This window comes from Carya illinoinensis, chromosome 5 (genome assembly GCF_018687715.1).
Source record: "Carya illinoinensis cultivar Pawnee chromosome 5, C.illinoinensisPawnee_v1, whole genome shotgun sequence".
In the NCBI taxonomy this organism is placed as follows: Eukaryota; Viridiplantae; Streptophyta; class Magnoliopsida; order Fagales; family Juglandaceae; genus Carya; species Carya illinoinensis.
In genome coordinates this window covers 18,093,887-18,238,065 of record NC_056756.1, presented here as the reverse complement: position 1 = coordinate 18,238,065, position 144,179 = coordinate 18,093,887, and the positions used below count along the sequence as shown (strand labels likewise).

The 144,179-nt window shown below is 36.9% G+C and overlaps 6 protein-coding genes, 1 non-coding gene and 2 pseudogenes across 8 annotated transcripts; 3 read left to right on the top strand and 6 right to left on the bottom strand.

Moving 5' to 3' along the window:
- The first annotated feature begins 27,074 nt into the window (after positions 1 to 27,074).
- On the top strand, positions 27,075 to 31,121 carry LOC122309377 (disease resistance protein RPV1-like). Of its 2 annotated transcripts, none has more exons than XR_006242422.1 (2): positions 27,075 to 27,692; positions 29,674 to 29,876. XR_006242422.1 is itself a non-coding variant. In XM_043122854.1 (2 exons), exons 1-2 carry the CDS (start codon positions 27,631 to 27,633, stop codon positions 31,079 to 31,081), a joined length of 543 nt encoding a protein of 180 aa, XP_042978788.1. In that variant the 5' UTR covers positions 27,075 to 27,630; the 3' UTR covers positions 31,082 to 31,121. The 2 variants fall into 2 exon arrangements, 1 of the variants encoding a protein (XP_042978788.1); XM_043122854.1 differs by lacking the exon at positions 29,674 to 29,876 and adding an exon at positions 30,601 to 31,121.
- LOC122309376 lies at positions 31,094 to 32,309 on the top strand (annotated as a pseudogene).
- Positions 32,310 to 44,269: 11,960 nt separating this feature from the next.
- Positions 44,270 to 51,431, top strand: LOC122308751 (disease resistance protein RPV1-like). Its single transcript, XM_043121959.1, has 5 exons — positions 44,270 to 45,018; positions 46,642 to 47,749; positions 48,274 to 48,687; positions 48,836 to 50,452; positions 50,587 to 51,431. The coding sequence occupies exons 1-5, from the start codon at positions 44,525 to 44,527 to the stop codon at positions 51,211 to 51,213; spliced, it is 4,260 nt and encodes a 1,419-aa protein (XP_042977893.1). The 5' UTR covers positions 44,270 to 44,524; the 3' UTR covers positions 51,214 to 51,431.
- A 31,181-nt stretch (positions 51,432 to 82,612) lies between these two features.
- Positions 82,613 to 84,305, bottom strand: LOC122310157 (protein FAR-RED ELONGATED HYPOCOTYL 3-like). The gene is made up of 4 exons (XM_043124035.1): positions 83,576 to 84,305; positions 82,921 to 82,993; positions 82,823 to 82,877; positions 82,613 to 82,669 (listed from the first exon to the last, which is right to left on the bottom strand). The coding sequence occupies exons 1-4, from the start codon at positions 84,303 to 84,305 to the stop codon at positions 82,613 to 82,615; spliced, it is 915 nt and encodes a 304-aa protein (XP_042979969.1).
- Positions 84,306 to 84,401: 96 nt separating this feature from the next.
- LOC122310156 (protein FAR1-RELATED SEQUENCE 5-like) lies at positions 84,402 to 85,793 on the bottom strand. The gene is made up of 3 exons (XM_043124034.1): positions 85,658 to 85,793; positions 84,797 to 85,576; positions 84,402 to 84,544 (listed from the first exon to the last, which is right to left on the bottom strand). The coding sequence occupies exons 1-3, from the start codon at positions 85,791 to 85,793 to the stop codon at positions 84,402 to 84,404; spliced, it is 1,059 nt and encodes a 352-aa protein (XP_042979968.1).
- Positions 85,794 to 87,158: 1,365 nt separating this feature from the next.
- On the bottom strand, positions 87,159 to 87,258 carry LOC122312143. The gene has a single exon (XR_006243054.1). It is a non-coding gene; the product is annotated as a small nucleolar RNA snoR113 (small nucleolar RNA).
- A 16,495-nt stretch (positions 87,259 to 103,753) lies between these two features.
- On the bottom strand, positions 103,754 to 106,245 carry LOC122310154 (disease resistance protein Roq1-like). The gene is made up of 4 exons (XM_043124033.1): positions 106,175 to 106,245; positions 104,994 to 106,008; positions 104,192 to 104,467; positions 103,754 to 104,083 (listed from the first exon to the last, which is right to left on the bottom strand). The coding sequence occupies exons 1-4, from the start codon at positions 106,243 to 106,245 to the stop codon at positions 103,754 to 103,756; spliced, it is 1,692 nt and encodes a 563-aa protein (XP_042979967.1).
- A 7,332-nt stretch (positions 106,246 to 113,577) lies between these two features.
- On the bottom strand, positions 113,578 to 125,743 carry LOC122310153 (annotated as a pseudogene).
- Positions 125,744 to 126,570: 827 nt separating this feature from the next.
- Positions 126,571 to 131,945, bottom strand: LOC122310152 (disease resistance protein RUN1-like). The gene is made up of 7 exons (XM_043124032.1): positions 131,878 to 131,945; positions 130,376 to 130,503; positions 130,058 to 130,274; positions 129,577 to 129,770; positions 127,795 to 128,045; positions 127,246 to 127,527; positions 126,571 to 127,140 (listed from the first exon to the last, which is right to left on the bottom strand). Exons 1-7 carry the CDS (start codon positions 131,943 to 131,945, stop codon positions 126,571 to 126,573), a joined length of 1,710 nt encoding a protein of 569 aa, XP_042979966.1.
- Between the last annotated feature and the right edge of the window lie 12,234 nt (positions 131,946 to 144,179).

Genomic DNA, 144,179 nt, shown 5'->3' with positions numbered 1-144,179 from the left:
TGTATATAGCCATGGGAGTCTTATGGTTGCATGAAAGACGAGGGATTCACTAACAATTGGTGACGCTAGCAGAGTGATTTGTGCACCAAACTGCGCGGTTCAGCCCAAGCAGAAGAGACCACATCGGGCGCATGGGAAACAAGTGCCAATGTGCAACTCGAGACATAGGGGCCCCCACCGGTCAAATCAATTGTTGGGGAGACTAAGGAGTATTGAGAATTGAGGCAACGCGCGCACTTATGATGAGGATAGGAGGCCTCGAGAAGCTCAACAGATGTAGGATGGCACAAACATAAGGTGGTGTGTAGAGAACACAAACCAACCCACTATGTGGACGCAGTGAGACTCCAGATCGAGCCTAGTCGTAAAAAAGTTAATGAGGCGCTGGAAGCTCAAAGTCCTCTGGTCGTACTGGGATGTTTTGAATTCCCATCACATCTCTATGATTTGAATTCATGAGGTACTATGATGGGGGTAATTCCCAGGGCCAGCCTGAGCCTCACAGGCTCAGGTCGTGAAGCCAAGGAAGGACCAAGCCCTGAGAGCGAGCAAGAAGATGCATCGGGCCAGACCAGGAAGCCTAATGGCTGGATCAATGGGAGGGCCCGTAGCGATCAAGTAGTGCCTGACACACAATGGCCAATAGGGCCCTTGCTAGGAAGGATGGAGGCATGGCATACCCCAGAGCCCCGACAGCTGACCACCTGATCAAAGACTCACCACTTTAAATGGAACATGGAGTAAGGCATGCCACAACTAGGGACCACGCCGCATTCAATGTCCACTTGGGGCTAGACAAGCAACTACGTGCTTCCTAGGGTGCCAGTGGTCGGCACAACCCTGCCTTGACACACCACTACCTAGTAGAGAGATTGACAGTGGGCCTAACCCATGTATGGGCTAACAACCGATGATCACTCTCTGGGACTAAGCCTGACATAGGTATAAATAACCGCACCCACACTGAGGGAAATGACTCTCTTCTCTTCACTTTTATTTTCTTTGTAGCTTACACAAAGAACATTGTCTGACTTCGGCATTGGAGGGACCCCGGACCACCTCGGAGCCCACTGTTTTTCTTGGTTGCAAGTTTTGGCATTGGGCCTCCATGGAACTGCTCGGGTTGCAAAACACAACATCAACAATTCTAATCTAATTTTTATCTTTGGCAAACTACATGCTACTTGATTTGTTCACTATAAATGGTTCATGTACTCTATTGAAAATGGATTGAAGCTTATGTTATGTATTGTTTATTTCTTTCTTGGTCTGTTGAAGGGTAGTTCTTGCCTTTCTTATTAGCCAACCTTAGTGATATATTTGTTTCTCTACCCAAAATTAATTTTCATTTTTGATTTCAGCAGTGACCATCCAAAAAAGAAATTTGGTTGGAGACTTGCAGTTTAAAAGGTCATTTTACTTAAACTTGATCCCAAATATACTAAGGATGTTACAGATTATAGGTTTCATAAGGGATACTCTGCCTAGATGCAACTTCCAAATATCAATCATACCCCTATCAAAAGTGATTAGACCTCACAAAGTCTTATATCTGGGAAAAAACCAAAAAGGATTATGTTTAGCAGTGAGAAAATTCCTTTGTCAATAGTCATGATCTCTAAAATTAATAGCAATAGACTAGCTTAATATATTACATGCTTCATCCTCTTAACAAACATGAGTTTAAACCAACGTTCACACAAGGTGCTTTAGACAGTCTGAACAAGACATCCTGTCACAAGAATAATACTCATTCTAGGAGGTTATATTTGGGTATATTAGTACATAGACAATGACCAAGCTTGCTACAAGAAATATGAAGCACAACAACTCATTTCGACTCATAAACAAATGGAGTTAATAGATGGAGTTGTTCATGTAGTAAGAGCAGTCTTATAGATAGCAACCATAGCTCCATGCTTGATGTGTCCCTTGTTTAATGTTCGTTTCACATATCAAGGTATATTGGGTATATATCCTTTGAAAACAAATGGAGAAGCAAGCATTGTTATTGCCTCTATGCTTTTATTATGAATATTACTAATTAACAGACTTTTTAGATAGAAACGCTTCAATACCAGGGTTCATTCTTGAATTAACTACTTCAAGCTTCATTGACAAGAACTGCAAAATCCATAAATTTTTGTAAGGCTCAATTTCTAATTTGGTAAGTGATAGAAAAGACAAAAGAATGGCAAAACAATCTAAATCAGTTACACGATTTATACCTCAACCTGACGTTGAAGTGATTGGATGCAATTTATTATCTCATCAAGGACCAGCGCTTTGCCAATAACCTGAATTTAAAAGCCTAGTCACTAAACAGTATTTCTAAAAAAATAATATTCAACTTTCATCTCATTTCAACTCACTATCCAAATAGCACCTAAACGAAATGAGATTAAGTTCACCATGTATCATACCTTGTTATAACCAAGGAGCAAATCCTGGAGAATTTTTATCCTTTCACTTATTTTTTCTCTTCTAGCCTATCCACCAAATGGCTCCAATCAGCAAAACTCAATCAATAGCTTTCAGTACAAGCCATTCTGACTCAATTTCCATTACTATACCATGATTGCGCTAGAATACATATTATAAAGAATAGATTGTGCCATACTTGCCAAAAAAAAAAAAAAAAGTACAGATTGTGTCATACGTTACCTGATCTAAAACTAGTTCGTTCAATATTTTCATCATTAAAGTGTCTTCAACAAAGTAAAATAACAAGGTTTCAAGAAGACTGAAGTGGGAAATTACTCTTTCTACTAGACTGTGGCTATTGGTGGCTTGGCCCCTTCTTGCTCAAATGTGGATGTAGTCTTGCTTGGGCTTCTCGAGTTGCGGTTGAGTATTATGTTCCACATGCTTGGCTAGTGTTGTAAATGAACTGGTCTATTCGATAGCCTGCTCAGTACTCACTCAGTTAAACTCGAATCAAACTCGGCTTGTCAGAAAAAAAATAAATAAAAAATAAAAATAAAAAGCTCTTTTGTGAAAGTAGATACCCGCTCAATTTGTAAATGATACATGCCCGATAAAACTCGACTTGACTTGGCTAAGGCTCCTTAAGGCCTGCTTATTTATGCTCGAGTCGACTTGTTAGCTCGACTCGATTAAAAATCATTCATATATTGATAAATATATATATATATATATATGCACCTATATATATGTATTAGCTAATAAAATAAGCACACCACTTTTATAATTAAATATATAATATGTAATCTAATTACTTGTGTTTATATACTGAATATACTTCATAGGTATATTTTATCATTTGTATAATAATTAATCGATAAAATTTAATAATTTCATATAGTATAATGTGGAAACCATATATGAAATAGATGCATGCTATCATATTAAGTGTATGTATTAATAATATATGTAGGCATATAATATATTGTTATTTTGGATAACTATCAACTAGTTAGATATTAATTATTTATAAATTTTTTAAAATCTTATAATTCAATAAAGGTTCTATTTGTTAGTTGTATAGATTCAATATTAGATCTTTTATTTTTTTAATTTATTAATTATTAAATTTTATTCAAAAAATAAAAAAAAAATCAATAATTCGAGCTTGAAATCAAGTTCGAGGTGAGAGTTTAGCTTATCGAGTCGAGCTCGAACAAAGAGTAAAAACAAATATCAAGCTCGAGTATTTTGAGTCAAGCCAAGCTCATCAAGCCAAAGACAAGCTCAGCTCGGCTCGATTACAGCCCTATGCTTGCCTGAATTGGGTTCTGCTTTAATTTTTGAATTAATAATATAATGAGCTACATTTTATGTACACTAACTAATTTAAATGCATCTTGCATATGTAAATTGGAGGTTTGGATCAGCTCTCATCATAGGTTGAATACATAGCATAATTGATTGAGCATCAACTATCTTTTTATTGCTAGACGTAATCTTGGAGAAATTAATAAACCAAATGCATGTACATGTCACTACAAGAGAATGCATTTTTTGGGACAATAGATTTCATCTCAAAAAATTCCAATTTTGTCCCAAAAAAATTTCATCTCTATTTCATCCCAAAAAGTTCGCCTCAAAAGGTTTATGGAGACAAAATTCGATTTTCATTCCAACAAAAAACTTTTTGAGATGAAATTTGGCATAACCGATCGAACGCATTCGAATGAGAATTTTTTTGGGTATGAAACATTTTCATCCCAAAAAGTTAGTCAAATGGCACAAGTACTGTTCGGACGGTGGGGCAGCTATTCAAACATTATCAAAATTTCATTCAAATGATGAAGGTTTATTTGATTAGGTTCAAATGGAGTGAGTGTTCAAATAGTTTATTTATGTTCGAACAAACAAATCTGATAGAAAATCATTGACAATGCTTGAATTGAAAAACGAACGACTGGTTTGATATTATTGTTTGAGCATTGTATGGTACATTAGAAAGATGACAAATGTGTTCGAACAAATTATTATTTGTTTGAATATTCAAACATGAAGTCTGTTCGAACAGATAATTAATCAATTTGAATACGATTGATGATTCTTAGTTCATCGAATGGTTTTTGATTAGTCGTTCAAATGATAGAGAGAATGTGTTCGAAGGTTAATAAATTGTAAATTACCATTTGAACTGGGTATTTTAAATTCAAACGGTACTCATGATATAGTAGGCTATAAATTTAAAATAAGAAACTAATATTAAATATTGTAATTAAAACATCACAATTGTTCAAATGTTGCATCAAGTCAAAATAAGTCAAAAGACATAATAACTCAAGAAAATAAGTTCTAGGTTGGTGGTGGCATAGAGCTTTAGAACATTATTAATTGCCACTGTTAGAGCATTTTTTGGGATTGAATTTCCAGATTCTTCTGCATGTTTTGTTCTAACCTTACCTCTATATCCACTGCCTAATCTAACTGAGTCTTGAACTCTCTTTTCTTGGACCTGAAATATTCGATCTCGAGCCTTGCTCTTCTAATTTCCGGGAGTTGTTATTCGATCTGACTTGAGAAGATGATGATGCTGAGGAAGGCTTCATGCAACATCTTAAGCCCCCAAATATCCAGAATGTGGCCCAAGAACCTGAGAAAAGATTTGAACATTGTTGACAAATGATTCATCAAATGGAGTCACATCATTTTCCAGAAGTGATACCATCTTGTCCTATAAAAAAAAGAATCATTGGAGATGGTATAAATAACAAAAATATTATTAGAAAATTCAAATAATTAGGTCAAATTATAGTCAGTAGGACTATCTTGTTCCTACAAAAGGAAAATCGATATTATAGCTTCAATCACAAATTTTGATATGTTAATATTTAATGAGTAGTATAACGTTTCCAATTTTTTTGATAGTCAATGAAAAGATCTAGAACCTGCATGATGGTGTATCATTATATGGTCCTTCACATCTTGAAAAACTTTAGCCTAAAAGGATGTAGTCATCGGTGCATATGTGCAGTAACGGTACCATCATAGGAAGCAAGCTAAGCTACCAAATCTCTAGAGCCACTGATGTGATCATCAGGAATATCAATGTGATCATCAAGAATATCAATTTTAATTTTTCCACTTTCCTTACTTTCTCTAGAAGTTTCATGAATCCATGTGTTCGAACGGGATCGTAGAAAGTTCAAACAACTAAAGCCTTTATTCGAACGGTAAATTTCTATTCAAACAACTAAATTAAAACAAATATCTCGTTTGAATTAAAGACTTAGTAGTTCGAATAGAGTAGTTCCTATTCAAACATAGTAGTTTCTATTGGAACATCACAATATATAATATAATTATGACTTTCCATTTTATTTATTATCGTTGTGTATTTGTTTTATAAACAGTGAATTAATGGCATCCATTGGAAGAAAATGTGGGAGAGAGGGATAACCTAACAGTGAAGCTAGTGAGACGAGAAGACCAATATTGGTAGAGAGGGAGATCATTATAGAAGACTTCTACGATTTTGTCTAGGATGGATGAAGCCTCTTTTTTGTTATCAGCGATAGAGGATGGGGCCCAATTTGTCAATAGAGGGGGGTTGCATATCTTGACATGGTCAATGAGTTTTATTGAGCCATAGGTCAAAGGCTAATAAGAACTCCTAGTTCGTTATTTGGAGAGTGAGTATTACTATCTCAGCAGACATTATCGCTGACTTTCTTGGGATACCTTATGTACTTGGTGCATATCCTGCACAACAACCGGCTGCAGCGACAGATGGAGAAGATGCCATTAAGGATGAGGCTCTAGGAGACAACGGTCCCACGTATGATGAGATTCGTCAAGTAATGCATGACAATTTGACTCCTCCATATGATGGCAACAAGGTGATCAAATAGGTTGATTGTATCTCTTTTTTTTTTTTTAATGCTGAATTTGATTGTCTCCCATAATATTCATCCAAGGAAACACAGGATTGATTTCAACATCGAATGGGCTTGATTTATTTTTCAAATAGGATGAGGAGATCCAATTGATCTACCTCTATACTTCCTCATCCACATCTGATCTAAGTCACGGTATTTGAGTGGAGGTAGTCTACCGTATGCATTGATAATCTCTAACCTCCTAGTCTAATCGGGGGTTGATGTACTAATGACAGAGCAAAGGCAACCACAGATTGGGCCCTTTAACAGGATCACCTTTAGCAAGAGCAAGAGCCACTTGCGGAAGGCTTGAATTAATGTTCCAGTGGCACAAGATAGTGTCACAAAGTATGACCCAGCTTTTATTGATGCAAGTGTTGATAGATAGGCTGCAGGGGCTACTACTACAGAGATGTGATTCTTGCTCGAGGAGCATTGCACACTTTTGATCCAGGAAATGGAGAGGATCATTGCACCCATCATGGTTTGACTGCAAGAGATTGAGGGACATGTTACTGTGATCTAGGAGGACCTGGAGAGTCTTACACAACAATTTTGAGTTTTGGATCTAACTTTTTGCTTTGTATCGAACATTGTTGCTTTAATTATTATATCTGTTGATGATGTGTTTCGTACACCTAAGGGCTAGGCTCTTAGCGGTTCGGGTCTTCATTCTTGTGGGCTTGCAATCACAGAAAATAGGTTGATAGAGTGTGGCCCTAAGGTGGCCCAGGAAGCCTCCGATGCCTAAGTAAGCTTTTGGAAATAGTGGTGGAAGTCTTATTTGTTAGTGTTTCTATCATAAGATCAATGTTTGCTTGTTGCTTGTACATAATTGTCTAATTTCCCATGAGAGTGTATGTACGCCCATTGTCAACTCCATAGAGAGAATACTCACATGAAATACTTTTACACTTGTGAGTTATGGAGTTGAACTTTTCGTTTAAGATGTTCTTGATGTTGCATGTGTTAGGGTTTCTGGTTAGATGGATATAATTTGGAACACATATACGCTCTGTGGATTGCTATAGGTGGATTGCTTGTGATAGGGTTATTGAATTCCTAAGATTGCTTTAATATGTGAATATGGAAAGTGTGGCTTGGTAGCCTTTGTATGGGATTTTTTTTGGTCTCTTTTGTATTTTAGCATGAAAACTATTAGGGACTAGCAATGAGTAAGTTGAGGGGTGTGATGTATGAGCGAAAGTGCACTCTAAATACCATATTATTGGATTAAAATGCTAAAATGTGAATAGAAATAATAGAAATTAATGTGTATTTTTTAATTGAGTTTCTATATACTTTAGGATACTCCTAAATAGATTTTTATGTTTAATTTTAGAGTTTATAAAAGAGCAAGTCAAAGCCTAGTTAAATTCAAATGAGGAATTTCATGGGGTTTGATAGCAATTTGGATTAAGAAAAAAAAAAATTCACAAAAGAAAACTGCAAGAAGTCCACGTCTGAAATCGGTAGGAGACAAGCTAGACATATTTTAGTATTTTAATCATAACTTTCCACTCATATATCATGTTGAAGTAATTTTTGATGCATTAGAAAGCTATGTTAAAGGGTTATAAATTTGTCTCTAATAAAAATTTGAACTCCTAAAGCACCTATACTGCTACTAATATAAGTCCTAAAATTTAAACAATTTTTTTATGCGGAAATTATGAAGACATTAAGGTTTTTTTCCTACCCTATATAAGTATATCATTAGCATGAAATAGAAAGGTAGGAGAGGCACAAGAGGCATAATTGAATAGAGGAGAAAATTACTTCTATGGCCGTTGTTTGCTTTACTATTCTCTTGAGATTTTTGTTGTCCATTATATTTATGAATAACTAAATTATCAACTAAGGTTAGGGATGAACTTGCACATTAGATGATATTTTTAATTTATGTATTTGATTTTTAATTACTAAAACTCTTTTGTTTTATCATTCTCAATTCATTGTTGATATTTTCTTCTCCGAATAATCATAGAATTTATTCTGTTTATGGATTCAGTCATGCTTTTTCTATTGAATGGATTAGTTCTATGATTATATTTAGATCAATTATTTACATATATTGACTTAGTTCTTTGCGGCAATATCGCTCCCTAAATATATTGTCGTCTTTGGATTTTCTCAATAGTGATAATAATTTACGTATTTTAAAAGTTGTAAATGATTTTTCAAAGGGTTATATTTGGTTTAATTTTGGTTAATAATTCTATACCTTCCGATTGAGAATTTTGGAAATTGAGTTCTCAATTGAGTTATTCAATAAATTAAGAATAATTAAAATACCAAATTTGTGCAAGGAATTCCCAATGCTATACTGTACGTCAAATTTGAGTACTTTTTTCGTTAGTCACTTTGCTTTACTTTAATTTGTATTTAAAATTAATTTTTGTTCTCCATTAATCATTTAATATTTTTCTTTAGATTCTTTGTTCTTTCTACTATTCTTTTAATCTGTCTCTCTGTGGAATCGACACTCTAAAACTATGCTACAACTACCGCGTTATTCTTTGAGCGTAATCACTTCCCTACGATATCAATGGATGGGAGCAGGTCCAGTCAGATATACTACCCAAACAGACTACCTCCACATGAGGGTCAACACGCGATACTAGCCCTAGGCAAGCCCGACCTCCCCTGAGGAGGAGAGCAAGACCAACCCTGATGCTACCCAAACAGATTACACCATCTCACCATGGCGAAGAGTAATCCGGCTCTAAGACCATTGACTAATTACCTCTCATGAGGGAATGAATGGGGAAAGAGTGGTTTGAGGCACCTCCGCCCCTCCATTGGTGGAGTGCGGGCCTGTCCTCACTAGGCTAACAACTTACCTTCCTTGTGGACATTGACCAACGGGAGCAGGTCCAGTTAGACATATTGCCAGAACAAATTACCTCCCCTCAGGGTGCCAAAGGGTGAGATGAGTCAGAGGCAATCTTGACCCTCCTGTTTCGCCACGAAAAAGAGTGGACACAGTACCAGCCTGGCCCTCACCTACCTTCCTTGTTGTATCAACGGATGAGAGCACATCCAGTCAAATATACTGCTTGAACAGACTACCTCTAGGTGAGGGACCTCAACAGGCGCAATGGTAGACCCAAGTTGGTCTTAAGGGGGGCCATGGCCCCCCCTCCCCCCCCCCCCCCCCAACCCAAAACTTTTTGAAAACACAATATATTCCCCTAGATTTTATATATAATTTTATAAATATAGAAAATGGTCCTCCCAAAAAATTTATAATCTATATATAGTCTCTAAAAGTTTTTAAAATTTCAATATAACTAAAAATGCATCTCTCTAATTTTTTTTTTTTATGGTCCCAAAATTCTATTTAATTTCTATATATTATTTATTTTCAAGGATGTGGCCTCTTCAAAATTAAATATAAAACTAAGTTTAGGAGAAATAATAAGCTTATTAATATATATGGATCCCAAAATATTTTGTTATACAATATTGGACTTCTTAATATAGAATCCAAAGTGACAATACAAGAAAAATTATTTAAGGTCGATGAACTATATGAAAAATAATTACAAGATTTTATCATCTAGACTTCATTGAATAAGAAAATAATTTATTTAAATTTTCAATTATAGTATTATATGTTTGATGTGATATGAAAATATCTAGATTTTACATAAAATCTAATGAAGTAGCTTACATACTAGAATAAAAGATGTCATTTTAAAAGATCTATTGATAGTTTATATGAAGAAAATAAATTCTAAATATTTCATTACAAAAATAACAATGGATGAATATTATTCTATAAAACATTATCGTCAGAATCTAAAACATATATTAAGTTGTATTTTTATAATTTTATTTCTACATGTATGTAGCAAATTACCAAGATATACTTTTATATGTAGTTATGTTTTTATGATTTTTTAATCTCTTTTTAATTTACATAAGAGAAATCATGTTAGTAGTCCTAGGATGGGCAAGCCTCGCCCACTCCCTTTAAAAAAATTAGGTAAATCTATAACTTACATGAAAAAATCATTTCTTAATAGTGAACCTCACTCTTTTCAAAGAGAGTGCATAGTGCTTGCAATCCTATAACTATATCTATTATTACTCTTAACATAAATGTGTCACAGTGGGCATGACACTAGCCTAGCCCTCACCTATCTTCCCTTGTGGTATCAACGGATGGGAGCAGATCCAGTCAGTCATACTGCTTGAATAGACTACCTCCATGTGAGGGTCAACAAGCAAGACTAGCCTTGGGCTAGCCCAACCTCCCCCGTGGAGGAGAGCAGAATCAGCCCTGAGGCTGTTTGAAGAGATTACACATCCCCAGTCCCGCTGTGCTTGCACAAACTCTCGCTTCCTCCATGCCTCCTATAAAACCAGCTCAGTGCCCTAGGGAGGGAGAGTTCCGCAATTTTGGTACGTCAACCACGCCCCTTTCTTCTGTAGCCCGCTGTGATCCCCGACCCAGGGGCCCCAGTTGCGCTTGTAGAGCCACAGGATGTGACCCGATGAGGGAATCTGGTTTAGATGCACTTATGGGGAGCTCTTCTAAATAGAGCACCTCACCAATCCTGTGTGGTCGAATCGCTTCCAAAGATGAATGTGGAGATGTCTTTTTTATCAGCGTCCATCGCTTGATCCTTGGTCGAGTGTCTTGAATCTGAAGAGGCTGTAGGGGATCCTGTGGCGGAGTTGGAGTCTACAAAGAGGGCATGTCGGTTCGGAGGTCCCCTCGTGGGGAAGTCCTTGTGGGTGGCATTCCATTCGTTGCCATCATCGTTAGCCCATTAGTTAACGCGACCGCTAGTTTTACTGAGGGTGACCAGTCGGTGGTTGAGTTTGTTGTTCCCACCTCGCCAAGTCTCAGGGAGACTGCAACAGTCACCAAGAAACCCAAGGAGGGGAGCCCACAAAGGTCTAGTGGTGAGAAGGGGTTTCCATCCTTCATGGTTGTTCCCCTGCTTGTGACCATGGCAGTTCCCACTTCTTCAAGTTATAAGTTGGATAGGGGCACTCGATTGAAGCTAGGGGAGTCGGGATGAATCACAGATCACCTCCCTCAGGTGACTTGGAAAGGGCCATCCTTGCCTCTCCCTGTCTTGAGGGTAGAAACTGGCGAGCGAAGGCCCTAGAGCGAGCATCCAAGTCACTACGAAACCTTTTCCCTGAGGTTTTCTCTTGCTCCATGTTCTTCTTTTGTCCTCACCTTCTTGCTTTTTGTTGCGAGGGCTACAGGTGATTGATTGGCTGGCCAAGCATATTGTGAGCGGCCAAGAGGAAGTTGAGAGGGAAAACCTGGAGTTTTAGTCCAGAGTGATGACAACTCTCCACTATGAGAGCGGGGATAGAGAGGAGAGAAGCTATCTAGAGGCAAAGCTAGTGATGGCTAGGGAGTGGGTCATAAAAGCCAAGGAGTCGTTGAGCAAGCTCTAGGAATCGCAAGATTTGCTTCAAGCAGAAAAAGAAAGGTAGAGGCAAAAGATTTTGACACTCAGCAGCTCAAGATGCTGGAGGAGGAATGCTTAGCCTTTTGGCTCATTGTAGAGGACTAGGAAGTCTTGCTATCTGTGGCCAGTCAGAGAAGAAGACGTGCTGACCGAGTCGGGGGCGGCCCAAATGAGGATAACCACTCAAAATGTCATTATCTGAGATCTGTGGAGTGACCTATCTCAGGTGTAAAAGGTTTCTACCTTCTTAAGTGAACAGCTGGGGGAGGGCCCCCTACATTCTTGATGACACTTGGTCCCACGGGTATCTTGAAGGACTTGAGAGGATGTGCGACTATATCTTCTTGAACCCTCAAGAAAGTTCTGAGGTGTTGGAGGTGCACTTGAGGGCTGTTCATCTTTTGTCACTACATCCCGACTTGTTCCTATGATCGGGATGGAGTAGGGCTTCTTGCTTAGGCTTGGCAGGTGAAGGGGACTTCTCGCGGCCCAAACCTGTTCTGGTTCAAACGCATCCTCTTCAGCCAGGGGAGGAGAAAGAGGGGGGCCCTTGTCTCGGTGAAGGGCTTCTTTCAATTCAAGCTCCTCACCACCCTGCCTCCTTTGACTCGAGCAATGACCACAGAGGTGCAGCCCCTATTGGCTACTTCTACATGGTGTCCCAACCCGTGTGAACGGCTTGGATTGAGGCTGGTTTCATTGATGATTGTCCAGCTGTCTTGGGTCGGTCTCGCCCTCCCATCTTCATCTCCTACTTACTTCTGGAATGGTGTCTCTCTGGCAACCTTTCTAATGCCATCTTTTTTGTTGATGGTAACATTGTGTACCCAGCTGAGTTTAACCCCGCCTACAGATCCTTTTGACTTCTTTCTCTGTATGGTTTCTTGAATATCTTGTAACCTTCCTCTTTGTAAGGATTTTGACAGTTGATGAATAAAATGTTCTTTGTTTATGCCTTTACTATTGTCGTTCCTTTCCGTTTCGTATGTTTTGAGCGAGCCACACGTAGGTGGTAGTATGTCGGCCATTCGTAAGGGCTTGACACTATCTCTTTTTGGCTACTGAATAACTTCCCATGTCGTGAGGGCAATTCTGTGTGTTTGGTGGCACCTTATTAAGCCAAATGGCTTGCTCACCCATTAGCTCTGGCATTGGGTGAACATCACTTAGGCCACGGAGGTCAAACTGTATTTATGACTGGGCTCGCCTCTTTGACCCTCATGGTTTATGAGAGGGGGCAAAGTGGTATGTGTGACGGGGCTCAATCAGAAATCCTTTGCTGAGGTCGAGCAGTGCATAGGCTGAACTGTCTCATTGACCTTTGCACTTTGCAAGAGGGGGCTGAGTGGCATGTGCAGCCGAGCTCGCCCAGAAATCCTCTACGGAGGTCGAGCAATATGTATGGCTGGGCTCGCCTCGTTAACCCATGCGCTTTATGAATGGGGACCGAGCAGTATGTTTGACCAAGCTCACCCAGAAATCCTTTGTGAAAGTCGAGCAGCACATAGGCTTTATTTGCCTCTTTGACCCTCGCGCTTTGTGAGAGGGGGCCAAGCAATATGTGTGATCGGGGCTTGCCTAGAAATCCTCTGTGGAGGTTGAGCTGTATGTATGACCAAGCTCGCCTCGTTGACCCTTGCGCTTGGTGAATGGGTCACTTTTTTATGTGCACTACAGAGGTCAAACCATGATATAGACTATTATTGACATTTACTAACCTATCCTTTCGGGCTGATGTGGCAAAGCTCTAAGCTGTTGTTCATTTGGAGGAGGTGGTCTCATTCGAGGTTGTGTCGGGTAGTCTTGGGACTATCCCACACTCCGCTAAGGGAGGGGTAGAGATGCCTCAAACCACTCTCTCCTCATCCATCCCCCCAAGGGAGGTAATTAGTTGACGGCCTTAAGTAGGATGGGGTAATCTGTTTGGGCTCAGAATTTATCATGCTCTCCTCTGCGGGGGAGGTCAGGCTATCCTAGGGCTAGTGCCACCTATTGACCCTCTCTCTCCCATGGAATGGGGTAATGTTTGGGAAACCTCAAGACTGAACCCACTCTCCCCCATGGGAGAGTCGAGATAGGCTCAAACTCATCTCACCCTTTGGTACCCTAAAGGGAGGTAATTTGTTCGGGTAGTATGTCTGACTAGACCATTTCCCGTCGGTTGAAGCTAACGAGGAAAGTAAGTTGTCTAGCTATTGAGGACAGACCTGTACTCCGCCAATGGAGGGGTAGATGTGCTTCAAACCACTCTCTCCCCATTCATTCCCTCAGAGGAGGTAATTAGTCGATGGCCTTAGAGCCAAATTATTCTTCACAGTGACTAGATGGGGTTATCTGTTCAGGCAGCCTTAGGGTTGGTCCTGCTATCCTCTGTGGGGGAGGTCAGGCGGGCTAGTCTCGCCTGTTGACCCTCATGTGGAGGTTGTCTATTCGCACAGGATGTCTGACTGGACCCATTCCCATTCATTGATACCGTAGGAAAAGTAGGTGAGGGCTGAGCTGGTGTCGTGCCCACTCTTCTTCTTGGAAAAAAGAGGTAATGTTTGGGCAGCCTTAGGGTTGGACCCACTCTCCCCCACGGGAAAGTTGAGATGGCTTATTGCTCATCTTAGGGAGGTAATATGTTCAGGTAGTATGTCTGACTGGACCCGCTCCTGTCAATCAATGCCCAAAAGGAAGGTAAGTTGTCAGACTGTTGAGAATAGACCTGCACTCCGCTGTGGGAGGGATAAAGCAGCCTTCGGCATTACACCCATCCCTTTATTATCCCGTGGTGAGGTAATTGGTTCGTAAAGATTTGATGTTGAATGAGGTATTTGTCAATAGAGATTTGTTCACTGAATTCTTGAAAAAGACTAGCATTTTTCATTAAAATAGAGTTTATACAGCAGGGAATGAAACTTACAAAATTATAGAAGGGTCTGGGTTGCTTTTTGTTTTCCTTATATGCGCCCCTCTCCCCTTCACCAGCTAGAAGAGTTAGTGTTTCTGACAAGCGCTTGTCGCGGCTTCATAAGAGGTGCATATTCAGATTGTGCATCGTCCCACCCTTCTTTGGTTTCAACTCATGCATGTAACATTCGCGCACCGAGGCTTCCTCTCTGTGGATCTCCCCTATCCCTTGGGCCATTAGAAATTTTACCTTTAAGCTCTAGGTGGAGGTAATTGCCTTCAACTTGTTGAGAGTCAGCTAGGTAATGATAGCGTTGTAAGAGGAATGGGCTCTTACCACCAAGAAGTCAACCATAATAGGGGCAGAGCAAGGAGCACTGCTCTCTAAGACAGACAAGATGATCATTCCAGCTAGTTGGACCGTCTCTCTAGAGAAGCCTTTGAGTGGCATTAGGGCTAGTAGGAGCCGGGCTACATCTATCCCCATAAGGGTAAATGCTTTCCAGAACAAAATGTTTGATGAACTACCGTTGTCAATGAGAATCCTTCTTGTGGTGAAGTTGGTGATCTACATAGTCACCACCAACATATCGCCCTGTGAATAGAGGACTCCTTCCTCATTAGCTTCTCCAAAGGAGATCACCAGGGGAGGGGGGGGGTTCACCCCTTCTGTACTTTTTGGGGTGATAGGTGGTCGAGTCAGCTTGTGCTTTTCTTCCAGACGAGGTCGCCCCTCCTCTAGCAAGCCCCCCATTATAGTACAGATTTCCCCCATTAGGGGCATCTCTAGGTGTGGGTGATGTGGGGGAGCGTGCGAAGGTTCTCGCTCGATCTTTCTTCTCCTTAGGCTTTCCACTCTCCCCTATCAGTATCTTCTACTAAGGCTCCTCTCTCGGGAGCTCCTCCTCCATGGTCGTTCTTCCCGTCAGGATAAGGGGTGCCTTGGTGTTGTTCGGTCCACCTAGTGTGAACGGTAATCACCCATGTTATGGGTGGTCTACTAATGGTAGGTGCAGTAGTTACATTCTTCCTGGGTTGGTCACCTCTCCTCCTTCTAGATGGTGAATGTCGATCGGTCATATTTCTACGTCGTATTCCTTGAGATAGGCTCCTCATTCCTCACCTCGCCCAACTTCCATTCAACTTTTTCAAGAACATGGCCTTTAGCTGGAGCTTTCCCCTTTCGGTCCACAGGATTGATAAAGTTGTTGGACTGGTCCATGAACTTTCGGAGGGTCATGGGGTTCTTATTTACCAGCTCTGCCATGAACGCTGACCGGAGCTACACTCCTCCCAAGAGTGCCGCCAGGGTAATCTTCTCTTCCTGGTCATCCATTGTCATGTGTTCTTTATTAAACCTAGCCAGGTAGGCTTTCAAACTCTTACTTCCCTATGTTTAATAATGAGAAGGAATGTCGCAGGGTGCCTCCTACTTCTGCTGGCCATGAAGTGGGTGAGGAACATGCGGGCCAACTCATCGAAGTTTTCTATAAAGCCTGGCATCTGGGAACCGTACCATACCCTTACTAGTCCTCTTAAAGTTAACGGGAAGGCCCTGTAAGCCACCTCCCTGGGAAACTCATGCAGGGTCATGTGGGCCTTAAAAGTTTCAAAATGCTCCACTAGGTCTCGGGTTCCATCATATACTTCCATGGGGGGAACCCAGAACTTTGGTGATGGCGGGACCACCTTTACCTTTGCACTGTATAGCAAGCTCCTGCTTCCTCATCATCTCTTCATATTTCCCTTTGAGGTTGCGAAGCTCATCCTGCATGTTCTTCCTTTCTTCCTGTTCATTGTCATCTCCTAACTCCCGTCTAGATTCCTAGTACGAATCTTGATTGTTGTCCTTGAGGGCCTAGTTTTCTGTACGGAGAACATTCATCTTGTTTGTCCGTTTTTCCACAAGTTGTTCCATGGCAGCTATTCTAATCTCCATGCTCATCAACACTACTTCTTCTTGGTCCTATACCAACTAAGAACGGGTCCTTGCAAGCATACGAAGATTACGTTAAAGTTTCTTAGGTCCCACAAATGGCGACACTGTTGAAGACATATTTCGTATGCCTAAGGGCCAGGCTCTCAATAGTCAAGGCCTTCATTCTCGTGGGCCTACAATCACAGAGAAGAGGTTGGCAGAGGGCAGCCCTAGGGTGGCCCGAGAAGCCTCCGATGCCTAAGTTAGCAATACCCTCAAATAATATTGGAAAGCAAGAATATAGCAAGTGAGTTCTTAGTCAGGAATCCGACCCCCCTTTAGTTGATAGCTAGGGATCCTTTTATACCCTGCCTCAAGGGTCAGGCAGCCATGCCTTGTGGCCTGGCTAAATGGATGTTCCCTTGGAGTTCCTTTCGCCATGCCTTCTTTAATGCGGCATAGCCCTCTAGGTGAAGCAATTAATGTGGCGTGATATCTTAGTGAGTGCATTTAATGCAGCGTGATCCCCTGGTGTTGCTTTAGAGTCCAACCTCTCCTCCATCTGGCGAGCTTCCCTGCTCCTTTTGCTAGTGTAACCTTATGCGCTCCCTCCATAGCATCCCATCCTAGGGTCCACATGCCCGACTTACATGGGTTGCGGGCCCGGTCGGGCTGCTGAGGGGCTTTGCAGGCATGGGACTAGCTTTTCGGGCCCCCTAGGGCGTGGGGGACCCTCTTGATGCCTGATTTGGACTGATCCTATGAGGCCCTAGGAAAAATCCCCCCAACAATATCGTTTTATTTGTTATATATAGTAGCTAGCTTGTTTTTTTTATAAAAAATCATTTTCCTTATTTTACTTACCAATTGACAATATAAAAAATGACGTTCCCTAGAACGTAATTTTTTTTATTACAAATTTTTATTTACCACAACAAAAGTCATTAATTAATTTTAAAATTAATTATATAAAATTCCTCGGATGAAATATATGATATATTTCAACTTACCATAAATAATTATTAATCTGTATAGGTAAATTTTTCATCTTTTGAAAACGATCAATAATAGACTCAAATAATATTTATTTTTAAAATATTTGAATATCTTTCAATAAATTTTTATAATTAAACTTATTTCAATTGTCTACGCCACCGTTCGGGTGTCTCTTAGGAGAATTTGAACAATTTATAACTCCGTTCGAATGTAAAAGGATCGTTCGAACAGTATAACAACCATCCTTGTTGGTTACATGCCTATGAGCGAAGTCGCAGCTGTGTTTTTCGGTTGCAGTTGCACTGTCATATTCTTTGTAGATCGTGGAAGAAGGAGACATAGCTGTCACTTTCAATGATGTTCCAATGGATGCTTTGGTTCCTCTGCTGGTTACTAGGCCTGTGCAAATAACCCGTCAAACCGAGTGACCCGTGAGATCCAATCCGATCCAAACGGGAAAATGCCGGGTTACTAAACAATCAATTTACCAACCAAATAAATGACGGGTTTGGATTTCTAATCTTACACTGACCGACATTGCAATTGCTCTTACCCAGGTACCCTTTAGTTCGCTCAAACCCTAGACTCCAGGCTCCAAGACTCCAAGCCTTCAAACCCTAGGGATTGAAGTAGAACGTGTGTTTGTCGTTTTAGTATTGGCTGTACTGTGGGAGGGCAAGGATTGGGTTAGGTCTAAGGTCTCTCTGTTCTCTTTTCTGTTTTCCTTTTCCTTTTAATTTGTTCAATGCATGCGTGGATCTGATTCTTTAACATCCTTGGTTTGTGATGTTTTTATGGGGTTGTTGGCGTCCTTGCTCCAATTGGAAAATGGAGATTCGTATGAAATCATTCTTCTGTCTTTAACTTAATGATTGATCCAACAAGAAAATTGAGAAATGGGGATCTTTACAGTAGCAATGCCATTAATTGATAGGTACAATTTTATTTTTGTCTTTTTATGAATCGATGGATCATGGTTTCTTGGCAAAAAGCTTAATGAATTGATCTAACAACAAAGTTTGGCGATTAGTGACAGCAACACAAACATAAGAAAGTCCAAATATACTCGGTTATATGCCTATTCAATCACTCTCTATTTCAGTTTAAGTTTGGTAGATAAGAAACAGTTTTTGTTCGACCACTCTCTGGCCTCAAGTATTAGATGCAAAGAAATTAACTGAAGGGAGGGAGAGAGACAAAGTCAGATGTAAAGAAATTGAGAGGAAAGTTGATGGGATTTTCTGGTAAGTGATATGGCAGGCACCTCAACCAAAATCACCCCATACTCTTCTCAAAATCCCAGTCCTTTATCTTCTACCTTTCCAAGCCCAATCACATCTTCGTCTCTCCCACCCCTTCGGATCTCAAATAGCGCCCCTGTAACCCCTCCTCTCTCATCGCCAACTTCAAGAATCCTAAGCCAATCCCAAACTGGGAGTCCATTGCCAAAGCATCCATGACTTTTTTTAATTACCCGTTTAAAGCTATTTTTGCCTTGTAAGTGCAACTCACCGTCACTTTCCTACACCAGCTACTATACCAGAATGCAATTAGTCCGATAAGGATGCGTTCGTGAGAGAGTCTTAGGTGGAAGACCAAGATTTGAGACCGAGTTTGGTTTTAGATTTTGTGCAAAAGTTGTTGTTGTCTAATGGAGAGTGGGAGCCAATCTCCACGGGGGTGCTTGGTGGGAAGAAGGAAGATGGTGCCTGTATTCTTTCTTTATCTAGTTTTTATGTTGGGTTATACGGTTCGACCCAGTTTCATTTTGATCGGACTGGATTGAATCGAGTTGCCTGCTTAGATGAACACGATTTGGGTCGAATCGGTTCAAAACTCGACTATTCCAGGCCGGGTTGTAGGCCTACAGGTTGCAGGCCTACTGGTTACATGTAGGCCTACAACCCGTGAAGCAAAGCCGGTTTCTCTGCATGTCGGATCCGACCTGGTTATCCAAAACGTGCGCAACCCGACCCGTACCGTCCGTACATGCCGGGTTGTACAGACGGATCGTTTTTTTTTTTTTTGGTTCTGTTTTAACGAAATTCTGCAATTCTACACCCGCTTTGGTTTGTTTTCCATACAAATAAATATCATTTCATTACTAAGGAGTGAGCAAAACACTAGTACAAAACTATCAAGAGAAAAACTGCAAAATAAAAATATTTTTCTATACAATTTCTGTTAAAACCATTAAAACCAATTCCATAATTTGTGGAGAAGGCAGCAACAAAATTTCCTTGAATCACATATAATTCAAAAACCTCCACTCATCCTTGGGTTTCCAAAGCTACTACTTACATTCCATTTTAATCCACCATTTTGCAAGTGAATCTACAAATCCAATATCAATCAAGCTACTACTTAAGTAAGTGTTGCATCCACCACCGTGATGCCATGAAATTGAGCTAATTTCATCCTGATGGGATTTTACCATCCACGTCGTCAATCAACGTTCAAGTGTTTTCATCTTTTCATTCTAGAAAAAGATTTATGCTAGCTGATTGATTAGGCTGAGTGGATGTTTGATTTCAATTAGTTTTTCCAACAACTACAGTACTGAGCCTTCTTCATGACAGTGTGTTTAAGTAGGAGTGGATTGCTGCAATATCTGGTTTTGGCCCGAATGTTTTTGGTTGAATTCACAATTACCAGTTAGTAAGCGACCAACAAACTAACTCAACCATGGCCAAGAACCACCTGGACGTCCCATCTCATATCATCCAAAATCAGAGGTCCTAGTTCTACGTTTGAGATCTGGACTGAGAAGCTAGTGAAGCGACTTGCTATATAGTGCATTTCAAACCAGGCTGGCGTGATGTGTGCAAACCATATACAATGGAAAGAACTGATTAGATTCATATTGATCCGTCCAAGGAAATATTGATGCTTCTTCACCCAGAGAGCATAGGCTGGGTTCGAAATTAACATGATATATGGTACTATGTCTTGACATCATTGTTTTTCTTTTTTCTTTTTCCATACTGTATGTCGTTTGGACATATATATATATATATATATATACACACACACTTCCATTATTAAAGCTTCTCTAAGCTGTTGCAGTGTGACAACTGTGAAGAAAACAAAAACTGTGGCAGACCAACTAAACTCCATGATAACATAGATCCATATAACAGTTTCTAAATCTCTAATCTCGATGCATTTGAAGAACTATATATTAATAATTTGTTGATGAATTTATTAACAGTTATCAATTAAAAATTTAATACTTGTTGAATGAAACTTCTAGAAGTCGTTAAACCGAGCTATCTTTTAACTAAAACAGAGGAGTAGTTGTATGTTTATCTGTCTTGACATTAAATGCCTACTATAAACAAACATAAAACAGAAACAGCCCCCAATACAGCTAAGCCAGAGTCTCTTCCATTCCAGAAATCAAGATAGGCAGCACATGACTTAAACTACAGTAAACTCTTATTTTAGTGCATCTTTTTCTTGCTTAGATGGTTTTAAATTTGCTAGTTGTAGGCCAAAGTTTGAATAGCCAGCGTTACACAAACAGAACATCATTATCTTACATCCTTAATTGAGTTTAACAAAAACCCGAGGGATAAGCCTATCTGATGTTGCCGATGCTCTGTGTGCCGATGAACAGAGATGCTTGGGACCGACTATTAAGGGTGTAACCCCATAGTTATCTCCACATGGGGTTCACATTATCTCCACATGCCTTGATTTTGGATATTCAGCCAATGAGGTGCAAAACTACAGATCTAACCGAGATATCGTTTCAACCAAAACCCAGCACAAAATCAAAACCCACTTCAACCAAACCCTCATCTTGAAGAGAAATACAAGCATCGTGATCCTCTAAGCAAAACTCAGCACAAAATCACAAAGATTTGGGGGAAATACGGTAAATAGAGGGACTACCTGGCTTGAACGGTGAAGACGAACGGTGAAGACAACGGCGAAGACAAACGGCGACGACGAACGGCGATTCCCAACAATGATGGCAAACGGCGACGACGAACGGAGTGGTGCACTGGCTAGGGCTTGTGAAACGAAGGGAAGAGGGAGAGGGAGTCGGGACTCTGCCTTGGTTCAAGGATCAAACTGCACGGACGGTATCGGTTTCGACCGATAATCAACTTGGTTCAACCCGCAAATGACGTGGATCCGAATAACCCGACTTTTGTCAGTTGGGCTCAGGCTGGTTATTGAGGACGGATCGGCCCACTGCTTTTTATGCACAGGCCTAGTTACATGCCTATAAGCCAAGTCGCTTTGGATAGGTGAATAAACAGAAGTCGTCTTCTTTGCTATGTATAAAGAAAATTGGTCTCTCATCTTTACTAGCAGTCGGTGTCCTATTAAATTGACGCATGGAAAGTAATTTCTTATTCCCCTTCATTGTTAAATTAGTATGTGGGCTGCTTGACAGCTTACTGGTGCCCTTTCATTTGTCCTGTACTAGCCAAGGAATGAGTATAGCCTGCTATGGTTTGGCTGCTATTTTCCTTGTATGTTCCTATTTTGTTGTTGGCTTCAAAGTTTAAACCAACATTATAGTGGCCATTGACACTGCAATTTTCTTTTCTAATAGAAGCCCTGAGCTTGACCTTCTCCAATCCTAGAAGGAAGCTCTACATCTTCCATAGATATTAGATCTCCATGGTTTAGTATTTGGTCTTCCATTTATTGGAACTAGATATTAAACGTAAAGAAATGTTTAGTCACAAAGGGATTCATAAAAGTAAACTCATAAGTTGACATGATTTATTATGATACGTCAGATTGTAAAATACTTTTATCGCAAAACAAATCTAACATATCACATAAAGTTAAGTCATTCTGTGAGTTTACTTTTACAAAAGTTTCTTTTTTAGTTTAGCATTTATCATAGTGTTAAATGTCAGGGTAATTATTTTTGAAGCATTTTAAAAATTCAAAACTCTTCTCTAACCCTAATTCATATAAGCTAACATGTGCGTCACTCAATTAACAACCACAAATCTTATGCTTGGAATCGTGCTAACCGTTTAGGCAAGGCTTTCTTATTCATAGTGTCATAATTATAACATATTATTATAATTGATAATAGATTACAATTGAAAATGTGTATGCATAATATTTTTTACAACTTTATTCTAAATGGAGGGTAGTTATATAAATATAAAAATTGAAATAAAAATAACTTTAGCATTTTTTATTAAGTAATTATAACATCTTATTATGAAAAAAATATATTTATCACCATCTCAGCCGTCTTTGATGTGATATACCGAACTCATGACCTTTAAGTGGAATGTAACAAATAGTTTTGAATCATTAAATGGAATGGTAACATGATCATGGTAAAAGATATAGATGAGTAACATATGTTACTCTCTTATTATAATAATTGTTAATAGAGTAAGACTCAAAATCGAATTAAAAATGATACGCATATAATATTATTTCCTAGTCAATTTTAAAAGAAAAGTAGTTATGTAAAAACTAAAATTGAAAAACTTCATTTTGTAAAGTGACATATTGTAATGGATGGATTATATAAAATGCTTAAATTAGTCTATAGCTGGTAGTCAAGTGTTATTAATTTGTAGAATATTTTCTTTTTAATCTTTAATGTGATAATTATTCAGGTTGAAATTTAGAAGAAAACCGCTAGAGACACAAAGGGATCCTACAAATTGATGTGACACTATGCCATGTCAGCTTTTTTTAAAATTTTAATTTTTTTTAATTATTCTATTTTGATCTTCTCCCTGTCTAGAATCCTTCCTCACCCCCAACCTGCGTCCACCAAAGCTAGCATTAGTTTGTGTGTGGCTAACGTTGTCGACACCATTCCCATCCCTCACTAGCAGGTACACATCTCTCTCTCCTTCTCCTTCACGGTCTATCTCTCCGTGTAGAAGGCTGCCTTCCCAATCCCTAACCCGCATCCCCATGCATTCCCCATCCCCAGCAAACAACCGACATCGTTCATCGAAGCCAACTTCAGTTTGTGGTTGACATCGTCACCATCTTTCCCATCCCGCACTAGTAGGTACACATCCCCCCCTCCCTCTCTCTCTCTCTCTCTCTCTCTCTCAATCTATCTTCCTTGAACTCGAATTGATGCACTCAATCCAACCAAGAATTCCAAGAAATTCAATCTTCTATAAAGCCAAAGTCCAGTAGTTTCTCATCCTGAAACCTTCTAAACATGGCATGAGTAATGCTACATACAGTCGTAAAGTGTGCAAATACTGCGCAATCACTTTGAAAAAGAGCGGGGTCCACGATTAAAAAGTTAATTTTTTTTTTCATGTATGTCTCTTATTAATTCACTTTTTTCAAAGAGACTGCGTGGCACTTGCACAACCACAACTGCAAATATCATTTCTCAACATGGCATACACTTCTTGAAAAAGCTTTAGTAGTTTCAATTTTAAGGTCAACAGTGGTTATATTCACGGGCAAGACTACTAGTGTTGGAGGTAGTAGAGAGCTCAACATGACACATCTGCCATGGTAACAAAAAAATTCGTTTGAAGTAGGGGTCTTTAAGCAAATATACAACCAACACACATCTACTCTGGTTAAGCAATGGGTAGTCCCTAGAAGGACTTATAGAGCTCTATACCAAAAAGCCAAGAATGGTTTCCCATCTTGCTTACTTACACCTTATAAACCAATTTCTTTAGTTTATAAGTTATAGCATTGTGAGAATTAATTTACGTTTTGTTTTTTGGTTTTTTTTTTTTTTTTGTAGTTCTAATCAAGATAAAATCGAGTGCATTGTTGCTTTCCAAGAAAGAAGTCGACAATGAAGTTTTTGATATTCCACAATATTTGATGTTAATTATCGAACTTTTAATAGCATTATTTCTTTATATTATTGCATGATTCGTTATGGATTTTAATCATATTATGGACTCTTTTATGTTTTGATTAATGTAGACCAACAAGAGTAAGTTGGATCTTAATATACTTTAGGGCAGGTTTGACAAGTGAGAAGAGACACAAAATTCTCATCGCATCTCATCTTATATCATTATTACATCATTTTCAAATTTTCATACAAAATATAATAAACAATTTAACTTTTTCAAATCCCAAAACAATCATAATATTAAAAAATAATATTTTAAATTTTCATCTAAAATAAAAAATTTTCATTTCACCATCAAAACCTACCCTAACTATCAAAATGTTGAAGAACCGAAGGTTGATATGATTTTTGGGACTTAAGAATATTTTTCTCAACTGGGCACATGTGCAGCGTACACACATTGCCTTTACTAGTATATATATACACACATATACAAATTAATATTCATAAATATTTGGCTCTGATACCAAATATGTGTATATATGTATATATATATACTATACAACGTCTTTTTGGTAACGAATATTATTTTTTTAAAATAATAAACGTTGAAACGGGGCACCAATTTGGGGTTAAGTTAATCATAATTCACCTAACTACCCCTTGGGGTGTAACCAGTTTAGTTCGATCTGGTTTTGTACATTTTTCATAACCGGACCAATATTTACCAGTTTTGAAAATTTAAGAATCGATACCAAACTGATTCATTACTAAAATCAGAACTTCCAATTTTTCTAATTTTGGTCTGGTCTGGTTTTTCAGATTTTTCAGATTATCTATGTTAGTAATAATATAATGTTTACATATACTAAATTATTAGTTTCATACTAGTATTGAATTTAACTATAGTTTAAATAAATTCTATATTTTCTATGAGTATATATGATCAAATGTATAAATATATTTACAAAATAAATATATATTATAATTTATTGTGCCAAAAATATATTTATCCTTGATATATATATATATATATATATTAAAAATAAGTTTATAATAATAACTTAATATTAATATATATGTTTAATATTAAAATTTTATATTATATTAATTTTGTAACTTTGTTGGTTTGTTCATTGTTTTGGATTCAGTGGTACTTTTTTGATATTTTGTAACTTTGTTCATTTTCACTATGTGTTTGAGTTTTTCTTTCTCATTTATTTTTTTATTTTTTTGGGTTGGGAAAGTTGTAGGTGAGTGCTGGATGGGAGGGGAGAGGGGGCCGCCGAACCGACTGACGTCAGTTTTACATAAATCACACTGCCGGCCGATCGGTTCCCTGTCGGTTGGAGTCGATGGCGGTCAGCAGTGACAGTTTCTATACAGCCCTAAGACAGACCATGGGTTTGCCCTCAAACCCCAGCACAAGGACGGAGGGCCCCGCCCCTAAGATGAGGTGGCAGATTCAATGGGGGTTGGGGTGTGAGAACAGCACTCTTTATACTAAACACGTAATATATATATTACATATCTTGACTGGTTGTTACAATTATTTTTTATCTTAAACTTTATTATATATAATTATATATGTATAAAAATAATACTATTATGCTATCACTTACCGCTCAAATGATCTTATTGACGTGTACCATCATATGATGTTATTTGATTTATAAAAAAATTAAAATTAAAAAACACAAACATAAAAGTAATGAAAAGAACCTAAAGTTTCCTCTTCTTATGTTTTCTAGCGTACTTTTGTTTTAAATATGTTTTTCTTTTATTTTTTAATAAATCACATTGCACAAAGAGTTATCTAAACATTAAGTTTCATATGACTGACGAAATAGGAGTTCTCTTATGTAAAATGGTGTATAAAAAATAATATTTATAATCGTGAAATATATAAATAATGTGTAACTTTTTTAAAATAAATGAATATATATGAGATTTATACTAAAAAAAATTTATTTTTTTAATAGTAAACTCTATATTTTTTTCTCAAAACGATTATTTAATGTTTGGGCATTCTAAAAATATATATAGCTTTACTCATGATATATTATATATATCAAATATTTTATTCTATTAATCATTTAGAAGGCAGTTAATTAAAATGTGCCCTAATTAAAATAAGATGTACTACGTAATTGAAGATGACTGAAAGCAACAAAAATTAAGGCTTTTGTTTCGGCACGAAAATGAGATGAGATGATTTGTAAATAATAATAAAATAATTTATAAATAGTTATAAAATAGTTTGAATTAAAATATTTTATGTAATTTAAAAAAATAAAAAATTGAATAAAAATATTATAAAATTAGAATATGATATTTTAATATAATCTTTATAATAAAATTTTAAAAAGTTGAATTATTTTTTATATTTTATTTAAAAATTTAAAAAAATTATAATAATTAAATATTAAAATAAGAAATTGCTACTTTTTTCACTAATAGCTCCCGCTGGGACCACTACTAGGACTTTTTATTTTTTTATTATTTTCTTACCTTATAATTAGCCTAATTAGGTGAATATATTTTAATAATGTTGTAAATTCTTTTTTTTTTTTTAAATCCATAGAAAAAGTTTTTTAAAAAAACACATTAAATTAATTAGCGGGAGCTCCGCCGCTCATTAAAATAAGATATAATGGGGTAAGATGCGAAGTGCCATCCAGCGCTGAGACAGAGTCAAAGACAGCTTGAATAATGCAAAAGAAACGTGGGGAGTAGGTACAGTCTGCTGAGAACACATCCTCTTGAATCGGTTGGATTCTGATCGATCTCCATCTCAGAAAGTCTGACTAATAGTGCAAAAGAAATGGACGTCAACGCCTTTTTCGTACGATCAGCTTCAGACTTCAGGCACCGGTGGGACGTGTTACTGAGCTTCAGAGGCGAGGACACCCGCCACTCCGCCACTCCTTCACTGACGACCTCTACAAGTCTCTCGAGAAACAAGGCGTTCGAGTCTTCTTCGACGATGAGGGTTTGCGTGCAGGGGACGAGATCCAGCCAGGTCTGATCGAGGCCATCGAGGACTCGGCCGCTTCCATCGCTATCATATCCCCGAACTACGCGTCTTCGCATTGGTGCCTGGAGGAACTTTCTAAGATATGCGAGTACCGGACGCTCTTTCTTCCCGTCTTGTACCGAGTCCACCCGTCCGACGTTCGGCGACAGAGGGGACCTTTCGAAGAACACTTTAGAAACCATGAAAATACGTACAAGGACAAGGTTATGTGCTGGAGGAAAGCTATGGAAAAGGCTGGTGCAATTGTTGGATGGCCTTTCGATAAGAGGTGGTATATATATAACTATACTCTTTGCCTTGTTTCCTTCAAATAGTGGTACAATGACTCTTTCAAAATCCCTAGTCTGATTATCAAGATTCACTTAACAGAAGAATAATGCACGTGTCGAAACCCATCTAAATTCTAATCATCCTTTTTCAAGTTCTTAATTGTGTTTCATGTTGTTGTGAGTCTATGCGAGGATCCTGTGACTCTTAGTTTTAGGTTAAGATTATACTTCACTTGTGGATCGAAGAGGAAGATAAGGGTCCTTTAATCCGTAAAAGGCTTTTTCTTCAAGAGGGCTTTTCCCTTCGGTCTTCAATTTAAGGTATCTGTGTCCACTCGGACTGTTTATTTTATGTGTACCTAAAATTTGGGGGAGATTCTGTCAACTTCCAGTAGTGGGGGATTTCTTTTCTTATAAAAAATTGTGGTAGAAATTTCTATATGTTTACCCTCACTACCCTTTCAATGTTTCATTAGATGTGAATTAAGCTTTCAATATCCTTTTATCCTCGACTGTTGATTTCCACAAGGGGGGAAACTTTTTAAATCTGCTTGAAATTTCCATGCATCTAGTTTATGACATTAGATGAAACTTGAGTGTAGATCTCTATTTGATTTGATTTAACGGAGTATAAAGTATTAAATAAATTTTTTTCCTAAATGATTGATCTTGCTCACATATTTTTGACCAAGGGACATCTGGATTATTTCATAATTATGTAAATAGTGGTGAAATGAATAATAATGAAATATTTGAGTTAAGACATTTTGTCGGGTTTTGAAAAAGGAATGAGAAAGTTGTATAAAAATTTTATAAAATTAAAAAATTATTTGAATATTATTTTATTTACTTTTTAACGAGAAAATGTCATAGTTTTATCGAAAACTTTTTTTTCCAAGGGATTTCAAACTTTTGTGGGGCTTTTTTAAGCTACGTACAAACCCCTAATCCCCTGGCGGGGATTGGCCTCTGTTTATAACGCCGAGGACAAGAACATTTTTACGATTTGCATTCTAGCTCACTGAATATTGGACATGCATGATGCACCAATATTCCGGTGTCTCTCACCCTTAATTACAATCGATATGACCAATGAGTCTCTTGAAAATTTGTTATTATCTATATATTTCTTGAATCATTTTTTTTGTATTCTATTGAGCACTTGATCATTTCATCTACTTTTTCATTATATTTGATTGATCAATCCCAACCCTTCCTATGTTGACAAGATTTTTTTTTTTATTATATCGTCCTTATTATCACAATAAATCTACTCAAATTTTTATATTAAAATTTGAAAAAACAAAGATTCGAAGATGAAAAGTTTCTAACCATTTATGAATTATTAAATATTCAATGGAGGAAAAAAGTTTGAAGTGGTTATTGATTTCCATTAGTTGTCTTTTTGGCTTTCCCATTACTTCAACTCTTCTATTATTAGCCCCACCTTGCCACCCCATCGTCTACCACCCTGGCCCTAGCTGGGAGGTGACGACAACCATGCTCACACATGCTGGGGGAGGTGTGCTGGGGTTAAACCGAGCCCAAAAACACATAAATATATATAAATTTCGTTATCAAAATATTGTCATTTTGGTAATGATTTTTTTTTTTTTAAATGAACGTAGAAACGGCGTCGTTTTGTTTTGGGGGTTAACTTAACCCTAAATTCCCTCCCCCAACAGGAAACTCTCTTGTTTTTCCCTCCCTCTCTCTCCTCCATCGCCTCCGTTGTCCTCTCTCCTTCTCGTAGTCATTGTCCTCTACTACTCATCCTCCTCCTCAACTCCTCTCTCAGTCTGTGAGTTTTTTTTACTAGTTTAGGATTTTTTTTATTGTTTCTGATTTGAATTATTGATGTGTATTGTATTATAGATTTGATTTGTATTTTTTTTATTGTTGTGGATTTTTTGTATGATTTTGTTTATTTCTTGTGTTATTTGAATCATTCAATTTTTTGTTTATTTTTTTCCATTCTAGCTGTGGGGCCATGGGCAGTGGACGGGTGGTGGATGGACCACAATCCCGCCACTAGGATACTGTAGTGGATTCCGGGGGCAAACACCCCCCATGCGGAGGCGGGGTGTGGCAAGGGGACAACCCCACCCCATAGGGTGCGTGTAGCATCCCTATTTATTTTTACTTTTACTTTTTAAATAAAGAATACAAAGACTATTCAATTATTGTAAGGATTGACTCTCCGTTATTTAATCATTTGGCTTCCTCAAGTATTTTGCTTTAAAATCTTGTATTCTCACTGATTAATTTTGATGTTAGTTGAGAAATAATAATATTCATTCCTCAAGATCATAATAATATTTTTCTATTTTAGATTCTCTTTGATAAAAATTTTGGACAAATAATGCATGAGAGTCACGTAATTATACTATCATGCATTATTTGTGCACATCTTGTGAGTGAACGACTAGTTGTTGTAGAAGCCGATGCTTTTACATCATCATTTGGTCAATCAGAAGTTGATGCATTTGCTCACAGGCCTCATTTAAGGCGACATTAATGCTCTAGAGAAACAATTTTTCAATTCATATATTAGAGAAAATTTATTTAGAAACCTTCTTTTCAACACACCTAGTATATCCCTGATGTGGAAAATTTCCACATTAATAATGCTAAAAAATAGTTTGTGTTTTAGTTTTTTTAAAATTATAATTGATCCCACTTTAAGTGGTTTGCACACACTGGTTTTTGTACAGCAAAACTCCATACATTATTCTCACCTATTTTGTGTTTCTCTGTTTATGATTCCGATCCTACATGATATATAGATATGGAATGACTCGTATGACTGCAAGCCTTAAAAGAGCTCAAAGAATGTGAATTATAGTAATAGGAATGATTATTGAAGTCTTATAATTGACATCCTTGTTGCTTATTTTCTATTCTTAGTGAAAGTGATATTGAGGCGGAAGCGTGGTTGATTGAATCTTTAGTCAAAAGGGTGCTGACTGAACTTGCCAAAACTCCGGTGGGTCTAGATACATATATAGTTGGGCTTGATACTCGTCTTGAAACATTAACGAGTTTGTTGGATGTTAGATCCAATGGAATTCGAGTTCTCAGATTATATGGGATGGGTGGGGTTGGTAAGACAACCCTTGCCAAGGCTCTTTGTAATAAAATTATTGGTCATTTTGATTGCCTTAGTTTCATTTCAAAAGTAAGAGAGAATTCTGCAAAAGATGCAGATTTAGTATCCCTTCAGAACAAAATTATCCATGACCTTTCCTCGGGTAAGTCTCCTGTATATTCTGCAGGTGCAATCAAAGAGGTACTTCAAGAGAAGCGAGTTCTTATTGTTTTGTATGATGTTGACAATATAAGTAAGCTTGAAGCACTCATTGGAAGAAGAGAATGGTTTTCTGAATGAACTAGTTTGAATAAATGTACATAGCTCCATATACTTCCAGATTCAATAGGAAATTTGAATTCTTTGCACCATTTGCTAATGGAAGAAATTGTAGTCACAGAGTTGCCTGAAAGCTTTGGGATGCTTTCTAGCTTAATGATATTAAAAATGGCTAAGAAACCTCATTTCCCATCAGCTGGAAACAAGGTACCTAAAGAGGATTTGGGTGCAGCTGAACAAGAGAAACATAAGCCTTTCATACTTCCAATTTCTTTCTCCAATTTATGCTCGCTTGAAGAACTGGATGCTCGAGCTTGAAATCTATGTGGTAAAATTCCCGATGATTTTGAAAGGCTGTTGTGGTTGGAGATTTTGAATCTAAGTCATAATAATTTTTTCAGCCTTCCGTCCAACTTGGCGGGTCTTTCGTTTTTGAAAAAGCTTTTATTACCCTATTGCGAGTAGTTGAAATATCTTCCTCCACTTCCCTCAAGCTTGGTAGAGGTGAATGTTGCAAACTGTACTACATTGGAATTGGTGTCTGATATCTCAAAGTTGGAAAGCTTGCACGAGCTGAACCTCACAAACTGTGAGAAGGTGGAGGATATTCCGGGCCTTGAATGCTTGAAGTTGTTGACAAGGTTGTTTTTGAGTGGTTGCAAAGCATGCTCGTCTGTGGTAAAAAGAAGGCTTTCCAAGATCTCTTAGTATGCCTGGAAACAAGATTCCAGCTTGGTTTGCTCAAGAGGTTAGATTCTCATAACGCAAAAATCATGATATCAAAGGTTTGATAATAGGCATTGTCATCTCCCTCAACCCCCAAATACCTGATGACATAAGAGATCAACTTCCTGCACTACCATGTGTACAAGCAAATATTGTTAAACTGAATAAACTCTTGTTCAATACAATGCCAGAGTTGAAGGGAGTTCCAAAGACGAATGAAGATCACATTTACTTGTTTCGATATCCAAGTTGTCATCCGTTAGTTTCAAAGTTGAGAGATGGTTATGACATAAACGTGAAAGAGCAAGACCCACCGTTTATCAAGGGAGTTGAGGTGAAAAAGTGTGGGTTTTATTTAATCTTCGAAGGTGATGATGATTATGAGGGAGACGAAGAATCGTTGGACAAGAGCCATTTATCCATTTATGAAAAACTAGCAAAGTTTTTAAGCTTTCCTAAGGATGAAGATTACACCTCTGAATCGAGTATTGAAGTCGAGAGCCAGATCATCTGCAATGGATAGGGGAAGAAGTGTGGGGAGGCTTTTTGAAACTTGTTTGGGGTTGCTTTTGTTGTTAGAAAAGAAGGGACCTGCAATGCAAAAACACTCGAGAGGCTAGCAACAAACTTTGTATGCTCTTGTATCTTAATTTATTTTTGTTGCCACTGTCAGTGTCTTTTACTCTCTTTATTTTCATATGTCCTACAATGCAACATACTAAATACAAACACATACACATACACATGATATATGTATATATATACACACACATACAAATATATATGTATATGTAAATTGGAGCACAGTTTCCAAAAACGGTTCGATTCAAGCTGATTCAGTCAATTCAATTTGAATGGATTAGAAACCAAACTAATTTTAGTGAATGTTTAAATCATTCACTGAATTGCTTTAATTGATCGATTTAGCCTGATTTGAATCGAATGTTGCCGATTTTAGACCAATTTTAACTGATTCTAACTAATTCAAAGTTGTATTTATTTTTATGTTGTTAAACAACTAAGGCTTTTTTAATTTCTTGTACAAAATATGATAGAACTAAACATATATTAACTTTTTTATCATTGTATTTACTAAATATCGCAAAAAAAAAAAAAATTGAAAGATAAAACGTATAGTTTTTTTTTTTTTCCTTTAGTAGAACAAAAAATTAAGAGACGAATGAGTATTTTACATTACATTTATGATCGTGCATAAAATTCTATATTTGTCATGTGTTTATAACTTAATGGCCTTTATCTTATTCGTATATGGGAAAAAAATGTCAACAATTGACGGTTAATATATAAATTACATGTTTATTGAAACTATTTAGGTTCATATAATTTTTTATTGAAACTAGTTAATAAATTTATATTTTATACTCTTTTATATATACGATTAAGGTGTAATTAATTTGAATAGTAAGATGGAATGATATGAAACCGTTTATGTATCCAAATTAAGCTTAAATGTTTGAATTGCATTATATACAATTTTTAATATTGAAAATTGTCATGAATGGGATGTGTTAACGCATATTTTCGTCAACAAGCCGTAAGAGGATAAGGATCGCCCCCCCTGGCGCGTCGTGGCTGACGTGGGCCCAGGTCGGTGATGTGCTGGCCCAGCGGTGTTAGGCTTGGACTAGGCTGTGTAAGACCTAGGCGAGTCCGGTGTGGCTATACGAAGTCCATACATATGGCTATTGTGGTAAACAGTGTATGAATATAGATTTACCGTCTCTTAAGGTCTCTCATCCTCACTGTATGGTAGATTTACCAATCATTCTACCGGTTTAGACACTACCACTGGTTGTCGGATTTGGAGATTGGAGAAGTCATCCCGTAAAACATTTCAGAAGTCTGGCTAAGCATCTCTCCAAAAGTTCCCTCCCGTAGATCCTAGAAGCCCTCTGAAGTCCTTTAAGTCGTTCGTCCCCTCTCCTTTTATCTCTTCCTCTCTCTCCATTATTATGTCACATCAACTCACCTCACGTCTTTTTCTTCATCTCCTGCCTTGCTGACATAATTTTCTCCTCTCCCTTTCCCTTCCATGTACTTCCTCATTTTTTTCTATTTCGTCCTCTAGTGAAACCTATGACGCCCCCAAATCCCCACGCACGGACACGGGGAAATCGAGACGTCTGGATGATGACATCACGGGTCACCACCCTAACGACGTGTGCCAAGTGTGTGCAAAACCAACAAAGTGCACGAGAAAAACGCAGCGAAAAGCAAGTCAATAACTAAGTACCAGAATTTTTCTTGTTTAATACAAAGCTATTACAAAACGTACATAAATAAAATATTACAAAATACGCATATAACATAATATCAAATACAAAGCATAACATCAGCAACCCGGCGGAGCCGCATCCTCGGGCTCAGCCTCCTCCTCCTCATCCTCGAACTCTGCACCAAAAGCTACGGAACCAAAAATGGTACCGCAGGTAAGTAAAACCCAAACACCACCAGATAAAAACACATAGAACTCAAACAACATGGATGCAAGAAAAGCCAATGCACATGTCCCGCAAAACCACATTTTTACCACGCACGCCAAAAAACCCATTTGGCCTATAAAAACATATTCTCAAAACCAAGCCTCGCCATTATCTCAGATAATGGCCCCAACCACCATTTTCCCAGAAAATGGATCAAAAGCCTCAAAACCAAAACTCGCCATTTTCCCAGAAAATGGTCCACATCCGAAAACCATAAAAACAATCCGGTTCTGCATGCACCATGATCTCCCCTAGGGATCATTCGCACACCCTGGCTCTGTGCCACACCGCAGGTAACGACTACGCATGTGACACCTAAACAAGCGATGCCCAGACTCGCGCCCCGCGCGTATCTGGTCAGGCCATCCTCTAGCCCTCGCCAGCGAAGGGCCACGGAGTCGGTGAGTAGAGTAATGCCTAGACTCGCGCCCCGCGCGTACCTGGCCGGGCCATCCTCTAGCCCTGCTCCCGTCATCGTCCAGCGACAACTCAAGGGATGTCACTCAGTATTATCCACTCCCGAGTGACCAGAGGAGCTCCACCGAGATAATAACCCATCCCGGCTTGGGCTCGTGAGACACACGCACCCGAAAATCCATTCACACCAGCAAAACAGGATTTCTTAAATAAAATAAAATACACGTGCATGCACCATGCAAATGCAATTATCAATGCACAAAACAAACAACCAACCATAAAACAATAAATCAAGCAACTCCGTCTTCCATCCATCCGACCCCCGAATTCCTCGGACTCAGTCCGGAATCAACCAACCAGCAGCAATAAATAAATTGAATGGGCAATATATATTTAAATCTGAAAATAGGGTTTGGAAAATACTTACAGCGCTATATGGCAATTTTAGAAAACACCCGGAGTTGCAAACGGCGGAGAAAAAGCAACGTTACAGTGAAAATTCACTGTGGCCGTGGGTTGTGAAATACCCACTTTTGAACGGGGACAAACCAGGGCTTGGGATCGATAGGGAATGGTCTAGGGATGATTGTGAAGCTATTGGAAGTGGTGGTTGGCTGTGGGTGGCGGCGAAAACGCCGGAGAGAGGCCGGATTTTCCAAAAATGAAAGCTAGCTCGTGGAAGCTGTTCCGGTGGTCGTTGGAGGCCGAAAATAGGTGGGTTAGGACGGCAAGGGACCGGTGATGAAGTGGTGAAGAAATGGTGGCCGGAGGTGGAGCGACGGCGGCGGATCGGAGCAAAAACCGTGCAGCCTTTGACGGGCTTTTCCGGCCAAACGGCCGGCTGGATGGGGGTGGGTTTTGGTGGGAGGTGCGCCGAAGGGAGGGGAGTCGAACGGTGGCGGCGGTGAGCCGCACGGTGGCCGGATGGCGGCGGGTCGAGGCTGAAAGAGGCTCCGGCGAGAGAGAGAGAGAGAGAGAGAGAGAGAGAGAGAGAGAGAGAGAGAGAGAGAGAGAGAGAGATGGGGGGGTCGACGCGGGGAGGAGAGGAAAAAAAGAAAAGAAAGAAAAAAAAGAGAAAAAGAAAGGAAAAAGAAAGAAGAAAAAAAAAAGAGAAAAAGGAAAAAGAAAAGAGGTGTAGGGAAAGAAGATGAGGTCTAATCCTCATTCCGGGAAAACAACACTTAACCGCCGCAAAGATATTAAAAACTGCAAACAACTAAAAGAAATAAAACACAACATCAATTAAATTAAAAACTAATTTTAAAACGCAATAATTTAAAATAAATAACTAATATATTAATTAAAACAAAAACAACAATCTTAGCGAAAATACAAGCGAAAGCGGGTCATCACATTCTCCCCCCTTAAAACAAATTTCGTCCTTGAAATTTACAAAATCAACCACCAACTTAAGAGCCACATAAAAACACACAAACCAACTGTGACCAAGATTAAGATACATACATTCATCCTTCAAACAAGTATGGGTACTGCTCCCTCATGTCCGCTACTCGCTCCCAAGAGAAGTCTTGAACTAACGGATCTCCCCAAGCCACTTTAACCAAAGGTGTCGTCTTAGACCTCAACTGTTGCTCCTTCCAATCCATGATCTGCGACGGAACAACCTCATAAGTGAGATCTGGTTGCAACTGAATACCTGCTGGGTCGACGAAGCGTGGCTCTTGCTGTCCAAAACTCTTCTTTAGGGATGATACGTGGAAGACATCATGAACATCCCCAAAATAAGCTGGCAAAGCAACTCTATAGGCGACGGACCCTACCTTCTCCAGAATCTGAAAAGGGCCGACATACCTCGGATCCAACTTCCTCTTCTTACCAAAACGCTTAACACCTCTCATGGGAGAGACTTTGAGATAAACCCAATCACCAACTTCAAAAGACAACTCTCTCCTCCTGGTATCATCGTAGTTTTTCTGGCGACTCTGAGCTGCCGCCATTTTATCTCTGATGATCCGGACTTGGATTTGCATTTCTTGAATTATTTCGGGTCCGATTATCCTACTCTCCCCGACTTCATCTCAACACAAGGGCGACCTGCACTTTCTCCCATAAAGAGCTTCATAGGGAGCCATCTGAATGGTCGCATGGAAGCTGTTATTGTATGCAAACTCGATGAGCGGCAAATGGTTTTCCCAACTCCCTTGAAAATCCATGACACATGCTCGCAACATGTCTTCAAGGGTCTGAATTGTGCGCTCTGACTAGCCGTCTGTCTGCAGGTGATATGCAGTACTGAACTTCAACTTAGTACCCAAAGCTGCCTGCAAACTCTTCCAGAACTGCGACGTGAACCTCGGATCTCGATCCGACACTATATTCTTTGGTATGCCGTGCAGCCGCACTATCTCCTTGACATATAAGCGGGTCAACTTACCCAAAGAGTCGGTGTTATTAACAGGCAGAAAATGAGCACTCTTCGTTAACCGGCCAACAATCACCCAAACAGAATTTTTCCCACTAGGCATTCTCGGCAAACCCACTACAAAGTCCATCGTGATGTCATCCCATTTCCACTCAGGAATAGGGAGGGGTTGGAGTATACCTGCAGGTCTTTGATGCTCGGCCTTCACTTGACGGCAGGTGTGACATTTCTCAACATACAAGGCAATATCCTTCTTCATTCCATCCCATCAGTAATTTTTCTTCAAGTCCCGGTACATCTTTGTACTGCTGGGATGAACTGAATAAGGGACCGCATGAGCTTCTGCCATGATTCGTTCTTTGAATTCCGAATCCTTGGGCACCACTCTGCGATCTCAAAACCGAAGTATCCCATCGTTATCCATGTTATAATGCAACGGCCCTCGAGATTTTCTAACTCTTTTTCTGATGTTCAGCAGCTTTGGAGAGTCTTCAATTCTTCAAAATCAGTTACCCGAATATCAAGAACTGAAGATAAAACCTCTTCTTGCTGCGAACTCTCTATAAGGAGCCTTCTCATCCCACAAAGCAACGAATCCAATTCTGATGGCTCGACTTCATCTTCTAAGTGCGACTTCCGGCTCAAAGCATCAGCAACTATATTAGACTTCCCCGGATGGTACTTGATCTCACACTGATAGTCACTGATTAGCTCCAGCCATTGCCTCTGCCTCATATTCAGATTTTTCTGGGAAAACAAATGCTTCAAACTCTTGTGATCAGTAAATACCTCGCAAGCTTCCCCATACAAGAAGTGCCGCCAGATCTTGAGAGCAAAAACAATCGCAGCCAATTCTAGATCGTGCGTCGGATAATTCTTCTCATGGTCCTTTAGCTGACGAGATGCATAAGCAACAACCCGTCCTTCCTGCATAAGGACACAACCCAAACCAAACTTAGACGCATCACTGAAGACTACGAATGGCTTATGCGATTCTGGGAACGCTAACACTGGTGCCGTCGTCAACCGGTTCTTTAATTCTTGGAAGCTTCTCTCACATTTCTCTGACCAAAAAAATTCTGTATTCTTCCGAGTCAAAGCTGTGAGAGGTCCGGATAGGCGAGCAAAACCCTCTACAAATCTTCGGTAGTACCCGGCCAGCCCCAAAAAACTCCGGATCTCGCGCACTGTAGTCGGGCGCTGCCATGACAAGATGGCTTCTACCTTACTAGGATCAACAGCCACACCGTCTCGGGAAATTACATGCCCAAGAAATTTAACTTCTTCCAACCAGAATTCACACTTGCTGAGCTTGGTGTACAGTTGGTGTTCTCTCAATTTCCCAAATACCAGACGAAGATGATACACATGCTCTTCAACATCTCGGGAATAAATCAGAATATCATCAATAAATACTACCACAAAGGAATCCAGATAAGGTCGAAACACTCGATTCATTAGATCCATGAAAGCAACAGGGGCATTAGCTAACCCAAACGGCATCACCTTAAATTCGTAGTGTCCATACCTCGACCTGAAAGCAGTTTTAGGCACATCCTTGTCTCTGATCCTCAGCTGGTAGTATCCCGACCTCAAATCAATTTTAGAGAACACGGCTGCTCCTTGAAGCTGATCAAATAAATCATCAATCCGCGGGAGAGGATATTTATTTTTGATGGTCACCTTATTCAATTCCCGATAATCTATGCACATACGGAGGGTTCCATCTTTCTTTTTAACAAATAAAACTGGTGCACCCCACGGTGACGTATTAGGCTGAATAAATCCCTTCTCTACCAGTTCTTGCAACTGAGTCTTCAACTCTTTTAATTCAGCCGGTGCCATGCGATAAGGAGCTTTATGCACAGGAGCCGCTCCAGGTTCCAAGTCTATAACAAACTCCATTTTCCGAACAGGGGGTAGTCCGGGCAAGTCATCCACAGACACATCGGGGAATTCTTTCACAACTGGAATGTCTGTCAAAGACTTCTCCTCGGACAGCGTGGACACCATCTGAACCAAGAATGCATCCGCTCTCCATGCAATCTCTCTTTTTGCTTGAATTGCCGATATAATTACCGGCTTTTCCTTTAACTTACTCCCTGCAAATTCTAGACAATCACCATCTGGAAGCTGAAAGCTAATTATCCGACTTTTGCAATTAATACTAGCAGAATATCGGTATAGCCAATCCATTCCGAGGATGATATCAAAACCCAACAGCTTGAATACCACCAAATCAACATCCAAGAACCTTCCCTCAAAATTTAACGGGCATCCCAAAGCAACCTTGGAACACCACACCATTTCACCATCGGGTAGAGCCACTACCATAGCCTTCGGCAACGATTCCGTGACCAAATTACACACCCGTGCAAACGTGGAAGATACAAATGACTGCGACGCACCAGAATCAAACAAAGTACAAGCATAAAACTCATACAAACAGACTCTTCCTGAACCAAACACATCAACCCATGAAATCCAAAAAAGCAAGGAATAAACCAAATACACCAAAAATTAAATCCAACTTAAAATTAAATTAATTCATACCTGTAATTACTCCAGCATCATGGGTCGCTGGCGCCTCATCATCCACCTCTCCGGGTGTGACAGCATAAACCCAGGCTTGCACTGTTTGTCTCGGGTTTGTTCTTCCACTGCGTCTACCTCCACGGTTTCCTTGAACTGTTCTTGGACATTCTCGGGCAAAGTGACCCTGCTGGCCACAATTATAACATCGAGCCCCACCAGAAGGGCACTCACCCACATGGGCTCTATTACAAACTCCGCAAACAGGCACACGTCCTCCCATGCGAACACTTGAGGATGCTTGCGGTCGAGTCCCGGTCCGCTGAACAAATTTCTGAGGCGAACCCGAGCTGCTTCCTTCACCAGAAAAACTCCGCCTCTTATGTCCTGGAGGGGAGCCCATACTTAGATTGTTTTCTCGTTCCACCAGGGTGGCCACATCCACTAATTCCTGAAAAGTGGATATCTGATGGCTGATCACCATATGGCGTATATTAGGGCGCAGTCCCTCCTGAAAACGATCAGCTCGCATCTCCTCTGTGGCGATAAGGTGAGGAGCAAATCGCTCAAGTTCTATGAATCTCCTGGCGTACTGTTCCACTGTCGTGCCCCATTGGACCAAATCTGAGAACTCTCTCGCCTTTTGCTTCCTTACCGATGCGGGAAAGAAGCGGTCATTAAACTCCTTCTTGAAGCGCTGCCAGGTCACCGGAGCGAAAGATCCCAATTCTGATTCCAGCATCACCCTCTTGGTATCCCACCAATCAGACGCCGTGCCTTGCAAGAGATAGCTGGCGTAGAGTACCTGTTGCGCCTCGGTGCATCCACACACCTCAAATGTTCTCTCCAAGTCCTTGATCCACTTTCCAGCTCGAAGCGGATCCTCTTCTCCAGTGAAGTGTGGAGTCCTATGCGCCAGAAAGCGCTTATTGGTGCACCCGGCTTGCACCATGCTGCTAGATCCTCCCGGGTAAGGCCAATGCCCTCCCTGATATGGCCAAGGACCTCCTGGTTGCGGCCAAAATCCTTCCTGTTGTGGACAAGGCCCTCCTTGTGGCGGTCAGGGACCCCCTTGTTGTGGCCAAGGTCCCCCTGGTTGTGGCCAAGGCCCTGTCTGTTGTGGCCTATAATTTTGCTGCATAAACTCCGTCATCTGCCGTATGGCTTGAGCTATGGAGTCATCCCTTGATGTATTGTCCTGTGGCTCCTGAGTAGATTTCTTTGGCCTTCCCATTTTCCTGCCACCACAACCTTTGACCCCCTTTCAGAAAACAAAAATAAATAAAACCAACAACCAACAAAAACAGAACCAAAGATCAACACCACATCACACCAAAACAAAAGAAACAACTTGCAAAAACATAACTAAATAAATAAAAACAAATAAACAAACTCAAACAAATAAAACAAATAAAATAACGGTACTTAACATAATTTTCAAAACACAACTTTAAAAGCATTCTGGTATTACTTATGGGACATGTGGTCTTACCCAGAGCTAAACCGCTCTGATACCACCTGTGACGCCCCCAAATCTCCACGCACGGACACGGGAAAATCGAGATGTCCGGATGATGACATCACGGGTCACCACCCTAACGACGTGTGCCAAGTGTGTGCAAAAGCAACAAAGTGCACGAGAAAAACGCAGCGAAAAACAAGTCAATAACTAAGTAACAGAATTTTTCTTGTTTAATACAAAGCTATTACAAAACGTACATAAATAAAATATTACAAAACACGCATATAACATAATATCAAATACAAGGCATAACATCAGCAACCTGGCGGAGCCGCATCCTCGGGCTCAGCCTTCTCCTCCTCATCCTCGAACTCTGCACCAAAAGCTGCGATACCATTTTTGGTTCCGTAGCTTTTGGTGCAGAGTTCGAGGATGAGGAAGAGGAGGCTGAGCCCGAGAATGCGGCTCCGCCGGGTTGCTGATGTTATGCTTTGTATTTGATATTATGTTATATGCGTGTTTTGTAATATTTTATTTATGTACGTTTTGTAATAGCTTTGTATTAAACAAAAAAAATTTTGGTACTTAGTTATTGACTTGCTTTTCGCTGCGTTTTTCTCGTACACTTTGTTGCTTTTGTACACACTTGGCACACGTCGTTAGGGTGATGACCCGTGATGTTATCATCCGGACGTCTCGATTTCCCCGTGTTCGTGCGTGGAGATTTGGGGGCGTCACAAAACTCCTCTTGGTGGGCTTGGGCTTTGAGAGCCCTCATCGGCCTAGGACAAAAATCACCTCTAACAAGATGATTCATTGGATTGATCCTTATCCCATTTTGAACCCGATTCTTATTTTTTGAGCTTGGTAGAGAGACTGGCGCAAGAGGTGGGGGGAAGGTTGTAACATGGGTGGATATTTTATAACAAGTCCTATTATATATAAATATATATATATATATATATATATATATTTAGAAAAAAGTGACTGAGGATCGATGAATCATACTGAGTCATTTTCACTTTGTGGACTATAAATATAAAAGATAAGTGATATATACATAAAATAATTTTACAATTTGATATATTACATCATATCAAATTATGTTAATTTATAAATTTATTTTTATAAAAATCTCTTTATCATTAAAATATTTCTCATATAAAAACAATCTTACGAATAAAGGTGTCATGTGGAAACCTCATAATTCGGTGTCCCAAATCCTTCAAGAGGTGCAAGCTATCAAGCAACGAGGCTACCGTACGTAAAGAATTCAATCGTGGAGAGCCTCTACGGGCGGGATTAGGCGTAAAATTGGAATTGGAATTGGAATTTACACCATGCAGTAAGACACAACCACGTCAACGATTTAATTTTGCTATCGTGGGCATAACTACAGCAGAGTAAATAGAAAAGTTCTGCAGATATCTGAAACGGGTCCGCTCAAGCTCTCTCCTCCATTTCTCTCAAGCTGTCTCTCTTCTCAAGTCCATCAGCCTCTCTTTCCTCAAGCCCAGCTCCGAAATGCTTTATGGCATCTTTTGAGCAAGTTCACAGAAAGAAAACATGGCATTCTCACCGGCTATTAGTCTCTCTCTCCTTTCCACCTGCAATCCTTTAAAAAATTCCCGGAGTCCTATGGCATTCTCACAGAAAGAAAATGTGGCTGGGAAATGTTTCCTTTATCCATTCTAGAAGTGGAGGAGCCAATGTAGAAGAAGCTGTAGAAGAGCACTACGACCTGCTTGATTCGAACAAAACTTTTCCATTTAGCCTTTTAAAAATTAAAACTTCGATTCTTTAATTGAAGAGTTAAATATCTAAAATTTTCTCTTTTTTTTTTTTTTTTTTTAACATTAACATTCATCTGCTGCTGTTAATCAAAGCCAAGTAATAGAAAATAGAGCAGAGGACACAAAAACTGAGGTTTCAATATCTGATCTCTGTCTCTTTGACACGGGTATTTTTTTCGAACCGAAATTCCTAATTTCTTTATCAACCACTTCCCTCTTAAACCTGGAATGCCTTTTAATTTTATAAGTAAAAGGTGTGTTCGATTCAGTTTGGTTTAGTATATTTTGTTTTTTGGGTGATGAGGTAAGGAAAAGAGGGACAGGGAGAGGACATGAACGTGTTTGTTGAGGAGATAGAGAGATGTAAAGAGAAACGGATTCAGGAGAGTGGGTTTGTTGAGACTGAGGGGAGAGAGAGAGACGACTGAGGGGGAACAATCGGTGTTATTGGATCTACAGTAAAGTCATATGCCCATTTACAGACGGGCTTTGCTACATACAGTCGAGAAACGCAGTCGGCGTGCAGTCAGCTGTACGGAATGAATAAAAAAAAATTATAAAAAAATTATTTTATATTTAGGGGGACCTACATGAATTATAAAAAGTTATAAAAATAGTTTTTTTTTTCATGTAGGTCCCGTATTAATTTTTTTTTTACAGTCGACTGCACGCCGACTGCATTTTCTAACTGCACAAATCATTTCTGTTAACAGATACTCACATTACTATGAATAATAATTTGTATACGTTCCCATTATATAAGCTTCGCGTATACCTATTATTAAAAAAGCGCATATCTCACCATGAAAGAGATATAAAAAGATCACCTTTTTTATGCCTTTTCTAGCATGCAGCATTATTCTATTAATATTAGTTTGCTAATTAATATAATATATATATTATATATACCAGTAAGTGAAAACAAAACTGCCTCAAGGACAGAAATTAAAAAAAAAAAAAAATCCCCAATCTTCTTAGGAGATCTTTTTCATTTTATGAAAAATCTTCCTCACTTTTTTGTTAAAAAAATAGAAATTCCCTAGAGAATGAAGTTCAATCTAGCATCATTACCTTTCATCAGCCGCCACACATGAGACTATATACTAGCATTAGCGGTGCCACAACCATCTCATCTGGTAAGTACACCCACTCACTAAGGGTGTAGCCCAAGAGAGTCTCCGGATAAAGCCATGCATTTGGCCATTTTTTCATATTCTTAATCATTTTAAAAAAATAAAACATTATTAAAAAACGATTTCTTAATTCCTAAGTAAAAATAAAATAAAAGAAAGCGTCCGGAAAATGTCTTGGAATCACTTCTTGGTGACTCAAGCATTTTCCTTCTTAAATAGACAATTTTTGAATCTTTTGTAAGACATTTTCAATTTCATCTCTACTTTTGTATCAACTGTACTTTTATTTATACAAAGGAGGGGGGAAAAGAAAAAGAACACAGAGATACTTATGCTCGTGGACAAAGGAATCCTTGCGTGCCATGATGATCTGAAGCGAGCACCGAATCAAGTTTAGAATATTAACACTACCAATACATGGTTTGCTTGTTGTTCCAACCTCTTTTCCAAAAGTTGGAGAATACATATCAATTGGAAGGTGTTCCCTTTCTTTAAAAAATAAAAAGTACTCTTGATGAATACTGCAAAAGATATGGACGAAGACGCCGCTGCCGTCTCATCAACCTCAACTTTCAGGCTCCGGTGGGACGTGTTCCTAAGCTTTAGAGGCGAAGACACCCGCCACACCTTCACTCACAACCTCTACAAGTCTCTCGAGAAACAGGGCATTCGAGCCTTCTTCGATGACGAGGGGTTGCGTGGCGGGGACGAGATCAAGCCGGGTCTTTTCGAGGCCATCGAGGACTCAGCCGCTTCCATTGCCATCATATCCCCAAACTACGCATCGTCGCACTGGTGCCTGGAGGAACTTTCCAAGATATGCGAGTATCGGAGGCTCCTTCTTCCCGTCTTCTATGGAGTCAACCCGTCGGACGTTCGGCGACAGAAGGGACCTTTCGAAGAACACTTTAGAAACCATGAAAAGACGTATGAGGGGGACAAGATTAGGTGCTGGAGGAGAGCTATGGAAAAAGCTGGTGCAATTGTTGGCTGGCCCTTCGATAAGAGGTAGTGTATATATATATATAACTATCCTCTCGCTAGTCAAATAGCTACATGATAAGAAAGATCTCCCAAATATTTATGAGGAAAAAAAAAAAAATACAAGATTCCTTTCGTTTTCAATTGTTGATTGAGTTACAACCTTAGGGCTGAATTAATGCTGTGTTTTTAACGTTAAGAATATACTTTAGGAAGGGTTTCCTCTAATCATTGAAATTAAAGGCTTTTATTTCTTCAAGAGCTTTTTTCCCTTCTATCTTTTCTCCTCGGAAAGGGATGTTGGACCGTACGTAAGTTCATGCGTATTTATGAGATGATCAGCAGGGCTCTCTAATTCTAATAATTTTGAGCTCCATTGTATGTTTTTGGGAATTTTTTTATTAGGATTGATTTAAAACTTATTAACAATACCTTCTACTCACGAGATTCTAGTACTGTTGAATTCGACAAGTTGGGGGTTTTTTAATTTCTTATAAAAAGTTGTGACGATAGCAAGTTCTTTTTATTTTTCCTTTCTACCTTTTTTTTCATTATTTAAATACATTGGTGAAGGGTTTCGAACCTAAATATTTTATTTTAAAAATCGGGTCATATATGATCTGGTTATTAGGCTCTTAACCCTTTCTGACTTTTCCCCTAGTTATGCAATAAGCTTTTAAAGATGCCAGGCACTACTTTCACTTATAAATCCATCAATAAAACTCATCGATTGGAAATTTTTATTTATTTAATGATTAAGAAATTACATTTTAATAAATTTGTAATTGTTTTAAATATTTAAAAAATCTAAAAAAATGTTTGCAAAATTAAGAATTTTGGCTGTTATTCTCACAACTAATATTTTTGAGTTTTACTATATACAAGCACAATTGCGTACTAATCTATATACCAATACTGATTCATTCATAATTAAGATTTAAATTAACATTGTTTTCAATAAAATCCACTTTTTGACCAATCACATCACATTAGTGCATAGATTAGTACACAATTGTGTGTGCAATTATATTTTTCCAATATTTTTATACGTACCAGGTATAATTTGTATGTTGTATTCATCTCCGTACGCACCTTTCTTATTTTTATTTATATAGTTGTTTTGATTAACATGCTCATTGTTTTTGGTGTCCTTTATTACATTGGTAAAACGATTAGGCTAGATTTGGATACAAAAAATATTTTATCTTATCTCATTTAATTATTATACTTTTTTAAAATTTTTTACATAAAATATAATAAACAATTTAATTTTGTCAAATCTTAAAATAATAATATTAAAAAATAATATTTTAATAATATATTTTTTCAACTTTTAACTTTTATCTCAACTCATTATCAAAATAGTGACACATTTTCCATTAACTACATTGTAATTCACATTGTATCTCAAAATATTCACGGTTGCAAATATTTTTTCTCTATTACGAAACTTCAAAAGAAATGTTCATCGTTTTATCAGCTGTGATTGCTAAAAATGATTTCTTGCCCCAAGAATACATTTTTAGGTCTTAAACATCAAATCTGTTATTACTTTCTTGTTGTTTGAAATAAGAACTATTTGATGATTAAAGACTTTAAATTTGATGTTTAATTAACATCCTCAGTTTCTCATTTCTCAATTCTTATTAGTGAAAGCGATGCTGAGGCAAAAGAGCAATTGATTGAATCTTTAGTCAAAAGGGTGTTGATTGAACTTGCCAATACTCCAATGGGTCTGGCTACATATACAGTTGGACTTGGTTCTCGTCTTGAAAAACTTATGAGTCTGTTGGATGTTAAATCCAATGGCGTTCGAGTTCTTGGATTATATGGGATGGGTGGGGTTGGTAAAACAACCCTTGCTAAGGCTCTTTGTAATAAAATTGTTGGTCATTTTGATTGCCTTAGTTTCATTTCAAGAGTAAGAGAGAATTCTGCAAAAGATGTAGATTTGGTATCCCTTCAGAACAAACTTATCCATGACCTTTCCTCGGGTAAGTCTCCTGTGTATTCTATCAGTGCAATCAAAGAGGTAATTCAAGAGAAGCGAGTTCTTGTTGTTTTGGATGATGTTGACAATGTAAGCAAGCTCGAAGCACTCATTGGAAGAAGAGAATGGTTTTCTGAAGGAAGTAGAATCATCATCACGACAAGAGATAGAGAAGTTCTACACGAACAACATGTCACTGCGTTTTATGAGGTCACAGAGTTGGACTCCTCTGACGCACTAAAACTTTTTAGCTACCATGCAATGAGAAGAGAGAAACCCAATGACAAATTTTTCAGTCTGTCTGAGGAAATGGTGTCACTTACCGGGGGTTTGCCATTGGCTTTGGAAGTATTTGGTTCTTATTTGGTGGATAAGAGGAGTAAAGAGGAATGGAAAGATGCTCTGCAAAAGTTGAAACAGATTCGTCCACGCCATCTGCAGGATGTGTTGAAGATCAGTTTTGATGAGTTAGATGCAGAAGAGAAGCGTATATTCCTTGACATTTCATGTTTACTCATAAATATGGAAATGAAGAGAGAGGATGCAATTGATGTATTGAAAGGTTGCGGTTTTAAGGCTGAGATAGCAGTCAGAGTCCTCATAACAAGGTCACTCATAAAGATTACAGAGGACAACACTTTTTGGATGCATGATCAGGTTAGAGACATGGGAAGACAAATTGTTCTAGATACTAACCCTCTATATCCCAATATTCCAAGTAGGTTGTGGGATCGTGATGAAATCATGACCATCTTGAAGGGTGGGAAGGTAGGGCTTCTTTTTAATGATTTTTATTTTTTCAATTCCTCAATTGTGGATATAACATTTTAGCTAAAAGTTTTAAGTGGAAGATATTGATCTAACTAAACACTCACATGTGCCAGAAGAGGTGCGTGCTTCCATGTCTCTGTGATTAAAAAATGTGTTCTGTAATTTTGTTATCCGCTTGTGTTACCGCATGCACTCTCTGTTTAGTGAATTTGTGTATGATTTCTAGTTGTTGACGATTGATAATGATAAACTTTTGGAGAGACGAAAAAACAAATTCTCAAGCTAAATCTTCACACTGTATTCATTGTACCATTAATAAGGAAAAGAGTTTACAGTTTATATAGACTGCTGAAAATTTAAGTTAAAAAGCTGCTTCTTACCTCTGCAGGAAACATTAAAAATTCGTGGGATGTTTTGCAATTATCATAAAGAAGTTTGTACATAAATACTTGATGTTGTCAGTTTTCTACCTTTCAGTCGAGCCAATTCCAATGTTTAAAGAAGTTTCCTTTTGATAACAGGGAACAGGATGCATAGAAGGGATCGTGCTGGACTTTAAAATGAGGCCCTTTGTAAAGGATCCAAGCGGTGACAGAATTTCTTGGGAAAATTTTAAAAGGTCGCCCAATTTTACCTCTGTATTGACATACTTGGAAGAAAGGCATAAGAAGTGTCTTGAAACTAAAGCAGAGAGAGAGAGCGAGGTAATACTATACACGAAGTATTTTGAATCTATGTCTAGTCTAAGACTTCTACAAATCAATTATACAAGATTGGTAGGACGGTATAAGTATATTCCTGCACAACTGAAGTGGCTACAATGGAAAGGATGTCCTCTTAAAAGTCTTCCTTCCAATTTTTGTCCTCGGGAACTTGCTGTCCTTGACCTCTCAGAAAGTAAAATTGAACAAGTGTGGGGGAGGTACAGTAACCAGGTATGCTTCACTTGTCTACTACAAAAATTTGGTTTTCAACCAAGACTTGGATCTTCATGATTTAGGTTAATATGTTTAGGGTGTTTTGCGCTTGCACTTTTTGTCATAATTGTTTGTGATTGTCTCTCTTATACTTCTTGTTGGCCAGGTAGCTGAGAAATTGATGGTTATGAATCTCCATGGCTGCCATAATCTTGTTGCTACTCCAGATTTCTCTAGACATAAAAAATTGGAAAAGCTTGATCTTGAGCATTGTCACAGCCTAATTAAGATTCATGAATCAATTGGAAACGTGAGTACATTACTTCATTTGAACCTGAGCAGTTGCTCAAACCTTGTTGAATTTCCTGCTGAAGTCTCTGGCCTAAAAAATCTAGAGAACCTAATCCTCTCCGGCTGCTCAAAATTGAAAAGGTTACCAATGGACATAGGTGACATGAGATCTTTGAAAGAACTTCATGTTGATAACACTGCCATACAAGAGCTACCTGAATCAATTTTTCACCTTACAAAGCTTGAAAAGCTTAAACTAAATGGTTGCCGGTTCTTAATGAAACTTCCCAATTGCATTGGAAAGCTGTCTTCCTTGAAGGAACTCTCTCTTAATAACACTGCTGTAGAAGAAATACCTGATTCTGTTGGATCTTTGCTAAACCTTGAGATACTAAGTCTAATTTGGTGTGAATCACTCACTACAATTCCAGATTCTATTGGCAATCTGATATCTTTGGCAAAATTTCTAATACATGGTAGTGCAATCAGAGAACTGCCTGCTTCTATTGGTTCCTTACCATATTTGAAGGACCTGTCAGTTGGGAACTGTCTGTCTTTGAGCAAGTTGCCTGATTCAATTGAAGGATTAGCTTCTCTTGTCGAGCTTCTGTTAGCCCAAACACCAATTAAAAATCTGCCGGATCAAGTAGGTGCCCTGAAAATGCTAAGGAAGCTTGAGATGATGAATTGTAAAGATCTTAAATCTTTACCAGAATCAATTGGAAGCATGTTCGCTCTTACATCTCTTAACATATCTAATTCCAATATTTCTGAATTGCCGGAATCAATTGGGATGCTGGAAAATCTTGTAATATTCAGGTTGAATAAATGTGGACAGCTTCGTAAACTTCCTGAATCAATAGGAAATTTGAAGTCTTTGCACCACTTGCTGATGGAAGAAACTACAGTCACAGAGTTGCCTGAAAGCTTTGGGATGCTTTCAAGCTTAATGATATTAAAAATGGCTAAGAAACCTCATTTCCTATCAGCTGGAAATAGAGTACCTAAAGAGGATTTGGGTTCAGCTGAACAAGAGAAACATAATCCTTTCACACTTCCCACTTCTTTCTCCAATTTATGCTTGCTTGAAGAGCTGGATGCTCGAGCTTGGAATCTATGTGGTAAAATTCCCGATGATTTTGAAAGGCTGTCGTCGTTGGAGATTTTGAATCTAAGTCATAATAATTTTTTCAGCCTTCCATCCAGCTTAAGGGGTCTTCTGTTTTTGAAAAAGCTTTTATTACCCTACTGCGAGCAACTGAAATCTCTTCCTCCACTTCCCTTAAGTTTGGTGGAGGTGAATGTTGCAAACTGTACTGCATTGGAAAGGGTGTCTGATATCTCAAAGTTAGAATGCTTGCGCGAGCTAAACCTCGCAAACTGTGAGAAGGTTGAGGATATTCCAGGCCTCGAATGCTTGAAGTCATTGACAAGGTTGTTTATGAGTGGTTGCAAAGCATGCTCATTTGTGGTAAAAAGAAGGCTTTCTAAGGTTTTCTTCGTCTCCCTAATGTCTATGTTTAAGAGCATGAATAATCTTGGATTAAATAGTTGCTCTTTTTACTTTCTTCTTTTTTCTAGGAACTATCGTGGATCAATATGCTAGCTGCTTTTTATTTTTTTCAGGTTTCTTTGAGGAATTTAAGGTCTCTTAGTATGCCTGGAAACAAGATTCCAGCTTGGTTTTCTCAAGAGGTTAGATTTTCAGAACGCAAAAATCATAATATCAAAGGTGTGATAATAGGCATTGTTGTCTCCCTCAATCCTCAAATACCTGATGACTTACGAGATAAACTTCCAGCACTACCATGTGTACGAGCAAATATTGTCAAACTGAATAAACTCTTGTTCAGTACAATGCCGGAGTTGAAAGGAGTTCCAAAGACGAATGAAGATCACATTTACTTCTTTCGATATCCAGATTGTCATCCATTAGTTTCAAAGTTGAGAGATGGTTATGTCATAAACGTGAGAGAGCAAGACCCACCATTCATTAAGGGAATTGAGGTGAAAAAGTGTGGGCTCTATTTGATCTTCGAAGGTGATGATGATTTCGAGGGAGACGAGGAATCGTTGGACAAGAGCCAGTTATCCATTTCTGAAAAACTAGCAAAGTTTTTCAGCTCTCCTGAGGATGAAGATCAAACCTCTAAATCTGGTATTGAAGTCAAGAGCCAGATCATCATGCAAGAGATAGAGGAAGAAGAAGTGTGGGGAGGCTTTTTTAGGCTTGTTCGGAGCTTCTGTTTTTAGAAAAGAAGGTACCTCCAATGCGGCAACAGGGGTATTCTTATTGGAATAGCTGAAGTTAAATAAAATCCTTCAAATAACTAGTAGAGATGAAAAATTGACTGCATTGGATTAGGCAAACTGATTTGAACCAAGTTTTAGCTACAGTATTTTCAAAATTAAAGTCAAATTTGCTTGTAACTATAGATGGAGCAAATCTTTAGTTTATTATTTCTTTGGAACACTCTCTCTCCTCTCTCCTCTTAATTTGATTTGTAATTAAGACATTTATATAAAATTTTAGATTAATTTAATTAGACGTTTGTGATTATTAGTATTAAATGACCATTGAAAATAGGTCTTTTTGACTAATAATTTAAAGAGAATATGATTACTAATTGACATATAATCGGTATAGTTGTAAAGTATTATAAAATTAAATAAATTAAAATTAAAAAAATTAAATTAAAATTATTTTATTATATAATGAATAAATAGATAATGCAATGTGGGAATTTGATGTAAATGGAATAAGCAAAGGCAAATTCATCTCGTATTAGCTAAAATTTGGGTTTGGCTTTATCTATTTCAATGAGAGTGCTATGAGGATAGCAACATGCTTTGTTTGCCCTCATATCTTAATTCATTTTTGTTGCCTCTGTGACTGTCTTTTATACTCTCTTTATTTTCATATGTCCTGCAACGCAACACACTATACACACACACACCGATATATATATATACACACACATATAAACGAATATGTATATATACAATAGAGTAAAGCTCGAAAAAACGGTTTGATTCAAGCCGATTCATTAAATTGAATCTGTAAGAAACCAAATTGATTTTAGTGAACTTTTGAATCATTCAGTGAATTGCTTCAATTGACCGATTTAGGTAGATTCAGATCGATTCTAGCCAATTTTAGACCAAATTAAGCCGATTCCAATGGATTCAAAACTGTATTTACTTTTTAGTCGTCAAAGAAATGAGTTTTTTTTTTTTTTTACAAAAATATGATAGAAATAAATATATATTAATTTTCTTTATCATTGTATTTAGTAAGAATCATGGAAAATTGAAAGATAAAATGTGTAGTGTTTTATTTTCTTTAGTTGAACAAAAAATTAAGAGACGAATGAGTATTATATATTAAATTTATGGTTGTGCATAAATTCCACATTTGTCATGTGCTTATAACGTAGGTTTTTATCTTAATCGTATATGTAATAACTCGCTCCTTTTCTCTTCTATAATTACGAGACTCATTCTATGTGCCATACCTCGATGTCATGTTTTAAAAAATACCAAATAGATTTTAAAGCATGTTCAATATTTTAAAATTTACGGATATTTTAAATATTCTGTAAATATTTATATGTAATATTTTCAGTGTTATTGGACTAAACTTATTTTTAAAATAATACAATTATAATATTTTGATGAGCTCTAAAAATATTATAATTATGAAAAATTAAAATATTTTAGTCATTTAAAAATATTACGAGATTTAAATTTATGTTGAAAACTCTAAATTAATTTAAATGGTTTTATCCTCTTTGAGTGATTAACGAGACTTCATCATTTAATTAATGATGAAGGAATATTATTTTATAATTTGAAAGAAATTGTTCATTTTCATTCTGGAGTCTAGAATCCTGCACAGCATAATTATAGCACTATTAAGAAAGAAATACTTGCTATAGTATTATGCATATCAAAATTCCAAAGTGATTTATTAAACAAAATTTTTTTATTACGCATTGACTGCAAGAGTGCTAAATATATATTAGAACAAGATGTTAAAAACATTGCATCTAAACACATTTTCACCAGATGACAAGCTATTTTAAGTGTTTTTTATTATGATATTGAATATATTAAAGGATCTGATAATTCTATTCCTGATTTTCTCACTCATGAATTTTTGCAGCAACCATGAACAAAAAATGAGAGAAAGGAAAACAGATAGTTCCTGCTTCCCCAAACCCTATTTCAACCAAACCGGCATTTCCTTTGGACATTGCCAACAGATTTACTACCTTGGGTAGTATATCACAACCTGCTTCCTTTGCTTCAACTGTTTCAGTTCCATATGATCCATATGTCAAACCTATTGCTTCAGCTACAGCAAGGCTAGTCAATTATTCCTCCCTGCTTCAAAAACCCAGTACATCAAAAAAATGTACTCTTGGAATCTATTCTACATTGAATCCAATCGATCGATTGACACTGATCCCTACAAAATAGCTACCTGCTATTTTCCCCCAAATTTTCACTGGATCCCGGAGAATCCAACCAAAAATCTCCAATATTATTCTAGTATTTTAATTCACATTGATTCTTTAACTACTAAACCCATTTATGATAAAACTGATGATTCAAAACTGATTTATCATAGTGCCTATATTCTCAGATTCATCACTGAAGAAGATTGGGGTACACAGCCCTCTACTCCCAAAAAACTTCGTGATTCAAAAATTGTTTATAATTATTATGACTACATTAATGCCTGATTCAGATTCATGCTCTTCCAGACACCAGATTTGTCACATTCATGGCTTTTTAACTTTGATAAAAATTTTAGAGGAAAAATTCCACTTTGGTTCAATAATGGTGGCATCAATTTGGACTCATTCCGGATATTTTCCCAGAGGAACTCCAAAAAGCCTATAAAGGTTTCATTCAAGCTATTTCTCCAAAATTGGATGCATATGAGGCCAAATTCCCATATTGTATTCATTTCAATAAAAGATTCAAAATTCCATGGATCTTAAAATGGTCCTACGAGAAAAATGGCGATTTATTGCACAAGTTTGCCTTTGTTAAATGGTGGGATAGATTCCCTCATATGGCAAACATGATTAATACTATTTCTAAAGAGTTTGCATAGGCTGTCCCAAATCTGAAAAATTCTGAAGATTTTCCTGCTATTGACCGATCAACGCCTGAATATCCATTAATCTAGGCACCAACTAGTTCAACCACTTCAAAGAAGAAAGCAACTGTTTCTTCTTCCCAAAAGTCTGTTAAATCCTCCAAGTCCAAAAAGAAAAATATTCTCACAGGACTTACAAAGAAGAATTTGATTCATCTACTCCAACAGTTGGTAAAGGCAAATAGTTTTGACTCAGAATCAGAAGCGTCCTCCAAAGCCTCATACAGTAATACATTTGGACATGATTCAGAAGACACTCCAAGACTATCTGATGACTGATCCATCAAATATTCAGTTGACAGACAGCCACCTTGATCCATGAGATTGAATATACTGTTCAATCATGAACCATATTGTTCGCTGTATCTCTACACATGATTGTATACAGTGTTGATTACTATTTGCTTTCACTATATATCTACTTTAATGATTGTATACAGTACTTCCTTACTCTATATAAAGAATGTCTGACTTCAGTATTAGGCAGAACCAATTTTAGAGCTTATCCCACGACTCCCATGACTCTAGGTATCACTCCCAGAGCCTCTCTTCTCCCTCACCTTCCTTCTCTTCTTCTCATCTCTAATCTCTCCAGCTGTTCTTCTGTAATCTTGTTTGAACTTGTTTATATTAATAAACTTGTGTTGCCCAGATGACTAACACAAGAGGGGGGGTGAATTGAGTTGTATTAAAAAAAATAACAATTATAAATCAAATATATAATATAAAATATAAACAAAATATGAAATAACAATAAATATAAAGAGTAAGGGTAAGAGAGAAGCAAACTCAGTATGTTAACGAGGTTCGGCCCCACTGCCTACGTCCTCGTCTCAAGCTACCCCTTGAGGATTCCCAAATTCACTATTCAACCTCATTCAGGTGGAGATAGAAACCTATTACACCTTTGAACAACACCGCTACAAAGGATCCGTGTAGAACACCCTCTACACTTGCAATCACCTTACACGTGGTGATTCAACTATTCCCCGTGTAGAATACTTTCTACACACACAAGGGTTATACACACCCTTTTTCTGATACAAGAGCTGATAGTGGGTAGGTTATCAGAAAACACTCCTCAATGAGTGAAATAAGAACAATACAGTGCAAACTATATCTCTCAAAATGAACAAGGATTAAGGCTCAATGCTTAGAGAAGAGAGAATGAAAGCTTTGAATGAATGTTGTATGCTCTTGGTGTTGTAAATGTGAAGCTCTCAAATGATCTATTTATAGGCATATGAGACTTCATATTCAAATTTAAAAAGATTCACATGTCAAAGACAACATCATTCACTTTTTCAAAAAATTCAAATAAAAGGTTCTTCTTTTTCAATTGTCAAAGACAACATCATTCACTTTTTCAAAAAAATCAAACCTAATCTTTTACTTTTGACATATGACAAAATGAGCACACTTTCCTTTTCAAAAAATTCAAATCTAATCTTTTACTTTTTGTATATGACAAAATGAGCACACTTTACTTTTCAAATTTTTCAAACAAAATCATCTACCTTTTGTATAAGTCTAAAAAAACATTAATCATTTTTGAAAATATTCAAATAAAACATGCACATGTGAAAGATGACAATCAATCATTTTTAATATTTTCAAAGTTCAACCCTTTAATCAAGGCATGCACATGTAAAAGATGACAATCAATCATCTTTCAAAATTTTCAAATTTAATTTTCAAAAATATTCATGCACATGTGAAAAATGTATTTTAATGCTTTATGATAAAATATTAATTTTGAGCATTAATCCTAATTTTGAATTTTGAATAGATTTACAACATTACTCTATAATTTTAATGTGAACTTGTTCCCTTCTTGTTCATGCTTGTTTCCTTGATGTGCTTGACTCCATTGTGTAGACAACTTGAGCTTGAGACTTCTTCATTCTTTGAATTCATTTGTTATCATCAAAATCCATGTGTAAATATATAATTACACAAAACTTGAAATTTTGAGTTCAACAATCTCCCCTTTTTTGATGATGACAAATACTTGATAGAACCTGAAAGCTGTATTAATACTTAAGCTCCCCCTGAGAATGTGCGTTAGTTTTTCAAGCAAAAGTATAAATATAATTCCAAGCATATATAACAAGTTTAGCAATTTAAACAATGTTAATGTTCTAGTCTAATACTTCTCCCCCTTTTGGCATCATTAAAAAGGATCCGCAACAAGTAAATGGACTGAAAAAAATGATGCGTTTAATAGTCACTGTAGATAGTTGGAAAAAAAGGAGTCGTCCGTGACCCGACAAATGCTGCAAAGTCTCGATGCCTAACTCTATGAATTTAGTGCGGCTAGAGATTTAAACAATCGCTTATGTTGTTGACAAACGTGATTGAAGACTCTAAGTTGCTATAAAAAAATGATCATTTTCATCTATCGGATGCCAAAAAAATAATTGCTTCTTGATCTGAGTTCTGTTTTACCACAACGATAGAATGACTGAGCAATTCTCTTCCACTAATGTTCCAGACTTGAATCAGGAACCCTTGACGCATCAATCATCAATCTTCTCTCCTGAGGCCGTCAATACCATGATAGGAGCAGTGAACCGTTTTTCTAGTAAGGCTGATTCTGAGATTATTGCAGAATCAAGAATGCTCAGTAGTCAATATACTGTCTCTGTTACGATCATGTCTCGAAGGTTAATGGCGAGGGTGAGTGAGATTGATCATCTTAACATGCAAATATCTGAGTTACGATAGAAGCTTGCTAATAAGGATAGTGAGAATAAAAGGCTAAAGCAAGAAAACCAAGAGTTGAAAAAATTTACAGATTGGTATGCTCATGATCTGCAACCACGAATAGAGGAGCTGGAATGAGAAAGGGTTCAGATACAAGGTCAACATCGGCAGATAACAGCAGAGATTCATCGTTTACTAGAAAAATAGGGACAATCTACTGTTAATCTCGCTGGGTTAGTAAGAAAACTTTTGACAATATGTGTCCAGCATATCTTGTATTTCTTTTGACTAAATAAGATTTGAAGAGACAATAGTTTGTCTTATTCTTTATGCTATCTCTATAAAATCAGTCCTGAAGTTCATCTAATTCGCATCAAGTTTTCATCTCATCTCTATAACTCATCTGCATTCCTTCAGCATTCTCGTTTTAAGCCTTCTATTATTTTCTCAATGGCTCATTCTTCTAACATTTCTCTAGATCCATCCATGAGATATTCTGCATCTCAACCTCCTGTCCTTTCTGCAACTGCCATTGGTGCCATGTTGCAGCAAGAAAATAATAATCTGACTAATAAATCAGATTCTGATGCTATTTATGACTTGGTGAGTCTTGAGACTCGCTACTCTTCCTCTATTGTTGTTTTTTCTCAGCGGCTACAAGCCAAAAATCATGAAGTTGAAAAGCTCAAAGAACAAATTATTGTACTTCAACGAATTGTTCAAGAGTCTCACACAAGGGAAGGAATCATTCGGCAGAAGAATAAACAGTTGAAATCTTTATTAGATTCTTCATTCCGCTTGCCGGTTCCCATGGATAAGAATGACATGATATTGTTTGAAGAGAATGAGCGTCTCAAACATGAGGCTAAGAATCTCAAGTTTATGTAAAAGTATTTAAAAAATCTATCTCTATTTTTATTGACTCTAGTATATCTTTTAAGAGATATTCATAGCATGTATCATACCTATTTCTCTTCTGATCATACATAATCTATCTTCTAGTAAAGGTTTTGTGAAAATATCTGCTAACTGATCGTGTGTGTTTGTGAATTCTAGTACTATATCGCCTTTCTGCACATGATCTCGAAGAAAATGATATCTTATTTCAATATGCTTAGTTCTAGAATGTTGTATTGGGTTCTTTGAAAGATTTATAGCACTTGTATTATCACATTTGATTGGAATGTGATTATACTTGAGTTTAAAATCTTCAAGTTGTTGTTTCATATAGAGAACTTGAGCACAACAACTACCCACAGCAACATATTCTGCCTCAGCAGTAGATAGTGCAACAGAATTTTATTTTTTACTAAACCAAGAAACTAATGCATGACCTAAGAAATGGCATGCTCCGCTAGTGCTTTTTCGATCTATTTTACAGCCAGCATAATCTGCATCTGTGTAGCTGATTAGATCGAAAGATGTGTGCTTAGGGTACCATAACCCTAGGTTAATTGTACCACTAAGATATCTAAGAATGCGTTTAACTGCAATTAAATGTGATTCTTTTGGAGATGATTGAAAGCGTGCACATAAGCACACACTAAACATAATATCTGGTCTACTGGCTGTTAAATATAATAAGCTACCAATCATACCTCGATATATCTTCGAGTCAACTGGCTTACCGGATTCATCTTTATCAAGTTTAGTTGATGGGCTCATTTGTGTTCCAATTTCCTTAGCATTTTCCATCCCAAACTTCTTCAGTAATTCCTTAATATATTTTGATTGATTGATGAATGTCTCACTTTTTGCTTGCTTAATTTGCAATCTGAGAAAGAATGTAAGTTCTCCCATCATGCTCATCTCAAATTCTTCCTGCATAGTCTTAGCAAAAACTTGACACATATTTTCATTAGTAGCATCGAATATTATATCATCAACATAAATCTGAATCAAAAGAATATCATCATTTTCATATTTAATGAAAAGAGTTGTGTAGATTTTTCCTCTTGAAAAACCATTTTCAATCAAGAAATCACTAAGTCTTTCGTACCAAGCTCTATGAGCTTGTTTAAGTCCATATAATACTTTTGTGAGTTTGAAAACATGATTTGAGGAAATATGATTTTCAAAACCTGGAGTTTGCTCAACATATACCTCTTCATTTATAAAACCATTTAAGAAAGCACTTTTAACATCCATTTGAAAAAGTTTGAAATCTTTATAACAAGCATATGCAAGTAGTATTCGAATATCTTCTAATCTTGCGACTGGTGCATATGTCTCATCATAATCGATTCCTTCTTTTTGATTAAAACCTTGGGCTACAAGTCGAGCCTTATTTCTAGTTATGACTCCGGACTCATTTTTCTTATTTCTAAAAACTCATTTTGTTCCAATAATAGTATGATTTTTGGGTCTAGGAACAAGTGTCCAAACATCATTTCTTTCAAATTGATTCAACTCTTCTTGCATACCTAGAATCCAAGATTCATCAAGAAGTGCGTCATCAATATTTTTGGGTTCAATTTGAGATAGAAAAGTAGTATGATTGCAAATATTTCTAAGAGATGATCGAGTACTTACACCTTGTGAAGGTTCTCCCAAAATTTGTTCCACTGGATGATCTTTCACAAATTTCCACTGTTTGGTTGCATCTTGTATTAAATTTTGATGATCTTTTCTAATGGCTCCATGTTGAACTTCCTCTATTGTTTTCTCTTTGTTGAGATTGAGACTTTCCGTATTATTTATACCTCCTGTTTCTTCATCAATAGATTTCTTGGAGAGTGAAGAATTAGATTCATCAAATACAACATGCATAGATTCTTGTACAGTCAAAGTCTTTTTATTGAATACTCTATAAGCTTTACTATTAGTAGAATACCCGAGAAAGATACCTTCATCAGATTTTGCATCAAATTTGCCTAAATTATCCCTGTCATTCAAAATAAAACATTTGCATCCAAATACATGAAAGGAACCAATGTTGGGCTTTTTCTCATTCCAAAGCTCATAAGGGGTTTTATCTAATTTAGACCTTAGCATAACTCTATTTATAACATAACATGCAGTACTTACCGCTTCGGCCCAAAAATAACTAGGCAAGTTGTTCTCATTGAGCATTGTTCTTGCCATCTCTTGAAGAGATCTATTTTTCCTCTCTACTGCCCCATTTTGTTGAGGAGTTTGAGGAGCAGAAAAATTATGCACAAAACCGTTTTCATCACAAAATGTTTCAATATTTTTATTAACAAACTCTTTTCCCCTATCACTTCGGATACTTGAAATAGTATAGCCATTTTCATTTTGAATTCTCTTGCATAACTTGGTAAAGGCATTATGTGCCTCATCTTTATGAGCAAGAAAGATGACCCAAGTATATCTAGAGAAATCATCAACAATAACAAATGCATAATATTTTCCTCCTAGACTTGCAACTCTATTTGGTCCAAAAAGATCCATGTGTATCAGTTGCAATGGTCTAGTAGTGGAAATATGTTTCTTAGTTTTAAAAGAAGTTTTTGTTTGTTTACCAAATTGACATGCATCACAAATTTTGTCTTTAAGAAAATATGTTTTTGGTAAACCTCTCACAAGATCATTTTTTGAAAGTTTGGAAATAAGTTCCATGTTGGCATGACCTAATCTTCTATGCCATAACCAACTAGTTTCATTTTGAACTGAAAAGCAAATAGCATCTTGTGAGATAATTTCTTCAAAATCAATTGTATAAACATTATTGTTTCTAAAAGCAATAAAACAAATATTACAATCATGATCATTTAAAATAATGCACTTATCCATTTTGAAAGTAACTGTAAATCCTTTATCACATAATTGACTTATGCTCAAAAGATTATGTTTTAGACCTTCAACAAGTAGAACATCTTCAATTATGAGAGAAGATTCATTACCAATTTTACCTATTCCCACGATCTTCCCTTTCGAGTTGTCTCCAAATGTCACGTGTCCTTCTTCTTTAGATCTAAGATCAAAGAACTTAGTCTTGTCTCCCGTCATGTGTCTTGAACATCCACTATCTAAAAACCATTTATTTTTACTTGTGGAAGACTTCATGCATACCTATAAAAACAATTAAAATGATTTTTCTTGGTACCCAAGTTCTTTGGGTCCTTTATTTATTAGTATTAGAAGAAAAAAGATTTTTAGGTATCCATATGGCCCTAATAGTCATTGTATGATTTCTTCTAATAGGACAAGTATGATAATTATGACCATTTCTATTATAAAAATTACAAATAGCATGTGACATATATGAAAAACTTGAATGATTATAATAATATCCTTTTTTGACAAAATTATTTTTATGAAAAGAATTGTGAATATTAGTCTTTGATGTAGAATGATTATCAAAGAAATTTTTATAAGGTTTGTATTTTTGTTCTGGCATATATCCCAAACCTGCCTTATTAAAAACACATCTTTGACTACCAAGAAGTTTTTCAAAATTTCTTTTTCCATTCGTAAAGTTTTCAACAATATTTTCTAAATCGGTTTTCTTTTTATTCAATTCAAGATTTTCATCTTTCAAAATGATACTTTCTTTTCTTAAAATTTCAATTTCATTTGTTAAAGAAGAATTTTTCTTTTTCAAAGCAGTATACTTGATACCCAATTTTTCAAATTCCTCATAAATCTCTTCTAAAATATTTTGCAATTCTTCATATGAAGGATTTTCAATATTATCAAGATTTGTTACCTCAATGTCATCTTTAGCCATAAGACAAAGATTTGCTGATTCTTCATTGCTTGCTTCACTATCTGAGCTACTTGAATCATCATCCCATGTAGCTTTCATTGCTTTCTTGCCATTGTTTCGATCTTTCTTTAGTAGAGGACAATCTGGCTTGATATGACAGGGTTTATTGCATTTATAACAAATTAAAGTGTCATTTTTACCTGAATCTTTCTTGGAAAACTTTTTGAAGGATTTCCTCGGAGGAGTTCTATTTTTCTTCAAGAACCTCTGAATTCTTCTTGTTATCATCGCAACTTCTTCATCTTTATCGTCATTTTCCTCATCTTCATCACTTTCACTTTCATGAGGAACAGGTTTAAGTGCTAAGCTCTTCTTTGGCTTTCCTTCTTCTTCTCCTCTTTTCAATGTGTACTCATGAGTGATAAGTGACCCGATGAGTTCATTGACTTCGAGCTTCTTGAGGTCTCTAGCTTCAAGAATCGCTGTAACTTTTGATTCCCAACGTTTTGGTAAAGAGTTGAGAATTTTTCTTACTATCTCCACCTTAGAATAAACTTTGCCAAGAGCTGTCAAGCTGTTTATGATGTTAGTAAAACGAGTGTGCATACTAGAAATAGATTCATCATCATTCATCTTAAACATTTCATATTCATGAGTAAGAATATAAATTTTTGATTCCTTGGCTTGTGAAGTTCCTTCATAAGTTACTTCCAAGTTATCCCAAATTTCCTTTGCCGTAGCGCAATTCATTATTCTATTAAACTCATTTCCATTAAGAGAATTATATAATAAATTCATAGCAGTTAAATTTAAAGTATAAAGTCTATCGTCTTCACGATCAAACTCTTCTTCTTCATTTTTGACCTTTACTCCATCAACCACTTTTGTTGGAATATAAGGTCCATTTACAATACATTTCCAGATTTCTCTACCTTGAGCTTGAAGAAATATTCTCATTCTAACTTTCCAGAATGAATAATTATCTCCACAAAAGAGTGGAGGCCGACTACTAGATTGACCTTCACCAAATGAAGCTGCAATGTTAGCCATAAGATCTTAACTCAAAAGATAGTTAATCTTATAATAGAGCTCTTAGCTCTGATACCAATTGTTGCCCAGATGACTAACACAAGAGGGGGGTGAATTGAGTTGTATTAAAAAAAATAACAATTATAAATCAAATATATAATATAAAATATAAATAAAATATGAAATAACAATAAATATAAAAAGTAAGGGTAAGAGAGAAGCAAACTCAGTATGTTAACGAGGTTCGGCCCCACTGCCTACGTCCTCGCCTCAAGCTACCCCTTGAGGATTCCCAAATTCACTATTCAACCTCCTTCAGGTGGAGATAGAAACCTATTACACCTTTGAATAACACTGCTACAAAGGATCCGTGTAGAACACCCTCTACACTTGTAATCACCTTACACGTAGTGATTCAACTATTCCCCGTGTAGAATACTTTCTATACACACAAGGGTTATACACACCCTTTTTCTGATACAAGAGCTGATAGTGGGTAGGTTATCAGAAAACACTCCTCAATGAGTGAAATAAGAACAATACAGTGCAAACTATATCTCTCAAAATGAACAAGGATTAAGGCTCAATACTTAGAGAAGAGAGAATGAAAGCTTTGAATGAATGTTGTATGCTCTTGGTGTTGTAAATGTGAAACTCTCAAATGATCTATTTATAGGCATATGAGACTTCATATTCAAATTTAAAAAGATTCACATGTCAAAGACAACATCATTCACTTTTTCAAAAAATTCAAATAAAAGGTTCTTCTTTTTCAATTGTCAAAGACAACATCATTCACTTTTTCAAAAAAATCAAACCTAATCTTTTACTTTTGACATATGACAAAATGAGCACACTTTCCTTTTCAAAAATTTCAAACCTAATCTTTTACTTTTTGTATATGACAAAATGAGCACACTTTACTTTTCAAATTTTTCAAACAAAATCATCTACCTTTTGTATAAGTCTAAAACAGCATCAATCACTTTTGAAAATATTCAAATAAAATATGCACATGTGAAAGATGACAATCAATCATCTTTAATATTTTCAAAGTTCAACCCTTTAATCAAGGCATGCACATGTAAAAGATGACAATCAATCATCTTTCAAAATTTTCAAATTTAATTTTCAAAAATATTCATGCACATGTGAAAAATGTATTTTAATGCTTTATGATAAAATATTAATTTTGAACATTAATCCTAATTTTGAATTTTGAAGAGATTTACAACATTACTCTATAATTTTAATGTGAACTTGTTCCCTTCTTGTTCATGCTTGTTTCCTTGATATGCTTGACTCCATTGTGTAGACAACTTGAGCTTGAGACTTCTTCATTCTTTGAATTCATTTGTTATTATCAAAATCCATGTGTAAATATATAATTACACAAAACTTGAAATCTTGAGTTCAACAACTTGTTTATATTCATTATTATTTCTTGCATTCATACTGGCAGGTTCTACCGCCATTTATTTGCTACAATCATATTTATATTTCAGTACTGCATTCATGCATCAGTCGGCTTTGCCTCCTCATAACTCTGTTCATGTTTAATTTCCAGTTTCTTCCCTGCTTCTTGACTTCCGCTTCCTTTGGTATCAGAGCCATCTTCAGTGGCTCTTGGTGATTGATAGTTCATAATTACTTCTTCTCATTTCACCTGTTTTGTTGTTCTACAAACTAAAGACCGAGCTCCTACTCTATCTAGTTATCCCCAAACTTGTCAAGAGACCTACTGTCTTGTAAGACCCGTTGCTAGGTGAGCGTAGGAGAATTGGACGCTAGGGTGAGATAAGCTATGAGAGTACCTGAGACTTCTAAGGTGTGAAGCATTGTTTTGTTTAGAACAAAATAAGTAAAATGTTTAGATCTAATTCAACTGTTGTTCCAGTTCCAGGATTGAACCCTCTGATATCATTAATGAAGATTTCTCAGTTGAAGAAACTGATTCTTTTGTTAATTGGAATCAATGGACGATTCCTCGTATTCAACCTAGTTCTATTTACCAGACAAGTTGGTTTAAGTCTAGCCTTAGTTTTAATTCAGAATTCAAAGTTAAAACTGTCGAACAAACTTGTGAAGTTTCCAATGTTCAAGAAAAATATCATCTTTTCACTAAGAAATCCATACAGGAATTCTTGTCAAAAGGTTATAAGTTTCTTCATATTGGATCTGTCCAAATCGCTGTTAAACCATTAACAAGAATAGGTATTAATGCTTCTATTCTTTTGTGTTTAAGAGATGCTAGGCACAACTAGTTTGAAACTAGCATACTCGGAATGATACAGTCTTCTTTGTTCAATGGTCCAATTTACTTTGATTGCTTTCCTGATTTACCTTTTGCTTTGAATGATCCAAACATTTTAAAGGCTTTGAACTTAAATATTGCTACCTCTGGTTATGACATGATCAAAGGAAGCGAACCCCTTGCTATTATTTACCGTATTTATTATAGGGTTTTAAAATCAACTTTAAATCCCAAAACTGTTTCAAAATCTACTGGAAATAAAACTTTGCTAGTTCAAAGTTCAACTCCTGATGCGAACATTCAAGTTCCAAGAATGATTCATTGGAAAGATATTACTCTTCCCAAAGAATGGATCTTAGAACGAGAAGTTCCCCTTGCTCCTGTTTTAACTAATGAACTTGAACTAGATATCATTCAACAATGTTTAGATGGTACTGTTAAAATTAGTTTTGATCAAACTCCAGCACCAAGTTTCAAAAGAAACTCCTTCGTTGGATCTAGATCTTCTTTTATTCCTGCTTTAGAAAATCAAGAAAGAAGAGATCAAAATCTCAATATTTTTCTTAAAGGAGCTGCAAAAGCAGCTCAACCTGTTTTAAATAATCCTGATTTAAAAATGAAAGGACTTTCTACGTCCTCTCAAATTACCTCTGCTTTTATCATTTAAAGGAAAATCCGTAAAAGAAGAAACCAATAAGGATGACGAAGAAACTTCAACTTTGTCTCCTATAGCTTCAAATATGGCTGCTTCCATTGCTCCTCTACTTAGTTAGCTTTGTATTATTAACAAAGATTGTTTTGAATTAGATTTTCTTTCTTTATTCAAAGATTATAATTCAAAAGAAAAACGTGATAAGAGAAAAACTTATCATGCGACTTTCTCTGATTTTGAAAAATTACATGTTAGACGTAAATGGAAAGAAAAGATGTATGCTTATCAAAAGCATATTCTTTTCTTTGATTTCCTTGAAAATCATTATGTTTCAAAAAATAGTCTAAATGTTTTAAAAAACTGATTTGGTCAAGGAAGAAGGAAGAACTACAGTTAAGTCTAGTCATCCTCCTTCAGAGGCAATTGTTATTTCTCATTTAGGTGTTGACTTAATTGCTTCACCTTTTAAATCATCCAATACAGAGTCTAATGATTGGGAGACCACCACAGTCTTATTTGAGACAAAAAAGATTATTCAACAAAATAATTTTTCAAATACTTATCTCCAGACCATTGGACAACAATTGGATCGAATTGAAGAAAAGATAGAAAATCCAATTTCTACCTTAGCTTCAGAACCTGTTTCACAAACTACTGAAAAATCTTTGATTATTTTACCAGAGAAAAGGCCGAAATTTGATCCCAAAACAAAATAGGCCAAACTCTTGATAAAATTAATCAAATGCTCAAAAATATAAAGATTGAAAAACCTTCCACTAGTGCTTTAACTAGCAACAAGGAAGAATTTGTTGTTCAAACTACAGATGAAGATTCAACCGAAAGTGATTCTTCAACTATAAGAAACATTGACTTACTTCAAAAGAATTTTCAACGAGATGATTTTAAAATTGCTAGTCTTGAATCTAGACCCAATCCAATGAGTTTTACAAAAAATTGGTATTCCAAACCCACTCCCCTTGATTTACAGTTTGAAGAAAAGATTTTCCAATCCCAATCTTCTTATTCTGCTGATAAAACTTATGTATGGAATATTGATAGAATGTTTGAACAAGAAATCCTTAATACCATGAGTAAGATGTCTTTAGTTCCGAATGCTTATATTAATAACAATATTAGAGAACCCGATATTGTTATTATTTTAACTATTGGTTTTACTGGCATGATCCGTAATTGGTGGGATAAACACTTATTACTGAAGACCAGAGAAGGAATCCAAAACGCCGTCAAGAAATGTGACGGCCCCAAATCCCCACGCACGAACACGGGAAAATCGAGACGTCCGGATAATGACATCACGGGTCATCATCCTATTGACGTGTGCCAAGTGTGTGTATAATGTGATGACCCGCTTTTGAGTGTATTTTCGCTGAAATAATTGTTTTTATTTTAATTAATATGTTAGTTTAATTATTTTAAATTAATTGCATTTTAAAGTTTGTTTTTAATTTAATTGATGTTGTGTTTTATTTCCTTTAGTTGTTTTGTGAGTTTTAATCCCTTTTCGGCGGTTTGTTTTGTTTTCCCGGAGTGAGGTTTGGACCTCATTTCTCTTTACATCTTTTTCCTTTTTTCTCTTTTTCTTTTTTTCTTTTTCCCTTCTTTTTTTTTTCCTTTCTTTTTCTTTTTTCTTCTTTTCTTTTTTTTTCTCCTCTCCCCTGCGTCGACCCCCCCCGAGCTCTCTCTCTCTCTTCTCTCTCCTCACCCACGGCCGGACTCCTCTCACCTTCGACCCAGCGCCGTCCGGCCACCGTGGGCGACACCACCCCCACCATCCTCTTCGTCTCCCTCCGGCGCACCACCCCTCCGAACCTCAGCCCCATCCGGCCGGCCGTTTGGCCGGAAAACGCCCAACAAAGCCGCACGGTTTTCAGCTCGATCCGCCGCCGTCGCTCCACCTCCGGCCACCATTTCTTCACCACTTCATCACCGGTCCCTTGCCGTCCTAACCCACCCATTTCTGGCCTCCAACGACCACTGGAACAGCTCCTACGAGCTTGCTTTCCGTTTTGGGTAATCCGGCCTCCCACCGCCGTTTCAGCCGCCACCCACGGCCAACCACCACTTCCAATAGCTTCACAACCATCCCTAGACCATTCCCTATCAATTTCGTGTCCTAGTTTGTCCCCGTTCAAAAGTGGGTTTTTCACAAACCACGGCCACAGTGAATTTTCACTGTGACGTTGCTTTTCCGGCGCCGTTTGCAATGCCGCGTGTTTTCTAAAATTGCCATATAGCGCTGTAAGTATTTTTCAAACCCTATTTTCAGATTTAAATATATATTTCTCTTTCAATTAATTAATTTGCTGGTTGGTTGATTCCGGACTGAGTCCGAGGAGTTCGGGAGTCGGATGGATGGAGGACGGAGTTGCTTGATTTATTATTTTATGATTGGTTGTTTATTTTGTGCGTTGATAATTGCATTTGCATGGGGCATGCACGTGTATTTTATTTTATTTGAGAAATCCTGTTTTGTTGGCGTGAATAGATTTTCGGGTGCGTGTGTCTCACGAGCCCAAGCTGGGATGGGTTATTATCTCGGTGGAGCTCCTCTGGTCACTCGGGAGTGGATAATACTGAGTGACGTCCCCTGAGTTGTCGCTGGGCGACGACGGGAGCGAGGCTAGAGGATGGCCCGGCCAGGTATGCGCAGGGCGCGAGTCTGGGCATCGCTCTACTCACCGACTCCGTGGCCCTTCGCTGGTGAGGGCTAGAGGATGGCCTGGCCAGGTACGCGCGGGGCGCGAGTCTGGGCATCGCTCGTTCAGGTGTCACATGAGCGGTCCTTACTTGCGGTGTGGCACATAGCCAGGGTGTACGGATGATCCCTAGGGGAGATCATGGTGCATGCATAACTGGTGTGTTTTTATGGTTTTCGGATGCGGGCCATTTTCTGGGAAAATGGCGAGTTTTGGTTTTGAGGCTTTTGATCCATTTTCTGGGAAAATGGTGGTTTGGGCCATTATCTGGGATAATGGCGAGGCGTGGTTTTTAAGAATATGTTTTATTGGGCCAAATGGGTTTTTTTGGCGTGCGTGGTAAAAATGTGGTTTTGCGGGGCATGTGCATTGGTTTTTCTTGCATCCATGTTGTTTGAGTTCTATGTGTTTTTATCTGGTGGTGTTTGGGTTTTACTTACCTGCGGTACCATTTTTGGTTCCGTAGCTTTTGGTGCAGAGTTCGAGGAGGAGGAGGAGGAGGCTAAGCCCGAGGATGCGGCTCCGCCGGGTTGCTGATGTTATGCTTTGCGTTTGATATTTTATTATATGCGTGTTTTGTAATATTTTATTTATGTACGTTTTAAACAGCTTGTATTACGTTGAGAACAATTCTGGTACTTAGTTATGACTTTCGTTATCCGCTGCGTGTTATTCCGTGCACATTATTGTTTCTGCACACACTTGGCACCGACGATGGGATGGTGACCCGGGTTGTCACCATCCGGACGTCTCGATTTCTCCGTGTTCGGGCGTGGGGATTTGGGGGCGTCACATATAAACGACGAATGTGCACAAGAAATACGCAGCGAAAAGTAAGTCAATAACTAAGTACCAGAATTTTTTTCTTGTTTAATACAAAGCTATTCAAAACATACATAAATAAATATTACAAGACACAAACATAAATTAAAATAAATACAAAGCATAAACTTCAGCATCCCGGAAGAGCCGCATCCTCGGGCTCAGCCTCCTCCTCCTCATCCTCGATCTCTGCACCAAAATCTACGGTACCAAAAATGGTGCCGCAGGTAAGTAAACTCCAAACACCACTAGATAAAAACATATAAAACTCAAACAATATGCATGAAATAAAAACCAATGCACATGCGCCATAAAACATAATTTTTTCACGCACGCCAAAAACCCATTTGGCCCACAAAAACATATTCTTAAGACCAAGTCTCGCCATTATCCCAGATAATGGCCCAAACCACCATTTTTTCAGAAAATGGATCAAAAGCCTCGAAAACCAAACATTGCCATTTTCCCAGAAAATGGCCCACATCCGAAAACCATAAAAACAATCTGGTTATGCATGCACCATGATCTCCCTTAGGGATCATCCGCACACCCTGGCTCTGTGTCACACCGCAGGTAACGACTACGCATGTGACACCTAAACGAGTGATGCCCAGACTCGCGCCCCGCGCGTAACTGGCTAGGCCATCCTCTAGTCCCCGCCACTCTAGGGACCACGGAGTCGACACGATAGCGTTACCGTATCGTGCGATCTGATCGTCGCCCTGCGACAACTTAGGGGATGTCACTCAGTTTTATCGACTCCCGAGTGACCAGAGGAGCTCCACCGAGATAATAACCCATCCCAGCTTGGGCTTGTGAGACATACGCACCCAAAACCATTTACGCCAATAAAACGAGATTTTCTCGATTAAAACAATATGCACATAAACACAATATGCAACTCACGCCTCATGGCCCAAATAATCAAGCAATCGCACACAAGCAAAACCAAGCACTCTGTCCTCGATCCATCCGACCCCCGAACTCCTCGGACTCAGTCTGGAATCAGCCAACCAACAACAATTATTTATTGAAAGAGCAAAATATATTTAAATCTAAAGGTAGGGTTTGGAAAATACTTACGGCACTATATGGTATTTTTAGAAAACACGCGGCGTTGCAAACGGCGGAAGAAAAGCAACGTAACAGTGAAAATTCACTGTGGCCGTGGGTTGTAAAATACCCACTTTTGAACGGGGACAAACCAATGCTCGGGATTGATAGGGAAGGGTCTAAGGATGTTTATGAATCTAATGGAAGTGAAGTTTGGCCGTGGGTGGCGGCAAAAAAGGCGGAGGAAGGCCGGATTTTCCAAAATGGAAAGCTAGCTCGTGGGAGCTGTTCCGGTGGCTGTTAGAGGCCGGAAATGGGTGGGTTAGGACGGAAAGGAGCCGGTGATGAGGTGGTGAAGAGATGGTAGCCGGAGGTGGATCGAGCAAAATCTGTGAGGCTTGTTGGGCGTTTTCCGGCCAAACGGCGGCTCCGTTGGCGGTGAAAATTGGTGGGGTGGTTCACCGGAGGGAGGGGAAGATTTTGGTAGGGGTGGTGTGCTGCACGGTGGCCGGCGGCAGTAGGTCTGGGCTGAAGATGGTTCTGGCATGGGAGAGGAGAGAGAGAGACGAACGGGGGGGTTATGTGCGGGAGAGAGGGGAGGAAAAAGGAAGAAGAAAAAGAAAAAGAAAAAAAAAAGAAAAAGGAAAGAAAAGAGAAAAAGAGAAAAAGGAAAAAGGGAAAAGAAAAGATGTAGGAAAGAAATGAGGTCCAATCCTCACTTCGGAAAGCAAAACAAATCCGTCGAAAACGAGATTAAAAAAAACTGTAAAACGACTAATTAAATAAAACGCAACATCAAGTAAATAAAAACCAATTAAAACACATTAGTTTAAAATAAATAAACTAATATATCAATTAAATTAAAAACAACCCTTCAGTGAAAATACACGTAAAAGCGGGTCATCACAAGAAAGATGATAACGAATTACCTCTTTTTGATCCCTCTATTAACTCGACTCCTTTTGATGGTGTTAATACTTTGATCTATACTATTATAAAGCATTTCATTGGTACTCCTTCTAATATTACGAATCGTGTTTTTGATTATTTGAATAATTTGCGATGCCATCAAATGTCTGATTGCAGATGGTATCAAGATGTTTTTACATCCAAAGTAATCTTTCGTGATGACAGTCAGAAGCTATACTGGAAAGAAAAGTTCATTGATGGTTTACCTCATTTATTTGCTCTTAAAGTTAAGGATGAACTTACTGATATCTCGGGATGTCTCAATTACGATAATTTCACCTATGGTGATATTTTCAGCGTAATTAAGAAACTTGGTATTAGTATGTGTAATGATCAACGAATGCTTCATCAACAATTGAAAAATGGCAAGAAAGCCAAATACGAAATGGGAACATTTTGTGAACAATTTGGCCTTCGTCCTATTGCTCCATCTAGACGAAAGCCCAAACAATTTAAATAGTTTTCCAAACCTCATGGTGGTCACAGGAGAAAGCATCGTGATGATTTTTATAAAAAAACTTTATAATAAAAAATATTTTCCTAAAAAGAAGAATTTTCAAAATACTTCAAAAGGAAAATGCTTTAATTGTGGCAAGATGGGACATTTCGCTGATAAATGCACCCAGAAGTCCAATAAATTCAAAAATAAGCTTAATGCATTGGTCAATAGCAGGAAAATCTTTAGAATTTTTCAATTTGGGGCAGTCTGAGCAAACTCTTTAGAAATAGTATTAATCATGTTTGCCATATGAGGAAATCTATCCCATCATTTAATAAAGGCAAACCTGTGCAATAAATAGCCATTTTTCTCTTAGGACTGATCCAGAATCAGTTATAGCAATAACAGAGAATTTGAAATCATGAGCAATAACAATGTTAACATGTGAAAACCATTTAGGAGAAATAGAATGACGAATTAAAGCAATTTGATTTTTTGGAGATTTTTTCTTTTTCAGAATTAGAAGGTTGCTCATCATCAGAATGAGTATCATGATCAAAGCATTTGTCAATTTTAAAACATAAAATCTCTTGGTTTAAAGCAGTGTTTGAATCTTTGAGTTTATTGATCTCAGTTTTGAGTTCAATAGTCTCTTTTTTGATTAGATTTACTTCATTTTGTAAATCATGAGTGGAAACTTCTTTAGGTTTTTTCTTTTGATTATAGTACTATTGTTGGTTTAAGTCTAACCTTAGTACTAAGAGTTTATAAAATAATATTCTATCTTAATTCCTCTCAGTATTTTATTTTAAATAAAACACTTACGCATTTTCAAATCAGTTTTTAAACTTACCGTTAAATCGTTTTGAGGATTCCCAAAATGAAGGACCTGGATTAAATACCCAAGCTCCTCTCTTTTTCTCCTCACCTTTCTCTTTCCCTTCTCTCTCCTCTCCCTTCCTTGGACCCGATGTACACAACCCCTCTCTCTCTCTCTCTCTCTCTCTCTCTCTCTCTCTCTCTCTCTCTCTCTCTCTCTCTCTCTCTCTCTCTCTCTCTCTCTCTCTCTCACCATGTGGCTTCTCCTCCTAGCCAGTGCCACCATCGACCGCCCAACCTCACCTCTACCACCAGCAGCTCCCACTCTTACAAGCCAGTCCATCCCCACCGGTGGTGAGTCCCACCAGTAACCCACTCTCTCTCCTCCTCCCTTCAGCCAAATGGGTATGAAAACCCATTTATCTCCTCTTACCATCACCGTACGTGGCCAATGTGGCCATCGACCACCACCAACGGCGTCCCCACTCCATGAGCTTCCCTTCCATGGTCTCTGTTCCACCTAGCTCTCTCTCTCTCCACTGGGCTACCTCAAGCACGTGACTCCTCATGCACGGCTTCATCATGCGCAGCTCCTAGCGCTGCCGTGTGTGGCTAGCTGGGCCACCAAACACTACTACCGTGATCCCTAGCCACCAAGAAATTACCAACATCTCCTCCACAAGCCTCTCTCTCTCTCTACCCAAAATGGGTCTCTCATAGTCTAGATCTACCATCGACGACCCTAGCGCCATTGTATGCCAATTTTGGCCCCACCAAACACTTCCACCAGCCTCTGTCTTCCTTCCCCTAGCTTCCCAAGAAATTCCATGGTCCCCACCTCTCTCACGCACCTTCACTCTATCTTGGGTGCACTGTTCAAGATGAGATGCCACTGTGCTCCGTTGCCCAGATCACCATGAGGCCACCTTGAGCCTTTCCAAGACCACGCCTAGCTATTCCCAAGCTCAAACCACCACTTTATGTGGTAGACAGCCACTGTACGTGGCAAAATGTCATTCCACGCGATGTTAACCGCCACATACGACTCCTTCGACGCTTTGATCTTGACGGGCAACGAGCGACGTACAGGTTATTCGGTCGATGGTATAACCCTTTATCTCTTATTATTTATAATATATGTTAGTTAATAGGTTGTGGACTTTGCTGTTAGTATTGTGGAGGTCATTGTGAAGTGTGTCTGTATAATGAAGTGTGGGCACAAATGTGTAGTGTTGTGGACTGTGCTGTGAAGTATGGCCATGAGGTGCAAGCCGTAGTTATGCTGCAGCGTGGTGTGTGAAAGGAGTACATGTGGAGCGTACTCCATGTAGTGCTGCGATGCACCATGTGACATGCGTCGTAGTGATGCGTGGTGTAGTGTCAGTGGAAGAGAGTACACATGGCATGTGCTCTGTGTTGTGTAGCGATGCAGCGTATGAGGTGTCGCAAAGAACGGAATGGTTGCTTAGTCAAGAAGTGTAGAATGTCTTGTGTAGTGTCAGGAACTGTATAACAGTGTCCCGAAATAGCTATGACGTGGCCTGTAGTCCAAGATGACAAGTGTCATATAGTGGTTGATTTATGGCTGAAAGTATGTGTGAAGTGGTGGAAAAGTGTAAGAGTAGTGCAGCGGAAGCATGACAGGCGTCGTGCCGTAACTCGGGATTAGTCTTGAGCTACATGATGTGACAGAGGTACATTTGTGGATGTAGTCCTCTTGTTAAGTGTCGTGATGAACTTGTACAGGTCCAGGAAGTAGGAAGAGTCCTATCGACCAGGTCTGAGCAAGTTGGTATAAGAGTATGAAGTTTCTTTATATAAGTGGGAGTTCGTTGGACTATAAGTTGGTCTTAGGTGATAAAAGGGATAAGGTACATGTGCCTCTGGCGAGACACGTGTGCCAGACAGGTTCACCATATATAATGGGTAATATGTCCTCAGCATGGTTGCACGATGTTTAAGCCTCAAAGTTGGCTTAAAATCATGTGGCATGCATGGATGAGAATGAAGATTAAGTATGGGCTAGAATGCATGAAGGTAGTGATGAGTATATCATCTAAGGTTGGAACGCGTGACTCTATTTGTCGGAATGTGGAAATAGAAGAGTAAGACAAAAGTCTTAGTATCTTAACCCTAAGGTAAATTACGGAGGTTCACTTTAAGGAATAAGATTCCGAAACTTTTAGTATAGTAAATAGCACGTAAGAGCCCAGGGATGGATGAAAAGTGTTCCAAGGGAAGCATAGTTCTATTTTTAGAATAGTTACTTATGCATTAGATAGAGAATGACGTGAGGTTATGTGTATGCATGTAGGTTGCCATATGACACGCACATGAATGGACTGCATGAAATGAGTATGGCATGAAGTCTAGGTAAGTATTGTGTTCATACTCTTCTAGAGTTTTCTTAAATAAAAGAAGACGAAAATGAAAACTTTTCTTTAAAATGCTTTACGAACTAATGTGAAAGACTTTTTAAGAAAGAACGCTAAGCATAAGTTTTCAAGTATACGTAAGTAATGGCCTTCCTTGGCAGCCCATTTTCACGCACCCAAAGTAAGTGAGTGTATGCATATGGATAGATGCTATAAGTGGTGCATATTGTATGTATGTTCATGAAATGAAATGAACTGATACTTTAAAATGATGCATGAACTGACGTTTTAAACGATGCCATGAAACTGTTTTTTTAAAATGACTTTTATGAATGAGCTTTTAAAATGACTTTATGAATGAAATGAACTGAAGGACTGTAACAACTGTAAGAACTATAAGGACTGTAAGGACTAAAATGAATGAATGGAATGTAAAGGAATGAAATGACTGAATTGAAAGAAATGATTGAAATTAATGAATGCTTAATGTATGAAAATACATAATGGCCATATTAATGGAAAGGAAAAGGTACTAAAGGATTGGACTAGGCAAATTACAATACCGAGTAAGTAATACTGGTAGTATATCCAGTGCTACACCCTGACGGAATGGATTTCCAACCCGTGGCCACGGGCACAATCAGGTTCAAAAGACCACTAACCCCAGCACATGGGGCTCAACAGTGTGCAACGGCCAATGAAAACGATAAGAAAGAACATATGCATATTAAGAAAGAATGCATGTATGTATGAAAATATGTATGCATGAAAAGACTCTTTAAGAAATGAAGGCAACGAGGTGTGGAGAACTATTTTATTGAGAAGAAAATGTTTTTAAAGAAAAACCCCACATCTCAATGTTTTAAAACGAATCGAATGTCTATGCATGATAAGTATTTGATATGTATGAGTGATGAATGCATAACTGAAAACCTATGTTATTATATTTTAAATGTATTGAGTAATACTTACGAGTCATTGACTCATTTTAGTTTTTATGTGTGCCCTTCTAGGGACAAGATGAGCATGACACGGCAAGACGGGCACAGCCCAAGGGGAAGGGCACGAAAGCCTAGGCAATATATTTTGTACGAGAGACTTTAATTATGAAATGTAATATTTTCTGTTGAAACCTTTCAAATTAAGAAAACAAGTTTTATTTATAAACATTGAGTCTTTTGTATCCTGGTACAAAAGGAAAGAAAATTTCAAAAGGAACCGTAATTCCCGTCTATTTTTATTAAAATTATTTTCTAAATGACCCACCACAAGAACGTGCATTACAGTATATGGGCAAAAAATGTCAACAATAGAGACTATAATATATAAATTAAATGTTTATTAAAAAACTATTTAGATTCATATGATTTTTTTATTGAAACTAGATAAAAAAAATTTATATTTTATACTCTTATATATGTTATTAAAGGTTTGAATCGTATTATATATTATTTTTAATATTTTTTATTAATATTGAAATAATCGATTAAAAATTATCATGAATTTAGCCAATTTAATGAATCGATACTTACCCCATTTCGTACCTAATTCTTATTTTTCAAACTTGGTAGAGAGAGTGAGAGAGAAGGCGAGGGAGGAAGGAGGGGTTGTATGGATATTTTATATCAAGCCTTATAATGACAAATCATGTAGCAAACATTTCCACTCTCAACAAGCCTCAGGGCTAAGAGTGCAGCAGCCCTCCCAAATGCAATGGAGCTCAATCATTTATTCTAGTTATATATATATACTTCTATTAAATAACCATGAATAGAGGGATAAACAGTATTTTTGTCCACTAATTTATTTCCAATTGTGTCCTTGTTTTATTGAGGAAATGCCATTTTGTTTTGTTTTGCCTCTTTTGCTATTGCCTATCTTCTGAGTCTTTATATGTTCGATTCTAAGGATTAATCTCTTTTATACTTATTCTATTCTAACTTTGCACACACAATCTCCTTAATATTTGTCTCTTCATTTTCTACTCTTAGCTTTCCACACAATCCTTTCATTAGTTCGCAATTCATCCTCCTCCTCAATCTCGACATCTGCTGGGTATGGTTTCTTTCTCCTCTTTATCATTGCAGGATGTGTTTGAATATGCATATGCATGAGAGAAAATGCACACCAATGCAGATTACCTTTAAAATTGTTCACATAGACAAACCAATGCATATCATACCCATTCAGTAAATAAACCCCTTCAATCTTCTATAATTTCTAACATGTCTACATCTAAAGAAGATTAAAAAAAAAAAAAAAATCATCACACTATTACAAAAATTACAACTTGGATATGTAAAAAAATAAATAGAATGAAAAAGGAAATCATAACCATATATATGATCTCATGGCAACTGAACAAATCTGTTGAAATTTCTAAACGATTAAGAAATAAATTTTGTAAGAAAGAATTGAGAGAGAGAGAGAGAGAGAGAGAGAGAGAGAGAGAGAGAGGTGGAGGTTCTTCTTTGTGGATAACAACCTGATTTCTATATATCGAATGAGTCAACTCTTGTGTGGTTGCAAGCCGTCAATAGTGGTGGTTGTTCTTGGTAAAAAACGAATGAAACACAAATCCGAGAGAAGAGACTGCGTCTTAGTGATGGAGAGCGAGAGGAAGAGAGTTTTGTCACAAATCTTCATAGTGTTAGCATTAGAGGAAGAAGAAGGGGAGAGAGAGAGAGAGAGAGAGAGAGAGAGAGAGAGAGAGAGAGAGAGAGAGAGAGAGAGAGAGAGAGAGAGAGAGAGAATAAAAGAAAAAAATGATAATGGTCTTCTGAGAGGGAGACAAAGATGGAGAGAGTTTTATGAGTTTTTTTTTTTTTTTTTTTTTTTTTACATCAATTAAATTTACACATTTTTTTAAAACTAAAAATTAAAATGTCTTTTTGGTTGTGCAGTGATGAAAATATTATTTAGTAACATATATTTGAATAATTTTAATACACTGTTCATAAATTTGTAATAACAAAAGCATATCTTAAAAAAAAAAAAACAAATTGATGTATAACATAAACGCATTTAAATAGCACTTTTTTTTTTTTTTTATAAGAGCATTTAAATAGCACTTTTTTTTTTTTATTTTTTTTATTTTATTTTTTTATATATAGGAGCATTTAAATAGCACTTATTTTGATGAAATAGTGGACAATTTGTCAGCTAGAAGTTTATTAAAATCTATTAAAAACCTAGGATCCCAAATGGGCTTGGGTGATTGGACGGATTGAGGAAACATGCTTCTCCTCAGGAAAATGTAGATTGAACTTGGTCCTGAGCTCGATTGATGACGCACATGTGTCTTTTCTCAATAGCCATCCATGAACAGCCCAAAAACTATGGATCATGGGCCTTAAAAGTTGTTACCACGACTCATCAGCATCAATTTTTTCCCGATGCCTTGGTCCAAGGCATGCTTAGTTATTCTCTTTATCAAAAGGGCCGCCCCAAGGTTACATGGGCCTTTAAACATATGACATCCGTTTGTATTTTTATTTTTATTTTTTTTTCGGCCTGTTTTCTGTCTGTAATGGATTTTAGAAATCAGTCAGGCTGTTGTACCACCCAGCTCTTACAGTTAATTAAACATGCTGCCCAGGTCATTTTTTTAATTTTATTTTTGTGTTTTTTAATATATTTAAATATTTTTAAAAAATAAAAAAATACCATTATACTTAAAATTACTAAATAAAAAAATAAATTGTCGAGTGGTACACTTGAGTCGTACCACCTATGCGGTATAGTAGCTTCATGTTTCAGAAATGATGTATCAAATCATAGAAGAATCAATTGGATAAAAATGTTAGGACTTAAAATGGCAAAATCATTGCTATCTTTGTGCTTAGTTACAAAAACTTTGGCAGAAAACACTGTTATTGAAAAGAGAACTCAAGCTTATTAATTATCAACAAAGTACATTATGGGCAATTTAAGCCCTAAAAAAAAAAAGAAATATTATTAGGAGCAGCCCCTGTTTGGGAGTAGCCGGCGCACACCACACGTGGCAGGGGCGAAATGACTAAACTCTCCCCAAGTTCCGTTCCCTCCCTCAGTTTTGACAAACATTTGATTTTTGAGAAATGTAGCTCGAGCTTTGTAGCTGCGTTCCCTCCCTCATTCCGTCTCCCTACCAGCACTTCCCTCCCTCGTTCCGTCCCCCTACCAGAACTCTCAGCCCACTCTCCCCTTCATCTTCTTCGATCTCAGACCTCGAAAACCACCGACGCGAAGCCCTTTGTGACACGATCTGGGTACGAATGTTCTTTGCTTTTTGCTTTCCTTGTGAAATGTTTATTTTACTCTCACTAACAACACGCCCTTCACCCATGACGGAAAGAACACCCCCTTTCTCCCCCTTTCTCCCATATCTTGTCTCCGGAGTCCGAACTGCAGCTTCTTTCTCCCATCTCAAGTAGCCATCCGTTCGACGCAAAATCACTCGGAAAGAGGGAATCTAGGGATCGCCGCAGCTCCGATTTGTGAACAGTTAGGGTATTTCTTTGGTCTGTGATTTTTTGCTCATTAATTACGATTGGGTCTGTGATTGTTCAATAGTCATGAACCAACTGAGTTTACTTTGTTTTCTAGTGCTCCTAATCTGTCTTATTATCATAGTAAAATGCTTACCCACTGTGTGTATTTTCTAATCTTTAGATGAATATACTCCATCATGAATGGACTTAAAAATTGCAGACAGATCACTTTGTGTATTTTCAAATCTTTATATCCTACTCATGACAAATATATTGTTTAGTTTTCAAAATCATTATATCATGAATGTTGGGTGATGACGAATTTTTTGGTGAACTCTACTAGGAGCAGAAAGTTTTCTTCCTCATCTTCGAATCTTATATACTTAATTTGGATTAACCTTCACTATAGCATTTTTTTTATGATACAACTGATAAGAAATTCTTGGATTTGTTTTTGTTATCCTTTTATTCAATTGACCCGAGTTTTAAACCTTCCTGCAGGTCCCCCAGCGCTAACATTAATGATGTCTTGATGATTTAAAACACTGGAATGTAAGTTCCCAGTGTCTGCACATTCTGAAGAGAACCTCAATAAAACCAATAGAGTTTATTGAGGTTCTCATGGGTATTCTTTTCGGATTTCATAATATTGTATTGAAATGCTACAGAACCATGAGTTCGACTTCTCACATTGGGAGAAATTTTCTTTGCTTTTTTAGAATCAATCATGTCAGCATCTCAATCATCATCTGTACTTAATGATTATGTCATGGATTCTCCAACTTGTTGGTGTGGTTTGAAAACACCACTTAAGACATCTCATACGTCGAGAAATCTTGAAAGGAGATTTTTCGCTTGCCCAAACTATAAAACAGTAAAAGCAATTTGATGGTTTGCTTTGTTTTGTTTTACCTAATGGTTTGCTGCTTGGGTATATTTTATCATATTAATTGGGAATTAATACTGTGTGTAGGGAGAAGCAAAGTGTGAATTTTTTGTATGGGCCGATATACTTCATTTGCTAGAGCAAAATTTTCGTGCCCGTGAGAATAAGGCGACAAGTATTTCGTGGAATGATGTATTACAACGCGAGTATGCGGTTCGGAAACTGGAAGATAAAGTGAGAGAAATAGCAAAGAATCTGAAAAAGCAAAAGCGAAAACTTTTGTGTTTATACTGGATTTTGACATTTGTCATAGTGTTTATTTGGTTTGGATAAATTCTATGTAAAGTACGGTGTTATGAACTCTTTTGGGTTTTGCATGGTTCTTTTGAAGTGCACATGGTTTGTGGACCAAGACCATGTATGTAAATTGTATGGTGTTAGCTTCACCGTGTAAAGAAGAACTTTTGTGCAATTAAATTGTCTTTGTAGACTTTAGCAAAGTGTCATTTAGTGACATTGCTCAAAACACGGATGCTGGAGCATTTAAGTTTTTATGCACTGAAATTATTGTTTTTGGCATTTTCTGATCCTCATCTGATTTACCCAGGGCAAGGTGGATTTATGTTTTTACCTAGTTAATAAGAGAATACGTTGGAGCATTTTTTACTCATTTGATTGATTACTTGTGCTGCTGTATTTATCAAGTGTTTGGCAAAATTGTTATTGATATATTATAGCATCCTGATGGCACTTCAAAATCTTACCTCATCATAGTTAATATCTGGTCCATTCTATTTGTGGATATGGTAGAATCGAAATTAATAGATGTAGATAAAAAGTCAACTTTAATATGGTAAGCTATTTTACATATTGGAATGTACAAGAACAACCATCAAGTATGTCTAAATTTTCGAAATAGCAAAGTGTCAGATTTTAATACATATCCATTGGATTCTAGGCACATCACATGAATGGACAATGCAATAACCATTCAAAATCTTTGAAAAAAGATTTAGATCTTCATTTTAAGTGCAGCCTCCTCGAACTGAGATCTATAAAGTTGCATCATATAGTGCATTCCGATTGAATGGTTCATATGTACTGCAAGAAAAGAGGATGCCTGTTAAACTCAGGTTTCCTTAGATAGACATCTCCGATTGATCAACGAGACCTATAAAGGTATCAAAGCATAAATGCATAAATAGAAAATACTTTCTGGCAAATAAAACTATTTTACATTACAAAACATAATTTCATTGCAAAAAATAGTTTAGTAATCATCAAGAAGAATAATTCCACACAACCTATTTTGTCACTTCTAGATTTATTCAACCAATGGTCAGAATTCATAAAAGTATTATTCATCGAAAGAATGTCAGTTTTCAATATGCGTACAATAAGTAGATTATTGTTCTTTTCATGCACAATTACTTTTACAGGTGCCAATGATTCAATATATGCCTGTGAAGTATTCTTGTGAGTGTTATCTTATGAAGTTCAAGAACAACATAAAAACACAAAAAACCCTGAGTACAGTGCTAAAAATGGCAGCTAGGTCATGGTCACCATTGTTTATGCTCAAATGGTTACTTAAATAGGTAGATGCTTATATGGAGTCGATGCATGGTCCAGCTATATATATATACCTAATTAATTCCAAATTCTAAAAGTAAGTGATCATTTATTGGCGGTTGACTTGGTTTAATTCTGCCACAATATTGCCTTACCTAACTATTTGGAAATATTAAATTCTCTTGGCTGCAGATTCTACCACAATATAATTCCTTACCTAAGTACACAGAATTACCAATTCTCTTGACGCGGTATATATCAATATATGCATCCATGCATTGTGAAATATTAATTTGCATTGCTGGTTCATTACTGCTACTGTTGGTATCCCTATTACTATTACTATGCATCATCTCAGTACCCATGAAAGGGAGATTGTAAACTGCCAATGATTCAAAAAAAATACTACGTATTCTTGTTGCCGAAATCTTAGTGCAGAAACAACAAGATAAAAACCCAAAAATACAAGAAGTAAAACTGTGGTATAACCAACTTATGTTACAAGAGTGCAGATATTAAAGAGTAAAAAGTAAACATAGCTTGGATCAAAGTCAGGTGTTAACCCCTAACCAAACTATAGCTTCATCCAAGAGAAGTTTTGTGCTTCTCATAGATTCAACAGCTACCACATAAATAGGAAGTTCATGATTAGTTTAATAATTTAGACTTTTTTTTTTTTTTTTTTTTACTGTAGCATAAAACATGAAGCTAAATCTCATGTGAATTGGTAGAATACCAGCTGCTGTATTTATCACTAGCATCAAAACACACATAATTTAAGCATGTGTCAAATAGGTAGATGGATGGACCCAAGTAGAGACACGTCTATTTCGTTGTCAGCATTTGTATGGGACACCAAACAAAGAGAATTGCATGGTCCTTGATACTTTAGATCACAACTTCTCCCATTCGCACACATAAATAGAAAATCTGTTTGGGCTTCAACAACTCTAACATATTAAATTATAAGGGATAATGCCATTAGACGGTAAACGAAATACATATGACAACAACTACCTGGGGAAATAAAACCAATTAGAGCGCAATCTCAAATTACTGCATCCACTGCTTTCCTTACTGTTTCTATTGCTTTTGGGACACCATCCTGAATTAGTAAATACATACCACCTCATCAGCATTTAAATAAGGATAGAATTAAGAATCAGCAGAAAAGACCCACCATCACAAAGGATCAGATTAGGAAAATGAAACTTCTCCTTATAAGTAAACTACTACAGCCCAAAAATATGTTACTCACCTGTAGACGGTCTTCTATTGCAGTAACACTGAACTTTTGCAACGAATGTTCTAACCTTTAGTAACCATCAGCAATTCTCATTTTCACATTTCAAGTGCCATTCTGCTGCCATTTTCAACTGAGTCAGGGCAAAGTAAAGCCCAGCAACATCTAGGAAGCTTTCAACAGTTCCTGAAAAAAATCATCATATGTTATCAAGGTTTTCCCACATGCAAATATGGTTAATAGAAAATTCCAAAATTACTGTTATAATGCAGATTCCAAAACATTATCGTTGAGGCTTAATTGAGCTCTCACTTGTTCACAATAAGGTCGATCGAGATCTGTAAGCTCCTTCCTCATCTACACCAACATTTTTTACTCACAAAAAAGCCGGGTTTCTCACAAAATCAATGTTTACAACCTGTAAAGGGAGATTGAAATGCCATCAAGTATTAAGTAAAAGTTGTTAAATAGGCTAGGTATGTAAATGAACACAATAATATTACCAAAAATGTTACTACCACCCTTTACAAAAATGAACTTGGTTAAGGTTGAGATCACGGGCTTTCACCCAATTTACTTTCATCTACCAAGAGTTTTCTGCAAATCTAAGTTCCATGGAAAATTTCCATATATTAGAATTTCAACTACAAAGTATCAAGTAGGCTAGCTGTTTTGACATTATTGCCATCTTCTCCACGGTTGGAACCCTTATCTTATTTGGAGGTCTCCCTTTCCCTCGAACGACGTTAAGGCTTAAAATCTGTTTACCCTTATCTTTCTCCACTGTTGGGCTCGCCTGAGTTGATTGGAATGTCGAGTCACACGTTGAACCGATGCATGTTTTATCAAACTCGTCAACATAGTGCAGAAATGCATGGACTTTGTCAGTGTTTGAGGATATTTTGGCTGCTAATTTCGAACATCTTTGGATCATCAGCTCGTAATTACGCGTGTCTGACCTACCCCACACGTCATCATAACTACTTCTGATTAGTGTGTAATGCCTTTTTAAGTCCTTTCTCCATCGATCTAGGAAATATACATCTGGCAGCACATTAATATTTTTCAACTGACAAACTCTAAGTCCATGCCTACATATAATCTCCCTCATCTCAAACAATCCACAAGTGCATTTTACCTCACACTCATCTTCGTTATAGTAAATTGAGTAATGAACTCTTTTGGTCTGCTCATCAAACGATATTTCATCCAACACATGAAATGTTAAAATGCAACCTTGTGTGCTTACCAACCAACAATTACAACACATTAGGCCCATCAACTCTCGTTGGACCTCCTTAAACTTTGCATTGGTATAGACTTTTTTAAACTGTTTCTCAATGTTGAAAGGGGAGATGCAGGGGATAGTTTGGTTGGTACAATTGAAATCAACAGTTGTCTCGACATCCACTTTCTTTCTAAGAGCATTATTGAATTGGTCGACAAATTCCTTCAATGTCGTCCCAGCATGGACATACCCGTCAAAAAATGCATTCATACTTTCGGACCTTTACGTTGTACTCATTTGAGGCCAAAATACACTCTTGAGGAAGACTGGAACCCAAAAGGACCTCTCCTCATATAAGGACTAAAGCTAATTGGTGCCGAACAGATCATACTTTGCAAGTAGTTGACCCCAGCTCTCCTCAAATTCTGTGGTGGTATGTGAATCATATAATGCAGACTGAATGTCAGTTTTCAACCCATAGTTGAATTTGGCATGCGATCCTAACTTCTCTGGAAGTTTGCGCATTATATGCCATAAACAATATCTATGGTGAGTTTCAGGGAATACAGTAGCAATCGCATTCTTAATCGCTCAATCTTGGTCGCTTATGATAGCTTTGGGCGCCTTACCCTTCATGCAATCCAACCACATTTGGAACAACCAAACAAAACTATGTGTGTCCTCACTTGATAGCAATCCCGCCCCGAATAGTATGAATTGGCCATGATGGTTAACACCAATGAATGGAGCAAAAGACATACCATACCTATTTGTTAGGTACGTTGTATTGAAGGATACAACGTCTCTAAGATACTCATAGGCGGCTCGACTCCGTGCATCAGCCCAAAACACATTCCGTAGCCTTCCATCATCATCCTCGTCCATGTAAGAAACAAAGCCATCGTTCTGATCTCTCATTCCTTTGCAATACTCATTAAGTGCATCACTACCTCCTTTACCCAACCTTAAGTATCTAGCTTTGTCAATATAATTCTTACAATCTTTCTCTTGAAAAGCCAAATTCTCATAACCCCCCGTGTCAACAACAAGAGAATAAAAGTTCTTGTGCATTCGTATACCAGCTCTATCATTCAGATCGAGGATCCTCTGACTATATTCATCTAGATGCTTGTGCGACCGCAATAGTCTACTTTTCTTGGGGCTCAAAGTAATATGGTTGTGAGAGTTTTCTACAGTAGTCAAAACCCACTTCTCATGGCAGTTCAACGTTGCATTTACCTTCACCTTACAACCCGTTTTAGTTGTTGCTCGTGGCTTTAAGATATTAGTGCTTGGCTTCGGATAGTACTTTCCGCCACGGGCACAACCAATAGTCAGATACACAGGCCTCCCATCATCATCTCTTTTAGTCCTCTGTGTCCTTACGCCAAAACCTTCTTGCTTGGCATACTGCTTATAGTAGGCAATAAGCTCTTTCTCACTGTCAAACTCCATACCAGATCTTGGTGGTTCAACTTGTACCTCATCATTCGAGACAATAGTGCTACCCTCTAAATCTTCATTTATGTCGAAGAACATTTCTATGAATGGAAACATAAGGATGAATTAGCATCAGTACAATATTAGCGTCATTAAATACATAGAATCAAATAGTATAATACCATCAGCATCATGACAACTTCCAACATTTTCTTCAAATTCAGATTCTACACTATTTGGTGTCGTTGATGCGGGAGGCATTTCTTGCCTCAAGTATTCCAGATTACTTGACGACTGGTACTGATTATAAGGTGGCATCTGCTCAATAGTAGCACGGCGTTAGAAAAAATGAAATGACTTTAAACAAATTAAGTAACATGTAGATTTTTCGAATTTTGATAACAAACTCAAATATACCCAGAATGAATCTTCAACTCTAATAAAATCCTCCAAATTACTCTACGGAGGGTAGGGAATCTCGTGAGGATGCTGCCATTATGCAATTAGTTAGATGCATAAGCATGTCAAACACACTTTAATAGAAAATAATACATCGACCTGCCTACTCACATGGTTGACATTTGGAGATCCAAATAAATTCTGATGCGTGTAAAATGGATGTGAAGTCGACGTCGAAGGTTTGGGTGCCATTCTATCTTCCTCTTCCCCCATCACACTAAAATTAAGTCAGTCTTCCGAGGCTTTAATTCAGACTGCACAAAAGAAGAAAAAGTTTATTAAACTGTCACAGTTAATATAGAATCTCACACTTGAAAAACAGTTCCTGAAAATATTATTGCTACAAATAACATTTTTTGCTAGTGGCCCTTATTAATGCAACCTATCAATAAGGGCAAGGATCCAACACTGTTTATTTGGATGTTATTCGCAATTTCTAAATTTATCTATTCGACCTATGAAAAAGAATAAAAATACTAAGACAAAAAAATTTCTAAATCAGGTTATGCACTTAATTGGGAAATCCAAGATGGAGCTCTTGCCTCACAACATGCACAGAAAGATCTTCGTTAAAGAGAATAGTGTTAACTTTCAGTGGACTTGAAGACAACAAGAAAAATAGCAACTGGCTGATTCCAAAAATTCTGAAATCACATTTGAATAAACAACTGGCCTGGAATCAATCTTGGCAACTAGCATATAGGACCCAAAGTTAACACTAAAATTAAGTTATTGCATGAATGGAAGTAGTTCTTGAATAATTTCATAACCAAGTCATGGGGAGAAGCATTTTTGCACTGCAATTTACAGCAGATAATAGAAATGATGAAAGCAAAATCAAAGGAATTTGAATTTACATAAGAAAGACAGATTAACATTATGGTTTTAGGTCTTATTTTTGGCTACATCTTAGAGTTTTTTATAAATGAATATCTTATTTTTATTTTGTGTATAGGACGGATTTGGGCAGGACACAATATACAGAAGTTCGATTGTCCACTAATATGGGATTGTTACATCTTGTTAAAACTCAGACTCTTGTTAAAACATTATGGTTTTATTTTGCTATAATCAAATATAGTGTTCCGTGACTTATAAAAAAATAAAAAAGTGTTCCGTGTCTTATGAGATCTGATAACAAAAAAAGCCACATTCTAAGACGCATATCCAAAAAAGAACAACCAAGAATATGAGACGATGTTTTCATTTCCAACGTTGTATGAAATGGCTCAGAATAGAAACCTTACAGCACTTTTCATCACTCTACTACCAACCAACCAAAGTGATAGCAGCCATGAGTCTGGCCTTTGTGTCATCATCGCCAGAAAAGTCATCAATGGTACAACGTTACCTTTTTCATTTCCGTAAACTCAAAAATTCAAAGAAATGTACTTTCTAAAGGGAATGAGAAACTAAAATTAGAACCACAAATTTTGAGAAAGAGACTATATTAGCAGCACAATTTTGAGACAGAACAACAACCATGATATTCTAGGAAATGTAGAACTGCTAGAAGCGAATAAGAGGGAGAGAGTACCAGTTCCCTTGGTTTGCCTTGGAGCACTGAACTCAATGATCACGCTGATGAGGTTCACATTTTGAAATTGACGGAAGCAACGGCGTCTCTTATCTTCAAGAACTTGTAGTCATCGCAGATAAAGCAAGCAATGTATGAAAGAGGAAGTTGCATTGCAAGAAAACATAGATGCTTGAAAGAGATGCTTGAAAACAGAGCTCGAAACCAGCAGTCAAAAGCAATGCATTTTTTTTTTCCATGCCCTAATCCAAAATATCCATCTCACAAAACCCAAAACTCACATATCCAAGTACACGATGAACGTAACCACATGAAAGTTCACTTTTCACAAACTTTCTGTTACCTTCGTATGAGCAATGCCGACGGCCAGAGAGTTTCAGGGACTTCGCAGTCCAAAAATTACACCATTTGCTTGTTAAAGGATTTCCCGAGGAGCAGCGGCTTCATATGAGCAAAGTGGTGACGCTCGGTGTTTCTGGGCGGAGAGTCGGCGTCGCCTATGGCACTCGGCGGAGCAGCGGGGTGTGCCGCGGGCGATGTAGCAGGGGTTTTGCGGGAGGGAGGATTTCGAAATGCAAAACACCAACCGTATTCCATTTTCTAAAAATGCACATTTTGAATTATTAAAAAAAAAATGGAATACACGTCTGGCGTGCAAGTGTGCAGCTCTACAGTTGTTGTTCCGTAGAACAACTCAAAAAAAAAAAGGATGATGCTACATCCACCAAGAGTGGCCACTGACTTGTCTTTTAAAAACACAAATCGGTACACTGCCTTGCTTAAGTTTTTATTTACTATCTAAAGCTTTGTATTAGTAAGACTCACTTTTTAATGTTGTAAATATATGTTTAAATTTTTTTATTATATTTTGCTTAAGTTCTGTAAATTTATGACATCTTCTAAATCTGTTTAAATTTTTTATTTACTATCTCATTTAACATTTAATAATTTATTTTTTATCTCAAATGGGTACACATGCAGTGCATGTTGTGCCCTTCTTAGTGTGTATATATATACTAGGTCAGGAGTACCTACAAAGCACGCTTGTCTAGTTGGATTAAACAAATTTTTAACAACAAGGACTCTGCCCAATCGGAAGAATGGCCAAACCCAAAATAAGCATTGACAAAGTTGTACCGTGAATCTCGCAGATTGCCAGTTACGAGCATATTTTTCTGACGATTTGCCTTAGACAACAAATTGATTTATTTCCTTCTTATTTTGCTGCTGCTTTCCAATTTAATTAAAAGGGTCTTCTTTACTGTTTGGAGTCTCTGTATATTGACCTCCATTGTAAGAGTCAAGGATCATCGATGATATTATAATAAAATTGTGTTGCCTTTTACAAGTTGCATATCTCTGGAATACACAGCTCTTCCTCTATTTGTTTTGTTTTTTCTTAATTTCCTAGCTTCCGTTATGTTATCATAGAAAAGCAACTCGGTGCCAAAACACAAACACCTCATCTGAGATTGAAGTACGTAGGTTGCCTCAGGTCCTATTTGGACGTTGTCTCATGGCCGGATTGAATGATCCAATTCATTCTTTCCCAGCTTTCATTGTATATTGATCTACTACGTACGTGTATTGTTTTCTTGAATGGTATTATATTGCAAATCCAGTGAGATTGTATCCTTCCATTACTTGTACTCGGTACAGCTCTATATAATGAAATAAAATTCATGATTCTTTTCACAATATTCATACTTATTGAGTGTAAGTGTAATCGGAATTTAGAAGTAAAAGTTTTAATGTAATAATGCTTAATGTGCCAATAAACCATCTTTAAAATAAAATTTACAACAAGGAATTTGGCAGACAAGTACATGTATGTTACTCTTGACCATGATATGAATAATTGCATAAGAAGTTATTGCTTGCCCAGTTGCATTAGGATATGGATCATACACGTTTGTTGAAGAAAGATGAGGAGTTGAAGTTTCTTGCAAGGCAACTTCCTTGCATTACGGCTATATATCCCATCAATGTAGGAAATTGTTTTTTAATTTTTGGGTCAATTGCATAAGAATAATGCTAAATATAAGTTTAGGTCATGCAAGTCTCTTCAAGAAAAAGTTGGTGCATTAAGAAAAACTAATGAATGGTGGGCTCACTTTTCTTCCAAAGGAACTGCAGGGGATTGATTACTACTTATATGTAGATGACTACCCTTAAATCGAGAAGTTAAAGCCGCGTTGCAATCATCATCATCACACGCATATATTAATCTATGTTAAAGATGGGACTTGTTAATCATGTGGTGAATATAATTTGGTTAATGTGCGTACATAGTACGTTTATGTGCGGAGTGTTAATTAACCATTGCTTGGTGTTTCTAATTGACTAGGCATGCATACAATATGTTAAATAATGTCTATCTTAATGTGCATAAATAATCATATGTATATATATATATATATTTAAATAGATGAAGGTCACCTGTCCATGAGCAACCCCCTCTTAATTTTATTAATTGTCCTCACTTGTGGCGGAAGAAAACCGTAGTTACAACCTGATGCTTGGGGACTACCAATAGATAAGACCCAAAACCTAGGCATCAAAAACCAAAAGGACACCCAAGCAAAGTACAAAGGATAACAGGACTCCCTAGACCCAAAACCAAGCCTATGGAAAAAAGGAAACACCTGCAAGAAAAAAACACCAAGAAGTAAGGATAAAGTAATGCAAACAACACAAACATACCTAGAAAGAAACACTACGAAGTTCGAAGATAAAGAATGCCAAGTCTATCCATATGGAGGAGACCCCTTAAATTACTTGGCAAATCTTGATCCCCTGCCCAATCTGTGTTCGAGCCTCCAGCTCCTTGCTTGGCAAGAAAGTCCGCCACAACATTTCCTTCTCGATAAATGTGTTTCATCTTGTACTCCATGCAAGAGAGATAATCATGTAATTCATTCCAAAAATCCTCTAAATACCAAATATTACAAGTTCCTTTAGTGACCCAATTGACAAGGATTTGAGAATCAGTCTCAATCTCAATCCTAACAAACCCAAGCTGATAACAACAACAAACCCCTTCCACTAAGCTTTTCATTTTAGCAAAATTATTGGACTCCTATCCCAAAAATACAGAATAAGCTACTATAAACTTACCACCGGCATCCCGAATCAAACCCTCTGCACCTGCCATCCCAGGATTTCCCAAACTACTATCATCAGTATTAAGCTTCACCCAATCCTAAGGAGGTTTTGTCCACCGCACCACTCGGACCTTCTTCGGGGTCATAGGTAAAACTAGGATATCCAGGTGAGTTAGTATTTTCACATTCTTGTTGGAAATCTTGGAGACTCTCATAGTCAAGTGCATAATTTTCCTACCAATATTTAATAGTCTACCAAACCACCTCAGCCGTGTAATTATTTTCTTCATATCTAGCTTTACATCACCTATCCCATAGCTTCCAAGAAATAATAGAGGAGATGAGACCAAAAATAATCCTTAGCTAAGAAGACTTGCTAACGCGATGGAACCAAAAATTTATTTACTCTTGCCAAGTTTGGAAAACTCCCATATGCACACCTAAATGAGTCGCAGCCAGGTGCCAGATTTGTCTAGCAAAATTATTAGAACAAAGAACATGATTCAGGTCCTTTATTTGACTCCGAGAACAACAATTGTATTTAGAGACCATGGGGATACCAGCCATTCTGATCTTCTCATCTACGCTCAAACAATTATAAATAGCCTTCCACATCATAATGGAAATTTTCTTAGGGAGTTGATTATGCCAAATCCAAGTAGCCCATGTTAAGGAAGGAGCGCGAACCCTTATACAATCCCAAGCACTTTTTGTAGTAAAGATCCCATCATCCGCTTTCAACCAAATTAAAACATCCTGACCATCCTTTCTTTTAGCCAAGAACTAATACAAGTCAATAGCTTTTTGTTGACCCACAAGCCTTTCAAGAAGAAGGATATCCCACCCATTATCAAGATGACACTCTTTAATTTTCAACTCAAGATTTTCCAGAACTGGATAATTGCGGTAAAGAGGACCCCCCTCCTCCCAATTATCATACCAAAACTAGATATTTCCTTCTCTCACCATCAATTTAGAACTATTTAAAACCTTTGGAATGCATCTGGCAATAGACGTCCAAAATCGAGTTCCCTTAGTGGGCTCCAAGAGGGATAAATGGTTACCCCTAGCATACTTTCCTCTAAAGAAATGAGCCCATAAAGATTGGCTTATAATGAGACGTTAGACCAATTTCCAATGTAAAGCCTCTTGAATATCGCCAAAATCCCTAATACCAAGCCTCCTTCATCAGAAGGTCTACAAATATGAGTCCAAGAAATCCATTTCCTTTTCCCTTTACCATCAGAATCACCCCAAAAGAAGGAGCTTAAGAGTCTATTAAGAGCCTTGATCACTACCTCTGGAACATGTAATACAGCAAACAAGTGAGTAGCCACGCTGGACGGAACATGACAGAGAAGAATAAGGAGACCATATGTAGAAAGTAGTTTCATTTTCCAGCCTGGAATTTTCTTTTTCACTTTCCTGAGGAGCTCACCATAATCAGAAGCCGTTAATTTACCCACCACAATAGGCGCACCCAAGTACTTAAAAGGAAAAGATTCTTATGAAAAACCAAAAAGACGAAGAAGAGAATTCTTTCTGGATGTCGGGATCTTCTTTGATAAATAAATAGCACTCTTCTCCATGCTAAGAACTCGGCCTGTCTAAGTCTCATAAAGATTCAATCCTTCATCAAATTCCTCAAAGACCTCCGACCACCATTAGCAAAAATGACTATGTCATCAGCATACATAAAGTGGGAAATAAGAGGGGTATCTCTGGCTTGAGTAAAGTTGCCAATTTTCCCATTCTCAAAAAACTGCTTAAGAAGACGAGAGAGCACCTCTTGCATAATGACAAACAAGTAGGAAGAGAGAGGATATCCTTGTCTTAGACCACGACCAACTTTAAGGAAATCCATGGAAGTACCATTCATATTAATGGAGTACCAAGGAGTGGTAATACACTCCTTAATCAAATCACAGAAGTGAGGAGAGAAACCAAAAGTAGCCAAGGCACATAATAGACAATTCCAATCCACTCTATCATAGGCCTTAGACATGTCAAGTTTAACCCTAATATTGCCACCATTGGAATTTTGTGAATAGAATGGACCATCTCCTGGGTTAAACTAATGTTCTCAAAAATACTACGGCAGGGAAGAAAAGCCCCTTGCCCCTGGGAGATCATCTTAGAAAGAAGCTTAGTCATACGACCTACTATAATTTTCTCACAAATCTTGTAAACCACCAAGCAGAGACTGATGGGTCTAAACTTGTCAAAACCAGTAGGTTTATCCATTTTAGGAATAAGAACAATAGAAGAGGCAGTATAAAACCTAGGAAGCGGCTTATTATGAAAAAAATCCGAAACACCTGCCAGAAGATCAACACTGACGAGATCCCAACATATTTGAAAGAAACTAGAACCAAAACCGTCTAGACCAGGACTACTATCATTGGGAATACTGAAAAGCACAACCTTCATGTCCTCAAGAGAAGGGAAACTACACAACTCCATATTCTCAACCTCAGTAAACACTGGATGAATCAACTCAGTTAAATTAGGGAGATCACAAGTATCACTTTGACCCAAAAACAATTGAAAGTACTCAACAACTGCCTGATGAAGTTCGAGAGGAGTATTAAAAGTAGTACCATTAGCTAGGCACATAGTACTCACCTTTTTTTGAGTTTTAGCATTCAGATAAACATGAAAAAATTTAGAATTATTATCACCATCAGTTAACCAACTTTTCTTGGCGATGTGAGAAAGGCGAGTGTTTTCCCTATTCATCCAAATATCTAATTCCAATTCAGACGACAAGAGGTCATTTTCATCTTCCTCATTAAACCTAACTTGAAGACGATTATCCAGATTTTCAATACGATTCTCTAAATCAGATGTATATATAATTAGTAATTTTGCTCGCTTTATTCTAACACCCAAGTGGAACAAAAAACCGACCATTGTTTACTGGCCTTAAGCAAGCTTCGAGACAATGGTATTATACCAAACTTTCCTCTACTGATCTCATTGAATTCCGAGTCTACAAACTCCAAAGCGGATTACTCATCGGTAGTCCAAACCAATAAAGATAGCTTCATCAATGTGCTTTTATACATAGATGATATAATCATGGCAGGAAATAATCTAGAGCAAATCACAAGACTCAAAAACCATGTGGGCGATTGCTTCACACTCAAAGATCTTGACATTTTGAAATATTTCTTGAGAACATAGGTTGCTTAATCAGCAAAGGGTATCTATATATATATTCTCCAAAGGAAATATGTACTTGAAATACTTGAAGATATAGGGTTCCTTGCATCAAAGCCCAACATATTACCCCATGGAACAAAACTTGTCACTTAGTGAGCAAGATGGAGAGCTCATCATAGATCGTTCCTCATATTGACGATTAGTTGAGCGTGTAAGCAACAGCAGCAGCGGCATCATAGTTGTATGATGCTGCACCAGACTGCTCTTCCAAAAGACAGGACCAGACCAAGGTGTCCTTGAGTGCATTTCTAAGATCTTTACATGTCCAAATCAAGATTAATCCTCCACCACTAAATATTAGTAGCTACTCTAACTACTCCTATATTCCTATATACCCTGTAATTGAATCTAGAAAAGCATTCAAATATAAGAACCATGAACTCATCTATGGATTGGAAAATAGGAGATATGGGGAAAAAATGGCAAATCTTTCTCCGCTAAAACTAAAAGGAAGCACAAATTTCAATTTAAATTTTATAATTAATTTTTTCATTTTTGGATCCAAGAAACACATTCACTAACTAATCACGCCAAATGCAAGCTCATAATACTTAATAAATCAATTTCTAATCTTTACCCATTTCTATGAGCAAACTACCCAAAAATATATGTATATTAACCGATGTCCTCCTAAAAAACTTAATTAAAAGAGAGATCATAGAGGCCAATCAAATCCCACGATTGATTTTACATTAATTGTACATCAGTTGAATCAACTGTCACTAAATATTGTTAAGAAATGTGATAATCTAAATATTAATTGATGAAATAGAAAAATAAAAATAATATGTATTATTATATTACACCACATTTCTTAAATGCATAAATCAAGTGAAAATCTAAATAAAAAAATAAGTAAAAACAAAAGAGGCACAAAAATCCAAATAACTCCATCCAAAAGGGGGCACAAAGCTTGAATTATAAGGAGAGACGACAAATTCTAAAGATTTATCAAGTTGTATCTTCTTTAGAGAGTGCATGAGCTTGAAGGAAAGGGAGGCTACGCAAATATAAGAAAAGTTAGGAAATTCTTTAGAGATTGCACTTTTAATTACTACCCAAGTTTAAGCTCTAAATCCATATCTTCCTTTGGATTCTGATCGTCATTCTCTAATTCCATTATTCTGATGCCCATAGTTGAGGAATGTTGCTTCTTTTACCAATTGAATTCTAGGTTGCAATCTTCTTCATTATGATGCCTCTTACCATCCATTAAATCTACCCAACCTTCAATTTCTTCACTAGATGCATCAAAATGGGCACCAACATCTTCTGCGTGGAGCACACCGGTATCATGATCTCTTGCCTTCTCTTCTTCATTCTCTACCAAATGGACCCCAAGTTCCCAATCTTCATTTGGATTCTCATCGTTGCTTTCATTCTCTAAACTAGAAATGATTGATTTTAAAGAAGGTTGTACGCTAACACAAGGACTCCAACGTCCAACATCTTGCAATGTATTGATCTCCTTCTACTTGCATACCACACGAATTCCAAAACTTCTAATTAGGATTCTGCCTGGGTTCCCATCCAACTTAAGTTGCAAAATTCCCTCATTGCTTTGAAAGTCTCTCCTTTTAGTTCGTGGTAATACAACCATACATTATCTGAGCTACTTGGATCAATATGTCCTGTATGCATACTGGTATACTGATAAACACCATTATAGTAGATTTCAATATGCATATTACTGAAGGAAAAATTAATGTTATATCCTCCCTTTCTCCTCTCAAGTGAAAATTCAATCATTCGCACACAGTATAGTAGAGTAACAGATACACCCGTCATCTCACAATCACAAGGGTTCTTGTGGTGGTGGTCATTGACAAGATTGTTTATAGAAGAAAACCAAACTTTGAAACCCTGCAACTCTTTTTCTCTTTGAAACCAAACTTTGATATTCCCATATGTCTTGGATTAGGGCATGTATGACTAATCGGCCACACTTCTTTGTGGTACCTTTCATTGCGATAAATAATAAATCACACATACATGATCCTCTTGTTGGCAACTTCGTATTGAAGCTAGCAGCTGAAATATGCCTATTCAAAAATTAACATAGGGAAACAATAAAAAATATCTTCGTCTGCTAGATAATTAGCAATTTGAAATGAGCAACATTTTTAGATTCAAGTTCTTGGTATAAGTATTCCTTCCTACTCTGTTTGAGAACAAAATTGAAGCACATCTCAAATCCAGTCTGATATGAAATATAATTTACTTTAATCCCACACCAATATCGGCAGGCATTCCCAAGTGATCACTCATCAACTCCTTCATGCCCTGACAAAATTAACAAAGGCTGAGATTCTGATTTTCAATTCTATGGTAAAGATGGAAGAAGAGTCCGTTTATGTGAAAAACTGAAAGTTCTCACCTGCACACTCTTCTAGCGTACCTTAATGAAAATCCAAGTTGAAGTTCTAAATCCAAATCTTCCTTTGGGATCATCGTTGTCATCATTCCCTTAATTTGATGTCCTGGTGTTCGAGGTTGAAGAATGCCTACCTTTTTTTGCTATGGATACCAATTGGAATAATTTAAGTTGCAATCATCATCATATCATCACGTCTCTAGCCTCATGCTTTACCATTGCAGCATGATCAGGGGAAGAAATTTTTACAACAACTTGCAATGTTTTGCTAATTATTACTAATTAGTAAACGATGGTGCATTTTTACCAATTGTTGGTAGCGTGAACAATAACTACATGTTTGTTGGTTTAGTCGTTGCATGCGATTCATCTCCTGAGGCCCATGCATCTCCCCATCTGCAGCTTGATTGCTAAAAGGGTAGCGAAACTACAAAGAGTATCGAAGATTGCACCTTCACAACTAACTTGAAGCTTTGAACCCAAATCTAATTCCTTCGGATTCTCATCGTGGCTATCATTCTGTAAATCAGAAATTCTTGTTACTGAGGTTGAAGAATGCCTCTTCTTCTGTTGGGGGTAGCAGTTAGATTCCAAGACGTTGCCATCATGATCATCATCATGATCATTATCGTGTGGTCTCTTAGAAATCTGGACGTTGACATCTTTGGGGAGAAAATGTGGATGATCTTTCGTATTCTCCTTCTGCTTGCATACTAGACGTTGCCATCATGATCATCGTCATGATCATTATCGTGTGGTCTTTTAGAAATCTGGACGTTGACATCTTTGGGGAGAAAATGCGGATGATCTTTCATATTCTCCTTCTGCTTGCATACTAGACGGACTCCTAAACTTTTAATTAGCACTCCATCGTTTCTGCTATAAAACTTTAGTCGCAGACTTCCCTCTGCTGGAGTCATATATTTATGATCTAGATTGTGGTAGACCAACAATACATGATTTGAGCCACCCTGAATTGTAAGTGTATGCTTAATATACTTATCATATAAGCCATTATGGTAGATCCTGATATCAATATTATAATTGATGGTCTTCCTTCAGGAGGGATTGAGCTTAACAACAGCACTTGTAACAACTCCTTTAATCACATCCGAATAGAGCAAATCAGCTTTTATCTCGTGTACATAACTTTTTGGAATCTTCTTGTAATGGTAGTCCCAATCTAGAATCTTGTTTCCCGGAAATACAATGCTATACTCTGCATGGTTTTCTTATTGAACAAGCTTGCTAGCATTAGAATTTTTAGTAGACAAATGTACACTGTGTGTGTGTGTGTGTGTGTGTGTGTGTGAGTGAGTGAGAGAGAGAGAGAGAGAGAGAGAGAGAGAGAGAGAGAGAGAGAGAGAGAGAGAGAGAGAGAGAGAGAGAGAGAGAGAGAGAGAGAGAGAGAGAGAGATACCTCAAACCGTATAGGATTTACGAGCATTTTATGGCATCCACACAAGTTAATCGAATTTAGCTTACGTAAGCTGCTTGTATTGAATTCAAATTTATTTGACACTTCAGGAAAATTCTCCAATGACCTGCATCCACTGACATCTACCACTTCTATATTTGGAGGAAGTTCTAAGATTTCTTTAAGTTGCTTGCAACCGAACAGCTTAAGAGCCAATAATTGAACAAACCCTTTGATCCCCTCAGGAAGGATAATGAAATCGCTCTTAGATAGATCTAATGTTTCCAATGTCAAATAGCATGCAGTTAACAGATCGTAATCTAATTCTAATTGGAGCCGTCTGACAAGATTCAAGTATTGCAGTTTCGGAAACACTATTGAGGAACAGTACCTCTTACAGAATGCAATGTAACAAGATAAAATGCAAGCAAGAAATGCACAAGGACAGCAGCCAAAGCATGCCTGAAATACACTGCAACACTCAAGAGATGCATAAAGCTAATAAAGCAAGCTGCAATACATGGAAAGAAAAAGATGGCAGCAGCAGCAAAAAGGAGACAGGAGATGGCACAGAAAAGAAGATGGCACAGTTGAGGAAATGCATGGCTGCACACAAAGAAGTATGAGGGACACGATGCATAAAGCTTATCTTTACCATGCTGTGCATAAAAATTCTGAATTGATGCTTGTACTTGTGTAGATAATCAAAATTTAGATTTTCAGTAGCTTTTACTTTTCTACTTTTTGTAATGTATATATATGTGACCTTTGTATTAACAAAAGAATCAATGAGAATCAAACTTCCTCAAATCTCTATCAAACTCTGCTTTTCATTTGTTTCCTCTCATTTTCACTTTCTGTTTTCAACAGTTTCTAACATGGTATCAGAGCAGGAGTAATTTCCTGCAATACCTTCTCAATTTCTGATCACCTTTCATTAAGCTATGACCAACTCTTCTTCTTCATCTTCTTCTCCTACAGAAGATCCTAACAGCCCATTTTTCTTGCATCACAGTGACAATGCAAACACTGTCATTGTTTCACCACCCTTGACTGGCTCCAACTACATTTCTTGGAGTAGATCTTTTCTTCTTTCAATTTCAATAAAAAACAAGTCAGGTTTCTTGGATGGCACCATTACCACCCCTGACCTTGCAGATCCCACTTATGTGTCTTGGTTACGATGCAACAATATCCTACTTGCTTGGATTTTGAATTCTGTTTCCAAGGACATAGCCTCTAATGTGTTCTTCATGACCTCAGCTAAACAGGTGTGGGATAAACTCAAAGAGTGCTTTGCACAGCCTGATGAAGCAAGGATATATCACCTTCAACAAAAACTTAGTGGCATAATTCAAGATCATCTTTCTGTAAGTGACTACTTCACCCAACTTAATGCCATTTGGGAAGAACTGCATAGTTATAGACCCCTCCCTTGCTGCTCTTGTGGTTTATGTACATGTGATGCTTTAAAGAATATTGGTGAAGTTCAGCAAAGGGATTATGTTTTTAAATTTCTAATGGGTCTAAATGATAGCTATGATACTGTTAGAGGGCAAATTATCTTGTTGAGCCCCTTGCCTTCTCTAGATAAAACCTTCTCACTTATTTTACAAGAAGAGAGACAAAGGCAAGCAAGAAACATGGTTGTACCTACCACAGAACCATCTGCCTTACTAACTTATCAAAACTTCTCAAAGAAAAAGGACAAAACAAATTTGGTTTGTGATCATTGTGGAAAGATAGGACACATAAAGGAGAAGTGCTATAAACTAATAGGCTTTCCACCCACTTTCAAATTCACCCAATCTAAGTTTGGAAGTGGTTTTGGAAAACCTGCTGCTGTTGCTTACTCTGCAAATCAAGTTGCTCTTGGTGGTTCCATTGTGGATTATACTATTGTTTCAGGCCAAGCATCACCTACTCCAAGTACTTCTCAGTTGACCCTCTCTCAAGCACAAGCACAACATCTTGTGGCACTTGTAAATGCTCAATTCCCTCAGCTAACCTCGGGACACAATAAACCTCTCCTGCCATCACCTGTGCATCCCTCACCAATTATCTCAGAACCTGCTCATTCAATAACATCCCACTCCAACCTAGCAGGTAATCACCATTCTTTTTTCAGTTCTAAAGTTTCTCATAGACCCTCTCTCTTCAATGTCACAAGTCATGACAAACTCACTGCTCTTTCATAAGATCAACATAATATCATTCAGAACACACCATGGATCATGGACACAGGAGCCACTGATCACATGGTGTGCTCCATCTCATTTTTTACTAATTCTTCCTGCTGCATTCAAGCCTTTGTACAACTTCCAAATGGCACAAAGGCTCAAGTCACACACATTGGCACTGTTAAAATCTCAGATTCTCTCCTTCTTACTGATATCCTATGTGTTCCCTCATTTGCTTTCAATCTCATCTCAGTCAGTAAACTCACTCAAAGACCAGACACTTGTCTGTTTTTCTCAAATGATCTTTGTTTTATTCAGGTTCTCTCTTCATGGATGACGATTGGACTTGCTAAAGTCCAAGCTGGTCTCTATCACCTACTGTCTTCACCACCTGACAGCACCACCATCCCATCCTCAAGTCCATCTAGTATAACTCGAGTCAACCAAGCTGCTGTACATCAAGATTTCGACCTATGGCACTTTAGATTAGGACATTTATCTTCTCAAAGAATGAATTTAATTCATTCTAGTGTACCTAATGTAAAGTCCAAGGATAAATCTCATTGTACAGTTTGTCATTTGGCTAAACAAAAACAACCTTCATTCCCTTCAAGTGTTTCAAGTAGTTCATCTCCTTTTGATTTGATCCATTGTGATATATGGGGTCCATACTCCCAAGCTTCCCTTAAAGGATTTCATTACTTTTTAACCATTGTTGATGATTATTCTAGAGTGACTTGGATTTTCTTAATGAGATTAAAGTCAGACACAAGATCCCTCTTGCAATCTTTCTTCTATCTCATACAAACCCAATTCAACAAAAAATTAAAAAGATCAGAACTGACAATGGACTTGAGTTTTCTATGCTTTATTTTTACAAAACACATGGCATCATTCATCAAACATCATGTGTGTATACCCCTCAACAAAATGGTGTTGTTGAGAGGAAACACCAACATCTTTTGAATATGCCTGAGCCCTTCTTTTTCAAGCATCATTACCAATCCAATTTTGGGGAGATGTTGTCTTGACTACAGCATATATCATTAACAGAATCCCTACACCTCTACTCTCCAATAAATCCCCATATGAGATGCTTTTCTCATCCCCACCTTCATACTCAAACCTTAGGGTTTTTGGCTGTCTATCCTATGCTAGCACTCTCAAACCCAATAGGACCAAATTTGAACATAGAGCTAAACCTTGCATTTTCTTGGGCTACCCTGCTAATGTCAAAGGCTATAAGTTGTATGACATTGAATCCCACTCTACCTTCATCTCTCGAAATGTCATTTTTCCCTTCAAATCTGGTTCCGTCTCAGACCATGACCTATCATCCTTTCCAAATAATTTGGTCTTACCTCCTGCATTACCAGATGACATATTTTCCTTTCCCCAAACTTCTCAAAATCCCACTCAAAATCTCACTCACTTACAATTGGAAGAACCTTCCTCAGCAGCTGACCCCTCCATCATTCCCTCACCTACTGCTCCCACAGTTCCCTCACCTGTCCCCTCACCTGATCTTGACCCTTTCCCTCTTCGAAGGTCCACCAGAAATAGAAACCAACCTACTTATCTTCATCAATATCATTGTCAGCTTGCAGCCTCTCAACCCTTCCTTCCCTCCTTAACAATTCATCCCCTTCATGATTACATAACTTACAAAAATCTCTCTCCCTCTCACCAATCTTTTTCTGTTTCACTTTCATTACTTCATGAACCCCAGTCCTATAATGAAGCTGTTAAGTTTAAGCATTGGCAGGATGCCATGAAAGCTGAACTCCATGCTCTAGAAGAGAATAACACATGGACTGTCACCACCTTACCCCCCAACAAAACTGCAATTGGTTGCAAATATGTTTATAAGACCAAGCTGAAATTAGATGGATCATTTGAAAGGCACAAAGCCAGACTTGTGGCAAAAGGCTACACTCAAAAAGAAGGCTTTGACTTCCAAGAAACCTTCAGTCCAGTTGCAAAGCTCGCAACAGTTCGAGTTTTCCTTGCCATAGCAGCCATTAAAAATTGGTCCCTCACTCAAATGGATGTTCACAATGCCTTTCTACATGGAGACCTTGATGAGGACATCTATATGCAATTACCTCCAGGCTATCACATCAAGAGTGAGCAGATTGAGGGGGAGAAACTGGTATGCAAATTAAATAAGTCCCTCTATGGACTTTAGCAAGCATCTAGGTAATGGTTTTCAAAGTTTTCAAATTCACTCACTGCCATTGGATTTCATCAATCAAAATTTGACTACTCTTTGTTCACTAAGGTCAGTCCCAATGGATTTATAGCATTCTTAGTCTATGTAGATGACATCATAGTTGGAAGTAACTCTCAAGAAGAAGTTGACTCACTCAAATCTTACCTTCATAGCAAGTTCAAAATTAAGGACCTTGGACCCCTCAAATATTTTCTGGGTTTGGAAGTTGCTAGATCCTCTTTTGGAATTAACCTTTGCCAAAGGAAGTACACCCTTGAAATATTAGAAGATTCAGGTCTACTTGGCACAAAGACAGTTTCTACACTTATTGAACTGAACCATAAATTGAGCCACACCACAGAAGAAATCCTCCAAGATCCTATAGCTTATAAAAGACTCATTGGAAGGTTAATTTACTTAACCATCACCAGACCTGACATCACCTATGCTGTAAGTGTTCTAAACCAGTTCATGGACAGACCTTCACAATCTCATTTGCACTCATCCTCTAGGATTCTCAAGTACCTCAAAGGATCCATAGGTCAAGGCATTTTCTTATCATCCAGATCAGCTTTACATCTAAAGGCCTATAGTGATTCTGATTGGGCTGCATGCACCGAGACAAGAAGATCTGTCACAGGTTTCTGTATATTCATTGGAGACTCACTAATAAGCTGAAAATCTAAGAAGCAAGCAACAGTTTCTAGATCTTCAGCTGAGGCAGAATATAGGGAACTAGCATCTACAAGTTGTGAGATCATGTGGCTTCTCGGTTTGCTAAAAGAATTTAATATTGACCATGCACAATCTGCTTCCCTCTTATGTGATAACCAAGCAGCCATACACATTACAAAGAATCCAATTTTCATGAGAGAACCAAGCATATAGAACTAGATTGTCATTTTGTTAGAGAGAAAGTCTTGGCTGGTATTATCACACCAATGCATGTGTCCTCAAAATTTCAATTGGCAGACATTTTCACTAAAGCCTTACCAACTTCTACATTTCAGTTCTTATTGTCCAAGATGGGAATTGTTAATATCTATGCCCATCTTGAGGGGGAGTCCTACAAAATGCAATGTAACAAGATGAAATGCAAGCAAGAAATGCCCAAAGACAGTAGCCAAAGCATGCCTGAAATACACTGCAACACTCAAGAGATACATAAAGCTGATAAAGCAAGCTGTAATACATGGAAAGAAAAAGATGGCAGCAGCAGCAAAAAGGAGACAGGAGATGGCACAGAAAAGAAGATGGCACAGTTGAGGAAATGCATGGCTGCACACAAAGAAGTATGAGGGACATGATGCATAAAGCTTATCTTTACCATGTTGTGCATAAAAGTTTTGAATTGATGCTTGTACTTGTGTAGATAATCAAAAGTTAGATTTTCAGTAGCTTTTAATTTTCTACTTTTTGTAATGTATATATATGTGACCTTTGTATTAACAAAAGAATCAATGAGAATCAAACTTCCTCAAATCTCTGTCAAACTCTGCTTTTCATTTGTTTCCTCTCATTTTCACTTTCTGTTTTCAACAGTTTCTAACAGTACCCATCGTTTGAAATGCTTGAATTCATAGGAAGCGGTGACGAAAACAATTCTATGATGGAGGGTAAGTCATGTCTTTGACTTGACCATTGACCAAGAACGAGACTTCTTAGATGTTGCAACTCAAAAATGCTGTTAGGGATGTGCCTTAATCTGTGGCAGTCCCTTAAATTTAAATATTCAAGTCTAGTGAGATTCTCAATAGATGAAGGCAATTCCTATATAGTAGTGCCTGCTAATAGAACAATTGTCAAACATTTCATTTCACTCTCAATTTCAGCAAACTTTTTTAGCCTTTTGCAAAAACGAAGATCAAGACTTTTTAAATATCTCAATTTTAGGGATCTTGGAAAACTAGCAAGGCTCTGACAATTGTTAATTTTCAAATTGTCGAGTTTATCAAGGAACCCAACAGATTGATGTATCTCAACCAAGTTCTCACAACGCTCAATCTGCAATGCCTCTAAACTCTGGAGTCCCAACACATCAATAATTTTTGTTAGGAATCTACAACTAACAAATTTCATAGTTTTCAAATTCTGAAAGTTCTGTAAATAAAGAAAACAAACGAAAGGAAAATATGTCAACTCGAAGAAAGTTCACAATATACATGATAGATATATAGATAGATAACTTAAAGAAAGAAATAATTGTACCTTCATTCCATTTCCCAATTCTTTGATCAAGCTTTCTTCCATTATTAAACTGATGAGTTTATTTCCATGGAAGTTCCATGGGAAAGATTGACTAGGATATCCATGCCAATCAAGCAGTCTCAACTCATTAGAGAGATAATTAGGCCTTCTTGTAAAGTTTGCATTACGATTTATAAATATCCTAAGCCTTTTCATCTCCGAGAAAGCTTCAGGGCTCAACTTTATAAAATCTTGTTCAGGCAACTCTATCAATATGCCTTGAATTTTGTTTGTTCCCTAACAGGACAATGCATAATTGTGCCAACAAAATCAGAGCATAACTTTATATATTTACCATGCAATGGCTAGAATTATAATTTTGTTTAACTATATTGTGCATGTGATTTTTTTTTTTCATAAAACCTTAATGTTTAATTTTTACAATTAGAATGTCAAAAACTAAGTGATCAAACACAAAATGTCAATGTTTTCTTTCACATTTACCTATCAATCTTCCCTACTCATAAAAGAAAAAAGCAAGATACTAAAAAAATAATGTCTTGTTGTAACCAAAAGATTGATGTCTTGATTCTCTCTTCAATTAAGGATTCTACTTGTAAACAATGTGTGGTATATATACTCAAAGAAATAAATAGGTTTACGTGTGTGTATGTGTATTTCTCAATCCATTTCTACAATCAAAATATGAAAATGTGTTTTTTGATACAACTCTTACCTTAGCTTCTTCTAATACATAACGAACATCTTCATGAAACCATAACCTAGTGCGTTTCTCTGGTTCTTCAGGTGATTATTGACGAACAATTTCTCTATCCGTATCTTTGAGTAAGTCATGCATGACTAATTTGCGACTCTCATCAATGATTATGAGAGACTTATCCATTAGTACTTTGATACCGCTATTTGGAAAGAAACCACAACCATCAAGTATTTTAGTAACATATTCTTCTTTCTCTCCTGTAAAGAAACATGCAATGTCTAGGAAAATACACTTTTCATTTTCTTCCAAACCATCATAGCCTATCCTAAGCTTTTCTTGAATATCATTGTGAGGAATTCTTTTGTACTTCTCTAAAGCACTTTTCCAATGATGAATGTCTCTATTATGTAGATATGAGCCTAGCACTGTTAAAGCCAATGGAAGACCCCCATTGTAGCGAATCACATCTTTTGTGATTTGTACGAAACCATTATGAGGTTTTTCATTTTTGAAGGCATTCCAACAAAACAGGCGAAAAGCTTCGTCGTGATTCAATTCCTTCACCTTATGTCGTAAATGAACATTATAACTAGTTAATAAATGTTCATCTCTTGTTGTTATAAAGATTATACTTCCAAAACCAAACCAATCACATTCTTCAAGTAAGTTATTAATTTGGAACAACTGATCCACATCATCAAGAAGTAAAAGAACCCTTTTGCCACAAACCGTCTCCTTTATGAGATTGATTCCATCATCAATATTTTCAACCTTCAAACTTTTTTCTCCAAGTATTTTTCGAAGAAATGTCTCTTGCAATTGAATTAAGCCATTCTCTTGCTTTGAAGTTTCTCTAACATTTGCGAGAAAGCCACTACCTTCAAACTGATCAATAAATGAGTTGTAGATTGCTTTAGCGAGACTAGTCTTACCAACTCCACCAATTCCAAATATACCTAGTATGCGTGTATCATTCACTCCCACACTTAGAAGCATATTATGGACATCCCGTACTCTATACTCAATTCCAACCGGATGCTTGGAAACATTTAAATATTTACCATTTATTGACCTTAAAACCTCTTGAACAATTTTTTGAATAATTTTAGGTTCATACCTAGCAATGCAAAAAAATAAAAAATACAAGAATAATAAGTTAAGAAGCTAAATTTAGAAACACACACATATTTATACATTTCTATACTCCTACAATACACAAGTATTATAAAGATGTGTTATGTATCGTAATGAAGGCATAAGATCAATGGGTAGAAGTAAAGTACCTATCTCCTAAAGTGAACCCAAACAAACCAACCACTTCTGTAAGGGCTTCTTTCCACCTCTGCATCTTCATCTTATCCTTCAACCTATCTTCAAGTTTAGCCAATGCTTTTCCAAAAACTCTCTTTGATGTCGTACTTCCGTTGGATTTACATTGTAAAACACTGGTAGAACCTTTTGTTGCTTTATTTTTTTACACTCGAGGATCTTCATCAACTCATCTAAGCACCATGTGGATGATGCATAGTTTTTTTAGAGTATGAAAATTGAAATCTTTGAGCTTTCGATAGCTTTGAGAAGTGCTTGTGAGATTTCCCCCCCCTCTTTGAAGCTTGTCATCTATGTATGTGTTTATATTTTTTCGAGGTAAAGCATCATGTAGATGGGCAATTAAACTTTGACGAGTATCTTAACCTCTAAAACTTAAGAATACATCATATTTCCACCCATGAGAAAAAGGAGAAACGGAGGTGGAAGAGGCACCTTGAAAGGCCATCGAAAGAAGTAATTCTTTATCCATGATTGATTACTATTTAATATGGAGAACAACTCTCCTTAAATAACACATGACCCCCAGATTTTGGCAACTTCAAAGAAAGACTTGGGAGTTTCTTTGCAACTTCCTTGAGGTATCTTTCATTGAGGTAAATATTAAAATACACGTGATCCTCAGCTTTTGGCAACTTCGAAGAGAGACTGGGGAGTTTCTTGGCAACTTCCTTGAGGTACTTTTCATTGAGATAAATAATAAAATACACATGATCTCTTCAAAGTTTCTTTCTCTCGTTGATCTCTTCATTCTCTCATCTCCATTTCAATTTTAGTTTCATCTTATTTTAATATTTTGGCAGAGTAAATAAATTGTCTTCCAAGATATTCTTTGCTAGTTCCCACAACAACCCTCTCCTTTCTTCCTAGAAACCCCCATCATGACATCTTCAAAAGTTATTTTTAAAGAGCGAAACAAAATGATAGTAGTGACATGGCCAAATATTCAACTTCTCCAAAACCCCACCCCGGAAGATGGGAAAGACGGAAAAATTACCTTCTAGAGTTTTCCCTCAGTTTGACATCGTTGAACTAGCTGGATGCATTTTGTCCTCCGCCACGCCAGTCTTGTTTTTTTGTTTTTTCCTTCTAATTTTTACTGAAAAATTGGTAGTACTAGAAAGGGGACCCAACGAAAAAACAAAAAGGGTACTAAGGTCTATGTGTCCCTTTCGAGGAAAGAAAAATTTGTGGCTGAAATTGTGAAGGATTAAAGAAAGAATCGAGTACCCCTAATTTGTGAACATAAGATGTGATAGAGTCGGGAATTTTTTATTTGGTAAATTGTCAATTTCGTTTTTGGTGGTTTTAGTTCTTGTTGGTGGGGGAGTTGGGGGAGTCGATGAATACTGAAGACTAGACTTTATTAACTATTTGACATGCTCAACCAAAACCTACCCAGACATTACTCCAGAATAATTAGTTGATATTTTATTTATTAATTACAAAAATATGTTACATCTATTAACTTTACAATCTAACATCAATCTACATTATTTTATAAATTTACTTTAATATAATCTCTTTATTACTAAATATTTATATATCCCTATTAAATTTGGTAAGGCATTATCTTCTAAAAACCATCCGGGACTAAATTAATATTTGAAATGAACCTGTAACAAATATCATCACAAAAAAGAAATTTGTTATTTCAGATGCGAAATATAAGTCCTTGCAACACGATAATTATTACATAAAAGTAGAACCTTTTTCTGTCATTTGAACCTTTTTGCTGGTTCATACAAGGAATATTAGACCACATAACCAGGTACCAACTTATATAATTAATCATATTATGTATTTATAAATTACATCAATCAAAAATAAAAATCCTTCATATTGAAAAATTAAAAAGAATCACAAAACCGACTTGGGTCATCGCAAGGTCGTAAACGGTAATTGAAAGGTACCTTATTGAAAACGCTACGGGCAACCGCCCCATATCCCAGCCGCAGCCTCGTGTCCTATGTGGCATAAGAAAGAAACAACGTTGTTTTATTTATACTAATCCTTCTCTATTTTCCTCTAAGTTTTCCTTTCTCTCTATCCCTCTCCTTCGATTTCCATTTGTGTTCTCTCTTCTCCACAACCCCGAGAAGCTCCATCCCCGTCGTCTTCACCCACGAGGCCACTAACCAGTCCGCATCCTCAAACTAGAGCCAACAAACCAACGAATCCCCTTCCCACAAATTCCCAAAACCCTCTCCTAAGTCTCAAACCCCATCTCAATGAAGTCGGAAGTGTTTTCGATGGGTGAGGTGGAACTTGATGGAGCGCATAGAGTTAGAGAAGTAATCCCATTTTCAGATAATCCCATTCCCATCATCTTCCCTCCGAAAGCTAGCCTTCCATACCCCTTCATCCCAGTCAAAACCATTATCCCCATTCCCAACCATTGTCGTCCCCAAGAACCCAGTGGCTTCTCTGACTGAGCTGGACAACAAATTGTTACAGGGCACGTCCGAAAACTGTGGCAAAGAACTGAAATTTAATTCTGAATTTTTTGGCAAAGAACTGCGGATTACCAACCCGTGCAATCTGTTATCTCTTTGATACAGGGCACCTCCGAAAATCCCAACACCAAAAAGATTTCACAAGTTCGGTTAGTTATCAAATCCCAACTGTTTCCCAATTGTTTCTATTTTATAGCAAAAGAACTTTTTTTGCGAATATTTCTTTTTGTATTTGATATTTAATTGTGATGGGGTTTGTTTGTAGGGGTGAGTCTGAAAAGGAGTTGAGCTTTAGGGCCAAAAGAAAGTAATATTTGACTCCAATGTCAAGACCCATGAACATGTTACCTGCGGAGAAGCTCTAGACCTTTTATTGCAAAGTGAAATTGGTGGGAAGGGGGAGGACCTGTTTTGGGCTCTTGTATTAAGGGAGGGGGATCTAACCCTTGGAGTGTTGTCACTAAAAGATGGCATTAGTGTTGTGCCATCAGGTTGGCATTGGTATTGTCTATCCTCCTTGGAGTGTCGGTTTGATGTGGAGTTTGGAATTCTATGTACTTAGATCCATGGTCCCCTGAATATTATAAACTTATTGGGGGAGTATACTTTTGATATGTGTTGAATTTTGACTACTACTTCATTAACCTTGTATTGATTAATTTCTGTTGGAGAACCCCTTTTTAATTTCTTTCTTTGTATTGAATTACTTTGGACGCACACCAAAATGACAACCTGCAAGTGATAGTTCATGACAATCCCTACCTGTCCCCTAAACATTGTTAGCTGTTTTTGGTGTGAGGATCAATTTATGAATCAGCAAAGGTGATGACTATTTTATTCTAATAGCTGGAAAAAACAAAACAAAACAAAAATAAAAGAAGAAGAAGAAGAAGAAGTTAGCAGTCCATGTTTAATTATCTTCATGATAAGTACCTAAGTTGGCATGAGAGCAAATAGCAATTTCTTTATGGTTGAAATTCCCTAGTGTGTGATCTAAAAGGATTGTTTAGAATAGATATATAGTTTCTCTTTAAATCATTGTCCCAAAAGAAATGGTTAGATATCAAGAATAACACAATATATAAATCCTAAAACGAAATTCATATGAGAAGCAAATTTATAGCCAGTTTGTATCTATATTAAATAAGCCATAAATTCTGATGGAGAATTTGAAAAAATCTTCTTCTTCTTTGATATATAAATCATTATCGAGACATCAACTTAATTTAAAAAATTAGACCATTAAGTTTATATTATTTTATAATCACCCCTCCACCATTTCAATTTTCAACAAAGTCTAGGAAAACTCTTCTTCAACTATAGCTTCTCTCCCTTGTGCCATGATGCTCTTTTTGCTGATAAATGATTGCAATCTTCAAGCTATGGAATTAACATTATCTTGCTGCTAATACCATTGTAGTTGTCTCTCAAAGCACCCCAAAACATTTTGGATTGTAAAATGGGTAGCATGCACACATAATTCATTTCACATTCCAATCTAATCACTTCTAAAAATATAACAAGCAAATTGCTATGTTTTATCCTAAATGAATACTATCCATTTCAAAATAAAAATGGTCATCCCAACACGATTTTATTGGCTTATGGCCAAGGATCAATTATATCAAACCAAGTTTTTGGTTTTTTTTTTTTTGGGGGGGGGGGGGGTGGTTAAGGTTGTTTTGGATCAATTATATCAAACCAAGGTATAGGTCTCACATTTGTTTTAAACAGACTGGTTCTATAGAAAGAAATAGGTCTCACATAAGGCATGCATTTATCACCATGGCAGACATGTTAACCAAGCATAAATTCAAAAGTCTAACAAGAAAGACATAAATAGCAAAGCTCCATTATTTTGGTGCATATCATTCAGGAGCAAAACATGAAGCAAACTTGATACTTGCAGTTCAATAGTCTTTGAAAGCAATAGTTAACATAAGTCAAAAATCAATTAAAAGGAAAAGAAGAAACTATTCGAGTCTATAAATGTGACTAAAAATGACAAAATTCAGAATAAAGAACAATATTTTCTTGTGTATTAACCAGTGGAGTATGTTCTTTTTATTTTTCTTGATCGAAAGGCTGTTGGAGTTTGGGATTAAAAAACGTCAATCTTTTTTCTACATTTCTCTTTATAAACATAATTTATAATACCTACTACCAAATACCCTCAAGTTAGTTTATTTTTCCACTTTACTTGGGCATGCCCTAAATTTATAGCAGCAAATGAACAAACAGATGGGATCTACTTTCTTTTTCTTTTTCTTTTTCCTCCACCGATGGACCGGATACCTTTACAACTAAACTCAAGCTTAAAAAACACCCCAGCGAAAGCAAAGATATCAACAACCCAGAAAATGGTCTCTGTATAACAACAAACAATGTCTAGTAAAGAGCAAAAAAGAATAACCCAAAAATGAGCAACAACCCAGAAATGAACAAAAACCCAGAAATGCGAAAATGGTTCCAGTAATGTCTAGTGCGAGAATAACAACAAACAAGAAAAGAGATCTTCTTCTCTTACCTAGAAATTCCGATGAAAGTACCCAACTAAAACCAAGAACAAATTTCGGCGACAACAATGGAAGAAGATTCCCCACCACGAGGTTTCTCTGGTTTTAGTGGTTTCTGCTTTGTTTCTTCAAAATGAACGAATTCCCTCCCATCCCGCATTTTGTTTCTGATTTTGTTTTTTAATATTTTGCATAGGCTGACGTGGCAGTTTCTACGCAAGCTGCGAGGCCGCAGCGGGGTTTTGGGACGGTTGTCCCGAGCACTACACATCTCAATAAGCCCCCGCATTCCTCGCCCCCACAATCATAATTTTCCTTTTCACAAATTCTAGAGGTTTCATAATTTAGACCACTTGTCCATATGATGGAAGAATTGTGTCACCATACGTCACGCAGATATCTGCCACTCATTTGCAGATTCTTTACCCTGCTCTCCACTTTGGAACTGTCGAGAGATCCCTGAAATTCACAAATCAGTGAGCTTTATTAGTCAACTACAATTCAACATCTTTAAGAAGAAAAATAGTATCAGCACAAGAGGGTATAATCACATGCCAGGAAGGGTCAGTGGTTATTGAAGCGCAAAATAAGGTTGGGAGATCTAATTGGTTGAAAAGGGTTGTCATAGATTTTCAAATACCATGATGCTCGGAAATGTCATCTATAAAATAGAAAAGTATTGTTAATTATTTAAGCATGCAAGGGCATTTGTTCTTGCTCTGCCTTGCTTATTGCTTATTTGTGATTATGTTTCAAGGATGCCAATGCATTTAACTGATTAGGCCAGAATTTCAGAGGAATAGTCCCTTCTAGAGGCTTGAACTTTAGAAATCTCTCGAACAATTTCTTGAATAAATTCTGGTTCTTGAACAATATCTTGAATAAATTCTGGTTCGATCCTAACAATGCAAAAATTAAAAAATAAAAGAATAACAATGTAGAATTTTCACAATAAAGGAACAAAAGAAAATGACTGATTACTAAACCTGCAAAACAACTATGCTTGAATTGATTTAGAAGCCGCGTTGCATCATTTAATATATATATATATATATATTATGTGAAAGTTAAATATTGCACGCTCATTTGCTTTAGGAAAAAGCATATGCGGCTTCAGGAAAAGAATGCATACGCGTTTGTTAAAAATTGATTAGTTTCTCGGCAATTTCTTGCAGTTCCTTTTCTTGATTGACTTAACTTCTTTTTTCACAAGAAGAAATTCAGTTGAAGGTGTTTAATGATTATCTTGTAGAAAATAAGCTCTAGTCTTGTGTGGAAAAATATGCCCGCCCTCCGCTCTTTGCATCCTCTAAGTAGGAATTGGTCTAGAGATAGCCAATCGAGTGTTTTCTCTGCAATGAGATTATGAAGTTTGAATTTGAGTAATTTATAATTTTTTTCTAGTACTCCATCTTTTCATTAGTGAATTTTGTTTGAAGTTATATCTGTCAGTGGATGAAACATTCATAGAATTTCTTAGTATCTTGTGTAACATTCATAGAATTTATTTGCAGTACGTTTCATTGATATAAATAATAATTAAATTGCAGATGATCATATTTTGGCAACTTACAAGAGGGATGAGTTTCTTGACAACTTCCTCGTTGTAACTTTCACATAACAATAAATTATGCTATAATTATAAGATTTTCAAACAATGGATTATCCAATTCAGTAAGCAATTGAAGTGGACTTCTTTATAGCTGAACCGAGGGTTATTTTCATGTATTTAACAACAGATATCATGTTTGAGTACTGTTCTTTTCAAAGGCAGTAAAAGAGGGACCTTCTGTGGGCAAAGCCAACCATTGGTACATTTTGGCTTCACTCACTGCTCTGATATTTGTCTAGATGAGCTACAAATGTTAGCTTCTAATATTGATTTTAATGGCCACTTGGTGGAGCAGTGGTAGCAAATAAAAAAAAAAAACTCAAAATTATTGCATTTTAGATCATAAGTTCATTACAAAGGAGAATGTTGGATTAGTTGTGATTTTAATTATTGGGTGTAAACTTACTCTGCCTTGGAGTTACTTTCTCAATGCCCTTTAGAAGTCCTCAGGCACTTGTCCACTTGATAAACTTCAGTCCTTTCCGTAATGTTGTACAGAACTTCACTTATAGATGATATGTGATTTATACAAAATCAAACAAACGACAAATAGTATTTGCAAAACTGTGTCTCTGACTAAAGCAAGTATGCAAGGGCATATTTTCCTAGCTCAGTGTGTTAGAATACATTTTGGATTGAACTACGGCTTGTAGTCAGAAATCTATCTACTTTTCTGTGCCAAGATAGTTACTACAACTGCTGATACAGATTTGTAAAACAATGCCTTGCAGCATGACAAACTACATACAAGCAATTCTTTCTTTCTTCTTTTCAAACCCTGCTCTATTTCCTAATTTACCTCTTCATCATTTTCAAAGCTCAAGCTGATCAATTTCCATTGTAACAGAAGGTTAAGAGTTCATTTGTTCAAACACAGACACTTGTATACTAATATTGTATCACGAGCTCTATCATCTTTTTGGCAAATTCGTATTATGCTTGAAAGTGCAGCTCCAACCTACGCCATGAATTTCAGTTATACATTAGTCATAACAGATGACCACAATGGACGCAAATCAAGCAATCAAAACTCTCAAACTCCTTGCTGTTTGAAGAGTAACTACCTTATCATCAATAGTATCGAACTTTGTGAGCAAGATCCCATCTATCAGTCTTGGACTAGTTGAAGTCAAAAGGTCGGCTAATTTCTGTATACAAAATTACAAGTGTAGCTTAAATAACTCGATAAATAAAGGTCCCAACACTAGATGACAGTCCTAAATCTAAAATTCATACCTGATTGAATTTTGAAAGTTGATCAACGGCATCATTTCCAACAAAAAAGACTAGAACAGGATTGCTAAGGTAAATAAGCTTTGAGAGTGCTCTCATCAACGGTTCATTATCCTGAAAAATGCAGTACATGTATCAAATGGCCATGATGGAGTAAAAAATAACATGGCAGAGAAACACAGCCCTAATTATCTGTAAAAGTCAGTATAATACATATAGCAGATAACAGCACATATCTATAACATAATACCAGCTAAGCGCGATATACCTGCATTCGATCGGCTGTATCAACTAGAACCACATCAGAACCATTATCTGTTACCTCCTGGATTGCTTCCTTTGCTACAATGGCAGGATCTTTCTCATAGCCCTTCTCAAATGTAGGAATCTTACAAGAGAAAAAGGCGACAATTCAGCGAAAAAGGTCCAGTTTGTATTACTTACATATTTTTTATTCAACAAATAACCCTCTGAGTAGAGAAGCCAGATAGCCAGGTAATAGGCTGTAAAATCAAATGTTCTACCTGGAACCTTCGCGCATGAGTCCACAGCTGCTCAACAGCTTCATATCGGAATGTGTCACAAGCAGCCATCATGACATTCATCTCGTGCTGCAGAAGCCAGTAGGCAACCTGCAAAGCGATTTTTTAAAGAAACTCTACACTCAAAATTCATAGAATATAATAAGTGTGCACACAGGACCAATGTATGCAAATACACACACACATGCATCCTCTACGATACAGAAGTTGGGGCTAGCTATATTAAATCTTAACATTAAATAGTTTTTTTTTTAATATTATTTGTGGAAGTCTCACCGTTCCATTTATATTTAAAAAAAAAGTAGAAAAATAAAAAAGAGATGGCTTACCTTGGCTAGATTAGTAGATTTCCCAACTCCATTAACACCGACCAAAACAACAACATAAGGCTTCCTTTGTTCCCTGCCAGCATGCACATCCCTCAGTATGTCGATAGAGCACCTAGGAGTTAAAATACGAACAAGAGCTTCTTCCATTGCTACTAGCAGTCATTGTTTAGTGCCAGGGTCTTAAAAGAATCAAACGATGAGAAACGAAGCAGTTGAGATTATTAAAAAAAGGGGGGGGGGGATGGATTCACAAACCTGCACTGTTGAAGATATCCTTGTAAACAAAGCCAACTTTTTCCCTTTAAGACTCGCTGCCACAGATTCACGGAGTTTCTCAACTATCTCCTCAGCCTGTGATGTAATAACAAGGAGCTCTAAGTAGCAGGCTGACTATATTTGAGAAGTACAAATAAAGCAAATATGAAAATGAAATATAGTAGATCAATGAAGCCAAAAGGCAAACATACGACATTCTTCATCATAAGCCTATCCTTGAGAACTTTCAAAGCTGGTTCCAGGTCTGACTTCTCCAGATTCGCTTTGCCCACAAAGCTAAGCATACGAAAGTGAATAATTAATGAAGAAAGTATCTGATAATGTCAAAACAGATTTCAACAAAAAATGAAATGGTAAGGCGACAACCCATTTTAGTGCTAAAAGCCTGAGGCCCTGAAGTTTACAGTTGATTCCAAAATACAAAAACAAATATCAAATTTCAGCCATCAACAAGATAAACTTCAGGGCCTCAAGCTTTTAGCATTGAAATGTAAAATTAGTAGATTTTAAAGGCAATAACGATGCAAAAACTAAATTATGGCCCAAAACATTATATTGAATTGTCGAAACAACAATCGCCAGGATGGAGATCAAGAACTTAGTATCATATATTTTTTCATGAAGAAAGACATTCTCGAAAAACTCAAGCAATATCCTTTAATTAATTATGTCTAAAACTACAAAGATTGTAGATAGTGAATGGAAGTCATAAAAATAAAATTACGTGTATGCTCTAAATTAAGTCATACATGCACACACAACAACCAAAGGATTGAAATTAATCAACTAACCTTTGGAACATTGCTGAAAACCACCCCTTCTTCTTATTTTCAGGCTTGCTGTCCTTCCCCTCTTCCTCATCTTCTTCAGCCTTGCTTTCACTGCTAAAAATTGCTTCCTTGTCCATAATACTTTCACATGATCTGCTGCAACAACTTCTATATTGTCCCCATTCTCACCCACATCATCTATGAAATCCAATTTTGCCTGAGGTGAATCATCCCAAACTCTATTCTTCTTTGTTATCTTTTTCTTTGGCTATGCCTTAAAGCCCGTGCTAACAAGGGTTTCGGCTTGTTGAGGGAAAAATTAGTTGATTGGCATATTCTTGTGAAAACCTGTGTAAAATAGTGTTGTAACAAGTGTTGAAGTGAAAAGACTTGAAGTGTGCTCATCATTGGTCAAAACTGAAGTGTTCACTCGACCCTAGCTCAACAGGGCACTCGAGCGAACTCAGACAGAGTGGAACGCTTGACACTCGCTCGACACTGAGCTGAAATGAAATTAGGCAAAGTTGAATGACACTTGCTCGACATTGAGCTCGAGTGAACTCATGTAGATTGGAACACTCGACACTCGCTCAAGCAAACTCAGACAGATTGTGTCGCTCGACCTTCGCTTGACACGTCACTCGAGCCAATGTTCCAAATCACTTAAAATTTTGGGTTTTGAAGCGCCTCCTTTGATTGGGACTATAAATAGAACAACTTCTCTTATGTTCTAGGTGTGGAGAATCAAAGCAAAAACCCTAAGAGCCTCCAAGAACTTTTAGAGCAACCTCTCCCCCACTTGGTTGATTCTCTCTTGGATAAACACATCTCCACCACACCACACTCAAGATCAAACTTCATATGAGTCCATTGAAGTGGACATATTCATTGGCTGGAAGAGTCCGGTGCTGCTGTTGATGCAGAGATCAAGAGGTTATCTTGAGAAGCTATAGAAAGGTCGGAGTTTCGACACTACATGCGTGCAGAGATCGAGTGGGTCACTCATAATATTGCAAGCCAAGTTTAGCTACTACAAAGGTTTTGTGAGTGTCTCTAAATTGGTTGTAATGAACTAAAGTTTCTATAGTGGATTTGAGTTTGTGTCTTACACCCGGAGTAGTTTTAGATTTTGAAGATGTTCTTCAAATGAGTTTCCACTCTGTGATCAAAATCATGTGTTGATTATTGGTGTTATTTGATTCATTTATTAACTGCCTATTTGACGGATTTTCAAAAGACCATAAAAATTGGCTTGCAGCAATTCACTCCCTCTAGGTGTAGTGTTGTGTAGAACCACTGCTTTTTTAATTGGTATTAGAGCGGGTTCACCCCGTTAGGATTTAGTTCCTGAGTGTGATCCTGCTGTAGTGGTTTAAATGGATAAGTCTCAATCACTCACATCTCCACCTTTTTTGATGGAAACAACCGGTTGCTATCATTGAGGGAGTTCAAACCCCAAAGAGTGTGAAAAATTACTCTAGGGATGAAGTCAACGAGTGTAGTGCGAAGAGCAAAGGCCTTAATGCGATGTTCATAGCCGTGTCCCATGAGAAGTTCAAGAGAATCTCCATATGTGAAAATTACAAAGAGGCATGGGACATTCTTAAGGTTACCCATGAAGGTACCAAGGTTGTAAAGAATTCTAAACTTCAAATGCTGACCACCAACTTTGAAGAACTTAGGATGAAGGATGATGAAACATTTGATAGCTTCTATGGCAAAATTAATGATATTGTTAATTCTCGTTTTAATTTAAGGGATAGAATTCCTGAGAACAAAATTGTTAGAAAAGTCCTTAGATCTCTTCCTGAGAGATTTCATCCCAAAATCACTGTGATAGAAGAAAGTATAGACTTGGACAACATGAGGATTAAAGAGTTAGTGGGTTCCTTACAAACCAATGAACATACTCTTCTTGTGGATAAGAAAAACAAGTCCATAGCCCTCAATGCTATTAGAGAGGAGTCTTATGAATCTTCTAATGAACTTGCAATGAGTGATAAGGAGATAGCTTTTCATGCTAAAAAATTCAGGAAGATGTTTGCTAGGAAAAAACCTGAGACAAAAGAAAAGAAGGTTCAAAGGTTTCAAAGGAGGTTCAAGTTCAGAAAACCGAGAAAAGAGCTATAAGTGAGACACTAGAGCTGTCAAGAACAATATTCAGTGCCATGAATGTCATGGTTTTGGTCATATTCGATTTGAGTTTGCAAATTACAAAAAAGCCAAAGAGAAAGCTAATACTACTTCCTTGACTGATAGTGAGTCTAAGTCAAGTGACTCACAAGAGAATTCTTTCATGAACAAAAATCTCAACTACATGGCATTCACTTCCTCTGTTGTGGGCAAAAGTCATACTAGTGAATCAATATTTGAAATTGAGAGTGTTTCTAAAAATGAAACCAGGGATGAAGATGAGTTGTAGGAAATCTATGAAAAGTTGTATAAGAAATGTGTGAAATTGAGAAAACTCAATAAAGCACATATTGAGGAAGTAGATTTGTGCAAAAGAGAAAATGAAGGGCTCCAAGGCAAACTAAGAGAAGCCACTGGTCTAACAGATGGGTTACAAAAGAGGAACGTGACTTTGGAAGTTAAAGTGACAACTCATGAAAGTGAGCAGACTTTGTTAAACATTAAGTTGTAGAAATTCTCTATTGGGACAAACCAGCTTGACAAACTCCTAAGTTTAGGAAAGTCCTCTAGTGATAAGAGTGGTTTAGGCTACTTTGAAGAGAATCCTGATGCTCCTTCAACCTCAAAAGCCTCCTATAAAAATGTGAGAAAAATAGTGTTTGTTCCTGCAATGACTGAGAATAGGAAGGCTCATCCATCTGAAAAGGGTAAGAAGCCTTTGCAAGTGCAAAAGTCCATTCCTCCTCCCAAAAGACAAGGAGCTCGCAACACGAGCCCTATATGTCATCACTGTGGAAAGATTGGCCATATTAGACCAGACGACGAGTCATTTTGTGCATGCTCCTACATTCATTAAAAGTAGAACTGCTTATCCTTCTAGAAGGGTAAGAATTTCATGAATGACCCTAAGAATGTCTCAACCTTTTTTAGACAAAGAGTTCACAAAACAAGTCCCGTGTGTCATCATTGTGGTAAGATTGGTCACATCCCACCAAACTGTTTTGAGCTTAGGAGGCACCCCAAGAGAATTGAAAAGCCCTACTCAAAAAAGGTGTACCAAGGTGGATCATCCAAAAGGGGAAGATGCAAGCCACACATGGTTTTAGTGTTGTAGACTGACAGTTATGCATTACATGCATCACATACTTTACATGCATTTTTTTTTTTTGGTTCTTGTTTATTCATTTTCTTGTCTCATCTTTTTCTAGTTATTTTTTCCCTTACATGCACTCCATGATTGTGTTATATGATGGTGGGGTTGTTAATTCTAAAATCTAGGTGCGTGTGTCTTTCGAGATTTGTATCATATACCTATAGTTTACAAAGGTTTGCAATATAAGTATCTTTTGTAATCTATGACCAGCATCACACACTTCACTCACAACTTAGTCAATTAACATTTCGCCACTTGTGAGTTCATTGGGGAGGCAATCAAAGGTGGAAGGAAGCTCTACTTGCACATAGAATTGACCACGGGCTAGACGACCTCATCATGGTTCTCTTGCGCAAAAATATGATATATCAAAAGGAAAAGAAAAAGTGATGTTGTTATATATTTAAAAAAAGGGAGGGTGAAAAACAGAATAAGTTTTCTGTTTCTTGAACATACTGAAACAAGTATTAAAACAGAAGAATTCAGATCATAGCAGCATTGGGTTTGACAATCTGTGTCTTGGAATTGCTTTCCAAGCATTTATGGTTTCATGGTCAGCCCAACCCCGCTCAAGCTTTTCGATTGAAATTTCTTGATTGAGCAATGGCCGTTTTAAACACACATGTCTACATTACTTGTGATACTTTGTTTTTACCTGTGTGTTTTGTGAGAATATGATGCTCCTCTACATTTGATATGTATTCTTGCTTTGAAAATTGACTTTCCTAATGTTTGTCAAAGCTTTGTGAGTGTTGTATGTTTTAAACTGGGCAAAAATGCAATTTCTGGAGGTCTCGCTCGACTCTCCGCTCGACTCCTCTCGAGCGACCACCACTCGACAGGCTGCTCAAGGATTTATGTTTGCTCGAGCGAATTCCTATTATAAAATGCTCCCAACGCAGCTCGAGCTCATTTTGCACGGTTTCTCCATTTTTTTTCCCTCTTTGCTCGTTTGAATCATTTCTTTTGCCCTTGGAATGATTTCTTTTGCTCTTCTTCATGAAAACCCTTTGAAATCATGGTAAGACCTTTCTCTTTTGTTATTCTTGGATTGATGAAGTTATTTTGGGTGATTTTTTTCTTTGCTTTGCATATGGGTTTTGGTTTGTTCTTTTTGGAGTAAAATTCTTGTAAATCTTCCTTTCTTTTGGTTTTGTTGAAACTCCTTTGAGTGATGGTTGTTTGATTGGTTGTATTTTGGAGGCTCTTGAAACTCCCAAGGGTGTTTGCTTGAGTATCTCACTTAGATGCACTCCAAGTGTTTGGTGAAATACCTCAATGATTTTTCTTTTCTCTTTTTCATCATGCATTGGCATAGCATTGTTCCCATACTTATTTCATGTCTATCCTAGTGTTGGGACTTCGTTTGACTAGAGATTGCATTGTGTTTGAAGGTGGTTTGTATTTAGAAGGGGCATGGGTCTTGCATTGTTTTGAAAAATCCCAACCTTGACTTAGTTGGGTTGCAAAATTGTTTTGTGTGTCTTTTTCATTAGCATGGTTGTTTGGAATAATTGTTTTGGCATGGTTGGCATGGTTAGTTTAGCATGTTCACCACATGCTTGATGAAATGCTCGTATAGACATCAAGCACTTTAGTCATGGTTAGTTGGCATGGTTGGCATGAAGGTCAAGCTTTGAATTTTATCATTATCATGCATTTGACATATTAGACATGCATTCATCAGGTCTTCACATTACCTTTAGCCTTTTCTAACATCACTAACTCTGTCTACAGCCAAAAGCCATGTCTAGACATGTTCGTCATCGCCACAACCCCCCCGCTCCCACTCAAGCCCATTTCCATAATGCACGGGCATATGAGTTGAATACTCAGAACTTCTCTCATCGTACTCCTATAGTCGAGCGTGACATCTCTCTAGTTGAGCTTACTAAGACCATCATTCCTCGCATCTTTGAGTCTCACCAGTGGCAGGCCTTGACCACTGGTCATCTCACTCTTTCTGTGGAGTTGGTTCGAGAGTTTTACTCCAACATTCATGCCATCTCTGATGATGGCTTTTTCGAGGTTAGTCTTCGGAACATTCTCTTTCGGGTGACTCTGGGATGGTAGCGGACCTACTAAATGCCCCCTGTGTGTCCCACCCAGTGTATCCCTACACACGGACATCTCCTTCTAGTCCACAAGTCATTACTGGATATCTCTGTGGTCGGTCTAGTAATTGGAAAGGAAAGTCCCCTCTCTTGACTGTACTTTTTACACCTGACTATCTCATTCTTAGTAGGATTGTTCTTACTAATCTACATCCTACTGGCCATCAGAGTGATGTGGGTCTTGACTGCGCCACTCTTCTATATCATTTGATCAATGGTGTCTCCATTGATCTAAGGAGTCTTCTTTGTCGGGTCATTCTTGAGGCTTTTCAGTCCTCCAAAACATAGACTGGTTTGCCATTTGCTTGTCTAATCACCCAATTAGCCCTCTCCCAGTCAATTGCTTTTCTTTCCCAAGAGCCTAGAATTGCACTTAAGGCTCCTATTAGTCGTAAGACTGTACAACTTAATGATGATGATGAGGATGGTGGCAGTCCTGCAGATGGTGATGATTGAGACCCTTTACCAGTTATGACAAAAAGGGGGAGTAGTATAGTACTAATTCAGGGGAAGTGTTAGTTATTAGTAACACATTTTTTTTTTTTTTGGAAACAGCAGCTTTTAGCTTTATCTTTTGGTTTCAATATTTCATGTTAGTTGCTATTGTTTGACTAATTATTCTTGAACTCAATTTCTGATTAGTTGCTTAATGAAACATTTCTTTTATAAAACCTGTACTTGTCATGTCTCTATTCATGAATTATGGTTTGGGATTTGCAAACAATATTTTGTGCATACTTGTATGGGTATGTTTAATCATTTGCTAAGTGTGTGTAGAAATATTTCAACGTGTTCAAGAATATGAATCTAGTGATGGGTGTGATAGGATTAGGTCATATGTATAGGTTAGAGGTTTTGTCACAGAAATGCCAAAAGGGGAGATTGTTGAGGGAAAAATGAGTTGATTGGCATATTCTTCTGAAAACCTATGTAAAATAGTGTTATAACAAGTGTTGAAGAAAAAGGCTTGAAGTGCGCTCATCATTGGTCAAAACAGAAGTGTTCGCTCGACTGTCGCTCAATAGGGCACTCGAGCGAACTCAGACAGAGTGGAACGCTCAACCCTCGCTCGACACTGAGCTTGAGCGAAATTAGGTAGAGTTGAACACTCAATACTGAGCTCGAGCGAACTCAGACAGAGTTGAATGCTCGACACTGAGCTCGAGCAAACTAAGGTAGATTGGAATGCTCGACACTCGCTTGAGACTGAGCTCGAACGAACTCAAACAAATTGTGTCACTTGAGCCAATGTTCTAGATCATTTAAAATTTAGGGTTTTGAAGCGCCTCCTTTGATTGGGACTATAAATAGAACAGCTTCTCTTCTGTTCTAAGTGTGGAGAATCAGAGCAAAAACCCTAAGGGCTTTCAAGAACTTTTAGGGCAACCTCTCCCCCACTTGGTTGATTCTCTCTTGGATAAACACATCTCCACCACACCACACTCAAGATCAAACTTCATATGAGTCCATTGAAGTGAACATATTCATTGGCTGGAAGAGTCAGGAGTTGCTGTTGATGCAGAGATCGAGAGGTTCTTATGGGAAGCTATAGAAAGGTCGGAGTTTCGACACTACATGCGTGTAGAGATCGAGTGGGTCACTCATGGTGTTGCAAGCCAAGTTTAGCTACTACAAAAGTTTTGTGAGTGTCTCTGAATTGGTTGTAATGAACTAAAGTTTCTATAGTGTATTTGAGGTGGTGTCTTACACCCGGAGTGGTTTTAGATTTTGAAGATGTTCTTCTAATGAATTTTAACTCCGTAATCAAAATCATGTGTTGATTATTGGTGTTATTTGATTCATTTATTAACTGTCTATTTGACTGATTTTCAAAAGATCATAAAAATTGGATTGTACCTATTCATCCCCCTCTAGGTGTAGTGTTGTGTAGAACCATTGCTTTTTTGCGGCTTTCTTCCCACCTTTAGCTCTAATTTTTTGAAACTTATTTACATCAAAAGCCCCATTTGAAGCTCCCATTTTCTGTACTGTTAGCACCACCATTCATTTACCTTAGAATATTCATTATGAACATAGTTACAATTGGAGTGCCCATTCTCCAAGTTGTGGCCTTTCGTATGATCACCATCCCCACCATCATTGGGGGAAGTACTTTTTTTTTATAATTTCACTGGGGGAAGTACTTTCACTATTTTTGTTACTTACTCTTTCAAATCTAGCATTTTGCATCTGCCCTTGCTTCTTACTATTATTTAGAGGATTGCCCACCACCTGCTTTAATTTCTTCAAATCTTCAGCACAATCTTCAGCTTCCTTTTTCAGTTGACTAAAATTTTAATCAAAATCACTATAGGCTGTTTGTTTCGGATCATACATCTCCAAAAACTCACGCTTCACCATTGCAAGCATATTGTCCACATACAACAGATGCAGGATCCCCTGATATACAGCAACAAAATACAAGGCCAAGCTCGCTATGGAAGGTCCATTTTAGTGTGTAAGCAGCACCAGCGGCATCATAGTTGTATGATGCTGCACCAAACCCCTCTTCCAAAAGACAGGACCAGATCAAGGAGTCAATTGGTGATCCCTTGAGCGCATTTCCAAGCTCTTTACATGTCCAGAGGACTAATCCTCCACGCATAAATATTAGTCTACTCCAACGTCTCCTATACTCGTATATACCCTGTAATTGAATTCAAAAAAACATTAAAATATAAGAATCAGGAAATCATATATGGATTGGAAAATAGAAGATATGGTGGAAAAAAGGGCAAATCTCCGCTAAAACTAAAAGGAAACACAAATTTCAATTTAAATTATATAATTAATATTTTCATTTTTGGATGCATGGAACACCTTCACTAATCACGCCAAATGCAAGCTCATATGTAAGAGGAGGATTCTCATATATAATATACATGACAGAGACCATAGTACGTAATAAATCAATTTCTGATCTTTACCCATTTCTATGACCAAACAACCTAAAATATGCTTATTAACCATAGTCCTCCGCAAAAACTTAAAATTTAAAAGAGAGAGAGTGTCACGGGTGCCTTGGGGAAGCTTTGAGGAAGGGAATGTTGAGGAAAGAAAAGGTGTAGTGTAGGGAGTTGTAGTTAGCTGGGTTGAGTTGCAAATAAGGGTTTTAACAGAAGGAAAATGTGTTAATAAAACGATGTGTTATGGGGATTAATAAGGGAGGTGTCATTTAGTGTTTAGTTGGCTGCGTTTTGTATTAATGAAACGGGGAGTTTAACTTCCCTTGTGTTTTAGATGGTGTTTTATTCTTTGTAGCTTGCATTTCATTTAAGAATAAATATTGGCCAAGTGCTTCACGACTATAGTATATAAGCAGTGGTGGGCTGGTAGATTGTATCATGGAATTTCTGTGAAGTCAATTTCTAGGAGGTTGAGAATCCCTCGAAGATTCTCTACAAGATTCACCATTAGATCTTGCTCATTCATTCTTGAGTGTCTTGTGTGTGATTGATTCTTTAGTAGCTTCCCTGCGTGTGTTCTGGGCAGTGCAGAAGGTTCTTGCAAGAACTTTACCGAGAGAGAGAGATCGTGGAGGCCAATCAAATCACAGTCGATACCAGATCGGTTTCATCAAATCTATACACCAAAAATAAAAAATAAAAATAGCTACATAAGTTGGATCAATGTATCTACAAATGACCAAAAAAAAAAGAGTGGGAATTCGAAGAAATCGAAAAAGAGAAGGCAAATACCTACTTCTCCTGGAAAGAAACTAAAAAAGAAAATAAATATTGAGAAAGAAGAAGCAAAGAGAAAGGGGGAGAGGGACGAAAACAAAACTTGGCACACGCCAATCACCGCCAACCTTTGATAGTCTCCCCATTTTACACCAACTGTAATTACTTTGGATCAACGATCACTAAAAATTGTTAAGAAATTTGATAATCTAAATATTGATGAAACAGAAAATGTAATAAGTTTTTATTAAAAAATATAACAAGAGAGATAATAATGGTGTAAACCTTTTAATGGTGTAATTCTTAATCCTCGTCGCCATCCTCTAAATTGTCATCCATTGAATTGTCATCATTGTCATCTTTTGAGTCTAAATAGTACTCAGTCATCCTCAAAATATGAAATCACCTAGTCTGAATAATGCCTCTTCTGTTGCGGATACCAATTGGATACGAAGTTACAATCATCATCATCATTACGTTAAATGGCAACGAAAAAGAAGTTGCAAGTGTACTAATGTTTAATGGCAACGAAAAAGAAGTTGCTGACTTCCCTTCGCTAGAGTAAAAGGCTCTAGATCGTGGAAAGCCAACCATACATGGTCTGAGCCCATTAAATGAATAGATCTTTTTATAATACCCAGGCATCTACCATCATAGTTGACTGCAATACTAATCTTATCCGGGGAATGTTCATGGTAATGTTCATGGTAGTAGGTAAAACTAGCAGTACTGGTTTCGAGAACAGCACATGTAAGGATTCCTTTAATCACACTAAGATTGAGCAGTTCAACTTCAATAAATATATTGCTTGAACAACTATTTGAAGTCTCCTTGCGATGGTAGAACCAATTTGGAATCTTATTTCCCAGAAATAGAAGGCCGCATGAATGGTTGTACTCTGGACCTTCCTGTTAAACAAGCATCAATTTTATTTATTTATTTATTTATTTATTTTTTGCAATGCATATTTCTATATATAGAGAAAGCTACTCGTGTGTATGTGTGTGAGCTAGTGGCCCTTGACCCAGATGGCACCAGCCTTGGTTTCTCACCATGAGAATCAGGGTTCAATCCCCCGCCATGTTACCTAGCAAAGAAAAAAAAAATAGTGTGCATGTGAGAGAGAGAGAGAGAGAGAGATACCTTGCCCCTTAAGAGTAGCTGCCACTTGACTCCCAACATTTACAAGCATTTTAGAGCATCCAGACAAGTCAATTCAATGTAGCTCACTCAAGTTGCTGGTATTGAATTCAAACTTCTTTGATACTTACGGAAAACTTTCCAATGGCATGCATCCAGTAGCATCTACCTCTTCTATATTTTGGGGAAGTTCTTCTATCTTTTTAAGTTGCTTGCAATATCCCAAATTGAGTTTCCTCAATTGAATAAATTGATATCCATCTAGGAAGGATAACAAAAGTGCTCCACGATAGATTTAATTTTGTCAGGGTGGAGAAGCAGTTGGTAAACATGGAGGAATCTAATTTTGATTGGGGCAGTTTGGTAGACCCAAATCTGTCAGTTTCAGAAACACTACTGAGGAAGAGTATCCATCATTTGAAATGCTTGAATCCATTGGAGGTGGTGAGGCCGAATATCATCTTTCCTCCCCCTCCAATATCTCTGGATGCGTAATAATTTCTCTATCGCCATCGAGATGGGACTTAGATGTTCCAACTGAAGAATGCTAGAAGGGATATGCGCAAGGTTTTTGTTGGCTGCTAGATCTAATTCTTGAAGTTCAGTGAGATTCCCAATAGAAGAAGTCAGTTCTTTTATACCAGTGTAGCTGCATTTAATCGATGTCAAATGTTTCATTTCCAGCCCAATTACAGGAAAGGACACCACGCTTCCGCATGCCATAAGAGTAAGCTCTTTTAGAGATCTCAAGTTGAGGAAACTTGGTAAACTTTTAAGTTTATTACAAAAGCTAATTGACAACTTGACGAGTTTACTAAGGGATCCAATAGATTGATGTACCTCAACTAATCTCTTGGAAAAATAAATTCTAAATTGCTCTAAATTTGAAAGCGCCAACATACCGGGAATTCTTGTTAGGAATTTACACACTGCGAAATCCATAAATTTCAATTTCTGAAAGTTCTGTAAAAAACCAAAACAAAAGGAAATGACATATATCAGCTCCAGGAATTTAAGCTTACAACATATACAATATTAAAAAAAAAAAAAAAAAGGATATAATGATACCTTGAATTTATTTCCCAATTCTTTGGAGATCAAGCAACTTGCCATTCTTAAAGCAACGAGTTTCTCTCCATTAAAGTTCGATGAAAATGATGTACCATGATGGTTTTTAAAATCAAGCACCCTCAACTCGTTGGAGAAATAACTAGGCGGTTCTGAAAAGAATGCATTACGATTTATGAGTACTCTGAGCTTCTCCATCTTCCAGCAAGCTTCAGGACTCAAGTGTATCAAATCCTTCTTTTTAGGCAAGTCTATCAGTATGCCTTCAATTTTGTTTGTTCCCTAGCAAGACAATGCATAAATTTACCAACAATATCATATCATAATAAAGTTGATATAAGAAAAATATGAGATACTGATAGAAAAACTATGTCTAATTGTAACCGGCCAATTAAAGAATTCTACTTATAAACAAAATGCCTCTTATGAGTGATATGTGTGGTAGATGCAGTATGCATATAAATAAATGAGTGCATGGATGCATGTGTATATGTATTCTCAGTCCATATTTACAATCTTGAATGAAATGTATTTTTGTATAACTCTTACCATATTATTCTCAAGTACAAAATGAACATCTTCATGAAACCACAACCTACTGCATTTTCCGGGGTCTTTGGTGGACTCTTCTGTCTCTTTATGAACAATTTCTTTGCCCATAACTTTGAGTAAATCATGCATGTTTACACTGCCATACTCATCAATGGTTATGAGAGACTTCTCCTTTAGTATTTGTATACCAGCATGGGGAAAGAAACCACAACCATTATGTATGTTAGTAACATATTCTTCATGCTTCCCTACAAAGAAACATGCAATGTACAGGAAAATATTCTTCTCACTTTCTTCCAAACCTTCATAGACTATTCTAAGCTTGTCTTGAATATTATCGGGAGGAAGTTTTTTGTACTTTTTGAGAGCATCTCCCAAAATCTAATGTCATCTCTATTATGTAAATATGACCGAGCACTTTTAAAGCCAATGGAAGGCCCCCAGCATAACGCAAAAACTTTTCTGTGAGTTTTGCAAAAGCTTGGTTAGGTTCTTCCTTTTTAAAGACAATCTGAAAAAACAATCGAAGAGCTTCATTGTGATCCAATTCCTTCGTCTTGTATCGTAGATGAACATTATAATTAGTTAATAAACATTCATCTCTTGTTATAATAATTAAACTTCCTAAACCAAGCCAATCACATTGATCTCCAAGTAACTTTTCAATTTGGAACAATTGATACACATCATCAAGAAATAAAAGCTCCAAAGCATCTTTTCTATGAGATAGATTCCTTTATCATCATTTTCAACCTTCAAACTGGAGTCTCCTAGGATCTTACGAAGAAGTGTCTTTTGCAATCAAATTAAACCCTTCTCTTGCTTTAAAGTTTCTCTCATGTCGGCAAGAAAGCAACTATATTCAAACTGGTCAATAAGTGAGTTATAGATCACTTTAGCCAGAGTTTTCTTACCAGCTAGGGGTGTAAAAAATAACCGGCAAACCGGAAAACCGGCCCGGACCAAACCGGACCGGACCGGTTGTGCCGGTTTTGGACCGGTTCGGTCCGGAACCGGTTTTCATAAATGAAAAACCGGCCGGAACAGGTCCGGTTTCGGTTTTGGTTAATTTTGGACCGGACCGAACCGGACCGGACCGGTACTATTTATATATTAATATTATATATAATATATTTTATATTATATATAATTTTTAATCACATAAAAAATAATCACACATATACTAATACTAATATTATAATATAGATTATAGTTATACTCATATTAATATAGTTATACTAAATCATCAAAACTAATACTAACTATACTAATAGTCTAATATTAATACTATTATATTGTCTAATATATTATATAGCTATAACTAATACTAATATATATATACTAATGCTAATCGTCTAATATAAGATTATAGCAGATTTTTTTTTTTACACTAGATTTCTTATTTTATTTTTTGTTTTATAACAGTTTTTTATATAGCGAATTTTGTTTATATAACAGATTTTTTTTATAAAGTAGATTTTTTATATTAGAATTTTTTTACATAGCAGATTTTTTTTGCAAAGTAAATTTTTGTAAATGATAAATAGAAGTTTTTAAATCAGTTTTTTTTTTTAAACAGAATTTTTATAAAAAATTTATATTTTATTAAAACTGGAAAACCGGACCAAACCGGACCGAAAACCGGTAAAACCGGAATACCGGTTTAGGATGAAAATCGGTGCGTAATTGGTTTTAAAAAATACAAAACCGATACCTACCGGTTCGGTCCTAGATTTTGTACAAAACCGGACCGAACCGGACCGGTTACACCCCTATTACCAGCTCCACCAATTCCAAAGATCCCTAGTATGCATGTAGTGTCATTCACTTCCATACTTAGAAGCTTATTATGGATGTCCTGTACTCTAGACTGCATCCCAACTAGATGCTTGGAAACGTTTGTCATCAAATATTTACAATTTACTGATCTTGAAACCTCTAGAACAACTTTTTGGATAAATTCAAATTTGTTCCTAACAATGAAAAGGAAGAGTTTTTAGACTTCACAACAAAGAAACAAAAGAAAATGAACTAGTACTCAAAGTTTTATATCCAGTAACAAATGGCAATGATCTATTTAATAAACATTTTTGTTCCCTTCTCAAATTTGATTTGCCTCGTTAAGAAGCAAAAGACTTCTAAATTAACAAGTTTCTAAATTTAGACATACACACATACATACACACGTATCATAAAGATGTCTTATTATCACATTTTGGTTTTTTTAATGAAGGCATTAGAGTGGGTAGAAGCAAAATACCTGTCTCCTAAAGTGAACTCAGACAAGCCGACCACTTCTGTAAGGGTTGCTTTCCACCTCTGCACCTTCGTCTCATCCTTAAGCCTAGCTTTAAGTCTAGCCAATGATTTTCTAAAACTCTCTCTCTGATATCGTACCTCTGTTGGATTTACATCGTAAAACACTGGTAGAACCTCTTGTTGCTTGGTTTTTCTACAGCCAATGGTCATTGCCAACTCTTCCAAGCACCATGTCGATCATGCATAGTTTTATGAGAGTACTACAATTGAGATCCTTGAGCTTTTGATAGCTTCAAAAAGTTCTTGTGAGATTTCTTACCCTCTTTGAGCTTGTCGTCATCTTTGTATGTGTTTATACCTTTTTGAACTAAAGCAACATATAGATGGGCAGTAAAATTATTACGAGTATCCTCACCTCTAAAGCTCAAGAATACATCGTACTTCCACCTATGAGCAAAAGAAGAAAAGGAAGATAAAGAAGCACCTTGAACGGCCATCAAAGAAGTAATTGTTTATCTATGGCAGATTACTACTGAAAGACTCTCCTTAAATCGGGAATTTAGAAGTTGAAAATTGCATTAGAAAATGGATACGTGTTTGATGAAGAAAGATGATGAGTTTCTTGGCAATTTTCTTGTGGTACGTTGCATTGGAATAAATAATAAATTAATTAGGTAGGGTACTTTCATTGAGATAAATAATTGAATACACGTGGTACTCTTCTTGGCAACTCCATATTATAGCCAAGACAAAAGTTTGCCATCAATATTGACCCTATTGAAACATGAGCAATTATCGATCTAATAAATGAGCAAGCATGCCCGCTCACCCAGTAACCATCAAACTTTGCGGAATAAAATAATTAAAACATTAAGAAAGAAAATGAGGACTTCACAGACACCTTCACACGGTAACACTCCAAGCTCTTGGCGTAGGCATGGTTCTCCACACTCTTTCAGAAAACAAAGGCAAACACTTCGACAAGTTCCAAATAAAGCCTATTCAGTATTTACTATTGTTCTAATCCTAAAACAGGATATCAACTTCATAAATGCGAACATACTAGATTAAATAAAGCCTATTCAGTATTTACTATTGTTCTAATCCTAGATTGAAGTCTAAAGATGAAGATCACTTGAAATTTATGTGGAAATCTTAAAGCTAAAGTAAGAAAGATGTACAAAATCTGTCTTTTTCTCCTTTTCAATTTTAGAATTTGGTCCAAAATATAAAAACATGTGATTAATGGGTTGGCGTATGATACTTGATGCATGTGAAAATTAGTGCCCCCTTTTGTTGATCTTTGCATCATACCCTGAGTCTTTTAAGGCTAAAGAACCTCTCTTTTAATTAAAAAGGTAGAAGCTGGATAAGGGAAAGCGCCTCCACACTCACATGTGCATGTCACACAAAACAATACACATTTGTGTTTAGAAGATTCATTAATTTTATAACCTCTCTTTCTCCTCTCAAGTGAAAATACAGTCATACGCACACAGTTGAGTACAGTATACAGATACACTCTCCATCTCATAATCACAAGGGTACGGTGGTGGTGGTGGTGGTCACTCACAAGATTGTTTATAGAGGGAAACCAAACTTTGAAACCCTGCAGCTCTTTTTTTCTTTGAAACCAAACATTGACATTCCCATGTCTTGGATTAGGCCATGCATGGATAATTATAACACAGGGAAACAATAAAAATCATCTTCATTTGCTGGATAATTTGCAATTGGAAATGAGCAACATTTTTAGATTCAAGTTTTTGGTATAACTATTCCTTCCTACTCTGTTCAGGTCTGATATGAAATATAAGTTACTTCAATCCCTCACCAACGCCTGCAGCCATTCCTAAGTTTTGCGCAAGATCACTCATCAGCTCCTTCATGGCCCGGCAAAATTAACAAAGGCTAATTAAGATTCTGACTTTCAGTTCTATGGCAAAGATGGAGAATTAAGAGTCCTCAATTTTATTTTTTTATTTTTGGTGAAAAACTTGAAATTATAGTGTGCATCCTTATATGCCTTAGTCGCTAAAAATGAAAAAGCTTCTGCAGTTCATTCCATAAGGAGAAATGATTTGTACAAGTTCCAGATAGTCAACTCTCACACAAGTTTTTGTAAAAAAGGTATACTTTAGGTTTTTAAAAAAACAAAAATTTGATTAATGAATAATTTAATGCATAGAGACTAAAAAGTAAATTTTAGTAAATATTTTTGAATAATGATAGGTCGGTAATTATAATAATTACATATTTAGATACATTAAAAAATAAAAAATAAAAATTAGTTCAAAATTAAAGATAAGATACATTAGAATAATATAGACAAATAAAAATAACATCATTGCCACCACAATAAATACTACCACCACACTCAAAGAACGCATAAATTAGGGATTTTTTTGAGATGTTAGACGATAAATTCAAATCATGTGTTTTGATATAATTTTTTTTAATCTTGATATATTTGAATAGATCTTATTCATATTTGAGTGCTTTTCTTTTTATGGTTTTTTTTTTTTTTTTCGTTTTATACTTGTTCTTTATTACCTTTTTTTTCCTACAGATTTGAACATTTATACTCAGATTAAGATTTGAATGTTTTAGAAAAACAAGTGAGAGGGTGGGTTTGAGGAGGGTAGGTAGAGAGGTAGACATCGAAGAGTGAGAGAGAGGTTTGAGATCAGATGAGAGAGTGAGTTGGGAATGAGAGAGATATAAAAAAAGATAATTGTATTTCTAAAACAAGAAGGTAACGGACTTAACGGAAAAATAAAAATAAAAAAAGTTACTGTAGCAGTTAGATAGTCACTTATCATAATAGATTAGATATATAATTTCTTATGACCTGACTTTCGTTCAGTGGACTATAAATGTAAAAAGATAATGTGTTATAATGAATAAGTGCGAGTTATGAATGAATGAGAAGTAGTACTTGTTTATTAAAAATAAATAAATAAATATAAATTAATGTAATACGCTAGATCTATTTATAATAAAAATAATTTTATAATCTAACATATTATATCAAATTACGTCAGTTTGTAAATTTATTTTTATAAAAGTCTTTGATTAAAATATTTGTCATATAAAAATAATCTTACAAACATAGGTGTCATAAAAATGCCAAATAACTCAATGTCTCAAATCCTCAAAGAGGTGCAAGCTATCAAGTAATGAGGCAACCGAACGTAAAGAATTCAATCGTAACAACCCAATTATCATGCAAAGATGACGAAAACATAAATTTTGTATTAACCACAGAAAACATTTGGAGAAATATTGCATCTACTCACAATTTTCACATAAAATATTTCTACACGCTGAAATAGTGCATTGGCCTTCAAAATTTTCAGACGAGGACATAATATTAAGAGAAATGATATATGCAATTCTCAAATATACAAGCCTAGTACAAGAATTTTATAAAAATTAAAAATTAAAGATAAAATAAATAAATAAAAAAGAGACCTCACTATTGAAATATGTGAAAATTTCAAAAAAAAAAAAAAAGAATTAATGATGCCCAAATTTTTACTATAGATTTATATAAGATTTGTATATTTGAGACTTGGAAAGAGTGAGGTGAAAAGTTTCTTTGTTTTGGCAAAGGAGGTTGTCTCTCAGGTTTCTCCTATAGAGTTTTAGAACATGGCAGAGAGTGATCTTCCTTCCCTTTGGGAAGGATTAACTTTAACTAAGGGTGAAGAACATGTCATCACTATGCCTTCTGAGTCCCTAAAAGTGTCTGAGGTTCAAGGATAGCATTGCTTTTTGGCATTGGTGGTGGCTGACAAAGGTGTAAACAAGGAAGGCTTTCGTTCTACTATGTCACATCTATGGAACTCTAAAGGATGGATCAAATTTAGGGATTTTGGTGATATTCCTTTTTTGGTAGGCTTCAAAAATGTGGAGGATAAGAATAGAATTATGGAAGGTCGACCATGGTTCTTTAACAAATGGTTGGTTTCAATGCAAGACATAGATGGTACCAAGGCAGGGGAGGATATTGGATGCAAAACTGAGTCATTCTGGATGCAACTTCATAACATTCCATTTGCTGGGATGAATGCTGACATTGGCTCTCAATTAAGGGCTAGAATTGGTGAGGTGCTAAAGATGGATGTGGATGAGGAAGGTATGGGGTGGGGAAAGTTCCTTTGTGCAAGAGTGTTTGCTGGATATTACCAAGTCATTGCCTCATGGTAGCTGATTAAAGTTTGGTGATAGATTGCATTGGATATCTTTCAGATGTAGAGATTACAAAACTTTTGTTTCAAATGTGGTGTTATTAGAGACGAGGGTGGAAACTATTACAAGGCTAATGTTGGACAATCTTCTTCATGTTCCTTTCAATTCCAATATGGTGCATGGCTCAGGGCACAACCAATGAAAGTCTCTCTGGTTGCTAAGAAGTTGTATGGTGGTGATGGATCTCATGGTGGTCCTTCCTCTCAGTCATGGAGGAATCCTCCTTCCCTAGCGGCAAGTGGTGGTGGTAACAACAATAATAATGATAATGAGGGAATGTAGGATCACAAGGCACATTCTAAGGAATTGAATGTAGATTCTCATCAGTTACTAAAGGCATCTCATAACGGTCCTGAGGCCAATAAAGTCTCCTTAAGTGATAACGAGAAGTCTCAATTTCTAGCCTATCATGAAACTGTTATGGAATCTTCTATATCATCTCAGGAGGCTGCTGTTTCTCACGTGAGAAATCAAATTACCACTCCTCCAAGTAATTTACCCTCTAGTGGTACAGTAAATTCTTTGAGTTTTGTTACTGGCAACAAGTATATTGTTATGGGAGGCAAGAGGCTAACTCGTAGTCATGTTGTGACGCCCCTAAATTTCGTTTGGGATCGGACGGATATTTGAAACTTCGAGACATGCAATACAAGGTTACCTGCCCCCGTTCATGATATATAAGATGCAATGTTCCTAACATGCATCTAACAATATGCAATATTCGCAGCGGATAAATTTTTTCTTTAGCAATACTATGCACCAAATTGAAAATATCCCAAATGCTTAAAACATACTTCATACATAAAAATCCATTGAACAACTAAGATCACAACACTAGTCTAAAATGGTTATGATCTAAAAAGTACTAAAGATGCAACTCAATCGTACAAGTAGTAATTTACGTTAATTACTATATTAACATTGATGTCGTACCGTCGCTTAGTCAACTGTGTCTAGTTGATCAGCTCCTGATTCTCCTTCGGGTCCTGTAACAAGATTTACCATTCGGGGGGAATGGTAGTTGGGACTACCAAAGTGAGATTTGATTACAAATCTTAGTAAGTTAACAAAAAACTTCCACACAAGCTAATGATGCATGAATGACAGTAAAAGCATAAATGCATAATCAAATTCATAAGTAATTGAAGCATAACTTGGCATACAACATAGGATAATTGACATAACTTAAATTGAAACATGAACTGAACTTGACTTGACATGAACTTGATCTGAAACTTAACTTAGCATGAACTTGCTCTGAAATTTGAATTAACATAAACATGATATGAAACTTAACTTATCATGAACTTGTTCTGAAACTTGACTTAACATGAACGTGATATGAAACTTGACTTATTATGAACTTGTTCTGAAACTTGACTTAACATGAAAAATACATACTCCACAGTTGTTGTGGCCCCATGTATTCTACGTGTAAATACATACTCCACAGTTGTTGTGGCCCCATGTATTCTATACAAACTTGACTTAACATGAAAAATACATACTCCACAGTTGTTGTGGCCCCATATATTCTACGGAAACTTATTCTTTAACTGCTTAAATACATACTCCACAATTGTTGTGGCTCCATGTATTCTACGTGTAAATACATACTCCACAGTTGTTGTGACCTCATGTATTCTACATATCACAATGCAGTTAAATACATACTCCATAGTTGTTGTGGCCCCATGTATTCTACACAAACTGAATGTATTCAAAATGAAACGTGACTGAAATACGAAAGGACTGGAGCCCTGACATAACATAACGTGATTTGAACATAACTTGAAATACATGACCAACTTGAGATAGAAACATTTCGTAACATGGCATAACATATAATAGACAACATATTTAACATGACATACTTGTAATGTATAGTAATACATGACAGAATATATTATGTAACAGATAAAAATTGATGACAGAATAAATTCTGTATAATAAACAATTAAGTGATAATTTGGCATGGCATGACATATATGATAACATACATACATACATTGTAGTTCCTTTACTTAGCACACATACACAGTAAACTGCTAGTAAGTTAAAAGCTAACTTACATCTATCTCCGCGTTTCTTATAAAACCTTAAGCGCTATCACGAGGAACTGTAATTAGTAATTCTAAAAGTTAGCACTAAATCACTAATAAATTGAAATATAGAAAATACTAACTTAAAGAGTAAAATTTCCAGTTTACTCTCTGCATATAGGAAAATGACCGTTTTACCCATAACTTAAAGATTTTGCATACTAACTCCAAAAGTCACCAAAATTTACATGCTTCATGTAAATTTGATCCTCAATTCAAATATCAATTTAGAAAAATTTAAAACTAATCACAACTATTAAAACTCCATAGGGCCGAAATTCTCATATGCTATTTATATTGATTTTTGTTTCCAACTTGTTTTGATCAACCTTTTGATCTATGACTTATAAATATGTGATCTTCAAACCAAATCATCACATGGTTTAAAAAGATATCCTAAAACATATATAAGCTTCTAATTCAAGATCACATGGTTAAAAATTAACCAAAACATAAATTTAGCCAAGAATATCCACACTTTGGCTTATTTGAATATCTCTTTGCATAAAATTTCATATGTTTGAAACTAACATCAAATATCTTCAAAATAATAATATAACATGTATATAATATGCTTAGAATCCTTCAATAAAATTATCAAAGTGATTGGAATAGGTTTAGACCACCAAAGAGTTAAATTTTCTCAAAACAGAAATTGTTTTTCCTCTTCCAGTTTCTAAGTTTCTAAATCTAAGAAAATCTTTCATCAAAACCTTTAATCATGCAAAAATCCTCAACCAATAGTCATATATACATGTTAACAATACTCTATAAAAATTTCGGACCCATATCTATCCATTAGCTTGGTCAAAAACTCCAAACTATAACATATTCTCCAGTTTATCTCCCAGAATGACCTTTCTATAGTTTACATAATATTTGACTAACCAAATGATCTTCAAATTGGACAAATAAGATATCCACATAAACTAGGCTAAAAAAGGAACAACTTATATGAAGGAAACTTTATGATAAAACACTTACAAAAGCTTTGAAATGGGCGTGCAAAAGAACTCCTAAAAGCTGTCTGAGAGAGCGTTTGGTATTCTTTCAATAGAAAGTGTAAATGAAGATAATTTCGTAGGGAGAGGTGGCTGGAGATACTTATGGATGAGATATGGAAAAGATGAGGCTGGAGTGAGAGTTAAGTGTAGGACTCTCTTACCCGAAATGAGAGTTAAGTGTAGGACTCTCTTACCCGAAGTGAGAGTGGAGTGTAGGACTCTCTTACCTAATAATATCTACAAAAATCAACTCAAGATATTTTTACCCAATAATATTCACGAAATTAACTTAAAATATTTTTATCCAATAATATCGAAAAAATTAGTTTAAAATATTTTTATCCAATAATATCTACAAAAATTAGCTCAAGATATTTTTATCTACTAATATCTACAGTTTTGAGCAGACGTTTCATCCAAAAATATGAAAAAGTGTTATTGCGCCATAAGACCTTAAATAACCCTCCGAGTCTAATGGCACAAACCATAATACATTTTGACACTTCTAACTATCTCCAATAATCAAAAACACACTTCGGATACTATAGTAAATAATAACACTAACTATGTGGTTAGACTAAAACCTATATGATTAATGGATTCGTGAAAATTTATAGAATCTTCACGAGGTTCCTAAAGTCAATAGAAATTCTACAATTGAATTTCTAGCAGGCTGTTACACATGTTTCTAGCCAAATTTCCCCTACTTTTGGTGCATCTAAAGCCACAAATCCTGGTTCTTGGAAGAGGGGAGCTTGTGGGGATAACAGCTCTAGACTTTCCCTTATGGATACTAATATGGTTAGTAGAAAGAGGGGAGCTGATCTATATGAGAGTGACTTTATGTCCAACATAAGTTTGTTGTTACGTCTAAACTTTGACTCAATTAGTGAATCAAAAATTTAGAGCAGTATTACCTGCAAGTATACAGGTGTTATAGTATTTAACAGGATTGAATACACAAAGATTGACTTATATTATAAGAAAAATAAACTCAAACAATAAAAAGAAATTACTAAAATGTTTTTAAAGTAGCAAAATAAAATTAAAATGATAAAATAAATCAATATGGAAAACAATTAAGGTTTCAAGGATTCGTCTAATAATTTAGAATATTTTTTTCAATCGATTTACTTCAATTAAACTAGAATATTGATTCTTTTTAAATAGAAGATTTACCATTTAAGGTCAAGAAAATAGTTACTAATGATTAAGCATGAACGATTGATGATTATAACGTTCACAAATTTATTTGAATATCACAGATTTTTTCAAGCATTTAATATATTCGAAAATCACAATGAATCAAGATAAATATATAAATAATCAAAATATATAATAATAAATTCATTCAATTGATCAAACTCACAATATAAACTCTAATATTGATTTGAAAATAATGTTTAAATCATTAGACTTCATATTTAACTTTAATGTGAAAATTTAACTAATTATATTCATCACAAGAGTCATGAAAATTAAATAAATATTCTTAATGATAAAATTAAGATAAAATATAAAATTTAACACAAAAAGAAATAACCATCCAAAAATAACCATCCAAAAAGAATGAAGAGAAAATAAAACCTAAAAGAACTCCCTCCACGAAAGTACAGCGGGTTCCATCTCCGTCAAACCAGTCAAAACTCCAGACCTCTCTCTCACCAACACTTTCCTGCTACGTGTCCTACTTCTCTCACCAAAGCCAGTCCACCCAAGCCTAAGCTCCAGGTGAAAATTTCTCTCTCTCTCTCGTGCTGAATGAAGTGCAGCAGTCTCCATCCGTAAGTCCCCTAAAACCAAAACCTCTTTTTTTGTCATTTTCCTCTCAATCAATCCACAGCTCCCTTCTAGCAGTCCAGCGTCTCAACTGCTCAGGCCTAGCGTCCCCTCCTGCTTTGTTTTTCCTCTCACAAAGAAAATAAACCAGAAGCCCCCGTTTAGTTCTCTCCGTAAATCACTCCTCCCCTTCAATCTAGGAAAACCAAAAAAATCCCCACTCTTCAGCTCGTAGGTGTCTCTTTTTCTCCAAGGCCCAACTCCCATCTTTCCGTTGAAGTCCAGGAAAAAGAACAGAGCAGCCCCTTTTTTTCGCTGCGTTCATCCCTGTGCTCCCGTCCTTTCGTTTTGCTTCCAGCCCTTCCTTTCTTTCTGCCTCATTCCAAGACCCCCAAAAATATATTACTCTCAATGTGTCCCTAGCTTCAGCTCAAAAAGTCACCCCTGTGCCTTTCCTCAACCCCATGAAAAAAAGAAAAACCTCTCCTTTTCAACTAGCGCGAGCCTTACACGAAAAATAACCCAGCATCCCAGACGAAAAAGTTGTTAAGTTTCAGATGAAATCAAGATCATGAACTCGAGACAAGAGAGAAAACTTGAAACTAAGATTTGTATTTGACTGAATTAAATGATTACAAAATGAAACTCTGTTTATATAAGTGCAGAAAGAAAGTAAAATGACTAACTAACTAACTAACTAACTAACTCTTCTTCCTCTTTTAATTTAACACGTGCTGCTGCTGCTACTGCTTTAGACTTCAATTCCATTTGTTCAATCTTGGATGCTATACTCCAACACCCCCCCTCAAGATGAACATGGATATTAATGATGTTCATCTTGCGTAATGTGTGATGAAAAAGTAGAGAACCAAGGGGTTTTGTCAATATGTCTGCCAGCTGCAATCTTGAAGGAATATGAAATAGCTTGATGACTTTTTGCTATAATTTTTCTCTAATAAGGTGACAATCAATTTCTATGTGCTTTGTCCTCTCATGCTGAACAGGATTTGTTGCTATGGATAAGGCTGCCTTGCTATCTGTATAGAGCATTGTTGATTGAGAATGATTAATTCCCAAATCTTGCAAGGCATAAATAAGCCATTGAATCTCACAGGTGGTTGATGCAATGGCCCGATACTCTGCCTCTGCAGATGACCTGCTTATTGTTGTCTGTTTCTTACTTTTCCATGAAACCAGTGAGTTGCCTAAAAAAATAGCAAACCCTGTGACACTTTTTCGAGTGTCAATACACCCTGCCCAGTCACTGTCTGAAAAGGCTTTCAGTTGCAAGTCTGATGATGAGGAAATAATCCTTGTCCTGGTGTTGCTTTCAAATATCTAAGAACTCTAGTGGCTGCCTGATAATGACTGATTGCTGGCTTGGAAAGGAACTGACTTAAGACTTGAACTGAATAGGTAAGATCAGGTCTGGTGAGAGTTAAATATAACAATCTTCCAATCATTCTTCTGTAAGCTGATGGATCATCATACAAGACAGAATCTGTTGCAGTGAGCTTTAGATTGGATTCCATTGGGAATGTAGCAGGCTTGGCAGCAAGCATGCCAGTATCTTGAAGTATATCAAGAGCATATTTCCTTTGGCAAATTGAGATTCCATTCTTGGACCTTGCCACCTCCAAGCCAAGGAAATATTTGAGTTCTCCCAAGTCTTTAATTGTGAACTGGTGATGTAAGAAATCTTTGACTAGTTGAATTTCAATCAAACTATCACTAGCCAGTAAGACATCATCCACATAGACCAGTATAGCTAGGAAGGATGATTTAGATTTCTTGATGAACAAAGAAGAATCTAAAGTACCTTGAACAAAACCATATTGAAGCAAAGCCTTGGATAATTTTTCAAACCATTGTCTACTAGCTTGTTTTAAGCCATAAAGACTTTTGAGAAGTTTGCAAACTTTGTTTTTTCCCTTTTGAGCCATACCAGGAGGTAATTCCATATAAACCTCCTCATATAAGTCACCATGTAAAAAAGCATTATTTACATCTAGTTGGTGAAGATGCCAATTTTTAATGGCAGCTATGGCTAGGATTAATTGAATGGAAGTAATCTTTGCTACTGGAGAAAAAGTGTCAAAAAAAGCCAATCCCTCTTGTTGATTGTAGCCTTTAGCAACCAATCTAGCCTTGTGTCTCTCTATAGTGCCATTTGCTTTATATTTAATTCGAAAAACCCACTTGCAACCTATGGTTTGTTTATTTTTAGGAAGAGTAACAAGTTCCCAAGTCTTATTTAACTCTAAGGCATTTATTTCTTTTTGCATAGCAGCTTGCCATTCAGGTATTTGGACAGCTTGTTTAAAGGTTTTGGGTTCTTGAGAAGCAGAAATTGAGGCAAGGAATGCTTTATGAGATGAAGACAGTCTAGTTGTGGATATAAACTCAGAGATAGGGTAGAGAATACCTTTGTTAGAAGAACAAGCAGCATGAGGAGATGAGGAGTTTGCTTGTACAACATTTTGGACAGAACCACAAAAATAATCCTGCAAGTAGATAGGTGTTTGTTTCATTCTTGAAGATTTTCTGAGCTGTTGAGAGTGATTAATGTTGTGAGAATGTTCACCACTGAAAGATTCAGTATTGAGAGTTGGGTCAATATTGAGAGTTGATTCAATATTGAGAGTTGGTTCAATATTGAGAGCTGATTTAGTATGCAGCATAGGATTCTGACTATTTGGTACAGTCAGTGTTTCTGTGCTTTCCATTTGTTGAATTGTGGGATTTGATGTATTTGAAAATGGATTTGAGGGAGTATTAGGAAAAAGGGAAGAAAAATCTGAAACAGAAGTATTTGGTGGAAATAGAAAAGAATGAGCCTCGGAATTAGATGGTAAGGCTTTAAAAGGAAAATGACTTTCATGGAATATGACATTCCTTGAAATGAATGTTCTGTTTGTGTTTAGATCGAGCAATTTGTATCCTTTGATATCAGAAGGATATCCTAAGAATAAGCATTTTAAAGCCCTTGAATCAAATTTATGCCTGTGATTTGAAAGAGTTGACATCCGAATACTTTTAAATGGGAAAGATTAGGAGCTTTATTGAAGAGCATTTCAAAAGGTGTTTTATTTCTAAGGAGAGGAGTAGGGATTCTATTTATGATGTGTGCTGCTGTCAACACACAATCACTCCAAAAAGTTAGAGGGAGATTTGCTTGGAACATTAGAGCTCGAGCAGTGTTTAGTAGGTGTTGATGCTTCCTCTCCACAACACCATTTTGTTGTGGAGTTTCTACACAGCTCTTTTGATGTAATATACCTTTATCATGATAGAATTGAGGAATAAGAAATTCAGACCCATTGTCTGATCTGAGAGCTTTGACAGAAACATTAAATTGTGTTTCTACCATTGTACAAAATGTTTTTAAGATGGAAGGAACTTCAGACTTAGCTTTGAGCATATATACCCAAACACATCGTGTGTAATCATCAACTATTGTAAGGAAAAATCTGAAGCCAGAATAAGATACAACACCAAAGGGACCCCAGATGTCACAATGTATCAAATCAAAAATTTTATTTGAATGTGTCTGAGAAACAGGGAAAGAGAGCTTTCTTTGCTTTGCAAAATGACATGTATCACAAACATTATTCGAATCAAGAGATATAGAAGGTTCTAATTGTCTAAGAAAAGGTAATCTAGAGATAGAAACATGTCCTAATCTGTTATGCCAGATATCTAAATGTTGTTGGGTAATAGCTGAAGCAAATGGTAGAGAATGAAACTTATTCTTGGTGCAGGTAGTAACTTGTTTGAAGTGGTAAAGTCCATGTTTTTCATGAGCAATCCCAATCATCCTCTTTGCTGATTGGTTCTGTAAAAGGCAATAAGAGTTAAAGAAGGAAACAGAGATATTAGTATCTTTGGTTAGTTTTGAGATAGAAAGCAAGTTGAAAGAAAAACTAGGAACACATAACACATTATTTAAAGATAATGTGTCAGAGAGGCAAATGGTGCCAATATAATTGGCAGAAACTGATTGGCCATTAGGTAGGTTAATGAGAGTATTAATAGGCTTAGGTGTAAAAGAATATAGAAGAGGTGAACAGATCATATGATCTGTTGCACCAGTGTCTAATATCCATGAAATTTCATGTTCTTGGATTGAAGAAACAGAAAAACAAGAAGAGTTTAGAAAGTTACCAGAGAAATGAGAAGTGGCAAGATTCACAGCTGGTGTGAGGTTTGTTTGAGGCAGTGAAGGATTTGAATTAGCAAGTGCTAAAAGCTTGGTAAATTCCTCATGAGTTAAAGAAAACTTTTGGTTCTCATTGCTGTTGGTAATATAGACCTCTTCATTTGAGATAGCTGCATTTACAGTAGGTGAATATCGCTTGCCTTTGGGTCCAGTCCAACCAGGGGGATATCCATGCAACTGGAAACACTTCTCCACAGTGTGTCCATTGTACCCACAGTGAGTACAGTATAGAGAGGACCTCTTTGACTTGTCTTTCAAGAACTTAGGCTGGTGATTAACTTGTTTGACCAACAGAGCATGAGTTTCATGATCAACAGAATTATTCAACTGTCGCTGACTTTCTTCTTGAATCAGCAAAGAAAATACCTTTGCCATGCTTGGCAATGGAGAACAGAGAAGTAATTGGCTCCTTATTGAGGCATAAGAGTCATTGAGACCAACTAAAAACTTTAAGACATAATCAGACTGTTGTCTCATAAGAAGAAAATCAAATAGGTTGCAGGTGCATGAAGCCATCTTTCCACAGCTACAAGTAGGAAAGGGTCTGTAGTTGAGATATTCATCTCAAAGTGTCTTAAATGAACTGAAGTACTCAGTAATTGTTAAAGAACCTTGAGTGATGGAACTGAGAGATTTTTCAAGATGAAAAACTCTAGGACCATCACTTCTCAAATATCTAGTTTTCAATTCATTCCATAAATCGACAGCAGAAGCAACATAAAGAAGACTACTTCTGATTTCTTTCGATATGGAGTTCATAAGCCA

Bases quoted from the DNA above. Each gene is read 5' to 3' on its own strand.
- LOC122310156 (XM_043124034.1), bottom strand. From the start codon at position 85,793: ATGCCACCTTATAATCAGTACCAGTCGTCAAGTAATCTGGAATACTTG. The intron at 85,577-85,657 runs GTATTATACTAT...TTCCATTCATAG, and splicing joins AAGTTGTCATGATGCTGATG to AAATGTTCTTCGACATAAAT. The intron at 84,545-84,796 runs GTATGTCTTTTG...GCAAACTTCCAG, and splicing joins GTACCTAACAAATAGGTATG to AGAAGTTAGGATCGCATGCC.
- LOC122309377 (XM_043122854.1), top strand. From the start codon at position 27,631: ATGTGCTGGAGGAAAGCTATGGAAAAGGCTGGTGCAATTGTTGGATGG. The intron at 27,693-30,600 runs GTGGTATATATA...TTCTATTCTTAG, and splicing joins GGATGGCCTTTCGATAAGAG to TGAAAGTGATATTGAGGCGG.
- LOC122310154 (XM_043124033.1), bottom strand. From the start codon at position 106,245: ATGAAGATGCAGAGGTGGAAAGAAGCCCTTACAGAAGTGGTTGGTTTG. The intron at 104,468-104,993 runs GTTCGTCAATAA...TTGTCCTGTTAG, and splicing joins AAGATACGGATAGAGAAATT to GGAACAAACAAAATTCAAGG. The intron at 104,084-104,191 runs GTACAATTATTT...CTTTATTTACAG, and splicing joins AATTGGGAAATGGAATGAAG to AACTTTCAGAATTTGAAAAC.
- LOC122310152 (XM_043124032.1), bottom strand. From the start codon at position 131,945: ATGAAGGAGCTGATGAGTGATCTTGCGCAAAACTTAGGAATGGCTGCA. The intron at 130,275-130,375 runs GTAAGAAATCTC...GGTGCTTGGAAG, and splicing joins TGACGACAAGCTCAAAGAGG to AGTTGGCAATGACCATTGGC. The intron at 127,141-127,245 runs GTATCATTATAT...GGTTTTTTACAG, and splicing joins AATTGGGAAATAAATTCAAG to AACTTTCAGAAATTGAAATT.
- LOC122310157 (XM_043124035.1), bottom strand. From the start codon at position 84,305: ATGAATGCATTTTTTGACGGGTATGTCCATGCTGGGACGACATTGAAG. The intron at 82,994-83,575 runs GTAAACAGATTT...GATTTTTTTCAG, and splicing joins AACAGTGGAGAAAGATAAGG to GAACTGTTGAAAGCTTCCTA. The intron at 82,670-82,822 runs GTGAGTAACATA...TTACTAATTCAG, and splicing joins CAATAGAAGACCGTCTACAG to GATGGTGTCCCAAAAGCAAT.
- LOC122308751 (XM_043121959.1), top strand. From the start codon at position 44,525: ATGAATACTGCAAAAGATATGGACGAAGACGCCGCTGCCGTCTCATCA. The intron at 48,688-48,835 runs GTATGCTTCACT...CTTGTTGGCCAG, and splicing joins GGGGGAGGTACAGTAACCAG to GTAGCTGAGAAATTGATGGT. The intron at 50,453-50,586 runs GTTTTCTTCGTC...TATTTTTTTCAG, and splicing joins TAAAAAGAAGGCTTTCTAAG to GTTTCTTTGAGGAATTTAAG.